Below are 141,929 nucleotides of genomic sequence, written 5' to 3' on the forward strand. Positions count from 1 at the left end.
ATATGGAGGATTCTTACGTCAGTGAGTTAAGAAGATCAAATTTTGGTCTTAGGAAAAGTAGTGGCGACCTAGACTTAAGTCTGTTTCTGCCAAATAAACCAGAAATGATGGGGCCCAGAACTAAGATGGTGGCAATAAAGGTAGAGAGAATGGGACACATTCAGGAGATGGGAAGAAGGTGACATGGTAAGACTGACAAGATGGGGCCAGAGTAGGTGGGGGAAGTGAGCAGGATGCTCAGTTTTCTGGCTTGAGCACCAGGGGCGGTGCCACAGGGGGGGAGGGGGGTCCCCAGCATGAAGTTGGGGCAATAAGTACTAGTAAGAGTAGTTTTGGCCGAAACCGGTTTGGCTCAGTGGATAGAGCGTCGGCCTGCGGACTGAAGGGTCTCGGGTTCGATTCCGGTCAGGGGCATGTGCCTGGGTTGTGGGCGCATCCCCGGTGGGGGGTGTGCAGGAGGCGGTTGATCGATGTTTCTAACTCTCTATCTCTCTCCCTTCCTCTCTGTAAAAAATCAATAAAATATATTTAAAAAAAAAAAAGTAGTTTTGAACATGTAGAAGTTGAGGTCGTCGGGCCATCACAGGAGAGGTGGCCAGTTGTTATTTCTGTATGAAGCTCTGCAGAAATAAGTTGGGCTGGGAATCAGATCCCGGTGAAACCAAAGTGAATGATGTCATTAGAGGGGTTTCTAGTAAAAGGATAAGAGGATGGCGCAGAGATGGGTAGCAAGGTGTTTAGTTGCCGTTGGCAGCCTTAAGAGATGATGGAGCCGTGGGTCCTATGAGCCTGGGTCCCTGCGGGTTTCATGGGGCAGAGTTGTTACACCAGCCCCGGACTGCCTGCCTTGAGCTGTTTACAAGAAAGAGATAATTTTCTATCTTGCTAAAGCCACTGTTACTTTGTGCTTTTCTGTTATTTGAAGCAGAATAGTCTTAACGGATGCACGGACCAAGGCTAAAACAATCATCAGCCTTTCGTAATTATCTTTCAGATTCATTCTCATACACATCCTCAGACACTAAACTTAGATAGCATAAGCCCCTTTAGGCACAGCCTTTCTCAGACACATATTGGTCCCCTTCAACAGATACTAGCTTTTTCAGCCCCCCCTCCCCCCCACCACCACACACACACACTGACCTCCAATATACCTACCCACCCTTTTCTGTGAAAAACACACTAGTCCCAAACTGATACACTGACCTCATATCCTCATTTTCCTACTCATTTCCCTAACACAAAAACTTGGTCCTTTAGGTACCCATTGCCACCAGCTAGACACACCTGCTTCATTTATCACTTTTTTTTAATCCTCACCCAAGGATATTTTTTCCATTGATTTTTTTTTTTTAAAGAGAGGGGAGGGGAGGAAGGAGAGGGAGAGGGAGGGAGGGAGGGAGGGAGAGAGAGAGAGAGAGAGAGAGAGAGAAAACAAGGATGTGGGAGAAAACCATCTATGGGTTGCCTCCCGCATGTGCCGGGGATGGAGCCTGCAACCAGGACCCTAACCATTGAGAAAAATCAGCCAGACTCATTTATCACTTCTTGACTCACACTGTATGACCCCTGAAGGTGCACACACCGACCCCTCACTCACACCCTTGACCTTAGATTTAACTGTTCATATCCTCAAATGCACATATTCATATTCACTCCTTTAGATACGCACGTGGACCCTTGACAAACCTCATTGCCATCCTCAAGCAGATATGCTTATTCCCTTATTCGTATACTTCTAGAGAAGGGATGCTGACCAGTAATATGCTGGTGTTTAACAGCCTCTCCAAGTGGGAAGGGGGGCTCTGATGTACATAGTATTTGCCGATTGCCATGGCACAAATCCTCTAACCAGGGCCAATTTCAAGCTGTCAGTAGTTTGACAGCCTGCTCTCAAAATTCCTGACCATTTAACAGTGGCTCTCAGAAGCACTTGGCTACAGTACACCGTGAACACTGATTGTGACAGACGCCCTCACCTGCTTTAAGTGACTCCCTGGCCTGGTGGCAAGGTGGCTAGTAGCGTAGGCTTTTAATTCCCGGCCTCATGGAGGCAGTGTAGTGCATGGTTAGCAGCTATTACGGTATTCAAGGGTTGTGATGAGGCTTTAAATGAGATCATCATGACTTTTTCAAATGATGTTTATAAATTTGAACAACAACAAAATAATAATAATTAAAAAAACTACAGCCCTGACTGAGTAGCTCAGTTGGTTAGTGTCAGCCTAGGTTGTGAGTTCGATCCCCGGTCAGGGTATTTACAAGACTCAACCAATGAATGCATAAATACGCAGAGCAACAAAATGATTTTTCTCTCTCTCCCTCCCTCTCTTTCTCTCTCTCTAAAATAGGTAAATAAATAAATAATTTTTTAAAAAGAATAAAAAATTTTAAAAAGTTGAAAAAATGTTTATAGGAGACTGCGCACAATGCCTGCCCCATAGCAAGAACATTGCATAAAATATTTTAAAATAACCCTTTCTGATGTACTGATTCCAAGAGACACCCAAGAATTCAGAAATATAGATCCAAACTTCTCCCCAAGACAATCAATACTATCACCGAGAACCACTAAAATACATCCTCTGAACAAAGGCATGCTCTAAATTGGGTGGTACACATTCTTGGGACCTCAGGAGTTTATAGAGGAGCGGAAACCAAATATGGGCGAGATAGCAAACTAAACTAGCAGTGCTCAGGCAAATTCAGCTCTCAAAAGAGTTTTGTTTGGCACCAGAAAGATTTTAGGCGAACGTGTCTCTTCCATTTTCACAGTCCCCATCCTTGCTGTTGTCTTAACCAGTGATGGCGAACCTTTTGAGCTCGGCGTGTCAGCATTTTGAAAAACCCTAACTTAACTCTGGTGCCGCGTCACATATAGAAATTTTTTGATCTTTGCAACCATAGTAAAACAAAGACTTATATTTTTATATGTATTTTATATATTTAAATGCCATTTAACAAAGAAAAATCAACCAAAAAAATGAGTTCGCGTGTCACCTCTGACACGCGTGTCATAGGTTCGCCATCACTGTCTTACACCCTCCTCTCTTTGCTCATTTGTTACTGCCCCAGACCTTTAGCCATCCGGCTCGCCACTCCCTGATTTAAATTAATACCCTTTAAACGAAGGCTTAGGTGTGTGCGTAACAATAACAAAAGTTAACTTTTATGGACCACTTACTTTGTGCCAGGCATGATCTTAACACTTACTTTAACCCTATTTGGGTGGATACCTTTCCATCTTTTTTACAGACAGGAAACTGAGTTTCAGAGAGAAACTAACTTGCTAACTCACAGAGCTGGTAAGTGCTTTGAATCTCGGTGTGTTTGCCTCTGGTCTACTGAACTATGACTAGATCGAGGAGGACATTCCAGGAAAAGGTGACCCAAGCGAGGGAGAGAAGGTATATCATATCTGTGGACGGAGGGCATTGGAGACGGCGGCAGGCTGAGGTGGGGAAGGCTCTGAACACGGGAGATAAAGGTACTGACTTTTGGGTAAATTGAGTTTGCCCATTTTGCCACCACCCCCCCCCCCCCCCCCCCCCGCCCACCACCCTAGTATAAACCTGGAATCCTGCAAGAGCCTCTTTACCGGTCTTCCTCTTCCCCTTTCATTCCTGTTCATCTCAATATAACTCTTACTTTCATCAGTGTGATCGTTTGGGGATGCAAATAGATCCTCTGTGACCTGACCCTGTTTAAAATCCTTCTCGGACCTATCCCTGCACTGAGGATAAAATCCAAAAGCTTTAACGTGGTCCTTCAGGCCCTGCCTCCACCCACCTGCCGAGACCTGCTTGTCCTCTCCCTCCCATTGCCCACGTTGCTGTACTAATTGGCTAATATGAAGGCCCCACCCATCCTTGGTCTTATTCAGCTTAAATGTCATTTTCTCCAAGAGGCCCTCCTGACTCCACCTAGATAAGGTTCCTCTGTCCTCTCCTAGCAACCTCACCTCACAGAACAGCATGCTACGTGATTGTTGTGTTAGTGTGTTTAAAGATTAAGGTCTGTCTTCCTCACTAGACTGTAAACCCCTCACGGGGACAAGGACCGTATCTGTTTCCCTCATTGCTGTAGACCAGGGGTCCTCAAACTTTTTAAACAGGGGGCCAGTTCACTGTCCCTCAGACCGTTGGAGGGCCAGACTATAGTCTAAAAAAAAACTATGAACAAATTCCTATGCACACTGCACATATCTTATTTTGAAGTAAAAAACCAAAACGGGAACAAATACAATATTTGTATTTGCATGTGGCCCACGGGCCGTAGTTTGAGGACCCCTGCTGTAGACCCTTGTTGAGCACAACCCTGCTAATGTTAAGTTTCCCATAAGTGTTTGTAGAATAAATAGATGAATTAACAGGTGGGTCAGAGCCATAGCTTCTTTTTCTTGGGCGGTGCGCGGCACACAGACAAGCATACACTGTCGGTGCTCAGTAGACATTTGAATATATTTTGACAATGGGCACAGAGATTTATTTCAGCTTAAACTTTATTGGTTTGGCTCGTCTCGGGTACCCAGGAGCTGAGTCAGGGAGGGGCAGAGTCCAGTCCTGAGCTGGGTTTAGTCAGAGTCACTGAAACCTGTGGAGAGTAGAGAGGGTAGGGAGGAGGGTGGTTATCAGCTTGGAGTCAGCAGAGTAAATTTATCCTGGCACCCAGCCATAGTTCACCTGTTCCTCCCTCCCAAGTACCTTTTTGATTATAAATAATCAAAATGGTTCAGAAAGCACGGAGCCTGTTGCCCACCGCCCCACGGACATGTTCTCACCCCCTCTTCTCTATAGCTGCGGTCACATTCCTCTCCCCCTTATCCTCCTAAGGGAGTCCTCCCGCATTTGTCCCCTCAGTCCTTCCCTCGCCCCCCAGCATGGAAGTCCAAACCAGCGGTCACCAGCCGGTGGACAGTGGTCCACGAGGTCCGAAAGGTTGGCGACCACTGGTCTAAATGTCCTTTGGTTTCTGTGCCTGCGTGTCTGCACTTGGAATGAGTGTCCTGTCTCACCCTTTAGGTCAGTGATGGCGAACCTATGACACGCGTATCAGAGGTGACACGCGAACTCATTTTTTTGGTTGATTTTTCTTTGTTAAATGGCATTTAAATATATAAAATAAATACCAAAAATATAACTCTTTGTTTTACTATGGTTGCAAAGATCAAAAAATTTCTATATGTGACACGGCACCAGAGTTAAGTTAGGGTTTTTCAAAATGCTGACACGCCGAGCTCAAAAGGTTCGCCATCACTGCTCTAGGTGGATGGGTCTCTCCATGGTGTTCAGCTGTCCCTTTCTTCTAGGACATAATAGGTTGAGGGACTTCCTAATAGTGATATGGATGCAAGGACCACTGAGACCAGCAGCAGCTACGGAGAAGGGCACCATGCCCCCCACTATAGGGGCTCCATCACTGGGAAGGTGCCACGGCGCAAGGGTACAGAGGGAGAGCGGAGAGTAGGATGGGCAGGTCAGCTGGGGTGGGCAGGGGAGGGGAGAGCAGCATCACTTGGAGGAGGTTGAGAAAGGAGGGCAAGCAGTAACAGTAGCTGCCACCATCACTGAACTCTTACTACCTACAGAGGTTGCTCTCAACTTTTCCCTTACGTTCTCTTACTTAAAACCCACAGCAGCCCCATGAAGTGGTTTAAATAGTCCCGATTTTCATGAAAACAACGAAGTTCAGAGAGTCTGAGAATTGGCCAGCATATGTTGGGATGAAGATTTGAACCTGTGTCGGACCCCAATACTCAAGCTTACAACAGTACGCAAGACTCCCAAAGCCTCCCACCTCTGCCACCTGAGCCTGCAGAGCTCCGTGTGATCCACCATCCAGGCCAGCAGCTCTTGAATCAGTAAGTCCTTCAGCAGATCTTCATCACTGGGCTTCATGGGTAGGGAGCTGCAAAGGAGACAGCCTCAGGCAGGCTGCCTTAGCCTGGCCCCACCCAGAGAGAGTAAACACGGGTCGGGGGACTCCAAGGGAGGGGGTGGGGGAGGGAGTCAACACAGCTGCCTCTGGGTTACCTCAGCTTTTAAAACTCCAACCCAATCTGCCTGCCAATCTTCAATACAGGCAAAGCCCGACGGAATTCTGGTGGGAGCCATCCCACCCTCCACCTCTACAGGTATCCCAGAATGCAGTCCGAACCCCCAAGAGATTATTTGGGGGACATTGGCTCTTCATAACGATCTGTGCCACAGATTCCTCAGCTTCCTCAGCGGGGGGTAACTGACTTTAGGGGACTGGCCGTGGGACAGGATGGTCCCAGTTCTACAAACGTCCTTCCTGGTGTGTGGCAGGGAGAAGTGGGGAAGCCGGTTCCTGAGGTCTCTTTCGCTGCCCCTCTCCTGCACACTAAGTCATCAATCTTAGAAACCCCGGCCCCACACCCCTCCCAGGCACCCCGCCCCCATTCCACCCAGGCTTCTCCCTTAAGCTCAGGCTGACCTCCAAGAGTTCAGCGAAGACCCCTCTTTGAACTCGGAGTGGAAGGGGCTGCTTATCTGGGGCCTGGCCCTGCTCTGGAGCCTGGGAGAGGGAACAATGAGGTGGGGGTGGGTCAGGAGGCCCCACACCCTCCTTCCCCTGTGGGCTGACTCACCCCTGCTGCTCCCTGGCCTCCTTCTTCCTGTTAGATTGATGGGCCAGCTCTAGGGCCTGGGCCTCCCTCTGAGTGATGTTGTGTTTCCAGCTGGTAAGATAAGGATTAGGGAGTGGGTGGCAGAACAGAGGGTACCCCTTTCTTCCCTCAACCTCCTGACCGCTTGTCTTCAGCTGCTGGTGAACAGCTTTCCAGAACCTACCAGGCTGACCAAACAGCAAGGGCAGGGAGAGATTTGGCAAAGAGAAGGAAGTAGGACGAGGACAGTTTATTCTATTTCCAAAGTCTGAAGAGGCCACCCCCAAAAAGTCATTGGCAGCGGCTCAGCTTCCCCTGCCTTCATCCCCGGCCTCCTGGGAATCCTCGGTGAGCCCCACACATCTTCACCGACCCTTCCCCTCAGGAGAAAAGGATTGCGAAGTTGCCCTGGTCCTGCCCCCACACTGGACGGCTGCCCAAAGCAGGGCCGCCACGCGGTCCAGCTCCCTATCGTCGCCTCGGTGAGAGGCGCCACCTGGAGTTGTGCATCGCAGGGCCCTGTGGGGCCACGATGGCGCCTGGTCTGAATGCAGGACGGGAGCCGGAGGCCGGGGACGGGAGGGGCTGGCGGGATGACTCACTCATTCTTCTTCCCCTTCTGTGCCAGCAGCCAGTCCACGAAGTCTTGTTGGCGGATCTTGTCCATGGCGATACTGTAGTCACTGATGAAAGTCCCCTCGGCATACCTGCGGCCTCGAGGTGTAGAGCCTCTGACCTTCGCATGGACTCTGCGGGGCGGGGAGGGGAGAGAAACCAGGGTGCCGTGAAGGGGCAGGGTTGAGGGGGTTCACCATCCCGGCATACATGACTGTCGCTGACAGGAGGCCAACATGTAAAAATGAACCAGCCCATTTCCGGGGAGTCCGTTTCTGTGGAGACACCCTCTTGGCTCTGCGTTGAGCCCCTTGGACTTTATTTCCAGCTGAAAAGCCCACTTCCTGCATCGTTAGTGTGTGTGGCTCTGGCTTCTGGGCGAAGAGGGATCAGAGGGCCCCTGATCCCCAAGGACTGGCTCCCAGTGCCTCCCTTGACTCCTCTCGCCCTGGCCACACCTGGTTTAGGTCTTTGGTTCCCAGTCACTACTGATAGTAGTGAGCTCTTATGCATGAGGCAGGGCCTTGAATAGCCCTTTAATACATACACTCATTCAGTCCTCACAACACCCCTAGCAGGCAGACGCTAGCCATACCCGCTTTTTGTGAATGAGGACACCAGGGAGCAGAGAGATTCATTTAGCACACAGCATAGGCGGCAGATCCAGGGTCCGCCCCAGGCGGTCTGGGCCCAGGTCTGCGTTCTTAGCTTCTGCGTGATGTCTCTCCTTGTACATGTCTCTGACAGCCGTGCCTCAGATTTACATCACTGGATTTACGTGAGCATGGAGCTGTCCTTGCACCCAAGAACGCCCAACTCTTTCCTGAGGTAGGTCTCTCTTGGTCCCCAAAACACAGAGCCCCCCGCTGTGCTCGTTCCTCGCACTCTCTGCTTTTCCTCACAGAACTGATGACAGTTTGCAGCTCGCCTCGGTGGTTCTTTGTCTGTTTTCCCTTTGGCCCTGTGCGCGCCATGAGGGCAGGAGGGCTTTGTGGACCACTCTGCACATATATCTCCTGCACCTGTACACGGGGTGGGGGTGGGGGGTCGGGGGGGGGGGTAGGTCCTTTATCAAGTTAGTGAGCCAAGGCTTGCCTGAATGAATGGTTAAGGGAGATGTCATCTGTGTCAGATGCTCAGCCACTGAGAAGGCCTGCCAGAGGCCTAACCAGTAGCTCCTGAGAAATACTCTCTGCTCTGCCCTCGCTCTGCACTCAGACGGCTGGTGGCAGGTTTTCCCCTGGAGCTTCTTTCCTCTTGGCCCAGGATTCCTTCCTTTCTCTCGCCGCCCAGACCAGAGCCCTGTCCTCCCCCAGCCCCCTCCTCAGCAGCGGGCCCCTCCCTCCTCTCCCCACCTGGAATGACTCTCTTCCTTGTCTCCTAGCACCACTGCCAGGAGCAGGGACACCAGCAGCAGAGAGATCTTCATGGCCACCGTCTTCCAAGGGTTATTCCTGAGCTAAGAGAGAGCAGGAGCAGGATGAGGGGGAAGCACGGTCCGAGGGAGCAGTCAGCATGCCTCAGAGCCGTGGGGGTGCTGAAAGCTGGGGGGCACTGAGTCCTGTGGTTTGGAGTTTTTCTAAGAGGCCGGAGCAGGATGTTAGGGACGGTGGGGAGGGCATGGGCAGTACAGGTAGTAACTAGAAGGAACAAGGAGTCTGGCCGAGAGGTGAGCCTTCTTTTTGTTTTGTGTTTAAGTGGAGTCTGAGGGGCGGGGGGTGGGGGTGCTCCAGGCAGGAGAAAGCAGCGGGACCTGTGTGCCTGGTCAGCCCCCCTTCCCGGCTCAGTGGCTAGACATCATAGGCATGTGGTTTGGCAGGATTCTCCCCTCGGAGCCCTCCAGAGTTCATACCAGCCAGCTCCCGGCTCTCAAACTGGCTTGTCACCTAAATCATCACAGCCCTCTCGCCCAAGTGTAAACCACACGAGGAACCATCCCCTTCTGCCTTCTCCGACTTCACTCTTCTCCCAGGGAAGTTCTTTCTGAGGTCTGACCCCTCTACCCAGGCCTGGCCCCCGGCTTCGTCCGGGGGAGGGGGGTCCATCAGTACAGGAAGAACATAAGTCACCTTCCTCCCAGGCCCTAAAAACCAAAGCGAGGCTAGACATGTGCGTGTGCGGCTGCAAGACCTCACCTCCCTGCCTTCGTCACCTGGGGCTTAAAGGGCCATCAGCACCCCCGACTTATTTCCTATGGGGAGGAAAAGCAACGGGGTGCCAGGGTGCTGAGCCCCTCGGGGTCCCCGGTCCACCTCCCTCCAGCGCCCCTGTCCCAGCTGCTCTCTTACCAGTTGTCCTTTCCGGCTCCCAGAAGGGCAGCGGGTCTCTTCCTCTTGCTTCTGGCCCTGCGGAGCCTGCCTCAGTGACTTCTGCCCGCCGCACTGCCTTTATATCCAGGCCCCGCAGACCCTCTGATTAGCCTAAAAGCATCTTATCTCAAGAAATTAAGCCACAGCTCCTGCCACATTAAGTCCATTTTACACGCAATAAAGTTTCCCTTTCCACCTGAACTGTGCTAATTGGTGATTAACATTTGGGTCTATCCAGCGCTGTCTGGAGCCTGCCCACGGGTAGGTGCCTTAAGTGCCCCCTTTGTACTTCCCCCTCCTCCCTTTTGGGCCCAGGGTCCAGTATTCTTCTACCCCCCTATCCCTCCATTTCTTTTGCTGGTGTCCTCAGTTAGAACGGGTGCCCTCAGGGAGGGCAGACTTGGGGAGGGTGGCGCTAGCTGGGGAAGGAAGACACTCTCAAAGGCAATAGGCTACTATTGGGTGGGAGAGGGTGGGGTGAAGCCATTTGAACCCCAGCTCTGGCTAGTGGCCTACAGCGTTGGCCATGTGGCAGTGTCCCCATTGCGATATAATACATAGGAGGGTGTCCCAGCTGGCTGGGGGGAGACTGGGACATCAGGGCGGTGGACGGAGGGAATGGGAAGGATGGAGGTTCCCTGGTGGAGGTGGGGGAGCTGAGCACTTACACTCAAGCTGGCTTTCTTCTTGGGGGCAGGGGAGAGCAGCAAAGGAGGCCCACTTACCCCGTGGGAACTTACAGGGAGATGGAGCAGCTACAACTCTATTATCTATAAAGGTTTTTGAGATCTAATCCTGTCTCTTCAAATGCCCCATCTCCTATCCAAGAGAAGTCTGTGGACCTGTCTCTGCCGTCAGACTGGGGACCCTGAGGCCATGCTGAGCCGATCCTTCGGACGGGAGGGCTCTCCAGGCCTGGGGCTGTCTCCCTGACAGACAGGGGGCTCTCTGAGCGCAGGGGTGTGAACCAGGTGTGTGGGCAGGGGCTGTACCTTCTCCGTCTTCCAGAGGCATCCTGAGGCTGAGGCTGGGTCTGCCCCTCAGACCGAAGACTCACTGGGGTGCTCCCTCTGCCTCTTTCCAAGTCCTTGGCGCATGGCTCTGTCCACAGGGGCTCAGCCTAGCAAGCCCAGAACTCAGACTGCATTTTGGGTAGGTCCCCAAAGCCTTCTTTCCTGGCTCTCCCTTCTCCACTTGCCATGGGTACTGGGAGCCATCACCACTGAGCGCGCCCCTCCCCCTCCCTTCTGCCTGGTAGCCCCAGGGCCTCGTAAAGGCCACTTTCCAGGTGAACGCCCCTGCCTGGGGCAGCTTCAGCGTGAGGTTAAGTGCTTGTGTGGGATGAGAGGTAACTGGGCCAGGAGGGCCACTCACCTCTGCTTCCTAGAAACCTTGTCCGCCCACCACCCATCTCCCACCACCGAGAGGAACTGCGCTCTGGGCAAGCTCTCCCAACCCCATCTCCCAGCGACCAACCGGCAGAGATGAGACATCCATTCAGACTCGGCCTCCAGAGGTTATGTGGGGGCTGCTTGTGATCCTGCTTCCTGTTGAACAACACACTGAATGGGTTTGTGTCAAGACCCCAGAGGCAGAGGATATCCAAGAAGGGTGGGCATCGTTTCCTAGTTGGATGCCAAAACCAGAGTCAGGAAGGTTCTGTGATGGGTCCTGGCAGCCGCAAGCCCCGCCTTGTTTGCTGTGGATGTGTTTTTGGGGGGTGGGCTGCTCAGGCCAGTTGTGCTTTTTTTTTTTTTTGAATCCTCACCCAAGGATATGCTTTTTATTGATTTTAGAGAGAGGAAAGGAGAAGGGGGAGAGAGAGAAAAACATCAATGTGAGAGAGAAGCATCAATTGGTTGCCTCCCATATGGGTCCCAACTGGGGGATCGAACCCGCAACCCTTCGGTGCAGGGAATGACGCTCCAACTGACAGAGCCACACTGACCAGGGCCCAGTTGTGCTTTCAGTCCCACCTACCCCCTCTTGGAGGAGACCTTTCTGCAGCCCCCCTCCCTGTCTCCTTTGATCTCTGGCTCTCATGCCATGCAGTGCGGTGGACAGACAGGGAGAATGTGGCCCAGGCCCTTGCCGGGAGAGGGATGTGGGGAGGACCAGGGAAGGAGATCAGAGAAAATGCCAAACTCCCAGGGGAACTTCCCCCCACCCCCAGGGCATATTGGGAGGCCAGGGAATGGCAAATGCGGCCTTGACAAGTTTCTGGGGATGAAAAGGGCCTTCTGGACTTGATCAAATTCGTTCAATAAACCCCACTGGCAACTTGGCCAGTCCATTCATGCCACAGTGAGAGACGCGCCCTGGGGCCCCGGTGTGCAGAATTCAGTGCAGTGTGGGCGGGGTGGGGAGGGGAAGCTCAGGAGGTGGCAGAGCCCCAGTCTATTTCCAGGATGTGAGGGGTCAGAGAGGACCCCCTCCAACCAGCCCAACGCCCAGATAGGAAGGCTGAGGGCCCAGACAGTTAGAATGAGTTGGGGGGTGGGGGTGGGGCTGCCCAAGGAGTTCCCGGAGTGAGGAATGTGTGCAGGAAGGGGTGATGGCAGGACTGTTGCAAGAGAACCCAGGGTCCTGCTTCTCATACCCTCTGGCTTCTTGGTTGAAGCCCCAGGAATGAGAACTGGAACGGCAGGAAAGGCTGGGGGTTTACTGACTTCCAGCTCCAGGTGGTGAGTCACTGCCCCCCCCCCCGCCCCCCGCCGGCAGACCACCGCAGACATTCCAGCCCCCCCTGCAGCCGGCCGGGCTGACTCACACACTGGCCACAGCCTCCTGCGTGGACTCTGCTTTTGAAGTCCGGTTGGTCTTCAGGCTCCGTGACTGACTCAGAAGGCAGCCACCCTCCTCTGATCTCCCTTAAAACAGGTGGCAGAGTTGTTCTCCTTCAGAGGAGACCAGAGGCGACAGGAACCCTCGAAAACTTTGTCAGGTCATCTGGTCTACCTGATTCTCAGAGGGACAACGGCAGCTTCCGCCCCGGCCGGTTGCATCACAAACAGTCATGGTCCCAAACATTCCTGCCAGCCCCAGCCCCAGCCCCAGCCCCAGTCCTGCTCAGGCAGAGATACTTCCCAGCGGGATCGTCAAGAAAGAGTAGACCCCCCACAGCTTCTCTTGACCATCTGCTCCAAGGGGTCCGTTTGGAAGTCCCCTCTCAGCTCTAACTCCAACCCCTCTTGCTGTTTTCAAAGGCGATTTTGTTTGCTTTTGTCAAGAAAAGAGCTCAGCTGTTAGTAGTTGCAGCTTAATCCATGGGAGGAGAGCCCCAGTGAAGAGTTAGAACTGGGAGGGGTGGCCAAAAGGTTCTTACTTGACTTGCTGGGAGGGAAAGAATTGGTGCTGCATTTAGGATAAAAGACCAGAGGGCTGGGACTCCCAGAGCGGGCAGCATTCCTGAGCCCTCTCTGTCCTGGGGGGAGGGGGAAGGGAGGAGGGGGAGGGGAGCGCATCTTACAGAAAGGGAGAGGGTGGTGAGAGGGAGGGCTTTCCCTGCCTTTTCCTTGCATGGAACGGATGGAGCAGTTTCCAGGGTCCCCAATGAATACCCCCTTTCTGGCCACACACACACACACACACACACACACACACACACACTCTCCTGGAATGGGTGTGGGGAGGTCCTTCTGCAGCTTCAGAAAACATACCCCCCACCCCCATTAATTAGGTTCAGGAGTAGCCTGATTGGTTGGAAAGAGATGAGGAAGATTCAAGCCTAAACGCCACCCTCCCCCCACTCCTGAGTTAGTTCAACTTTGGTCAAAGCCCTTACTCCCTCTGAGCCTTGGTTTGCCTAGCTCTAGCTTAGGCATGAGAAAACGAACGCTTCCCTGCCTACCTCACAGGTAAGTGCGACGTTAGTGTCTTGTTAACTTGTAGGCATCCTGCACGTGTTGGCTGTTGGTTTTCCCTGGAATGATCTCCTCCGCCTCACTCTCAGGGGAGGGTTAAATAAGAGGGAATAATAAAGCCAGGCCGGCTCAGCCCAGCTCCTGCCATAGTAGGAGCAAGGGCTTGGGATTCAGAACCACCTCTGCTTGCTAATAGGGTGATTAGAGCAAGGACTCTTTCTGTGCTTCAGTTTGCCTTTCTGTAAAATGGGTTCCTGCCTCAAATCACTGACCTGGGGAACTTGCATTGCATTACATTATATCTTGATACATTCGTTACCTTTTGCTGCGTAACAAATGACTCCAAACGTCACTAGTTAAAAACAAGGAACATTTATTATCTCAGTTTCTGAGGCTCAGGAATCTGGGAGTGGCTTAGCCAGGCGGTTCTGGCTCAGGGTCTCTCAGGAAGTTGCAGTCCGCTATCAGCTGAGCTGCAATCTCAGAAGACTTGTCCGGGGCTGTAGATCTTCCGAGCTCACTCCCGTGACTGCTCACCATGGGGTTTCTCACAGCAAGGGCAGGCACCTAAGACGGAAGCCTCAATGCTTTTTAAAGCCTAAACCCAGAAGTGACATATGTACTGTTACTTCCGCTGTATGTCATTGGTCACGACTACACAGAAGGCGGAGGTCCTTGGGAGCCACCTTAGGGGTTGGCTACCGCATATGCAGAGGTGGGCAAACGGAGGTGTACGTGAAACACGGAGTTAACAAGGCTGGTGTGGCTACCATAACCTGCATGTCTCTTTCCATACGAACAGCTGTAAACCTACTTTGCCCACCCCTGTGCAATCTGCCCTAAAAAGTGTTGACCGTCGTTGTCATTATTATAGAAGATGCTAGATTCATTACACATTTCTTCTCATTGTCATAACCTCGGCCACTTAAAATCTATTTATCTTGGTGTCTTTCTCTCTGCAAGAGTGGGAACGGAGATGATTTTAGATACTGAAGACAGATAACGCCAGAAATTTCTCTGTTTTCCACAAATACCAGCAGAGTACAGATGTCAGTATGTCGCATTCCAAGAGGCTAACTGATGGTGAGGCAGCAAATATTGTATGGGATATAATATACTAAAAAAAGTTTTAAAATTGTTTATCCAGGGGGGCGGGAATGACACAGAAGAAAGAAAAGAAAAGAAAAACAAAATTGTTGTTATCCGAAATTAAAATTTAAACATCATGTACTCTTATTTGCCAAGTCTGGCAACCCTACAGGGAAAATTTTTTATTTGTGTATTTTCAACATTTATATATTTTTATTTGGAAATGTTTATATCAGTAGAGTGAAACTAAAATTTAAAAAACACTGGATGCCATTGGTTTGGATAGAATTAGTTTATTATAAAAGAGACATGGATACTTTCAACAATAAAGATTTATTTAAAAAATAAATTAAAAAAAAAGAGACATGGAAATTATTTACATGATGAAAAATTTCAGAACTTCAGTGGGATGGGCAGCTTCCCGTGATGCCATTTCAATAGTGATTTATTTCAGTCTGCATACTTTCCAAGAATGTCGGCATCTCTAAATAAGAAATAATCCTTGTCATCTAGAACTACTTTGGTGTCTCCATGTTCTGGAAGAACTTTATCTCCAACTTTCACGCTAACTGGTTGAATCTCTCCACCCTTTCCTTTGAAGCTGGATCCAACAGCTACCACTGTTGCTTGCAATACGTTTCCTTGAGATTTTTCTGGAAGCACAATGCCTCTTCGGTTAGTTTCCGCAGCGCTCCTTTCAACTATTATTCCTCAAATAGAGGAAAGAAACTTTCTAAACATGTGACTTTGGCTGCCACAGTTGGTACTCTTCATGGAAAGCTTTTTATTTTCAAAAAATTTTGTTTATTGATTGATTTTAGAAAGGGGAAGAGAGAAAGAGAGAGAAACATCGATTTGTTGTTCGTTCCACTCATGCATTCATTCACTGATTCTTTTTTTTTTTTTTTTTTTTTAAATATATTTTATTGATTTTTTTTTTTTTACAGAGAGAAAGGGAGAGAGATAGAGAGTTAGAAACATCGATGGGAGAGAAACATCGATCAGCTGCCTCCTGCACATCTCCCACTGGGAATGTGCCCGCAACCCAGGTACATGCCCTTGACCGGAATCGAACCCGGGACCTCTCAGTCCGCAGGCCGACGCTCTATCCACTGAGCCAAACCGGTTTCGGCCATTCACTGATTCTTATATGTTCCCTGATGGCGGATCAAACCCAAAACCTTGCTCCAACCAACTGCGCCACACTGGTCAGGGTTAAAATCCCAATGCCCCAGTGCCATTCCCAGAGTCATTAGCCTGGAGATTTTTAAAACTTTTCCTTTTGAAATAATTTAGCCCCACCCGGAAAAGCTGGGTAGAGCCTTGTCCTGGTATGCTAAAATTGTGGGTCCCATCCCTGGTCAAAGCACATACAAGAATCAACCAATGAATGCATAAGTAAATGGAACAACAAATTGATCTCTTTCTCTCTAAAAATCAATTTTAAAAAATTTAAAACTTATAGGAAAGTTGCAAAAATAATACAGAGAACTCCAATATACCCCCAGATTCAACAACTTTTCACATTTTGCCACTATGTTGTATCATTCTATTTTCTATCTTCTCAACATTTGAGAGTAGATTGCATTCATCATGTTTCTTTTTTTATTTTAAATATCTTTATTGATTTCAGAGAGGAAGGGAGAGGGAACGAGAGATAGAAACATTAATGATGAGAGAGAATCATCGATTGGCTGCCTCCTGCACATCCCCCACTGGGGATAAAGCCCGCAACCCAGGCATGTGCCCTTGGCTGGAATCGAACCTGGGACCCTTCAGTCCGCAGGCTGACGCTCTATCCACTGAGCCAAACCAGCCAGGGCTGTTTCTTCTTTTTTTTAAAAAGAATTTACCGAAATGCATGGTTTAACTTCCTTATCAAAACCTTCCTTCTATTCTTGCCGAAACCGGTTTGGCTCAGTGGATAGAGCGTCGGCCTGCGGACTGAAAGGTCCCAGGTTCGATTCCGGTCAAGGGCATGTACCTGGGTTGCGGGCATATCCCCAGTAGGAGATGTGCAGGAGGCAGCTGATTGATGTTTCTCTCTCATCGATGTTTCTAACTCTCTATCCCTCTCCCTTCCTCTCTGTAAAAAATCAATAAAATATATTTAAAAAAAAAAACAAAAACAAAAACAAAAAACCTTCCTTCTATTCTTTTGTGCTTTTGATCGACTAACACGAATTTCTAGAAAATTAACATTTGAACTTAGCTGTGATTCTAAACTGACCTTTCCCCCCATACTAACATTTGAGTTCCCCGTGTGCCGTGTTTTCTGAATGCTCCTGCTTTTAAGCACGGAACCTGCAGGTGATGTGGAAAGTGTAGGCAGGTCTGAGAGAACGAGCTTGTTTCAGAGGAACGTCACAGTGAACTCTTCTGGAAGCTTAACAAAACTAGCCCAGCTGTCGGGTGTGTTTTTTAATTAATAACATTTTGTTTAATTAATAGCAACATAGATTAAGGGTTTGGAGACTTGCATGGAAACATTTTAGCCCCCTCGAATGTTCCTGCAGTTTGAAATCTTCCTATAGAAGTAACCATCAATCTCTAGAGGGGCAGCTGAGCAGGCATCGGGACTGTCATTGACACGGATGTGACACTTCCAAACACTGGCAAGTTGAATCCCTTGTGACATAGTAGTTGTTGCTCTTCTGTTGATCTGTTAAAGAGGCTCACCAACGCTTCTTGTGATTCTGAGGACTGTCACCGTCCTCACAGGCAGATTTCCACGTAGTGCTTACCTGAGATGCCAGATCGCCTACTTACTGTATTCTAATTGTTATATTACATAATGGAATGAGATGATATCAAAATGAACATGTAATGACAATAATATTAATATTCTTGTAGCTATGGTTAGAGAAGCCGATGCCTCATTTCTGCATTTTGTCATTAGCTAATATCATCCAACGTTTCAGTGTATCCTTACAGAAATAAAAGTAGCATATAAATAAAATATATATATATTTTTTTATTGATTTCAGAGAGGAAGGGTGAAGGAGAGAGCGAAACATCAATGATGAGAGAGAACCGTTGAGTGGCTGCCTCCTGCATGCCCCCTACTGGGGATCGAACCCGCAATCTGGGCATGTGCCCTTGACCAGAATTGAACCTGGAACCCTTCAGTCTTCAGGCACATGCTCTATTGAGCCAGACCAGCTAGGGCATGTTTCTTCTTTTTTTAAAAAAATACATTTTTTTAAATTGATTTTAGAGAGGAAGGGAGAGGGAGAGCGAGAGATAGAAACTTCAGTGATGAGAGAGAATCATTAATCGGCTGCCTCCTGCACACCCTACCTTGGGGATCTAGCCCACAACCCCACAACCCAGGCATGTGCCCTGACTGGGAATCGAACTGTGATCTCTTGGTTCATAGTTCAATGCTCAACCACTAAGCCATGCCAGCTGGACAGGCACATTTCTTTTTTAAATGTTTTATTTATTGGTGAGAGAGAGAGAGAGAGAGAGAGAGAGAGAGAGAGAGAGAGAGAGAGAGAGAGAAACATCGATTTGTCTTTCCACTTATTTATGCATTCATTGGTTGATCCCTGTATGTGCCCTGACTGGGATCGACCCTGAAACCTTGGCATATCAGGACTATGCTCTAACCAGCTCAGCTACCAGGCCAAGGGTCTATATCATTTAATATTTTCATGTATATTTCCTCAGAACAAAGATGTTCATTTATACAACCACAATAAGTACAATTATAAAAGTCAAGAAATGTAACATTGAGTCCTGACTGAATAACTCAGTTGGTTAGAGCATTGTCCTGATATGCCAAGGTTGTGGGTTCCATACCGGGTCAGGGCACATACAAGGGTCAACCAGTGAATGCAATGAATGCATAAATAAGTGGAACGACAAATCTAAGTTTCTTTCTCTCTGGCTCTCAAATCAATCAATAAAATATTAAAAATGAAACATTGATATAAAGCCTATAGTACACATTACAGTTATTTTTCAATTGTCCTAATAATGTCCTTTTGGGTATTTCCCCTCCATTATTAGATACAGTCCAGGATTGCGTATTGCATTTAATTGTCATGTCTCTTTATTTTCTTTCCTCAGTTTCTCAGCCTTTCTTTGTCTTTCATGATACTGACTTTTTAAAAAATATATACTTTTATTGATTTCAGAGAGGAAGGGAGAGGGAGAGAGAGATGGAAACATCAATGATAAGAGAGAATCATTGATTGGCTGCCTCCTACACACCCCCTAATGGGGATCGAGCCCACAACCTGGGCATGTGCCCCTGACCAGAATCGAACCCGGGACTCTGGTCCCCAGGCTGACATTCTATCCCACTGAGCCAACCAGCTAGAGCAATACTGACATTTTTAAGAGTACAGACCAGTTATGTTATCGAATGTTTGGGTTTGTCTGGTGTTTCTTCCCAGTTAGATTCAGGCTATGCATCCTGGTCAGAATACTAGAAAAATGAAGGTGTGTCCTTTACAAGGCATCCCACCTGGAGGAGCAAGATGTCTGCCTGCCCATGACTAATGATAATTTTGATCCCCAGTCAAAGTTTTGTTGAACTTTCCCACTGTATAGGTACTATTTTTCTTCCTATAACTAAAAGGTCATATGCAGGGAGACACTTTTAGACAATGCAAATACATTCTTCCTCCTCAGACTTCCCCCTCTCTCAGATTTATTGAGCAACCACTTATTTATTTATTTATTTATTTATTTGAAGACCACAGAAATTTATTTTCTGATAGTTCTGGAGCCAGAAGTCCAAAATTAAGGTGTCCGCAGGGTCAGGTTCCCTCCACAGTCTCTGGGAGAATGCTTCCTGGCATCTTTGGTGGCTCTGGGCATTCCTGGGTTTTTAGCAGCATAGTTCCAATCTCTGCTCGGTCTTCAAATGGCCTTCTCCACTGCATTGGTGTCTTCTCATTCTTCATCTTTAGAATGGCAGTTCTCATTAAATTTAGGGCTCATGCAGATAATACAGGATGATCTTATTTTTTTTTTTTTGAATTAAATCTTTATTGTTCAGATTATTACATTTGTTCCTCTTTTTTCCCACCATAACTCCCCTCCTCCCAGTTCCCACCCCACCCTCCGCCCTCACTCCCCACCCACTGTCCTCATCCATAGGTGCACGATTTTTGTCCAGTCTCTTTCTGCATCTCCCACACCCCTTTCCCCCCAAGAATAATCAGTCCATTCCCTTTCTATGTCCCTGATTCTATTATAATCACCAGTTCATTCTGTTCATCAGATTATTTATTCACTTGATTCTTAGATTCACTTGTTGATAGATGCGTATTTGTTGTTCATAATTTGTATCTTTACCTTTTTCTTCTTCTTCCTCTTCTTAAAGGATACCTTTCAGCATTTCATATAATACTGGTTTGGTGGTGATGAACTCCTTTAGCTTTTCCTTATCTGTGAAGCTCTTTATCTGACCTTCAGTTCTGAATGATAGCTTTGCTGGATAAAGTAATCTTGGTTGTAGGTTCTTGGTATTCATCACTTTGAATATTTCTTGCCATTCCCTTCTGGCCTGCAAAGTTTCTGTTGAGAAATCAGCTGACAGTCGTATGGGTATTCCCTTGTAGGTAACTGAGTTTCTTTCTCTTGCTGCTTTTAAGATTCTCTCTTTGTCTTTTGCTCTTGGCATTTTAATTATGATGTGTCTTGGTGTGGTCCTCTTTGGATTCCTTTTGTTTGGGGTTCTCTGCGCTTCCTGGACCTGTAAGTCTATTTCTTTCACCAGGTGGGGGAAGTTTTCTGTCATTATTTCTTCAAATAGGTTTTCAATATCTTGCTCTCTCTCATCTTCTGGCACCCCTATAATTCTGATGTTGGTACGCTTGAAGCTGTCCCAGAGGCTCCTTACACTATCTTTGTATTTTCGGATTCTTTTTTCATTTTGCTTTTCTGGTTGGGTGTTTTTTGCTTCTTCGCATTTCAAATCTTTGCCTTGATTCTTGCGCTCCTCTGGTCTGTTGTTGGGAGTCTGTATAGTAGTCGTTATTTCAGTCCGTGTATGCTTAATTTCTAGTTGGTTCTTTATCATAACATCGAGGGTCTCATTAGATTTCTTGAGGATCTTACTACATTTATCGGCGGCTTCTAGACAGTTCTTAAGAGACCTTAAAAGTGTGGTTCTGAATTCAATATCCTCCATTGACAGTTTTGTCCTGTTTCTTTGTCTCCGCATTTTTTATGCTTTCTTGGTGCACCCCCTAGTGGTCTTTGTGCGCAGTCTTGTTGTAGTTAAGCCTTGATTGTTGTCGGCAATACCTGGGGTGATTTCGAGCAACCATTTATGATTCTTGCTTGAACCCATCTTTACTATGATGATGGAAAGCGGTCTTTTTTTTTAATATATTTTATTGATTTTTTACAGAAAGGAAGGGAGAGAAATAGAGAGTCAGAAACATCGATGAGAGAGAAACATCGATCAGCTGCCTCCTGCACATCCCCCACTGGGGAAGTGCCCACAACCCAGGTACATGCCCTTGACCGGAATCGAACCTGGGACCTTTCAGTCCGCAAGCCAACGCTCCATCCACTGAGCCAAACCGGTTTCGGCGAAAGCGGTCTTTTTCCAGTTCACCATTCCCTCCGCAGCATTGGGATTTTTTTTTTTTTTTTTGAAACAGCAATTTTGAGATACAACCGACAAGTAATTAACAGCACACATTTAACTTAAAGTGTACAATTTTTTAAAAAATAGTTTATTGATTTTTTACAGAGTGGGAGAGGGATAGAGAGTTAGAAACATCGATGAGAGAGAAACATCGATCAGCTGCCTCCTGCACACCTCCCACTGGGGATGTGCCCGCAACCAAGGTACACGCCCCTGACTGGAATCGAACCCAGGACCCTTCAGTCCGCAGGCTGGTCCTCTACCCACTGAGCCAAACCGGTTAGGGCTAAAGTGTACAATTTTGATGTTTTGACCTATGCTCTCCCATGAAACCATCACTACAACTAAGGTATGAGCATAGCTTCCGTCCTCAAAAGGTTCCTAGAGCTCCTATCTCCCACCTCTTACTCCCCTTCCAACCACTGATCTGTTCTGCTTTCTGTCGCTGTAGATTAGTTTGCATGTTTTAGAATTTCATATAAATGAAATCATACAGTATGTACTCTTTTTATTGGGGGGGAGGTGTCTGGCTTTTTTCATTCGGTATACTTATTTTGATATCCAATTTTATTTGCAGCGTGATCGACAGTGCGTTCACTTTTATTGCGGAGTAGTAGTCTTCCATCATCTGGATACATTACAGTTTGTTTATCCACTCACCTGTTGATGGATTTAGATAGTTTCCAGTTTGGGGGCATGACAAATTAAGCTGCAATGAACATTTGTGGAGACATCTTTCTATACGGACATATGCTTTTCTTTTTCTTGGCTAAATACTTAGGATTGGAGTATGTTTAACTTTTTAAGAAACTGCCAAGCTGTTTTTCCGAAGTGGTGGTAATATTTTACATCCCCACCAGCTGTATAAAAGTTCCAGTTCCTCCACAGTCTTGCCCAAACTGGGTATGGTCAGTCTATTTCAGTTTCAACCGTTCTAATAGGTACGTAGTGGTATCTCCTTGTGGTTTTCATTTGCATTTATCCGATAACTAATGATATCAAATATTGTTTCATGGGCTTCTTTGCCATCCGTATATCCTCTGTATTGAAATATCTGTTTAAATGTTTTGCCCTTTGTGGGGGAGGGGGGGAGGTGTGGTATTTGCTTTCTTGTTATTGAGTTTTGAGATTTTGGATACAAGTCCTTCATCAGATACACGATTTACAAATATTTTCCTCCCAGGCTGTGACGTGTTGTTTTATTCCCTAACAGTATCTTTTGAGGAAAACGAGTTTTTAGAATTTGGTGACGTTTTCCCTGACTGGTGTGGCTCGGTTGGTTGGAGCGTCAGCCTCTACACCAGCGGTTCTCAACCTGTGGGTCGCGACCTCTTTGGGGGTCGAACGACCCTTTCACAGGGGTCACCTAAGATCATCGGAAAACACATATATAATGACATATTGTTTTTGTGATGAATCACTATGCTTTAATTATGTTCCATTTGTAACAATGAAAATCCTGCATATCAGATATTTACATGACAATTCATAACAGTAGCAACATTACAGTGATGAAGTAGCAATGAAAATAACTTTATGGTTGGGGGTCACCACAACATGAGGAACTGTATTAAAGGGTCGCGGCATTAGGAAGGTTGAGAACCACTGCTGTACACGAAAAGGTCTTGGGTTGGATTCCCGATCAGGGCACATACCCAAGTTTCAGGTTCGGATTTGAGTTCGATCCCTAGTTGGCAACAGATGGATATTTCTCTCTCACATCGATGTTTCTCTGTCTCTCCCTCTCTCTATAAAAATGTAATAAGAACTTACCCTTGGGTGAGGACGAAACATTTTTTTATGAAGTTCAATGTATGAATTCAGTTTTTTATGAAAAAAATTTTTGGGGGTCATATCTAAGATATCTTTGCCTAATCCAAGGTCACAGATGTTTTATCCTAGAAGTCTTATAGGCTTTGGTTTTATAGTTAGTTATATGACCTAAATGGTTACATTTAGGCATATGATTGAGTTAATTTTTGTAGATAGAATGGAGTATGGAAGGAAAATTATTTTTGCATATGAATATCTAATTGTTTTAGCACCATTTGTTAAAAAGATTATCCTTTTTCCATTGAGTTGTCTTTACACCTTTGTATAAATTATGATACATATGTGTGGGTTAGATTCAGATTTTTAAATGCTCCATTGGTATAAAGGCAAGAGCATGGGTTTGGGGTCTAGGCACGTTTGGGGTGGAATCCTAGTCTTGTCACTATCTAGGATTAGTTGACCTATAAAGTAGAAACAATGATACTACCCACCTCAGGGTGTTTCCTACAATTACAACGTTTTCTCTCTGTATCTTCTGCTCTCCTTCTACGCAGCGCGCTAGAACTGGGAAAGCTGGTCTTGAGTAATGTTTTTATTTCTTTTTAGATTAAAAAAAATTTTTTTTCACCCTGGCTGGGTAGCTCAGTTGTTAGAGTGTTGTTTGGATAAGCCAAGGTTGTGGGTTCAAGCCCCCGGTCAGGGCACATACAAGAATCGATCAATGAATGCATAAATAACTGGAACAACAAATTGATGTTTCTCGTGCTCTCTCCCTTCCTTTCTCTTAAATCAATAAAAAGTATTTTTTTCAATGACAGTTTATAGTAAATATTATGTTTTATTAGTTTTAGGTGTACAGCATACTGGTTAGACAATTATATACTTTACAAAGTATTTGCCCTGATATTTCCAGTACCCAACTGTCATCATACATAGTTATTACAATATTATTTAAAAAAAATGTAATTTATCGATTTTAGAGCAGTGGTTCTCAACCTTCTGGCCCTTCAAATACAGTTCCTCATGTTGCGACCCAACCATAAAATTATTTTTGTTGCTACTTCATAACTGTAATGCTGCTACTGTTATGAATCGTCATGTAAATATCTGATATGCAGGATGGTCTTAGGCGACCCCTGTGAAAGGGTCGTTCGACCGCCAAAGGGGTTGAGAACCGCTGTTTTAGAGGGAGAGAGGAAGGGAGAATGAGAGGAAGAAACATGGATTTGTCGTTCCACTTATTTATGCATTCATTGCTTGATTCTTGTATGTGCCCTGACCAGCGATGGAACCCACAACCTTGGTGTATCCCGGATGATGCTCTAACCAACTGGGCCGCCTGACCAGGGCACAATATTATTGTCTATATTTCCTATGTTGTACATTACATCGCTGTCAATAGGGAACGCTTCTCTAATTAGTATGTCATCCTTGTGCAGTGGTCATGCTAATCTTCTCTGTATCATTCCAATTTTAGTATATGTGCTGCCCAAAAGAGCACTTGAGTAATGTTTTTCAAACTCTTAGAATCCCAGGGCTCTAAGAGGAAAGGCAGGAAGGCTAATGGGTTCCATGGTATCCATGAGCTATTTTCAACCGGTTTGCACATCTAACACAAATCAGACCTTTTGCTCCAGGCAAGGCTGCTTGGGCAAATTCCAATCCCTCTGCTTTTGGTGGGTGGGACCAGCATAACTTCTTGCCACTTGTTCAGAGCAGGAGCTCTGCTTAGCTACTCAATACAAGAACAATTTGTTATTACTTGACAACGGAATTTTTTGATAGACAACATTTTTCAAAACATTGGCCTCATGGAGAAATAATAAAGGAAATCTTCGCTGATAAAAAAAAAAAATAATAACGGAAACCACTCACAGGACAGGATCCAGAAAGCAACATGGATCTTGCCCTGTATTTTCCAATGTGTTGGAAGACGATTCCACAGCTAGCTAGACTCCCAGACTGATGAAGGGGAAATGGGCTTCACTCTTAGAGGGTACCCGAGAATGCAAAAGAAAACGAAAATGACTCAAACATGGGAGTTCAAAGGAGGAATGTGTCTGCAAGATCCAGGACAACCTGGGAAGGTGTGAATCTAAGCACTCGCTTCCTACTGTTTACCATGCTGGTCCCAAGTTTCAGCACATCCCATCCCATCCCAGTGTGTTAGGAACACATGTATAATTAATCAGTCCTTTAGCTAAAGTCAGGCCACATCCGTGATTGATCAGGGTGCGTTGCAGTTAACTCTCAACCCTGGTTGCTAATGGAAGAATTTCTGGCTGCATCAAATCTCGGGACAGCGGATGATCCAGAGCTATTCCCCATTAGCTTGTAAAGGTATCCTGCGATGATTCATTTGTTATAAAAATATAATAGACAGTCTAGAAATCTTGGCAAATATAGCAGAGTCAAGAGAGAGGGGAATAGATAAGGAGAGGGAAAATAGAGAGGAAGGGGAGAGAAACAGAAATGTACCTATATTCTCAAAACTGTTACTGTTAACAGTTTTCCCAGACTTAATTCAATTAATTTTATTATAAAATATTCATACTTAACAAAGATAATTAAGTTGTACATGTAAAGTTTCAAGAATAATACAACAACCTAGCCAGTTTGGCGCAGTGGATAGAGCGTCGGCCTGCGGACTGAAAGGTCCCGGGTTTGATTCTGGCCAAGGGCACATGCCCGCGCTGCGGGCTTGGTCCCCAGTGGGTGGCGTGCAGAAGGCAGCCAATCAATGACTCTGTCATCATTGATGTTTCTATCTCTTCCTCCCTCTCCCTTCCTCTCTTAAGTCAATAAAGAAATATATTTTTTAAAAAAGAATAATACAACAAATACTTGTGTATCCACCACTCAGATTCAGAACTAGAACATCCATCCCTAATACCTTCGAAGTGCCCTGTGCTACTTTACAGAATTAACCACATTCTGAAATTTTATTTATCATTTTCTTTCTTTTTTAAAGATTAAAAAGCCCTGGCCAGTGTGGCTTGGTTAGTTGGAGTGTCGTCCCATACACCGAAAGGTGGCTGATTCGATTCCCAGGCAAGGCACACAGCCAGGTTGCAGGTTCAATTGGGGCGTGTGAGGGAGGCAGCTGATCAATGTTTTTCACATTGATGTTTCTCTCTCTCCCTTCCTCTCTCTTTCTAAAACTCAATAAAAACATAATATTGGGTGAGGATTGAAAATTTTTAAAAAAATTATTGACTTTAGACAAACATCAGTGTGTCGTTCCACTTACTGATGCATTTGTTGGTTGATTCTTGTATGTGCCCTGACTGGAGATCGAACCCTCAAGCTTGGTATTTGGGTCAATGCTCTAACCAACTGAGCTGCCTGGCCAGGGCTATAGGTTTTGTATTATAAACAGTGCCGCTTTGAATATGCTTGTACACCTTTCTTGGTATTCATGTACAGGAGTTTCTGTAAGGTCATTTCTAGTCTTTTATGCACATGTAGTTCTTTTTAAAAGGTAGTTCCAATCATATGAACTATATGTGCACAAACACTCAAGTTTGCGATGTGTCCTTTTTGTAAATTTCCTCCAAGTTCTTTTGTCTTTTTTTTTTTTTAAAAAAAAAACTCCAAGTTTTTCTAAACCCCTTTGAATACAATTTTCATGGCTACGTCATATTTTACCAAGCGCCTGTGTTAAAAGTTACCGGAAGAGTCCCCTGTTTTTAAGCATTTATATGGTTGTGTGTTTTTTCTTGACAGTGATAATTAACATGTGTTTATTACTTTTGAGATATTGAAAGGTTTTTTTTTTTTTACTTTTTGAAATCATGGTAAAATATGCATAACACAATTTACAATGTTAACAATTTTTAAGTGTAAAATTTAGCGACAGTAAGTATATTTACACTGTTGTGACACTATCCATCTGAAGAACTTTCTTATCCCGTCAAGTTGAAACCCTAACACTAACTCCCCACCTTATCTCCTCCTGCCAACCCCTGGTAACCTCTGTTCTACTCTCTGTCCTTATGAATTTGACTATTCTAGTATCTCATATAAGTGGAATTAAATATCTGCCCTTTTGTGCTTGGCTTATTTCGCTTGCATAATGTTTTCAAAATTCATCTATGTCATAGCAAGTATCAGAATTTCATTCCTTTTTAAGGCTGAATAAAATGTCTGACAGCCCTGGCCGGGTAGCTCACTTGGTTGAAGCGTCGTAAATGACAAAATTTCGTTCTTTATTGCTGGTAATATTCCATTGTATACGTGCCACAGTTTTCTTATGCATTCATCTGTTGGTGGACACCTAGATTGCTTTAATATCTTGGCTGTTGTAAAGCATGCTGCAGTTAACATGGGGCTGCATATATCTTTTCAAATTATTTTTGTTTTCAGATGGATACCCACAAGTGAAGCTGCTGGGTCACATGGTAGTTCTATTCATAACTTTTTGAGGAACCTCTGTACTGTTTTCCATAGTGGCAGCACCAATTTGCAATCCCACAATCAATGCACAAGGGTCCCCTCTTCTCCACATCCTCACCAGCACTTGTTTGTTGGTTGCTATTCTTGATGTAGACAAGTCAGCCTTTTGAATTACCGAATTTACCTGTATTCTATCTGATGGTTGTGGAGTATTATATTTATAAAAGTGTATAAATAAAGAAAGAAAAAGAAAAAAGGAAGGAAGCAAGGAAAGAAAAAGCACTCAATAGGCTAAACACATCATTTTATCTGATCACAATGGCCATGTCTTCTCAGATAGTACCACGGCACTTATTTAATATATATTTTTGGAGAGGTGTCAGCATTGTGTTGGACTCCCCAAGTTGATTTGACCTTGAGGATTTGATACATAAAATGCTGATAACAAAATTAGTTATAAGCAACATATGATATAGAAAAATAATACACAAAAGTAAAATTGTCTAGTGAATATTCAGCCAATAAACACGGAGTGAGGGGACAGGGTGGAGGAGCTCTGGGGTCTGAATCAACCTGGGGCTCTCAAAAAATGCAAAATGAGAACATTTTGGTGAATAAAATAATTCCAGCATCTCTGAATCCTTTCACTTCGCCACAGATAAGTTTGATTGATAACAAGTTGTGATAATGGGAGAGGCAGAAGGAAAAGGAAAGGCGTGAAGAAAAAGCAAGTTTGATAGGTATATTGATTAAAAAAAGGGAAGAGATGGGTTGAGGGGCAGAGGAGCCCAAGAATAATAAAAGGGGGAAGAGAAGTGACAAAGAAAAAAGAAAAATTGAAAAAAGCGTAAAGGTAAAGGGGGGGAGGAAAGGAATGGACAGTGTCGGGAGTAGGAAGAAAAATGGAGGAACAAAAGGAGAGGGGAGGGAGAGAAAGGGGAGGGGCTGGAGGAGGGGCAGGGAGGAAGAGGAAGATAGGGAGCTCATGAACCTCCTTTCAGTGCAATTTAGAAATAACTCTAATATTTGTTTCCTACACAGTTTATAAACACATTTTAAAAATGAAAACTATAAAAACGTGTTCACTAATTTATCATATGACTGCTGACCAAATACTTTCAGGTTAGAGCATGAAAGTTGTGCTAATAATTCTTAAAAATGTAAGGGTCTTTATGGGAGAGGTGGGTGGACCAAAACTCTTTCTTAATTATCAACCCATGAAAATTAGAAATCATTTTTAGAACTGTATCTTAGTTTAGTCAAACAACCTTTTTTTTTTTTTTTTTTAAATAGCATACTATTAGGCTGGGTCCCTTTTCTTTATAAAAGTGGTTTATTTTACAAAGAGATTAAACTGTTTCTAATGACTAGTTTAGTGATGAAATCTTAGTAAAATATTATATGTATTAATTTTTTAAACTTAAAAAACCATAGCAGCATCTCCTTTTAGGCACTTTGAAATATTTGAGACAGCTCCTGAAAAAAAAAAAAATCCTAACTAGAAACAGGAGTAAAACCAATTAAACTTATAGTCAGGAGTAAAACTTTAAATATGCAAACAAAAATAATTTGCTTTCCAGCTAGGAAAATTATTTGTCTTAAAAAGCATAGATGTATGTAGTAAAAATCAAGATACCTCCATGAAGTTTATAATTACCTCTATGTTGTAATTGATTCATTTTGAATTAAATTCATTTAAATACTTTGAAGATATGTAGATTTCAAGAACAATATTATGTTATTTTCACTGTAACACTAGGTATGAATTCTCTTTTGTTGCTTTTTGCAATTTGTTTTATTTTGAAAAATAACATTTATTTCCTTCTCTTTTCTTGAATTGTACAATTCCTCCCTCATGAACTAGTGACCTATTTTGCATTTTGTGCAAAATTGGGATTAAGCAAAATTGCATTATCTTTTTATTATATTTTTATGAATCTATTTGAGCCAAACTGAGGTTATGTGCTGGGAGCAAGATCTCAGATGTTCCCAGTTGTTCATTATCTTTTAAGCAAATAATTTTGGAGTGAAAAAAAATGCAAAAGGCAATAAAACAGTAATGTGAGGAATGTTATTGACCATTTATTTTACATGTGTCAATAGAGGCTAGTGTGATGCAGTTGAATTTACTAACAAAATGAATTTGAAAATATCCATTTTTTCTAAGTTAATAAACTACTTCCTTCCTTACTTAAAAGTTCCTAAATTGCAAATCTAAGCCAAAACTAAAACACTGAATTTTGTCACCTACTCTGTGTGACGCATAGAAAAACAAATGATTGTTTTTAAAATTCTTTTTTCTCTTTGAGTTTTTTTTTTTTTTTTCTGGAATAAACTCATTTCTTTTTAAGATTTTCAACACTGAACACTTGAATGATACTTTGAAGGAGGATATTTTCCTTTTCTGCTTACAGTTTTCTTATATTTTATGAGTTATCTTAAGCACATAATTATCCTTATTTATTTGACAGGAGAAAATGCTGCATGTACTTTTAACTGGGACTATTTTACAGTTTTTCAAAGTTTATAGTCATTTACAAGAACCACACTAAAACTTCAAGTTGCAGGAAGAAACAAAATAACCCAAGGCAGTAACAATGAAAAAAAACAACAAGCAAACAACAACAAAATAAATGGAAACCAAGCAAACAAAAACCAAATTCCTCCAGAAACTTTGAAGTCAGAGCAACCATGTCAGGAAATGTGATTTTTTTCCTTTTTTATACTTTATAGAAACCATAATTTCATTTCAAAATCGATTGATTCATTAGAAAATAAATAGAAAAAAATTCTCCTTTAAGGTCTTTCCCTTCTAACAGCTTTCCACTTTTTTTGTCCTTTCTTTTGTAAAACAGGCTAACCTTTAAAAACAGAAAGTCATTGATAAATGTTAGATTTGAAATGCAATATATATTCTTTGGGATTTACCCAAAGAAGCTAACATAAGAGGAAAAGTTATACGCTCCTCAAAATCTATTCAGCACTAGTTACAAAAGTAAGAATTTTTGATGTAACTTTAAATATCTAAAAAGAACAATTAATGATTAAGTTCCATCTACTGTGCTAAATGCTACATGTTCACTGGAAATGATAATTATGAAAATTTTGAGGCAGCATGAGAAAAATGCTTACGGTACAATAGCCAGTGAAAAATTAAAATATAAAAATAAGATGACAAAATACAAAATTAGTCCAAATGAACAAATTTTAGATACATTTTAGAAACAAAATTAATTTTGCATGACAATGGTGTAATTGTTTTTTTTTTCCACTTTATATTTCCAATGTTTAAAGAGTTGTTTAATTCTCTTAATTTTTTTCCTCTCTGCATGAATATTTATGTTCACACTAGGAAAATGGATCAGAATCCCATCTTTAAAATGGAGTCAAGTTTCAGTGTTTCTGAATTCAGAGGAAAATTGAATTCTGGTAAGTGTTCCAAACATTTCTCCAGGAAAAATGAAAGAGAACAAATATAATCATGATTTAAAAATTGATAAGAATGCTCTTAAATTGTATAAATTATTATTAAAGAAAATAATTTATCCTGCAGCTAACTCTCACAAACTAAATTTAACTCTGAACTGCATATTAATCTTGTCCAAAGAAGCTGTGTAGAAAAAAAAAATAGTTGTCTTTAATATTAAAATCAAGCCAAAGAAAGGGAGGATGATAAATTATGGAGTCCCAAGTCTGCCCATTTTTATCCCTCACCTAGGAATGTGAGTTTGACAAGAAATAACCCTTCTCTCAGGTTAATTTTAGTGCTGGGCTCCCTCAGAGGGGAGAGATGAAGCACCAATCAACATCACTCAATATCCCCAACCCCAGCCTAAAATAGCCAGGTCACTGAGGCAAAACTGATTTGGGGGCTAAAAAGGGTCTGCCTCTAACCCCAGCTGTCTCCTCTCTGTTCTTGCAGCCTCTCACTATACACAGAAGATCCTGGTGAAGGGGGGTGGGGTGGGAGGATTAGAATTCAGTGAAACAGCTGATTTTAAAAAAAAAATGAATCAGTTTCAATTTAGCAATGCTTGGTAAAATTTTAATTTTAAGAACTCGTATTTTCTTTTCTACTGTCATTTTAAAAACTGATTTCAGCTAACATTGAGACATGTATTTTTTCAAATGGAAAAAAAAAAAAACCCACCACCTAAAAGTGAATGGAATTATCACTTTAAAAATTTTTGTTTTCCTTTTAAGCTAGGATGGGAAAGGGTGGACTGCATTTTACAGGCGTTTTGAGGTCTGGAGGGAGATTTTTGTGGGGTGTAACTTGCTTTGGTTTTAGGAATAAAGAAGCTGAGTAGTGGCTATGTCCCCCCAGGGAGAAAACCTGAGAGGTGCGTCTATTAATGCCTTAAGATTTAAATTAAATGAAGGAAAATAGCACTTTCTGGGAGTGGAATGCCCTGCCTAGTACCCTCTTTCTTGTTCCCCAATATAACAGGAGCCCCCTTGGAAGGGGTCCTATTGGGGGAAAGGCCTTTCTGAGACTACTGTAGCCCTTTCACAAGTACACGCACAACACACCAGGCGAAGTCCCCAGGCAGCAGACCCACAACTTCTGGCCAAGATGATTTTTTTTTCTTCTCCTGGACTCTTTATCCTTTGGAGTCTCTTTGCTCTGCAGTTTGTATTAGTTCGTTTTTCATTAAAAATGTTTATTGAATACCTACTATGTGGCAGGCACCGATTCCAGCTCGTTGTTTTTAAAATTATGTTTATGGTCAAGAGTTAAATAGTCAGAAACAGGGGGAGGGTGAGAGGGGGTGGGGGGTGGGATACACATGTCGCCCAGCTCCTTGGATAGAAGTCTTTTTCCCACTCAGCGACTAATAGCTGGTAGTGTTTTAATTTGTTGCCCCGTGGAAAGAAAAAAAAAATCGCAAAGACAAATACGCGACAAACACGTGGCTAGCCTGAACAAAACGCGAATCTGGACGGTGGGTTTTGAAGGTGGTGGAGACAGAGAAATCGAGTCGGAAGCCCTCCCCGCCCCCACGCCGAGCCCCATTTATTTTCAGCGCAAAACCCGGAGGGGGCACCGAGGTGCGGCGCGTCTGTAAGTCCCGACTTTGAAAGGGATAAAATCGTCTGGCAGAAGCGCGGTGCGCACAAGTCGGAGTCAGCTCACTGGCTCTGCAAACAAAAAATAATCAGAAAAAACCCCAAGGCATTCATCTCGGTGCAGCCAACACGTGTTGCGGAGTCGGCCTGGGCCGCAGGCGACTGAGACAATGGGGTCGGGGACCGGGAAAGGGAGACTGACCCCCTTCCTCACCTGCCCGCACCGCACGCGTGCCCCCGACAGGACCATCTGTCCCTCCCGCAAAACCCCGGCTTCCGCTCCGCTCCAGGGGCGGCTGGCAGCGCTGGGGGTTCACTCCCTGCTTCCCGGTCAGGGGGCTCCGCAGGGCCCCCGAGCCGCGCTCCGCCACCCCCCGGCGCCGCCCGAGCCCCCGCCGCCGCCGCCAACTCCCGGCCCGGGATCCCGGGGGCGCGTCCCGCTCTCCGCCGCGTCTCCGAGACTCCGAAAGGCGCGGCGACTGCCCCCTCCCCCAACGCCGAAACGGGGTGCGCCCGCCCACGTGTCGCCCCTGGCCCAGTCGGGTCCGTCCCTCGGATTCGGGGCCAGAGGATCCGGAACGAGTTGGTCAAAGGCGAGGAAAGGGACCAGGGCGGGTCCGCTTCCCCTCCCAAGGAGCGGGCGGGGGGCGGGGGGCGGGCCGCCGCCCCCTCCTCCGAGCTCCCGCCCCTGCTTCCCCGTCGCCGAGCGGAAATTACCCCCTCCCCCCGCGGGTCTGACCTGGGGACGGGGGCGGGGCTTCGAGCTCGGCCCCTCTCCCGCCTTCCCGCCCGGATCCCAGCCCTGCACCCCAAACAAAGTTCCGCGACCCCAACTCCGAGCGGGGAAAGCGGCCGTCGCTGTCCCCGGTGGAGCCGGCGGCGGGGACTCCACCTGTCGGTCCCCGCGTCGGGGCGGGAGGAGGGGGGGCGATTCGGCTCGGCACCCGGTCACTCCCTCCCCGAGACCTCCCCCTGCGGTGCGCCCGGGTCGGCTCCGGCTCCCGCTCTCCGTCCTCCTCTTCACCCCTCCCTCTTCCGTGGGGTCATCTTGGGCCGGAGCCGCGCGTTCTCCCAGGACCCCAAGACCTTCTCGTTCCACAGCCGAACCCCGGGAGTGAGCCACCCCTTCTCCCGTGGGAATCCCGAGACCTGATTTCCTAAGGATCCCCCGTTCCCAACCGCGACCCCCCGTTCCCAGCCGGCTGGCCCCGCGCTCGCAGGCCCCTCGGTCCCGGATTCCCGGAGGCGAGGGCGTCTCCTAGGACTGGGGCCAGGAAGGCCGAGGACCCCCCTCCCACCCAAAAACCCCGGGAAAGGCGCCTTTCTTTTCTAAATCACCAGCTCGCGCGACCCCCTCCTGAAGACCCCAGAGTCCTCGGCTTCTTTGTCTCCGCCGTCCCCCGCCTGTCAGTCGCTAGCAGCCACCCTAGGTAGGGTGGGCAGCCTGCCCCCACCCCCCACCCCGAATAAAAAATAAACGTACATTTTACATATAAAGAGGTGGGCGCTGCTGGGCCGACCGCCCTCCCCCAGCCAGGGCCCGGGGAGGGGGAGGGGGGGCGGGGCGCCTCCCTCGGGGCCAGATTCTTGCCCAGGAGGAGGGGGCGAGGGGAGCTTCGGGGACGCTGCCCCACCCGCCCCGTGGCCTGGGGGTGAGCGGGGTGCCCCCTCCCGCCGCCCCGATCTCCCCGGGCGGGAGGTTGGTGGGCTGGACGGGGCCGGCGGGTGGAAGGGCCCAGAGGCGTCGGGGGTCTTCCCCTGCGGGTGGGTGGGGGCTTTCACCACGTGGCTTCGCCTCTTTTTTTTTTTCCCTCCTCGCTCCATTTTTTTTTTTTTTTTCTAGTCGATTTTATTTAGAGGCGGCGCCAGGGCGGCCGCGGAGAAACGTGACACACCAGCCCGCTCGGAGGGGATTCGGACCGCAGGGAAGGAGTCGCCGCGCCGTCCGCCTCCCAGCGCGCCGCGGGCCCCGCTCCCGAGCCTCTCGGCGCCCCCCGCGACCTCTGCGCGCCCTCCGGCCGCCCTCCGCGCCCCGCGCTCCGCACACCCCGCGGGGTGGGTGCAAAGAAAGTTTGCGGCCGCCGCCGCCGGCCGCCGCCCGCCCGCCCGCCGCTCGGCCTAGGAGGCTCGCCGCCCGCCCGCCCGCCCGCCGCTCGGCCTTGCTGGGGACCGCGTCCCGCCCGGAGCCGGCACCATGAACAAGCTGTACATCGGCAACCTCAACGAGAGCGTGACCCCCGCCGACCTGGAGAAAGTGTTCGCGGAGCACAAGATCTCCTACAGCGGCCAGTTCCTGGTCAAGTCCGGCTACGCCTTCGTGGACTGCCCCGACGAGCACTGGGCGATGAAGGCCATCGAAACTTTCTCGGGTAAGAGCGCGCCCGCCTCCCCGGGAAACCGCGGCAGGACCCCCGGGCCACGGAGACCTGCGCCCCTTTCTCCTTGCCCGCCAACTCCGCTCGCCCCACGGCCTGCGCCCTTGGCCTCGGGACCCACCCTCCACCCTCGACGCCCCTCCATCGCCACCCTCGGGTGGGAATCTTCGGGGTTCCCTCACCCCTGCCAGCCCCGGGCGGGTTTGGTGAGGTGGTCCCCCAGACCCCCCGCCGACGGGGCGGGAGCCTCCCGTGGCAGGATGGGGGGGGGGCGCCACTGAGGCCACCCAGCCTGGGCGTTATTTCTCCGCCGGCCCCTCCCTACCCGCGCCGGGCGCGCTCCCCCCACCCCCGCGCTCCAGCGCCCCTTCCTCCGCCCTAGGCCTTTCCTGGCGGGGAAGGGGCCCCTGCTCCGTTCTCGATCTCCGGGGTTTCCTCGGGGACTGTAGCCTTCGAGCGGGACCCGAGAACCGGGATCCTGCCTCCCGCCCGGGGCCTTGGGGCTTGAGCCATTTTGATTTGAACGCGGGGCGTGAGCGGTGGCGCGGCGGCGGCGGGTCGCCATGCTGCTTCCCGAGACGCGAGGCTGGGCCGGGAGACGCGCGCCACCGCCGCCAGGGACCCTCCCTGCGGGCCCGCTGCGCTCCCCCGGGCCTCCCCCTACCCCCCCGCCCCCACCGGCTCGACAGGTGACCGTTCCGCCGCCTGAAGCCCTCCTCCTGGACTCGACGGGAAAATAAAGTTTCATTCTGCACCCCCCCTCCCCAAAACACACTTTGGGAGAAACGGGCGTCCTTGCTCGGCCCCTTCTTCCCACGTCTGGAAGCCTTGTGGGCAGCCCGCCCGCTCGCACAGACGCCCTCGCTCTCCCCAACCGGGCTCCCAGAGCGCCCCACGACTCCACTAGCCGCGGGGAGATAACAGAACAAAACACAAATTCAGAAAGCCATCGTGAAATTTACAGACGCCACCGTTCTCCGGGCCACCGTTCGCGCCCGGCTCGGAACCCACTGCCTGGATTCCCAGGAAGGTCTCCGATCCCAGGAACTCCTGCGTCCCCCCATGTCTTTCTCCTTCCTCCCCCGCCCCCCACCCCTGTTCAAGCTCTCATATATATTTTTCATTTTTTTAATCTTTAGGGAAAGTAGAACTGCAAGGAAAACGCCTAGAGATTGAACACTCGGTCCCCAAAAAACAAAGGTAGGAAAGCGCTCTTCTCTGGGGAGGGGGGCAGCCCAAGGGCTCTGAGAAGCTGTGTTCAGGGGGGTCCATGGTGTCTGCAGTGGAAGAAACCCATTACTGGCCTTTCCACCCCCGACTCCGGATGTTGGGGGCAGGGAGGGAAGATTGACGAAGATCTTGTAATGGGTGGTTTACAGCTTGTAAAAAAAATACGCTGGGGCTAGGGTGGGCCGGGGGATGTTTCTTGGAGAAGTTAAAGGGGGGAAAATCGATCGGGGAGAAACCTTGAGTTTGTTCAAGGTGTGTGAGGCCATTTTTTGTGGGGAAGCTAAAAACCTTGAAGAGTTTCGACTCAGGCATTTCTGCAGCTTCCTAGCAGGCCTCAACCCCCCCCCCCCCCACCTTAATTCCTAAGCGGCTTGGGGTGGGGGGCACACGTCCCCTTCATTTCCCTAGGGGAGGAGTGGAAGGAGTTCCGCGCCCCCCCCCCCCAATAATTTTCTTTAGGCTTGTGCTATATTTATATTTCTGCAACAGGCAAGGACATCAGATTTTTTCACAGACCTCCTCTCCTAGTCCCTCACATCGCACGTTCTCCCATCTCGTGGATTTTGCAAAGAATATACTTTTGGCTGAACAATCCTTTCCAAGCGCGGACCCCCACCCCCCCAGCCCCCCTTCAGCCCATTGTTACAAGGGGACCATCTGGGGTGAGAGCTTTGTGTTCAGGCTGTGAGCTGGGGCGCTTTGGAGGGTCTAGAACTCCCTGGATGAATGGAGTGTGTGTGTGTGTGTGTGTGTGTGTGTCCCAATACCATTCTGTCCTCACTTCAGCCAAGTGGGTTAGTTCTGTGTGTTACTCCCAAATCGAATTCATGGTGGATTTCAGATTTTTCATTGAACTCTGGCTGGGAGGTATAAGGGCAGTCTCCCTGCTTTCTGAAATCTGACTTGAAACATGTTGACAGTGCACTCCTGTCACGGCGGAGCCCCCAGCAAACCTCGGATTCTTTCACTGCTCCTCTCCCCTCATTGCAGCTGGAAACTGGCTGCATTTCAGAGTCGTCCCTGGCCTTTCCTGGGTGGGAAGGTAGCGGTGGGTGGGTATGCTCCTTTGGAGGAGGTTAAGAGGATCTAGAAAGTTTTAACACCAGGAACAGTCTGTTCAGTGATTTAGCTTGAGATTTTGAAATAACTTGGCACCATTGTATCTGTAGAGGATCAATATGCCTTGTAACTATGTTTACAGAGTTTGTGATTTAACCTCCGGGGCTGGAAATACTCTGTTGTTGGAACGGCCGTGCGAGTTAGGATAAAGAGGTCATCAAATGGGGAGGACAGAAAGGAAAGCCTTATCATTTTGAAACATCTCTGGGGGATGGGAATACACTGACACCAGGTAGATTTAGTGAGAAGATTGTGGACATTTGAACGGGAAGCTGAATGTTTGATGAAAAATCTCCAGAATAACTAGAATGCCAAAATATGTGGGAATTTTTTCTTCTCCTCTTCAGCATGGCTTAAGTTTTAAAGGGAGTGCAGTGAAAAGCAAGAGAAATAGCAAAATGTGATGAAACGGAACCCAAAACATTTATATTTGAATTTTCATGGTGCTCTGTACTTATGGATCTTTTTCCCTAAGCCATCTGCTTGCTTTCAAGCCATTTTTAGGCTCCTGGTTCCCTCCAAAATGCATTACTGAGGGCTCTTTCGAGTTGGGAAGGGGTGGGGTGTGTGAGATCTGCCTTCCACACCCATATTAAATTGGATCTTTTGTGTGTTGTCTTCCTGAAATAATTTGTGAGCACAAACATTGAGTCAGTTGTGTATTATTTCATTTTGTGGGTGGTGGTGAAAAGGCACTTCATTTTTCTAGAATGAATCCATTTTTGAAGTTTTAGGATTTAAAAAAGGAAAGTTTGTTTTCATGAAGTCAGTGTGCTCTATCATTTTCTGTTCTTTGGGGAAGCGTGTGGTGGTATGTGTTTTAGTCTGTCTGAAAAGTGTTTTTTCAGTTGGTTTGTTCACTGGCTTTTTCACTCATGGATGTATGTAACAGGAGCTACTTCATTAACTGACTCATATTTTAAGCAAAATGAACAACTGCATATACATGTGTATGTATACTCTAGTGTTTTTGCTGTTTAAAATAGAAGAGAATTCTTCTTGATGTACCCAGTTCCAAATGAATTATGACTTTAAACATTTCTAAGGTTTTCATAAAAACCTAGCAAACTAAATGGTCCTGGTTTTTGTTGTTTTTTTAGAGAGGGAAGTCAAACAAGATGATATTATAGCAGTTAACCTCTGAACAACCCTGATTTTGAAGTATTAATATATTTTATTCTAATTTTATCTGATAAATATAATTTGTATCTTTTTAAGAACCCCAGAGACTGAACATGATACATTTAAACTGAAAGCATTAAGTTGAAATTTTTAAATGGGGGACCAATTTCTCTGAGATACAGTAGATTTCCTGAAGATTATGGACATTGGAACTGAAAAGCTGAATGTTTGAAACACCCTCTTAGTGTTGGAATTTTGGTCAACAGTTTCGACTTTTTGTTGAGAATTTGTATATATTCACCCTCAGATATTAGGACCAAGGAATAAAACCAAAAGCATTTTAAAAACAGCTGCGGGAGAGGGTTTGTATATGTGTTATATTTAGAGACATAAGAGTAGTTAAGGTAAAGGGGTACATCATAGTGAGTCTTGTTTATTTTGGGAAATGGCTGGCTTTTTAAGGGAATTAAACTTTGTTTCATTTGCCACTGTGTATGCCTTTTTCTAGGGGAATGTGGCCTAAAGATAGCTTTTACCTACTGTCAACTGGTGTCATCAAAATAAAAGGCGTTGCTATTAAAAAAAAAAGAGAGATACTGCATTTTTCTCAGTGAATTGTGTTTTAGTTTAAGACTTGATTTCCTTAGGCAGGTTAAGGGTGGTTCTTTAAATTGTCTTAAAATGAGACACTTGCCCTTAAATTTCCAACTATTTAAAAAACACACATATAGGGATTGGTCTCAGCCTTGTAAGTGTGAGAACTCTTAGAAGAGAAAGTGTTCAAATTTAATTCTAATTTTACAGTTTAATTTTCTAAAGTCAGCAACTTCAAAAATCTCTGCAAAAGGATGTCTTATAAATGGCAGAATATTATTTTGAATCTGAAGTGATCTGTGAAGCTTCTGAAGAAATAATTGGGTCACTAAATGTTTTCAAAACAGGCAAAAAAATTTTGCCTTCAGAAATGGGTATGCCTTTAGAGAAAACTGTTCTTAGGGGCTGAAAATGAATTATAAAGGGGGTAAGAAACAGTGTCTTTTTAAAAAGCAAAAAAGGGGTAAAAAGTACTAGAGGGGGAGGATTTTCAGGCACTTTTGCTTTAGTGGTTGTGATTGTCAATGTATCTTCCCACAGATGGTATTCAGCAAGGATGTTTAAAAGTAGAAACATTTATGACACTTTCAGTAAAGAGGTTTTCTTATGAATATTAAGTTTTGGGGGGGCTTTAAATAAATTTTAAAATGGTTGATTTAAAAAACTTTTCTGCATTATTTGGAGGAAAGGTGGAAATCGATTTACCCTCCCCATTTTTATTTCCAACTAGAAAGTACACTTAACAGATTCATAAAAATTAAATTTTCTTCACTGCTAGAGAAATCCTTGTTATTTAAGTTCTCAGTATTTCAAGATGACTTTCCTAGGGACTGTGGTATTTGACTATCCTTTGAAAGAGTTCTACGTTTCCAGAACCCTTTATTTTCTCATTCAAAGGAGAAAGATGAAATTTTACTCCAGTGGTTTCCCAGATGGAGAACTTTGGAGTAGAGGGGAAGAATTGTAATTCCCATCACTAATTTATTCAAAGTATAGTGAACTCTTCCAAATGTAAAGTTTCAATGGCACAGCTTTGGGGGGAAAAAGAGCAAAACGTTCTCATAATTATGTTTTAGAGATGAAATACATGACATTAGCCATTGGAAGAATTTTGATTCTGAACCTCTAATCTTTTAAAATTACCTTAATATATGTCATTTGAATCTATTTTATGTGTTTGGGTACTTTTAAGGCTTTTTTTTTTTTTTTTTGAATTTATTTATTCTAGACTTGAATGTGTAATAGCTAGTTGACAAAGGCAGGCTAGGGAGTATACAATTTTGAAACGTTACAAAAAATTCCAGATCTGTTTAGCTGAGTGAAAAGGGGGACCAACAAGTGTTATTTGTTGAAGTTTAGGGGTTTGTGTTGAAGCCATATATGTATTGGTTACACCTCCGTTGATTTTTGTGTGTGGGGCTAGTAGTGGTGATGTTGTCATTAGAATAAATGCATGAACCAAAGGCATTTGAAAAGCATACATTTTGCCAGCTTTTAGAATTTAAATTTAGTCTTGTTCTCCCTCCATCCTCTTAAAGGGTTCTTAAAATGTGGCTAATGTCTTCCAGAAAGTGCAGCTTAGACTTGGGGATGGGAGTGTTAGGGAGAGGAAAGGGGAGGGAAAAAAGCAGCAGGGGAGACGAAGGAATCAGAGGAGCGAGTCCGGGGCTGGAAATTCCAGACGGGGGGAGAGAGAGGGGAGGGGCAGGGGCGAGGAGGCCTTCCCGCTTCCCTTTTAAAGAGGAGCGGCTGGAGAAGGGGTCGCGGACACCCGGTGTAGAAGACCCGCGCGCGGTCCATTCAGCCCAGGGCAAGGCTGCTTTTGCTTTCGGACTTTGCCTGCCTTCCCTTCCCCTTTTCAAAAAGCGGAGAAAGTCGCGGCGCCTCTTCCTGGAGAGCCCGCGCCAGCCGGGCCCTAACCCTTCTCCGCCCGCCCAGCCCAGCCCCAGCCCCAGCCCCAGCCCCAGCCTCGCCATCCCTGCCGCCTCTGGCTGGGGCCGCCGCCTTCCTCCTGTGAACAAGTCCCCGCCCGGACATCCGCAGGCCTGGGTCCCCGGGAGGGCGTCCTTTCCCAGGGCCCCCGAGACCCCAGCCTGCAAGCAGCCCCCACACCCCCAGGCTCGCCCACGGCGTGGAGTGTTCCCTGGCCGCAGGGCGCGGACCTTTCCAGGGCCCCGCTGTCTCCGGACCTTTCCATTCTAAGGCAAAAAAGCAAGAGGCCAGTGGGTCCAGACGAAGTGAAGAGAAAGAGAATGGATTAAGGGAAAACGAGGATGAGAGAGGTGGAGAGAAAATGGAGGTACCTTAGCCACGGGGCTTAGAACCCCGAAGAGTGAACTGTCAAATCTGTCATCTTAGTACATGGCCTGTCTCCATGTAACCGAGGTCATAACAAAAGAAGTAAGAGCAACCCGAGGTTCTATGGGGGGTTTTGTTCATGTTGTAAAAGACAGGCAACGGGTCCTCAGGTTGGCCACTTGCAAGGCTTGGAGGATCCTTCTCAGGGTCTCAGCCAGAGATTGGCTCCATGTTAATCGAAAATCGGCACACCATTTCCTCTCTCCCTGCTCACACCTCTTAAAATGCTTGTCAAAACAGAGTACGAAAAGATCTCTCCTCGAAAAGCATGGACTCAAGAAAGCATGCTTATTTGGTTATTGATAAAAGTTTGATTTGGGTAGAAAATGATCATACAGGAGAGTGCCGGTGATAAGGAGGTATTGCCAACAGGTTCAGTCCCCAGTATGCTGACTCCATTCTACTGGAACTTGCATGTTCCCTCTTGTTCAAAGGAGACTACTTGTCAAGCCCTAGCCGGTTTGGCTCAATGGATAGAGCAACAAACAGCCTGCGAACTGAAGGGTCCCAGGTTCGATTCTACTCAAGGGCACATGCCTGGGTTGCAGGCTCCGTCCCCAGTAGGGGGTGTGCAGGAGGCAACCGATCAATGATTCTCATCATTGATGTTTCTATCTCTCTCCTCCCTTCCTCTCTGAAATCAAGAAAAAAAAATTTTCTAAAAGAAAAAATCCTCACTCAAGGATATCCCCCCCTCCCCCCATTAATTTTTAGAAAGGGGTGCGGGTGAGGAAAAGACACATAGCTTGGTTGCCTCCCCGACATGCCTCCAACTGAGCAGGGAATGAACCTGCAACCCAGGTAGTGCCCTTGACTGGGAATCTGAACCCAAGACCCTTTGGTCCATGGCCCACACCCTGACTGACCACTGACTGAGCCAAACCGGCCAGGGCAGAGACTACTTCTTAGTGTGTGGCAGGGGTCATCCTAGTACTGAAAAAGCAGGGCCAACCAGCTGTTGGTAAGACCTGCTTCTTACCTTTGCAGCACAGTAAGTTGGCAGTGAATAGTGAGTACTGAAGGAACAGGCTTAAACAAGCGTCACCCTAAACAAAGACTGCTGAAATAAAACGTGTGTGGATTATGGATAAATCCCAGGGGGAAAGTAGGTCTGGACCTCGTTTTAGTAGAGTTGGAGAAAACCTGATTGCAAAACACGGACATGTAACTAACTGTACACACAACCAACAACATCAGAAATGCGGTCGGACTGCAGAGCCCAGGCTCCCGGGATTTGATTTCTGGTCGTGTGATAGAGGGTAGAGCGTGGCTAACCATCAGGAGACTGCTTTGGAATGAAACAGAGAGCAAAGAGCTGGATGATGGAAAGAATTCTTGACTGGGTTGTCCAGATAGTTTCAAGACCCCTCAGGACAAGTCTGATGATTAGATCAGTGGCATTTTGGTGGCTAAAGGCATAGAAGAGACCTGCCAGAATGGGTGGGAATTTTGCTCATACTTCAGGGGAGAATTGTGGAGAAAATCTCTCTTAGAGAGGAGACAGGGCAAATGGAGGATCTCTCTTCATTTTCTATTTTCCTCTCTACTATGCTTGTTCCGTGAATTCTAGAAAATCCTCTGAACGTTTCCTTAGGATTAAAAGAGGATTAAGGAAAACTTCAATTTTTTTTTTTTTTTTTTTTAAAGTCACGGAAGTCCACTGCTGGTTGATGCTGTGACCGAGTTTGTGACTCTGAAGTTTTGTTCTTTCTCAATGACCAGGACTTGGTAGAATTTCATGGAAACTCACTTTGCAAGACATTTGCACGTTAGAGGGGAGGGATCTGCAAGGAGGTACAGAGAACAATGACTCCCAACAAAAGACAGTCTCCAGACACAAGCAGTCCCCCGGCCAAACCAGTGTCAGAATGGGGCATACCATGTACCCGTACCCATCTCGGATATTCTGAATGTGTGTGGGCCTGACGAAGGCTCTGAGAATTCTCACGGTAAAGAAATCGTCCACCCTTCGTTTAACCCAGTACTTCTCAATACATTTGATGAGGAATTTGGTATTTTGGGTGTTTTTGTTTTCTTGTTAATCCGCACCCAATGATATTTTTCCATTGAATTTTAGAGAGAGGGAAAGACAGAGAGAAACATCAATGTGAGAGAAACTCATTGATTGGTTGCCTCCTATACACGCCCTGAACAGGGCCCGGGCCGGGGAGGAGCCTGCAACCGAGGTACGTGCCCTTGACCGGAATCGAACCCGGGACCCTTGGGTCCACAGGCCGACGCTCTATCCACTGAGCCACGCCGGCTAGGGCAAACTTCAATTTTTATTCATCTTGAGTTAGTTTCCGTCAGAAAAAAAAAAGTAGTCCTTTATCCAGATGTTTTGACCGCTTGAAATGTGAAATTTGGTTGGGGAATTTAGTTGATTGGGAATAGATAGAATCTTTGAGAAGAGAAATCAGAAAATTCAGAAATTTTTAAAAAATCGTTGTGTGTGAAGGTTGTTCGTGGGGTCTGCTGAGTTCTTTGGCAACAGGAGCAGGGAAGACTCATTGAGAATTCCTGAGGAATCATTCAGAATTCTGGAGGCTCGGGGAGGAAGCTGTACGAGGTCCGAGTCTCATAAACTACCCTAGGTCCCCCGCGCAGTCCTCGGAAAGGTCTCCCAGGAGAGTTAAGTGTTTAAAAACAAGAGCTTTGGAGTCAGGCAGTGATTGGGAAACTGGGAAAGTTACTTAACCTCCTTTAGTCTCAATTTCTGTACTGTAAACGGGCTCTCTTACACATTAGCCATTGTTATTTGTTTTGGATATGGACCTCTCTGCCTGCTTTTGGACTGTGTGTTGCAGCTTGGGGCAAATATCTAGGGCTGCTTCCGTATAATGTGGATTGGGCATGTATTTTGTATGGGACAAGGAGGGATAGACATAGTGAAGGGGATATGTGTGTAGGTTGTTTTGATAACTAACTGTATGCCACGTCTCTTACCCATTCTCTCAAACAAAAGGCTGGGAGAGATGGGGTGAGCATGGTGGGAGTGTTACTGATTGGTCCTTAGGGAAATGGGCTATATATTCTATTTGTTGTTGATGCCTTGATCCCAGGCCAGGTTCCTAGCTGAAATGTCACAGTTTGGGGCTACTGTCTCAGGTGCATGTATGGTAGTGACACTGGTGAGAGGCGAGCCATCCTAATTCTGCCGGCAAGGTAGGTGTTGTAAGAATTTAGGATGAAGAGGGTCTGGGGGAAGAAGAAATGAGAGTAGTTTCCCCACTTGGTGGGAGATAGGCATGTTTGCCTTAATGTTCTGCTCTTGGTAAACTAACAACATAGGCATGCAGGAGTTGGGGACCCCTGGATGCCCGGGAAGTGAGTGCATGCAGTGTTCCCTATTTCCTTGTGGGGCGCTGGGGGTAAAGCCACAGTGTCCTCACATCCTTCCCCTGGCCCCCTGGACTGGAAACAGTCCCCAAAGATGTGCTCAGAAGTCACCTTCATGTCCACTTCCTCTCTTTAGCCCTCGCTGCTCAAAGGGTGCACATACCCATGCACAGTCCTACAACCCCTGCCGACATCTCAGTCCAGGGAAGGAGGATTGGACCTTCTGTTAGTGGGGTGGGGAGGGGATGGGCTCTAATCGGATGTGGTTTTTGGCCATTTAACAGGCTTGTGACTTTAATCAGTTACTATAAAGGGTTTTACAATTAGTTCATGCAGAATGACTGGATTGGCATTTGGGATTGCTTGGGGCTCGTCAACTTGCCATTAGGTACCCCGAGGAGGAGAAAATGAGGGGAGACAGGAACTAAAGTGGGGGCTGCTGGGTGGAGTAGACTTGTTGAGGGTGTCTATTCAGAGTTACAAATATTTATTCTACTTCCTCCTCCAGGTCTGTAAGTTGCTTGGGCGGAGAGGTCCAACTGTAATAGAGAGCAGTTGCTTTGGCGGGATTTGGAGACAAGAGCCCTAAATTAGAGGGCAAAGATGATGCTTCACAGACATACATGGCTCTTGGTGGCTGCATCTGGTTAGCGTGTTCCGAGCAAGGACTAGACATAATAGGACGTTGGCTGTGGAGGCAGCAGGGTTCAGAATATTTCCTTTACTCCTGTTGAAGTGTCCACTCCAGCAACTTTTTATTTCATTTCAAAGAAGGGAACCTCTTGCCGAGGAAGTCATTTTATCTAGGGTTTTCCTCCCTATGTTTATTACTGTTCAGTTCAGTGCTGCTGCTGCTGGCTTTTTATAGAACAGAATAGAACAGAATAGAACAGGGTAGAATGATACCTGCCCAGAAGAGGCTGGGGGTAGTCAGAAAGTGGAATTAAGTGATCTTCACAAACCTCATGTGTTTTTCACTTTCCTACTCTTGCTCCTCACTGACCATCTTGAATGAGTAGTTTCCTTTGCCCTCTTCAAAACATCCCATCATCAGCAACTTTAGCCTGTGGGGGGGGGGGGGGGGGAAGGGTGTCTTTGCTAGTTAGTCATTAGCCATTGGGATTTAAAAAAAATAATATATTTACAACTAAATTCCATGTCAGAAAATATTTAGTAAGATGGTATGGACTTCTGTGATAGCTTGCATATTGCTGCGAAGATGGCTACCTTTAATTGTGTACCCTTTCATGCATGTGTGCATGCATTCATCCACTTATTTTTATATTCAGGGTCTATGTTGCATGACATGCCCTCTGCCAGATACTACAAATACAACGAGGAACAAGGGAAAGACCTTGGTCTTCGGGTGGAGATAAAAAGAAATATAATATATCGAATACTTTTTCTCCATAGGCTTTCACATTTTTCACTTTATTCTTGGTAAAAGTGTATATAAAGTTTACTGTCCTAATCATTTTAAATGTACAGTTCAGTGGTATTAAAAACATTCACATTGTTTTGCAACCATCACCTCCTTTCATCTCCAGAACTCTTCATCTTGCAAGACTGCAACTCTGTACCCATGAAAGGATGCCTCCCCATCGGCCTCTCCGCCAGCTACATCTAAACTCCTGCCAGTTTTGCTTTTTCCTACATAGCGATCACCTCTTCATCCCACATGAAATGGGAGTCTTTGCCTAACCCCTCTTCTGTATTAAATATTAATTACTTTCTGGGTTTTTAGTTAGCATGATTGCGTCTTTTTCAGGGTGGGGAAGGGACTCGGGTTGAGAGGGGAAGCTGCACGAAAGGGGTAAAAGATAAAATCCCTGCCCTCCAGCAAGCACTTTCACTTTAGATCCAGGAAAAGCGGTGGGACAGCAGAGGCCAAGAGACTGTATAGTAAAATGAGAGGCACACAACCTCAGGAACTCAAATAGAGGTAAGGGAAGCTTTGAGCTAAGCTGTGTTTTGGAGGATAGGCCGAAAAAATGGAGGCTTGGGTTAAGGAGAGAGCATTGTCGAGAGGGCTGGCATGCTAGTGGGGACAGGGGCTCAGGTCAGTGGGCAGATGTTTCTGTTTCTTTCCTTTCTTGGGCATTTTCTTGGCTCCTGAGCACTGTGCCAGGTGATGTGGGTCAAAAGATGAGCTCTTCTACAAGCGTAGGGAGCATTCATTGAGTGTCTACTCAGAGCTAGTCCCTGTTAGTTCAGTGAATCCTCATAAGGTATTAATCTTCTTTCTATAGAAGGAGGAATAACTGAAGCTCTGCGTGGTTAAAGTACTACCTTGAGTAAGTAGTAGTGCTAGGTTTAAACCCATGCCTTTCTACCTGCAAGGCTGAGCTCTCTCTCACAAGGTAGAAAGAGCTCTAATGCTCTGAGAAGTTGATTCTTATCTTGAGCTTTTTTCATCCGGGAGCATAAGGTTAGCAAATAAAAACACACCCAACATTGATCTCTCCATGCTCCGAATCTTCTTACTCCCCAGATGTTTCATACCTGCTTTGCATGGTAGTATTTCTCTCTCACTGTTGGGGTTTTCAGGCAGTCTTGAGTGATTGAAGAAATCTAGGTAATTCTTCCTTTGTCTAGGTAGCTGAGATGGGCATTGGGAATATTTTGCTCTTGGAAGGAAATCACTCATGGAGGAGGGCTTGAGCGGGGTTAGAATTCAGGTATCAGTCTCAGCCCTCTCTCCTCACATGTGCAGACTGTGGGATCTAGGATCAGTACCCTTTCCTGGATCTCGTTTCCTCATCTCAATCCTCCAGAAACCCCATAAAATAAGCTGGCTAAGTATTTTGAGTTGTATGAGCCTCCATCCTTTAGCACTTCTGTTAGGAACCTGGGCTGATACCGCCCCCCCCCCCCCTTGCTTTTGTTTGGGTTCAACCTTGGAGAAAATAGGAGGTGGTGGTGGGGAGGTCAGGGAGGGACATCCCTTTGTTACATTCCTACAGAATCAATTCAGAGTTCATACATGTTTTTATTTAATAGTTCATACATGTTTTTGAGGAGCAAGAACCCATTTACCTTTTTTCTTGACAAGCAGGAGCAGGCTTCCTGGTACAGTGACACTTGTTGACTGGTGTCACCGTGGGCTGGTCCCTTAACCCCTCTGAGCCTGTTATTTTAACTGCAGAGAGGAAATAAGAATATTCTTGATCTTCTGTGGTTGATTAGAGCAGCGGTTTTCAACCTTTTAAAAAATGTTATCTCACGGCACACAAACTACTAAAATTCTGGGGCACACCAAAAACTGAATTTTTTGCCCATCTGACAAAAAAGTAGGTATAATTTTTATTCATTCACACGGGATGGCTATTGTTTCGTTGGCTGTTGTCATTTTTATTTTCTTTTATTTGGCAGTCTAAGGGGAGAGGTCAGTGCCCCTGACTAGTCAGGTACTGCATATTTTAAACATTCTTGGGGCGCACCAGTTGAAAAGTCGCTGGGTTAGAGGCTCACATCATCCTCTTGTCGTGGCTCTAGGTTCATAGGAAAATGTGGTGTAAAGAAGCACTTTGTAAACTCTATAAAGCACTTGGCAAAGGTGAGGTACTAATCAGATTATCACTAACTGATGACACCCCAAAAGGGCGGACAAATGAAGGTGATTCTCACCCTCAGACAGATGCCCGACTCCTCGCGGGGGTGACCGAGCTGCAGAGGCCCCCAGAACGCTCGCTGGGGGAGGAGGGCCTTTCATCCGCAGGCCCCAGGCCCGGGGGAGCCGATGGCCCCTCGCTCTTGCCCCCAGCCCGGCCCGGCCCGGCCCAGCCCTCCGCACTCCCAGGCCCGTCCTGCCTTCTCAGTGGGAGGCCTCCTCCCGCAGCCCCGCCGAGGTCTCTAAGGAATGCCGCCTCCCGGGCCATTTTCTCCCTCCCTCCCTCCCTCCCGGCTCCTGCGGCCCCACTTCCAGCCCCTACCCCCAACCGGCTCCCACTTAAATGCTTGCAGGCCTGTGCAGCGGGGCCCCCTCCCCCACAGGACCACCTCAGTCACAGCCTGACCACAGGGAGGTCGGGTCTGGATTTACTAAAGGACCCCGGAGGGGGCGCCTGCCCCTTGCCGGCTGCCTGGCTCGCCGATGGGGTCGGGTTTCGGCTGGTGGCTCTGGAGAGAGAGACAAAGGGCAAAGTCCCGGTCCCCACCCCCACCCGGCAGCCCCCAGCGCCGGTCCCCTCCCCCTCCGGGCCGGTGCGGGGAGCCGAGGGCCCCCTGGGCCGGGCGGGACCGGCTCGGGCAGAGTCGGGGTGCCCAGGGGATGCTGGTGGCAGAACATTCTAGACTGGTGGGGGCCCCCGGGAGCATCCTCTGCCCCCCTCCCTGAGCGGGGCCCACCCAGCGGCTGGCGGGGGTGGGAGGGTGCGCGCTCGGCTTTCCCGGGTAGGTGAGCGGCGCTGGGGGAAGGGGCCGCCCACGTGGGGCACAGGCCGACGCCAGCCCGGCCGCTCAGCTGCTCAGGCCTTCTCAATTGCCCGTTCATGCGGGCTCCCCTCCTCCCCCCAGCTGCCGCCGCCCTCCCCCACCCTCAGCTGCTGCCGCCCTTCCCAGGCACCTCTCTTTCTCGGCTGCCCTGCCTGCGCCCACTTTCCACCCGCAAGCAAGCTGTGCCCCGCGCTTCGGTCCCCTTGGCTGTTAGGGACCTGCCCCTGCTCCGGGGCAAGGATGGCTGAGACCTACGTGGAAGGCACCGTTAGTGGCCCCGGAGGGATCCCCGGACCGGACCGGACCGAACCGGGAGAGAGAGAGAAAGGCCTCTGCAGAGAGGGCGTGATGCTGCTGCCCACGCCAGGACCGGACCGGGAGGGGGAGCCCGGTCAGGGGAGAGCTGTTCTGATGACGGGCCGCCTCGCTAGGGAGAAGCGAACACCAGCTTCCTGAAGCTTCTGACCACCAGCAGGGCTTTGGCGGCCGAGGTGGAGGTGATGAATCTCTTGAGGTTGTTCATCTCGCGTTGGAGGGACGCGGCCAGAGCGCCTTTCCTTGAATAGAATACATGATTGTTTCCACGCCAATCCTGGGATGCAGCCTCACCTATTCCCGGGGAACCTTAGATTCCAAGAATAACTAAACCCCAGTCTTTTTCTCGGTGCAGAACTGTGAGCTGCAGAGACCGAGTCCTCTTGCTTCTGAGAGCTTCACCTCCGAATGCTTGTCTTGAGCCGGGCTCTCCAAGCTGGCCGTGCCCCCCGAGGAGACACTCGACCTTTCTCCATTGTGCAGGCATGTCCCGCGCTGCTTTCCGAGTGCCAGCTCCATCCTTAGCTAGGTCTCTGGGCCTCAAGAGTTGCCAGACTTTTGGGTTCTTAAGCTTTCAGGAGGGTTGCTGACTTCTCCACGAAGCAGCGGGAGAGCTAGGCCAACATGTCCTGTGAGGCCCGGGCAGGAATTGGTCCTTCTGGCCCCCTTTCACCTTTCCCTCCGTCAGAGCCGATTCACCTTCACCCCCAGGGGAGACCCCAGAAACTTCCCACTGCCAGCTTGAGGAGGATGGTTGGTGAGCAGTGGCCGCGGCTGGTAACCCAGCGGTTAATCCCTTCCCCGCACCATCGCTTGCCTCAGCCAGGAAGGCTGCGCCGCTCACGTTTGCTCATCTCTTCTTTGGCCCCCACATGTCGGGTTTGTTCTGATGGTCTCTTCTCCACGCCTCCCGGCCCCCCACATTCCCTTTCCTCCCACTTCGCACTGGAGCGCTCACATGGCCGGCGTCCGCTTTGGTGGAAGAGCAAGATTCTAGGCAGAGAGAGAACGGTGGAGGGAGGAGGGAGTGACATTTGGCCCAGGCAGACTTGGAATTTGTCTGGAAAGCGCTGCACTGACTCAGAGCTTCTGTTTTGGCTTCCTCTGGCGCTGCCCAGATGGGCAAGAAAAAAAATACGGGCGCTCCTGTCAAACCATGTATTTCCGAGACGAGAGAATCGAGCAAAGTATTCATTCTTGAGGTTCGCTCGCTCGCTAACACCAGGCGGCACCTTCTCACTCTGCGTCACACGGTTGCTTCCCGGCCGGTGCCAAGCCTAGATGAAATTTTGCGAGATCGAATGTTTACCCTTTTACCCTGCTAACAAATCGGACAGCCATCCAGCCGTATTATAGTGCCGTTAGATCTGGTGCGAGTTAAATCCTGTGCCCAAATTAGAGCCGCATGCAGTAAAAGCCAGTTGGCACGCATTTAGCCATACAGAATATGGGCACGTTTCCTGCTGCTGCCATCGGGGCGGTACAGACTCTGCTGTGTTAACACTTCATGGCAGAGAGAAAGCAGCGAGGTTTGGTGAGATGAGCAGAAACCACTAATCAGGGGCGGGCAGGGGAGGGGGAGCTGAGTTCCAGTCCTTCCTCAGATGCCATGTTCTTCCCTTTTCTTGAGCCTCAGTTTCTCCCCCTGTAAAATCAGAGTGACTGTGTAGGACCCTCTCAGGCGTGGGGCTTACAGCTCTCCTGCCTCACTGTATGAATCTTATTTCCTTCAGCTGAACCCGGTGTGGGGTGTGTGTATCCTTGGTCATGTACAAGCCCAGTGATAATATCCTCTGTCTGGACTCCAGGTGGACCAGGAACTATTCAATATGGTACACGGTGCCTTGGCCAGGTAGCTCAGCTGGTTAGAGCGTCATCCCGATACGCCAAGGTTGCAGGTTCAATCCCTGGTCAGGACACATACAAGAATCAACCAACGGCCCTAGCCGGTTTGGCTCAGCAGCCTGTGAACTGCAAGGTCCCAGGTTTGATTCCAGTCAAGGGCACATGCCCGGGTCTTGCAGGAGGCAGCCGATCCATGATTCTCTCTCATGGATGTTTCTATCTGTCTCTCCCTCTTCCTTCCTCTCTGAAATCAATAAGAATATATTAATATATTTTAAAAAATCAACCAGTGAATGCATAAATAAGTGGAACAACAAATGGATGTTTCTCCCTCCCTCTATTAAATAAATAAATAAATAAATAAATAAATAAATAAATAAATAAAGTACAAGAGCCTTCCAAATGGGAGGGATTAGGGTTCAGCCCAAGTCTTCTGTGGACTTGCTTTTCCCCTGCTGGTCCCCAACATTAGTGCCAGAGTTGGCGCACATGGGGGACGGTGCATATGTGCCGCATACATTACAGAGAACATGTTGACGGGACCACAGGTGCATTCAGTAGTGTCCCTGCCTTCAGGTCCCTTCCTATACCCTGGCCTTCTCCTTGGTGCTGGCACTGCTCAGCCTGGTTCCACACTTTCCAGTAACTGGTCAGTGTTTTTCTTCCCAGCCCCAACCCTGCTCAGCAACCCACCTGCCCGCCCGCCTTACTGCCTGCCTGCCTGTCTGGCTGCCCTGCCTCTGGATCAGCCTGGCACGGAGCCCTGGGCATGAGGCCAGCTCCTCCCCTCCCCAGCCCCGCCTCCTTTCTCAGCTATTGCCATGCCTGGAGCGTGCCAGGTCCGCCCCCTTCAGAAGCTTTGGACAATTATTTTTTTTCTCCACCTCTCCACACTGTAGGGAGGAGGCAGGGTGGGGAGGACGGACTAGGTCAATGGTGATCTTATGGAAAAGGCACAGGTGGGCACCTTAGGACATCTTTTTTATGTGTGACTTCCATACATACTTTGGGAAAAACAACTGGGAAGGGAGCCAGCTTTGGGAGAGCACTTCTACTCCCGTGTCAGTCGCCTGGGACTCTTGTTGAGGAGTCAGATCACCCACTTCTGAAGGGATCCGATGGACAGCCCACCTCCACGCCTCAGTTACCTTTGTCCATTCCCTTCTCCCATTCCAAACCAAAGTGGGGTCCCCTGCTGGACTGTAAACTCCATGAGAACAGGAGGCACGCCTGTCATCGACACTCTAGGCTCTGCACTGTAGCATTGTGCCCAGCCCCATCCAAGAGAAATACAGCCCTAGCTGGTTTGGCTCAGTGGGTAGAGCTTCGGCCTGCACACTGAAGGGTCCCCGGTTCGATTCCGGTCAAGGGCACGTGCCTGGATTGCAGGCTCCCGGCCTTGGTTGGGGGCATGTGGGAGGCAACTAGCCAATATGTATGTCTCTTCCTCTCCCTTCCATTCGCTCTTAAAAAAAAAAAAAAAAAAAAGTCAATGGGAAAAATATCCTTGGGTGAGGATTAAAAAAGCAAAACAAAACAAAAATGCAATGGGGGACCCGCGTAAGTGTACATTTTCTAATAGCTACATTAAAAAAGAAAAGGGAAATTCATGAAAAGATTAATTCAGAGATTAATTTAAAAATTAAATGAAAAGATTTGTTCAACATGGAATCATTAAGAATGAGAGATATTTACTTGGGGGTGGGCACGAAGTCCTAGGAATTCCAGTGTGTCTGTTTTCACATTGAAAGCCCATCTCTATTCATAGCCTAAGTTTTCAGTGGAAACATTTGTTCTGTATTTAGATTTCATAAACTTTAAAGATGAAAAAGCTAAATTATATAAACAGTTAAAATTCAATGGAATTAAAATTCAGTTGCCCAGCTGCAGTAGCCACATTCCAAGTGCTCAATAGCCACATGTGACTGGTGGCTCCTGCAGTGCGGACAGCACAGGCCCGGGCCTAGTAGGTGCCAAGAAAACCTGTGGAAGGAATGACTCCAGCAGCGGCCTCCGGAAACCTTGAGAAAAGTCCTGGTATGGAGCATTTTGACTGATGATCGGAATTAAATGAGCCTGGTGTGTTTCTGCAGGTTTGAAACATCTCCGTTGCTCCCTCATTTCCAGTATCTAAGCAATAACCCCCAACCCCGGTCAAGCTTGGCTTTCTTCCCGACAGACCTGCAGGTTTGAGTGAAGACGTGGACATCATTGGGGATGAAGTTAAGTGTGTAGATCTGTGGGAGGGTGTCTCTATTATGAAGGATTCCAAAGTCTTCATTAACCCCTGACATTTTGAAATTATGGGCAAAAATGTTTGCATTTTTCTGGCGGAGAGTGATCACGTTTTCTAATGGGAACCAAGTCTCAAAAGAAAGGTTAGAGTTGTTATTTTTTAAAAAAAAATAGTTTTATTTATTTCAGAGAGGAAGGGAGAGAGAGAGAGAGAGATAGAAACATTAATGATGAGAGAGAATCACTGATCAGCTACCTCCTGCACGCTCCGTACTGGGGATCGAGCCTGCAATCTGGGCATGTGCCTTTGATGGGAATCGAACCTGGGACCCTTCATTCCCAAGCGGGTGCGCTAGCCACTGAGCAAAACCAGCTAGGGCAGAAAGGTGAGAATTATTAACATAGACCATTAGGGCACAGAAAATCCCTTTATGAATGTAGCTGAACAGGGATCAGGGGTACCCAAGATCCTGTAAAGTTGACTAGTCCTTATCCTTTTTTCCAGATGTAAGAAACAGGTCCAGAGAGTTGAAGGCTTGACTTGCCCAAGGCCCCACAGCCTGCTAGGCAGAGAGAGTCACGCCCTGGGGGAGGGGTGGAGGTGAAGGATCTAATCTGGAGATCTCGGTTTTTATCCCAGCTCCCTGTGGAGATAAAAGTCCAGGTTTGACTCACAATAGGAGCCTCTGGGGATTGGAGCCTCAAGCTAAACAAGATTTCCAAAACCCTACTGCCTCTTTCCTCCCTTCTGCTGGCTGGCCCCTCCCTGGTTTAAAGGAACTCCTCCCTCTAGGGAGGGGTGAGGCCATCTTCAGGATTGAAGATGGCTCCTTCCTGTCTGGGATTGGGGGTGGAAAGAGGTAGGAGCAGGTTTGCAAAAAGAACAGTCCCTGAGGCAGTCTTCAGCCCTCCCCACTTCCCAGGGACGGGAGTCACTGTTCCATTGTGCATTGTGAGAAGGTCCCATATGTCTGCTCCTCCATACCCTTCCTGCCCCCAGCAGGCGTCTAACCAGGGCCTGGATTCTTGCTAATAAAACACCAATAGGAAAGTCTCAAACGCATCCATTTGGAACCTTTATCCCTGCCCAGCGTGACTCCGTGGTTAGAGCATTGATCTGAGCTCCGAAGGGCAAGGGTTCTGTCCCTAGTCCAGGTGAGTTCGGGAGGCAGCCAATAGATGTTTTTCTCATCGATTTTCTCTCTCTCTCTCACCTCTCCCCCTCTCTTCCACTCTCTCTAAAAATGGAAAAAATTTCCTTGGGTAAGGATTAACAAAAAAAATTTGGAACCTTTAATAGCTTCAAAATCAAATGAGCTAGAATAATTAAAAGAACAACAACCCTTGTACTACAAAAAAAGCATAAAAATGTGGAGAGGATAATGTAATAAATTTCAGTACCCATCCCCTGGTTTTAAAAATTATCAATTTATATCTAAACGGTTTTCTTTTGTTCTGTTCCCCTGATTACTTTGGAGCAAATCCTAGTTATGCCATTTCATCTGCAATTATTTCCATACATATTTCTAAAAATGTAAGAACTTTAAAAATCATTAATTTTTTTAAACCATTTTTTAAAAAAAGTTGATTTTTAGAGAGAGGAAGGGAGAGAAAGAGAAGCATGGATGTGAGAGAAAAACATCTATTGGCACACCGTCGTCCGTCCCCCCCCCCCGCCCCCCATTTGGAGGGAACCAAAAACCTGGTTTGTGGCTTGACCAGGAATCAGCCTGCCACCTTCTGGTATACGGGATGACACCCAACCAAGCAAGCCACACCAGCCAGGGCATCACTGATTTTAGAGAGAAGGAGATGGGAGTGAGAGAAAGAAAGATTTGTTGTTCCACTTATTAATGCACTCATTGGTTGAGGATCAAACTCGAAACCTTGGCATATCAGGATGACACTTGAACCAACTGAGCTACCTGGCCAGGGCCATCACTGAGATTTTTAAAAAATTAACAATATTATCAAATATCTAGTCAGTGTTCAATATGCCGTAGGGTCACTTTTTATCTAACTGGAAATGTTCTGGGAAATGGAGGTGGGTTTGGGGCAGCACTCATTTGGAGGCCCACGGTTCACTATGTTGTGTGAACTCTGAATATTTTAAATTTCTCCTCAAGCCTGACACGGCTATATTTTGGCGAAGGCCTGTGTCCTTAATGCCATCAAAAAGGCAGCAGAGCCCTAGCCGGCTTGGCTCAGTGGATAGAGCCTTGGCCTGCGGACTGAAGGGTCCCGGGTTCGCTTCTGGTCAAAGGCACATGCCTGGGTTGCGGGCTCGATCCCCAGTTAGGGGGTGTACAGGAGGCAGCAATCAATGATTCTCTCTTATTATTGATGTTTCTATCTCCCTTCCTCTCTGAAATCAATAAAGAAAATATTTTATAAAAAGGCAGCAGAGTGGACAGTGCAATGAGCCTGGAAAGAGATAAGCTTTGGGTTCGAATCCTGGCTGTGGCTCTAGGCAGCTGTGCGACTTGGCAAAGACACTCACCCCCCCCAATCTCAGGACCCCCTGTAAAACGGAGCTGGGAATGAGGGGTTTATAGGAGGCGCTGAATCTGAGTCTGGTGTGAAATATTAGGCTCTTCCAAGTTGACCCATTTTCCCATTCAGTCTGTCAGTGACACTTTTCTAAAAAGGTGAAAAGGACAGGGCTTCCTGCCCAGGGAGAACTGCCAGCTGTACTTCTGGGTGCCCAGCCCCACACTTCCTGCATCTCTTACTGGATGCTCTCTCCTCTGATCTCTCCTGGAATCTGCCCGGGGCTTGAGAAGAACGGTCCCTTGGCTCCTGTGGTCCTCGTGCCCCCTGCCTGTCTCTTGCTTTAGAGAGGTGGGTCCCTAGGGTTGCTCTGTATCTGGGGAGCAGCGCCGGGGCCCCGTAACTGCCCCACAGGTCAGGGCAGGCAGAGGTCGGCCGAAGATACATACATATGGGGTGCTGGCACCAGGGAAATAATTCCTCCGTGCATCTCATTTGCTCTGCCTGGGGCTAGTGGCTTCTTTCTTTCACTCAACAGGTTTATCAGCTCGGGGCTGGGTGGGTGGTGGTTTCCCAACGCTAGGAGTTCTCTTGCCTTTCCTGAGCAGCAGATGTTGGGGTTCAGGCTGGGCTCTGTATTGTGCCTGTTTATTACCGGCAGAGCAAAGGCGCTGCTCAAGCTCCAGTGGATCCACTAGGGTGCTGGAGCGGGTCCCTTTAGCTGTCACGGGGAAGTGGGACTCTAGGCTGTGTTATTTCCCACTATTTCCCCGCCAGTGCAGAAGACTGAACTGCTTTTTCTCACTCTGAGCTGCACATAGTCAGCCCTGCCTTCCTGCCTCTTCCCGTGCCTACCTGGGCACCTGCAGGCCCCCGGGGCCCGGGACAGGGATTGAGCACCATGGCGTGGTAGGCACCTGCTTTCAGTCCTCAAAGCCCTATCTGTCCATCTTCCGCAGGAGGAAGCTAAGGTACCCAGCAGTCAGGGCTCTCTTAGCTTCCACCTGGATCCCCCCACCCTCAGCTCTGCCCTTGCCCGGCTGCGGCTGTAAATGTTTGTAAGTGGAATGAGTTACCCAGGGGCCCGAGGAAAGAGAGTCCATTTGTCTGCGTTGCCCCAAGTGCTTTGGGCCGGAAAGAAACACCGAACTTTAGAGAGACGAGGCCAAGGGCTTAAAGACAGAGGTTCCTCGTGTCCTCTGTTGTTTTTGTCAGGGTTGGGGACTTACGGAAAGGCCTTTTGGAGGCCTGAAGGGGCCTGGAGTGGGCTCCCAGGCCTGGGTGTGTGCCCTGAGGGGTGAAGGAGGGCGGGCTACAAGATGTCTTTTCCTTCATTGGCTGGATGGCCCTGTCCCCCTCCCCCCCTTCTCCTGGAACATTCCACACATTCCAGACTGCCATTGCTTTCAGGATATGGATTAACATCCCAAGCAGATATTTGATTTCACCACCCCAACCCCTCTCCAACCCTTCCCCACCCTGAAAAGAAAGCCCCTAAAACTAGGAGTTTGAAGTAGGAGGAGGGTATTTTTGACCTTTGACCTGAGGTAATACTAAGGCCATTTGAAAGCTATTCAGACTGAACTACCGCACTGGGGTTGCTTTAGGCAGACAGCCGCCACCCCCCTGCCTTCTTCCAGAGAGGTCCCTTGGGGGGGTCCTGGGCTTGGGGACATGCCTGGGAGCCGGGTCGCCGATCTCAGTCTTCCAAAGGTGCCATAATTCCTTCCTCGATTCTCCAACAGTTTGACTTCCACGGTAAGGGGTCCTGGATTTTCTCTGTCCATTTGGCCACCAAATGAGTCTCCCCCTCTTGGCCAGCAAGTTATCACAAGAGGGTGGATCTGTGGACCTGGAACCGGACTTGTGTCTGATCTTTATTCTTTTGTCCTGCTGTCGCCTGACCTCCTTAGATCAGATTCATGAACCAACCAAAGTAGACAGCCATGGACATAGATTCTCTTCACACTCACCCTCATTTCCTCCTCAGTCATTTCATCCCCAGGAGAGGTGTCCTTAACATACGTCATCCGTGGCGTTCCACGCTCAGCGCAGAGCTAGAAGGGTCTTGGAGACCCTTTCCGGTCCATTTTACAGCTGAAGACACTCGCGGTCCCCCAGGGGGGAAGTAAGTGAGCTGGCCCAGGACAGAGCCAAGTTGGAAACATCTGTAGTTAGAGCTTAGCGTCCCTTCCCTCCCTTGGTGCCATGGGTTTCAACACTGCTTTCTCCTGGCTTGTCAGAAACTGACATGATCCCATTGCTTAGGGATACTGAGGCCTGAAGCTTAGGTGGCTCAGTCAGACGAACACCCAGTCTGAGGCAGTTTAAGGGCTAGAACTGGACTTTCTTGCTTCCTAGTCCAGTTTTTCCTCATACCACTAGAATTTTATTGGACTGTGTCCCCGAACTAAGATTTTGTGATCAAGGATGGATAGGCAAAGACTGTAATGACAATTGACCACTGCAGACAAGTCAATTAAAATGTTTAAGCCTGAGGATTAGGGCATTGATTTGGGTGGTAACCAATTTCCCTGGGAGTCAGCCTTGAACCTGAAAGCCTTCTTGGGGGGCGGGGGGGGGTGAATTACCTTTTTAAAGGGGAAAGATGGGAAGGAGAAAGTGTAGTTAACTGGGGAGAGGGAGGGGAGGTGGTGGTCAGAATGCTGGGTTATGTGTGTGTTGATCACTCCCACTTTAGTATTCGAAAATGCATCTAGTATTATACTTTTCGTACTTACTCTAAGCCCTTTGCTAAGCTCTTTATAATATTGTCTAACATTACCTTGTATACCACCCCTTGAATAGGTATTATCCCTGTTTTACAAAGGAGGAAACAAAGCCCCAAAGGAATTAAATCTTTTTTTTTTTAATCTTTTAAAGATCAGTGCTAGGAAGTGGAGGCCAGGTTTAAATTTATACCTGCACAAAGCACTTCTGCACTCTGACCCTGATATTGTTTGTTTGCATGTATGTCTCCCCTAATAAACAGCACCTTGAGGCCAGGCACTTTGCCTATTTTGTGTAAATAGGTAACAGACTAATGAGTAATGTCTTATGTGGCTTTATATTTCTGAAACATGGGAGGGGGGGCGTTATAGATGGTTACTGAATAAAAGTTTCTCTAGTGAGAAACCTGAGTAGAGAGACGAAGCAGATGTGATTTTTAGGGAATGACGATACCCTAGTAATGCTTAGGGGCATCTGATTTTGATCTTCCTATCTGGTAACAGTGATAACAATTGTTCTCGCCACACCAAATCTCTGTTCCCAAAGTTTATCATTCTTAGACTCTAAGACGCTGGTGTAGAGAAGAAGGTGGGGAGATAGCCTGGCACAGGGATTAAAAACGGCCAAGTCACAGTCCCCTGAAGCTTTCCAAACGGTCACTAATCCTGTTCCCTCTAATTTCAGGAGTCGGAAAATTCAGATCCGAAATATCCCACCCCAGCTGCGATGGGAAGTAAGTGACTGGGGAGCTCTCTGGCATGGGTAGTGGAGACTGGAATGAAGCCTGGGTCAGCCTGAGTTTGGCTGAGATGACGGGGGAGGTCCTGTCCGCTGGTGGTGTGGTTGGTGCTAGGCCAGGTGTGGTTGATGCTGGGTGGAGGTTGGCTGGGTCTCATCCTTAACCTAAGACGACCCATGTTAGTCCTTGGAACGTTCGTCCCTATAGAGAAGGAGGTGGGAAGGGTGTTCCCTGAGCCCCAAACTTCGTGATGGCAGAAGTTGATTTCGGGCCCCAGGTGGCCCAGGTCTACTTCTAAAAAGGCCCCAAATCCCTCTTTGAGCTTAAGTACATGTCTGCAAAGAAACCCCGACAGGTCACCACCAGCGTAGGTGCCCCAGAAAGGGCAAACTGAACAGGTAATGATGCTCAATCCCCACCCAAGGCTCAGCCTGCGCCCCAGTGCTTTGGGATGCGGGGTGTCTAGTGGCTGGCCTAGGGCTAGTTCCTGGGATGCTCAGAGTAGCTTTCCTTCCTTCTCGTGCTCCTAGGTCCTGGACAGCCTGCTTGCTCAGTATGGAACAGTAGAGAACTGTGAACAAGGTAAGAGTGGGCAGAGGTGGTGGGTGGTGGGTGGTGGGGGACTTTGGGGGATCTGCTCTCCTCGTTTTCCATGGGCAGATCTATTTGGCATGCCCAAAGAGGACAGAGTGTGGTAGAGATACACTGGACTGAGGATCTGGACATGTGGCTCTTACCTTGCGACAGGTCCCTCCTCTGTTCAATGAGACTTGAACAAAATCACTCATTCTTGATATAGGGTCCCAGGCTGCTAGGGGTCAACCAAGGTAGAACTAAGATTTTAGAAATAGCCCTAGCCGGTGTGGCTTAGTGGATTGAACATCGTCCCATACAGGAAGAGGTCACTGGTTCGATTCTTGGTCAGGGTGGGCTCGATCCCCATGTATGGGGCTTGCAGGACGCAGCCAGTCGATGTTTCTCTTTCATTGATGTTTCTATCCCTCCTTCTCTCTTCCTCTTTCTCTAAAAATCAATAAAAACCTATTTTAAAAAAAGACTTCAGAAATAGTTTAAGAATGGAAATTGAGTGTTTATCATGGATAAGTCTGCAACTCTTTTACTTTAAAAGCATTTCGATTCCCCCTTTTTGGCTGGAATAATCAACTGGTTGTCTCTTTTTTTGTTAGAATCCCTGATTGTTAGCGACATGTTTTTTGGTCAATGAAAAAAAAAGCAGAGGATTTATTACTTAGAATCCTCCTCACCACCCAGGTGGGAGAACACTTGAGGTTTGGTGGCCAAGTGCCTTTCCTCAGCTTGTGGGACAGAAGCTTGAGTGTTTTGGGTTTTCTTGTTGTTGTTTTTAAATATTTTTATTTGTATTGATTTCAGAGAGGAAAGGAGAGGGAGAGAGAGATAGAAACATCAATGATGAGAGAGAATCATTGATTGGCTGCCTCCTGCACACCCAGCCCACAACCTGGGCACATGCCCTTGACTGGAATTGAACCTGGGACCCTTCAGTCCGCAGGCCAACGCTCTATTCACTGAGCCAAACCAGCTAGAGCGAGGCTTGAGTTTTGTCCATGTCCTCCACCCTGGGGTTGAGCAGGCCCAGGGGACCCCAAATCACAGGACAATGATGCACATGACAGAAGGTTAATTTTATTAATTTAAAAGGAGAACTATGTGCCCAGACTGCCTGAGATTCTAATGTCCGATCCATTCTCCTCCCTGTGGGAAAGAATGTGTATGGTAATCAAATGAAAGTCAAAGGCTGCTTATGAAGAGTTTGGGGGAATTAACGGCTGGTCTCCTGAGTTGGTGATGCCCTGAATATGTGCATTTCCACGGCCAGTGATGTTTGGAGCAGTCGGGAAGTCCTTTCCTCTGGAAAAGAAGCAGACATACTCATTCCCCACTCCCAAGGCCACGCAGCCACTCCTGTCAACCCATTAGCTCGCTTCCAATACACATGCATTTGACTGATGGAGCCTTGAGGATACTTCAGCCTCTAAAATGGATTTGGGTGTTCCCCAAAACCTTCAGCCATATCCTTAAAGCCATTTCTTGGGATGTTTACTTCTGTAAATTGCTAACCTCAGTGTGTGTTGATTTTTAACTAGTTTAACTTTCCAAGGGTAAATGTATCTCGCAGGCTCTTGTGTGGGCGTCTGACCTGCTGCTGATGTGTGGACTCCATCCTTTTGTATGCCCAGCTCTCTTGGGGGCTGGGAAGGGAAATCAAAGGAAGATGTAGAAAGGGAAACGCAAGAATGTAAATTTAAGTTTCCTAGGAGTTCTGGTAAAAGGGGCCGGAAGGGGAACCGTTTTGCCTTGCCATTCCAGTATTTCACAGGCTCCCAAGGTTCTGCTCCACGCCTGTCCGTCACAGTGTGTACGGATAAGCTTTCCACACCCAGGATTCCTGAGTGGCTTCTCCAGATTTCACTGCCCTAACCCTGGCCTCTGTTTTGCTCCCCCCGCCAGTGAACACGGAAAGTGAGACGGCCGTGGTGAATGTCACCTATTCCAACCGGGAGCAGACCAGGCAGTGAGTGGGCTGGAGCGTGGGGCTGGGAGGGCCTTTGTGGGGTGTTGCTGGGTAGTTGGTTCAGGAATCTCAAAGGTTCAGTAACTCATTAGGATTGATGGCAAATAGATGGAAAGGGAGGGGCCCAAAGAACTCCCAGGGAAGATGGGAAAACCCTAGGGGAAAAGGTTGGCTTCCCAGAGAGATCTCAGTTGCTGGAGAACAGCAGGGCTTTGCTGTGTTGGTGGCGCCATCTAGCGATAGTGAGGAGGAACTGCTATGTTTAAAGAAAAAGCATTTGTTAATGATAGGATGTGGCGGGGCGGACATCTTATTGCTGTGATTGCCATGGGCCCCGTGTATGCTTGCTGGGGTCCTTCCAGCCCTCTTACACCCACACGGTCCAGCTCCTTCTCCCTTTGGCTGAGTAATGAACACTGCTCACTCACTGGTAACTGTACACATTACCCATCTACCCATTTGTGTCTATATGGACCCTGTCAATACATGGGCCTTTGGCCACCTTTTGCTGTTGATGGCTCTCTTGCGGCTTCCTCATGCTGCCTCTATCCTTTCTGTTTCCTCCAACTTAGGCTACACTGTAAAATCCCACCACTTTCTCGGATCTCATGCTAGACGTCTCCTGGGCTCACAGTTCCCTGGAGGCTCCTACTGCCCCTTGTGGCCAGCCTATGGTTTTTAGCTTGGCTCTAAAGATCATGGCAGCACTTGCTCACTCCCATACCTGCTGTTGCCTTGTTTGCATTTCTAACCGGCAACAGGTTTGGGAATGGGGGGGGAGGGGGCTTGACCCCTCCCTCCAGTGTAATTCAGCCGGTTAGCAGACATTCCAGATACACAAACTCCTGCTTCCATGTGGTAATAAGCCATTCTGTCTCCAACTCTTAACTTTTTTTTTACAGTTTCCTTAAACATAGAAGGTGCCAGACTCAATAGGAATAAAACCAAGTCCTGTGAATTATCACCTTTATTTATTGTATTTATTCATTTATCATGCGATTCTTACATGACTTGTATAGGTAGTTTTGGCTGAAATTGACGAGCTGACCCCAACATTAATTGGAAATAACTAATTTACGTTTCCCTTTGATGTCTTGGGCCATGTAGACTGGAAGGGCCCCTAAGGTGGAGGTGGGAGTGGTGGGCAGGTGGTCCTATCCCTTTCTTAAGTGCTTTACCCATGGAGGGCATTTGGTGTGATTAGCATGGGTTGGAGTAACCAGTAGATTCTCTGTCCCCAGAGCCATCATGAAGCTGAATGGCCACCAGCTGGAGAACCATGCCTTGAAGGTCTCCTATATTCCCGACGAGCAGATAGCACAGGGTCCTGAGAACGGGCGCCGAGGGGGCTTTGGCTCTCGGGGTCAGCCTCGGCAGGGCTCGCCTGTGGCAGCCGGGGCCCCTGCCAAGCAGCAGCAAGTGGACATCCCCCTGCGGCTCCTGGTGCCCACCCAGTATGTGGGCGCCATCATTGGCAAGGAGGGCGCCACCATCCGAAATATCACAAAACAGACCCAGTCCAAGTGAGTCTGGGGTGCTGGGGGATGGAGATGGGTGCCAGGAAATGGTGGTTCCTACCTGGGGAGTGGGTGCCTCCTGGAAGCACACTCAGTGGCGTCAGTAGGAAATATCGGCTGGAACACGTTCATTCTTTTCCATTCAGGAGCCACTGCTTCCAATCCCAGCCTCCTAGGTAGGCGGGGCCAGGTGGGGAGGCAGAATGGGCATGTGGTGCATCCTGTGGTGGCCGTTGCTGGACCTCGTCCTGTTGTTAGTAAAAAAGGGATCTAAAATTCCTCATAGAAAGTCTCAGCAAGCCAACCTGGTCTTGGTGAGCCGGTCATTCTCTGTGGTTTTAGCACCACTGTTGGTGTCAGCAGGACTGGTCAGCCTGCCCAAGTCTGGGCCCTCGGTCATAGGGCCTAAGTCCGTCCCGTCTCCTGTTCCACCGCCACCACTCTTCTCTAACTTTACAGCTGATCAGTGTCCCTGGGAGAGAACAGGTCACCTGGTGTCCTTATTCATAATACATCCTTCATTATTTTCTTCTTATTTGGGACAATGTGCCTCCCCTTTACAGTTGTCTCAGGGGGAAATCCAGAATTCACAAATTAGAGTGTGGGCTGCTGATCCCCAACCTGGCAGTCCCATGGTAGACGCTATCATTCCAACCGCCACCTCCTGATTAAGACAGGATCCAGGGCAACAGGCCGGCCATGTGTCCCTGGCCCTCCCCATTCTGCCTTTGATGGGCTTTGTTCCAAGTAGAGCTGCTCCTGTGCCTGAGGTTGGGGGAGCCCGAAAAAGACCCGTCCCCCAGGGCGGACTGACCAGCCACCCCGTCCTTGTGGTCCTCAGGATCGACGTGCACAGGAAGGAGAATGCAGGTGCCGCCGAGAAGGCCATCAGTGTCCACTCGACCCCCGAGGGCTGCTCCTCCGCCTGTAAGATGATCTTGGAGATCATGCATAAGGAGGCCAAGGACACCAAAACGTAAGGCTTCCGCTTTCCTACGAATGTGGAGACCGCCACCTTCCTGAACCCAACACACACCTTTGTTAGCGAGAGCACAGAGATACAGGAGATGTTATACACTGAAATCTTCTTTCCCACAAGTAACACCTTGTGTGTATGCTCTCTGGAAGCGTTGTGCACTCAGAAGCATATATGCGCACAAGCACAGGTGTTTTTATTTTTATTTTTTTAAAAATATATATTTTATTGATTTTTTACAGAGAGGAAGGGAGAGGAATAGAGAGGTAGAAACATCGATCAGCTGCTTCCTGCACACCCCTCACTGGGAATGTGCCCACAACCAAGGTACTGCCCTTGACCTGAATCGAACCTGGGACCGTTCAGTCCGCAGGCCAATGCTCTATCCACTGAGCCAAACCGGTCAGGGCACAGGTGTGTTTTAGCATAAAGAGGGTCGTAATGTACATTATATTGCATATTGATAAAACCGGTTTTTTTTTGTTTTTTTTTAATATATTTTATTGACTTTTTACAGAGAGGAAGGGAGAGAGATAGAGAGTTAGAAACATCGATGAGAGAGAAACATCAATCAGCTGCCTCCTGCACATCTCCCACTGAAGATGTGCCCGCAACCCAGGTACATGCCCTTGACCGGAATCGAACCTGGGACCTTTCAGTCCGCAGGCCGACGCTCTATCCACTGAGCCAAACCGGTTTCGGCGATAAAACCGTTTTATACTTCGCTTTTTTTCATTTTCATGCACCAATACATACTGACCCAATTCATTTTTTTATAGCTGCAGATATTTCTCTCTCTTTTTTAAAAAAAATATATTTTTGTTGACTTCAGAGAGGAAGGGAGAGGGGGAAAAAATATAGAAACATCAATGATGAGAGAGAATCATTGATCGGCTGCCTCCTGCACATCCCCTACTGAGGATTGAGCCCGCAACCCGGGCATGTGCCCTTGACCGGAATCAAACCCGGGACCCTTCAGTCCACAGACTGGTGCTTTATCCACTGAGCCAAACCAGCTAGGGCTAGCTGCAGATATTTCTACAATGTGGCATTTTCATTTTTTATTTTCAATTGATTTTTAAAGTGTACAGTTGAATGACTTTTAATATGCAGATACCTGTGAAGCCGTCACTCCATTAAGATAATGAACATGTGCATCATCAGCATCGTTTTTGTGCCCCTTGGCAGTCCACCCCTACTCCCCCATTTCTTCATCCTGAGCAGCCACTAATCTGGGTTTAGTTCTCTTCTAACATGGTTTTGTCCTGTGGTTTGTCCTACAAACCTCATCGGGGTGGCATGATGGCTGAGTCTCCACATGACCCTCCCTTCTTCCCTTGTCTCCTGAAGGGCTGACGAGGTTCCCCTGAAGATCCTGGCCCATAATAACTTCGTAGGGCGTCTCATTGGCAAGGAGGGGCGCAACCTGAAGAAGGTGGAGCAGGACACGGAGACGAAAATCACCATCTCCTCGTAAGGCTCCCTTGTATTTCCTTCTGTGTGAATGGGATGCCTGGGGGCCCGGGGCCGGCCCTATTTCATGACTGAACCTTAATACTTCTTGTCCCTTAAGTTGGATGCAGTTTCTGCCCATTAAAGAAGACTCAGAGGTGGTGAAGAGTGTTTATTTTGACAAGGACTGGGGCTCTCCCATCACACCGCTGTGTGGGCTGTGGCGGGCAGGGGACTGTTAGGGTGCCGCCTCCCCAGTCCTGGCCCCCCCCCCCCCCCGCAGACCTCAAGTGCTCTGCATCTTCAGGAGAGGCTGCAGCTTGGAGCCAGGGCTTGTGTTTCAAACCTGGGTCCTGTTCTGACAGAGCATAGGCGGCGGCCTGCCTCTCCAGGTGGATTATTCCCGTGAGCACCATGTGTCCTGGCATCAGCGACTTGCTGGTGGGCAGAGTGCTGCTCTGTTCTGCAAAGGCACAGGAAGTGGATGGCACAGAACCCCCCAGGGAAAGGAGCATCCTTCTTGCTTCCCCCGTCATTGGATTCCTCACAAATAGAGGGGTTTCGGTTGGGTGTTCTCATCTCCCGGCACATCCCCCTGCCCCGGTTCCAAAGCGAAGGCCAGAGACAGAGCTGCTTGGCAAAGGTTAAGCAGCTTGCAGAAATGGAGCTGGGGCCCGGGCCTGTCCCTTGAGTGGAGGGGGACGCTGCTCTGCTCTCCCCGCAGGCTGCAGGACCTCACCCTCTATAACCCCGAGAGGACCATCACCGTGAAGGGGGCCATCGAGAACTGCTGCCGGGCCGAGCAGGAGATCATGAAGAAAGTTCGGGAGGCCTATGAGAATGACGTGGCTGCCATGAGTGTGAGTGCCAGGCACCTGCTGCCCCTCTCCGAGCCTGAGCCACACAGAGTGGGTCTTCCTCATGGGACGGGCAGGCCAAGTGCTGTGTGGTGTGGCCTTGAGGCCTTTAAGTTTGACTAATAGGGCTTTTATAATTATATTTAAAACTTGTTCATGTATACTTTAGCGGGTCCATCGCTTTCATCTGATTTTCAAAGGGGGTGGGGCAAGGGTGTAGGAAGGTGAGTCCTAGGAGTCACATGGAGACCTGTCCCTGCTGCGTCTCCCGTCGGTATGTGGCGGTACAGGGCTGTGCGTCTGTCCCCGTCTCAGGGCGGAATGAGCCAGAGAGGACGGGCTCCTGACGGAATAAAATTGGTTGGAGTCACTAGCTCTCAGTCCGTAACTCCACGAGTACACATGTGAGAACCAAAAGGGCAGGCGGTGTCTGTGTAAAAGCATGTCATTCGTCTGTTTTTGGCCGACTCTGTCTTGGGGTACTACTCCCCCTCTTAGTTCAGCCAGGGCCACACACACAAGCGACCACTGGGCCCGGTCAGCCTGAGCTGACTTCCCCCTCCTCACCTTTCACCCCAGCTGCAGTCTCATCTCATCCCCGGCCTGAACTTGGCTGCCGTGGGTCTTTTCCCAGCCTCGTCCAGTGCAGTCCCGCCACCTCCCAGCAGTGTCACGGGAGCTGCGCCCTATAGCTCCTTTATGGTAAGTGCAAAGCCTTCTCACAGAACCCCTGGGCCCGGCGACGGCCTCCCTTAAGCAGCCCCACTCCTTGTGGGAGCCCGATCCTTGGGGGTTTGTAGGGAGGTAGGAGGGTCTGAGGTTGCTTCTCCTCCATTGTTCCCAGCCCCTGGCAACAGGTCAGAACCTTGACTCCGTGGAGGGCAATCTCAGATGCTGCCAGGGATGTCAGCAGCCTGACAGCACTCTTCTTCCCTCCTCCTCTTCCTCCAGCTTCTTCCCTTGATTCCTGCTGGGCTTAGGGAGAGGCAGAGAGGGTGTTGCCCAGGTTGGCTGGGTGCCTGCACCCCTTTTTCCTTGAGGGTGCACAGCAGGGGTGTGGAGGGGCTTCTAGGCTGTGGCTCTGGGCCTGTGGTGATGACACACCCTGTCTTGGCAGCAGGCTCCGGAGCAGGAGATGGTGCAGGTCTTCATCCCTGCCCAGGCGGTGGGCGCCATCATCGGCAAGAAGGGGCAGCACATCAAACAGCTCTCCCGTTTCGCCAGCGCCTCCATCAAGGTGATCTGCTCTACCTCCCTCCCGTCCCCGACGGAACTGCTCTGCTCCATCACCCTCTTGCCTTTGCTCCCAGGCGCCCCGCCTGGCTGGTGCTGGGGCCTTTTCCCTGTGGCTTTTGGCCTTGCTGAGTTCTTCACAGAAATCCAGTTTTCAGGCCAGGGAGGAGGTGGCATTGGGCCTAGAGAAGGAGGCTGGGTTCTGCCACAGACCGACGAGGGTTCAAACTCCCATTCCTAGCTGTGTGACCGGAGCCTCTGTTTCCTCATCAGTATAGCGGTCGTCATAGCACCAGGAGACGATGCAGCTGGAGCCTGGTTCAGTCAGTGCCTGGGGGCAGTGGGTGCTCAGTAAATGTTAGCTCTCTTTTTACCTCCCCTGGCGGGGTCCTGTGGAGAGGGAGACGGGCACAGGGAAACAAGGGCGCTGTTAAATTGCACATTTGTTTCGGTGATCTCAAAGTTTTGGTGAAGTGTGCTCTGAGGAAGTGTGGTCACTGCCCTCCCTCTTGGTCATCTCATCATTACCCCCCTCTCCCCTGAAAAGACTCCACTGAAACCTCCCCAGGAGATTGGGTGATGGGAAGAGTGTGGGGGCCCTGCTTAGATACCGGCACTGAAGCAAGCCCATCCGTGCCTTCAAAACAGTTTTGGTACAAGGGGCAATGACTTTGAGGTGTGGAGTCTTTTTTTCTTCCCATGTTCTCAGAAGTGGATAGTGGGAGTAGGGGGACTGGCACAGTGGAGATGGAGGGCTCCTCTTTTTCTATTTTTAATTGAAAAAATATTTTAAACTTGTTTTTTATTTATTTATTTTTTTATATGTATTTTATTGAGTTTTTACAGAGAGGAAGGGAGAGAGATAGAGAGTTAGAAACATCGATGAGAGAGAAACATCGATCAGCTGCCTCCTGCACATCTCCTACTGAGGATGTGCCCGCAACCCAGGTACATGCCCTTGACCGGAATCGAACCTGGGACCCTTCAGTCCGCAGGCCGACGCTCTATCCACTGAGCCAAACCGGTTTCGGCTAAACTTGTTTTTTAGAGAGAGAAACATTGATTTGCTGTTCCACTCATTTATGCATTCACTAGAGACCCGGTGCACGAATTCATTGGCCTGGCCTGCGGGATCGGGCCCAAGCCGGCTCTCTGACATCCCCTGAGGAGTCCCGGATTGTGAGAGGGCCAGGCTGAGGGAACCCACTGGTGCACAATCAGGGCCGGGCAGGGTTGTGGGAGGTTGGCCAACTGGGGAGAGACCGAGGGAGGGCTCCAGGGCATGTCTCGCTCAGTACCTGACCCCAGCAGCAAGCTAACCTACTGGTTGGAGCGTCTGCCCCCTGGTGGTCAGTGCACATCATAGCGAGCAGTTGACTGGCCTTAGCATCATTAGCATATTATGCTATGATTGGTTGACTGCACACTTAGCACATTAGGCTTTTATTATATAGGGCTAGAGGCCTGGTGCACGAAATTCATACACTGGAGTGGTGGGGGGAGGTGGGTCCCTCAGCCCAACCTGTCCCCTCTCACAGTCCGGGAGCCCTCAGGGGATGTCCTACTGATGGCTTAGAAGCGGGCTTAAGCCACAGTCTGGCCACAGAGGCTCGGAGCAGGCGCCCCTCTGTGTTGTTCTCTCAGGCTTGGGGCTGCGCCCAGCCCCTCCTCCTGAGCTGGTTGTGACCTTTAGGGAGTCCTGAGCTCATTTGCATATTACTGCTTTTTATAGATAGATAGATAGATAGATAGATAGATAGATAGATAGATAGATAGATTGGTTGCTTCTTGTATGTGCCCTGACCAGGGATTGAGCCCACAAACCTTGGCATATGGGGATGTGCTCTAACCAACTGAGCACCCAGCCAGGGTGAGGGCGCCTCTTTGACCAGCTGTTTGCTTTGCAGATTGCTCCTCCAGAAACTCCTGACTCCAAAGTTCGTATGGTTATCATCACTGGACCCCCAGAGGCCCAATTCAAGGTTCTGGTCTTTATTGTTTTCCTAAGCTGGACACACTGGGATTGACCTGGGGAGGGGTGTGCAAATCAGACTGGCATCGAGCTTCCCTCGCTACTTCTCGAAGGTCACGCGGGAAAGAAGGAGTCTGAGGCTTCTTCCTTGTGCTCTGCCTTAGTTACTGCGGAAGGGAAGGCCTTTAACGCCAGAGTCCCTTCTCTCCCTTATGTCTCTACTACATCCCTGGGTTCTCGAGCTTCTGGTCAGAAGCCAAAGCTGGTTGTTAACTTAGCCTGACAGGGACGGAGAATGGGGACAGCTCTCCAGGCTGTGGAGTGTCTGATAGCCTGTCCCCTGAGCGACTTGATCAGCTGCCACTTGGACCTGAATTGCTAGCCACTGCATTGTCCAAATAAATGCCCTCATCCCAGACCCCAACGGGTCTGGTTTTATCAAACTGAACACATTCCTCTAGGAAGAATGCATTCAGTTACTCTACCCAGGTTCTCCAATACAGATAAGCGGAAGGGACCCTGATGGGTCAGTGCTGTTGATCTTTCGTATCACCTGGCCTAGGTGGTTGATCTTCCTGTAGGTGGGGTGGGCTTGTGGGCCAGAAGAGGGTCGGGTGGAGCTTGGGGGCTGTACTTTGTGTTTTGTCATATATATATGGCCCGATGATTAACAATGACCTCATCTTCTCAGGCTCAGGGAAGAATTTATGGAAAACTCAAGGAGGAGAATTTCTTTGGACCCAAGGAGGAAGTAAAGCTGGAAACCCATATCCGGGTGCCAGCGTCGGCGGCCGGCCGGGTTATTGGCAAAGGTGGCAAAACGGTGAGCTCTGAGGGCCACTTTGAAAATTCTAGGTCTTAGTCCCCAAACCCAGCAACTCTGCCGTGGCCTCCTGCTCCCCTGCCCTGCCCAATCTCAGGACTCCACTTTGCCCATTTTCTTGATTCTGCTCCCCAAGCTTAGCTTCTGACTCCGTTTCCACCTGCTAGTCGCCAGCTTCTTGCCCCTCCCTCTGTTTTTCATTGTTGAAAGTGTTACATGTGTTCCCCTTTCCCCCCATTGTCCTCAGTCCCCCCAAATCCTCCCCTCCCTTCCCTCTGAGGTTTGATGGTCTGTTGATGTCTCTATGTCTCTTGATCCATTTTTGTTCATCAGTTTATGTTGTCCATTCTATTCCACAAATGAGTGAGATCATGTGATACTTACCTTCCTCTGACTGGCTTGTTTTGGTTAGCGTAATGCTCTTCAAGTCCATCCATCAGCCGTGGTTTCTTGGTGGCAGCTTGAGCTCTTCTCTGCCCACTTACCCCCAGGTGAACGAGTTGCAGAATTTGACAGCAGCTGAAGTGGTGGTGCCAAGAGACCAGACCCCTGATGAGAACGACCAGGTCATTGTTAAGATCATCGGGCATTTCTATGCCAGCCAGGTATGTATGGCATTTCCTCATCACAGACGGGTGGGGTGGCAGGAGCCCAGGGCTCAGAGAAGCAAGACTCCAGAGGTTGGCCAGTATGACTTGACCAGTCCTGGGACCCTGCCTGCCTCTGGGCTGGCCTCTTCTCTTCCAGGTGCATGAGTGTGAGGTGTTCATGCTTTATTCCCTCTATGATGCCCTAGGGAAAGCACTGACAACTTCATGTGTTTCATATAAATATGTGACTTTATAAATTATACATTATATATTAACTAGTGGCCCGGCGCACGAAATTTGTGCACATTAAAAGGGACTTAATTAGAGGAAATATTTTAATATTGCTATTGGCCCTTTCTCTATAATAGAAGTGTCAGAGATGAAAGAAAATTAGTAAAATGTATATGAAAATAATATCTAAATTTATCACCCACGGGGACGCAGTGTCAAGTCCTGCCGGCGCCGCAAGGCCCAGAGTCAAGTCCCCACCCACTTGTGTGTGCCTCACCCACCTGCGCGTCTGCCCGCACCACGTGGGACGCCCCCCCCCACACACACACACAGTCCCGGAGTCCCGCCCTGCAGGGCCGGCGCCATGTGGAACTCCCCTGCTGCACCTCCTGGTCAAGTCCCCGCCCACCCGCACGCACCTTGTTTGTACACGCAGCCCCGCTCACCCACGTGCGCCTGCTGCACACGCAGCCCTCTGGTGATCCTTTGTGACGGCGTGACGACCACAGGCTTTTGATAATTTAGGATGATCTTTCCTGTTATTTAACATTGGTCCTTCCCTAACCATTTTTTGCACTGGATAAGAAAAGAAATGGGTATTTTATCGCCCAGTCAGTCTTGCTCATGGAAAGGAGACATTCTCTGGGACACTTCTGTCAAGTGAATCGCATTCTGCAGTGGATTTTCCTTGTAAAACTGTTCTTAGGGAAGAAACTTTTAAGAAGTAAAGAGTAAAAAATACGGACCCTTTGGTATTTTGCCCATTTTCACAGTGGTTATTTCACTGATTTTTGTTTTTTGTTTTGTTTTGTTAATCCATCTCCAGGTGTTTCGTCCCCTTTCCCGGGGATACTTTCATGTGTAGTGGAGTTGTGATTTGTGACAAAGTCTCCTAGTTGATGACCCTTTGACCAAAACATACTCAGGCAACTCTGTTCTGGGTTCAGTAATGCGACAGCTTTGTTAAGTTTTACATTCGGAATGAATGTACCCCCTCGCCCACCCCTCTCCTTGCTGTATTGTCCAGTAGGTGCTCAGGGGTCCATTCAGAGGCAGACAGACTGAGGTCACTCTAAACAACCTTTCTCAGCTTTCTGAAGTCCTGTGTGTCCTGTGGTCTGGGTCTGGGTCCCTGTGTGGGGCTGTCTCCTTCCTTGCCTCTGGGGGCCTCACCCTCCCTCTCGCCTGCTCTCTGCAGATGGCTCAGAGGAAGATCCGAGACATCCTGGCCCAGGTGAAACAGCTGCACCAGAAGGGACAGAGCAACCAGGCGCAGGCGCGGAGGAAGTGACCCGCCCTCCCCGCACATCAGCTCGAGGACGACGGGCTGAAATCGAGAGCGCGTTCTCCCCAGCAGGCCTGAGAATGAGTGGGAATCAGGGACCCTTGGGCTGGGATGTAGATCAGGTTTGCCCACTTGTTTGAGAAAGACGTTCCAGTGAGGAACCCTGATCTCTCTGCCCCAAACACCCAACCAATTGGCCCAACGCTGCCCACCCCTCAGGGTGTCACCATGGAAATTCTAGCTCAGGGTGCTTTTAAACGTGGATTCTTTAAGTCAGTTCTTCAGGTCCCACCGAGAGGGTGGGCCCGATCCCAGTGGGAAGAGAAATAAAATTTCCTTCAGGTTTTTAAAACATGCAGAGGGGTGTTTTAATCAGCCTCCAGGGATGGTTTGCTTCTTGATCCTAAAATCCTTCCAGCCTTCTCCTGCTTGGTTTATTGGTTAAAATACCTCCCTTCTCATGCCCTGACCTCGCCTCTTCCTACATTCACACTAATTGTTTTAGCATGGCCACTACCAGAAAAAGTGGGGACCAGGGAGGACATCGCTTAGCTTACGTTATAGACTCAGAGGGAGAAGACACATCAGCATCTGAGGTTTAATTCCCGTCCCTCCCTCAACCAACCCACAGGAACAGCAAGGAGTAAAGACTGGAGGAGACCTGGGAAGACAGGCGATTAAAATAAGTAATCCACGTTTAAAAGGAAGGCCCTTGCGGCTGATCTGTTCCAGATCACCATCTTGGAAAATTGGCGCAATTACAAGTCCCCCACTCTGCTGGGGCTTCCCCACCAAGACCCCTCGAACCGTACGGGCCCCGTATCGTGTCCAGGTGCACATGGTGGTACTAAATGCTTAGTGGGATAGGGGCTGACCACTGTACCGTCCCTGATTCCCACCATTCTCAGGCAGATTTTATATTTTTTTAAAGTCTATTTTAATGATTGGATGTGAGCACTGGGAAGGGGCCTTACTCCCCTTGAGAACGTCTCAGTTCCGTGGAGGACTTGAGTGGCCCCCCAGGCCGCCACTGTGCCCTCACCCCAGCCCGTGTGCTCCAGCGAGGGCTGGCTCCCGGAGGCAGGAGTTGCGGGGCGCTCCCCCCCCCACCGGCACTGTTCTTTTGGTGGTGGTGGGATGTGGAACCCAACCCTGAGCTCCCAATAAAGCGAAGGTTCATCATCTGGCATATTTTATGAATACCCAGCAAATCGGAGAGTATTTGCTTTTGTTTTTATCCTAGAGGCATCGTTAACTGATGGCTTCTGCCCCCACGAATCATTGGCGTGATGACAGGTGTGCCTAAAAAGCAAAATTCAAAACACCAGCAACGTATTATGCACAAAGGGGTAAATAGACTTAATTTATTGATTGACCAGCCTCCATAGGATCCCGTTTGAAGGTCAGGCCCGTGGAAGGCGGCAGCCATCAGTTACCTGAGGTTAGGCCTCTCCTCCTGATACACTTACGTCCGTGCACACTGGCCAGGCGGCGTCCCCGGGCTCGCGCCCTCGGACGGTGCTACCCCGTGTGCTGGGCAGGGAGGGCGGCCTCTGCTTGTGAGGAGGCCCACGTGTGGCGTCCCCTCCTTCCAACACGGCAGCCACAGTAAGGCGACAGCATGACGTGTGGGCGGAGTCAGCCAGGTAACGCTGTGCGCAAGTGAACTACCTCAAGGTACGGAGTTACCTCAGCAATTACTTTCCTTTTTGTTCCCCCCACCTTTTTTTTTTTTTTTTTTAATCTTTTTTTTTCCCCCTTGCGGCTTGCTGATATTTTATATAAAAAAGAAAAGCAAAGCAAAAGAGAAGCTGATAGTCTTGAATATTTTATTTTTTTAATGAAAAGAAAAAAATGAGAAAGTTATGTTTCGTAATTTCTTAATTTCTTACAACGTGAGCCAGTGCAGCCCTTTAGGAACTCCCTGGAACAGGCCCTGTGAGAACGGCCTGGGGGGCTGGCTCCTTGGGCCCTGGGAGGAGACGGGGGGCTGACAGGGAAGGTCCAAGCCCGAGGCCCCAGGGTGAGGCTCTGACCTCTGACCTCGGTCTCCTGGGCAGTCCTGCCTGGCGAGAGTCGGAGGGAGGCTCACCGGGCTGTGGGCCCCGGGACAACAAGCCTCTCTGGTGCCCCCACTCTCCCCTTTGGTTAAAGGGCATCCCAGCCGGTCTTTCCCACCAGTGGTGCTGTTGAGATATTTTAAAATATTGCCTCCGTTTTATCGAGGAGAGAAATAAAACTAAAAGATATATACCCTTTAAAATTTATATTTCCCTGTTGGTGGAAGAGACAAAGCGGCCCCTCGAACCGTCCGAGAGGTCCGCCTGGTCTGCTATCGCGATGCTGTCATCTCTGTTGTCTCGTTTCAGTCCCATCTTGTTATTCTTCTTGGTCTGTTTCAATGGCCCAGGAGGCAAGCAGATTCTTGGGTAACTGCTCCTCTCCATCCCCCTATCTTTAGGTTGATCTGGTGGTGGACCCAAACTTAGGGAACTCTTGACTTAGGTTGCGGGGTGAAAGGGGAGGGGCAGGGGATATGGGAACGTGATTGGGGGCAGGCTCCTGCCTCATTCGTCATGTCTTACCACTTTCTCACTGCGATGTTCCCTGTGAGCCCCCGGAACTGCCTGCTCTACAGAGAGGAGGAAGCAGGGACGCATTTCGGGGAAATGTCAGGCCAGTAATAGTGAAGCTCCCCACCTGTCCTAGCCACAGCGAAGGGTCTCCCGGCGACCATCTCTGGCTCTACACATGCTTCATCCCGGAATGAGGCAGACAGCGTTCAGACATCGGCCGCTTAGTGATTGAAGGTGAATTCCCAGCAGCAAGCATGCTTTCTGACCTGGTTCAAACTGCCGTCGGAAAAGAGGCCCCCGGCCCCCGAAATGTGGTGGTTGCAGCGTGCACTTTCCTCGGGGGGCTGCTCCCTTCACCTTCAGCCCAGGTCCTTTTCCTTCGGCTGATGCAGCTCCCGGGAGAGGCCAGGGCGTGTGGAAGGGACCGTCCAACTTGACGAGGATGAGGCACAGCTTCACTCACTGCTGTTACTTGCCCAGCAGGAAAATCGTGAAAGTCACACCACTAGGGAGCAAGGGAACGTGGTTTGGTGGTTGAGGTTTAGCGGGATGAAGGGCTTGTCTCGGTGGGTCCACCTTTGACCCGTAGGCCGGGGCTTGGAGCGGGTCCTCGCCCGCCTGCCCGTCACCTCCATGTCCCCATCCTTGGTGAGATGACAAGCTAACATGAAAAGCACTCGGGAGATGCGCACGACCTGAGAAAAGCGACTTCCGTGCTCTCAGATGTGTGTGTGTGTGTGTGTGTGTGTGCTGCGTATGTATCTGTAAGAAAGGACCATCTCTAGGATCTATTTTTTAATTCTGTGGAACATGGAAAACCAAACGGTTTGGTTCACTGACTTGGAAGCTGCATCTGACAGTTACACCCCAATGGCTTTCATCCCCGTGAGGGTCTGGTTGCCTTTTGCCATTTGGGTTGTGGGCTCGGCTCCTTGGAGGGGTGTGGGTAGTAGGGAGCCATGTCTAGGGACGGAGTTTTACCACTTCCTGCCCTTTCCTCCTCTCCTCCCGGTCCTCACGCTTCTTTCCTCTCACCGTTGGCAGAAAGACCCCATGTCACAACCAGAGAACCCGGATGAGATGCCGCAGTTGGTTCTTTGGGTCCACTTTCCTCTGTGCCAAAGACAGACAGACAGACAGAGGCTGAGAGGCCGTTTCTGAATCCAAACAACAGCCACCTTTCGACATAGACCTGGGCTGTCTGAGAAGGAGAGGGCGCCTGGACACTGTGAGCTAAAGGCAGGGCCCCTCCTTTCTGAGGCTCCTGGGTGGTGTGGGGGCCACAATTGGTGCCAAGGGGTAGGGAGCTGAGGAAGGGGTCTGACGGCTCCTGGTTGCACTTTGGGGACGGAGGGGGAGTTGGGGGCTCCTCCACGGGGGACGGCTCTTTGACCCCTGCCCCCACTGCAGAGATGGCACAGTTCCCTTCAGGCCTGGCAGACTGGCAGTGAGGAGGGGCCTCAGTTAGCTCTCAAGGGTGCCTTCCCCTCCTCCCACTCCAGACATACCCTCTGCCAAACTGGGAACTAGTGGTGCTACGTAACTACCTCACAGAGCCCCTGCCTCCCGCCCCTCCTCCAGGGGTGGGGGACTCCTTCCATCTCCCCACCCCCAAAGTGTTTATGGGGAGATCCTAGTGGCTTTGACATTCAAACCATGCAACTGTTGGGCCTCTTTGTTGAAAACTGGCAGAAGGAGAGCAGCACAGCCTGACACAGGCATTGCAGGAGGAGGGGAGGAAAATCCTCAGTGCCAGGGGACAGAAAGCCATTTCCCTTCCAGACACGCGGTTTAGACGCAGAGCATTTTCTGTTGTATTCAGACTGAGAGCAACACCAGCTGAGCACTTCGGTTTCTTTCCTTTGGATGCATCGGGCTTCTCTGTGGGGTGGGGACAGGAGGCCTCATGACCGAAGGTGTGTTTGGAGGGTGCGGGCCACAGCCCCAATCCTGACTCGGCCCTCCTTGGGGGCAGAGTCTGATGGCACCGCTGGTGCCTTAGTGTGGTGAGTCCGGACTGACAAGACAGAAGGAAGACTTTTTTTTCTTAAATGAACTAGCAGGAAGCTCCTCGGAGCATGTGTTTTGAGGCGTCACAGGTGATTCTGTGCTACGAGTACAAATGGATGAACTACCTCAGTCCTTACAGTAAAGTTGGAGCCCAGGGCAGGACTCGGGCACGGGGTGGGAATCCCAGCCCGAGGGGAGAGCTGAGGCCTGTGCCACAAACGGTTTGTCCTTGAGCAGGCAGGCCTGCCAGCACCCCCCACTCGTACCAGTTGGGTTGGGAGGGCTGACCTTTCTGCCTTCTTTGTCCTGGGGTCCCCTGTTTCCCCCCTTTCCCTCCAGCTTGTCCCTCTCACCTGCTATTTCTTTGTTGGACCAGAGGATGAGGAGAGGAGGGGGGTTGGCTGGAGGTGAGATCTGGGGTGTGGCCTGGAAGCCACCACTCAGCCGGGGAGCCGGGGACTGGGGCAGCCAGAGGAAGACCTTAGACAGGGTTTCTTTGAGATGCTCCGCCCCCTGCATGTGCTTCTGCGTCTCCACGGAGACGGTGGCTGTAGAAGGGAAAGAGGTGGAGCAGGATCCTTTGTCCTGCGAGTCTGAGGGCCAGGTCCTCTGGTCGCTCAGGTGTCTGTGTAGTCTGGGGAGTTCCACTGGGCCCTCCCAGCCCCTCCCCACCCTGTAATGAATGGACCTCCTCCTAGAAGCCCCAATTTCACGTTTGTTTTATCTACCTCTTAGGAAGACAATAGAGAAAAATTAGGTAGTGGCAACTCCACTTGCTTAGATTAGGGGGGCGGGAAAAGATTTCTTTTTCCAAAGGAAAATAAAAATATTACCTTAAAAACACTTTCCAAAAAATTTTAAAAACCAAAAAAAAAGTTAAAAAAAAAAAGAGGGAGACATTTTCCAGGATCTGCTGGATTATTTTAATTCCCCAAACTTATCTTTTCCCCCATAAATAAGTTTCACTCTTTGGCAAATTTCTCCACCCGTTTAAGATGACACGCTACTCTAACAGGTACAGCTTTCACGTCGGGCCCCTGGCCTGCCCCTGCCCCCACACCCCATTCCTGCCTGATACCCCCCACCCCACCAGGTGACTTCCAGTCACTCACCAAGAACTAAGGCTTCGTGTGTGTGTTGGGGTGCTTAGATCTTGATTTACCGTTTTCCCCTGTGGGGGTTGGGGGGCCACTTGTAACGCTTCTGTAAGTTTTACGTAACCCACTGCAATAGAAAGGTAAGATGAATTTCAGCAGATCTTGAGTTAGCATCATGAATAAATATCTGCCACCACCTGGAGTCTGCCCTGTCTCCAGCATCTTGATCTTGGTCCCAGGAACCAAAATAAAAGAGCCCCTCCCCCAAGGCAGAGTGAATGGTATATGAGAGCGGCCTCTTACTCAGGACAGTGAAAAATGTATTGTTATGAGTGCGATCACGGTGGGGGCTGGAGCGGGGACTCGAGTTTGTGATTACGCGACCCTCTTCTGTAAACGTGGCCACTGTGGAAATTGTACTTTGCTGGAAATTAGCCAGCCGTCACCACCCGGATTTTGATTGTACCCTTTCTCCCACCCTTTAATCTGGTATTGACTTTGTCTGGGGGGAGGGGGGGAGGTGGAGTAGCTGGCTCAGACTTTTTGGAGTTTGTTCTTTTGCTGGATGAGCACTCCAGTGTCAGTCACGAACCACTCTATTCCACTATCTCAATTTCAAAATAAAAGGAAACTTACATGGAAAGCTGAGTGTGTCTGTCTCTCAGAGGAGGGTTTTCTGGGCGGGAGAGCTGAGCTGCGACCTCAGGGTAAGAGCCCGGATTTCCAAGGACAAGAGTCACTCGAGTACGAAGTAGGCATTTTGTTTACATTTACAGCAACAGAGGAGTGGCTTCTACAAGGTGCCTTGTTCTTAATTCTCTTTGCATGTGAGAATAAGGCCTCCATTAAAGATGTTGAGCCCTGGCCGGTGTGGTTCAGTGGATAGAGCGTCGGTCTGCGGACTGAAGGGTCCCTGGTTCATTTCCAGTCAAGGGCACATGCCCGGGTTGCGAGCTCAATCCCCAATAGGGGGTGTGCAGGAGGCAGCCGATCAATGAGTCTCATCATTGATGTTTCTCCCTCTCTGAAATCAATAAAAATACAGTTTAGAAAAAAGATGTTGAGATGACTGTGCAGAGGGTTGCAGTTGCTCCGGAAATGAGGGAGTATTGCTGGGTCAGGAAATAGTAAGGGTATATTGCTCTTCTGGCACCTGCCCTAGGAAAGGGAGCTAGGTCACCATTTGCTGTGACCCTGCCCTCCTATATTTTTCCTTTTTGAGGGCTGGACTGGTGGAGAGACAGCCTCATGTGACATGACCTGGACTCCAACCTGGCACTCCTGATTCTTGGTCCAGCCCTTTCTACTATATCACCTGTCATAAAGAGACGACGGGAGGGGACTGGCCAATGCCATGCTTAAAGGAATGTTCCAGGCCATCGAGTGAGTAGATGTGCCTGGCATGTGAAGGCGTTCTGAAGTCTGGTGCACAAGGAACATACTAAGAATTGTTCCCTCCCTCCCAGTTAGGTTTTATGGTTGCCCTGGCAACTGAGCAGATCAGTGAAATCTTCACTTCCACAGGGAACAGTGGGGAGAATTTTGCCTTTCTTTCCTCCTACCCACCCTCTCCCTCTGCATCCTTTTTTCTTTCTTTCTTCTTTTCTTTCTTCCTTTCTTCCTTCCTTTCTCTCTCTCTCTCTCCTTTTTTTTTTTTTAAATATATTTTATTGATTTTTTACAGAGAGGAGGGGAGAGGGATAGAGAGTTAGAAACATCGATGAGAGAGAAACATCGATCAGCTGCCTCCTGCACACCCCGCACTGGGGATGTGCCCGCAACCAAGGTACATGCCCTTGACCGGAATTGAACCCAGGACCCTTGAGTCCGCAGGCCGACGCTCTATCCACTGAGCCAAACCGGTTAGGGCTCTCGCTCTCTCTTCTTTTCTTTCCTTTTCTTTCTACTTAATCCAGTCTTGTTTGCAAAAGCTTAAAAGTGAGTCAGAGTGGGTTACGGTTATTAGGCTGGTATTGGTGTTGCTGTTATGTTTGCTATGCCAAACAACTGGGTAAAAGTCGGGATGTGATCTTTAAGTCCTGGTGGAAGCTTTGTATAGAAGGTGAATACTTAACGGTTCCTTGCCTTGTTTCAGAAATAAAGGTTTAAACATGGGAATGGAACCCTGTGGAAACTTTGCTAATAATGGCCAATATCTGTTGAGATACTATAAATATTGCGTTTCTTACACATCTATAAGGTATTAAAGCAGTGGTTCTCAACCTGTGGGTCGCGACCCCTTTGGCGGTTGAACGACCCTTTCACAGGGGTCGCCTAAGACCATCCTGCATATCAGATATTTACATGACGACTCATAGCAGTAGCAACATTACAGTTATGAAGTAGTGACAGAAATAATTTTATGGTTGGGGGTCACAACATGAGGAAGTGTTGTAAAGGGCCAGAAGGTTGAGAACCGCTGTAGTAAAGGTTTTACATGATGGGTTACTTACCCTCGCAACATTCTTAAAATGACGATGACTCCCATTTTATAGACAAAGACCTTGAAGATCAGAGAGGTCATGTTACTGACATCATAGACATCCGATTCTGGAGTCTGTACCTTTAACAATACCGCTCATCAACAGCGCTGCAAGAGACATCTTAATTGGTGCACGTGAGACAAGATGGAAACTCAGCCCTGGCCTGTGTGGCTCAGTTGATGGAGTGTCGTCCCGTGTACCGAAAGGCAGCTAATTCTGTTCTTGGTCAGAGCACATGCCCCGGTTGAGGGTTCAATCCCCGGTCGGGGTGCCTACAGGAGGTAACTGATTGATGTTTCTCCCTCTCTGAAATCAATTTTTAAAATACATTAAAAAAAAAAAAAAAAGATGGAAACTCATTTCAGCTGGTCAAATCCGTTAGACCTTGGCCTTGCCTTGTCACGTAGGCGTGAGCTTGACAAATTTGGTGTCCAACCTTGGGACCCATAAGTTACAGGGCCCCTAAGACTGGAGGCTGCATGGGTCAGGTTAGGGGGTAACATGCATGTCCCAGGACCTGGTAGCACAGCCCTCACCTAAGTGGCGGGTGAGAGGGGAGGCTTTTTATCCACGGACTGTACAGATCAAGGCCAGGTTAGGGGATAGGACTTCCGGGACCTGATAGCTAATGTACCTGTTGGTAAACATTTGGAGGTCATATGGCTAGAGGTAGGATTGGTGCCTTCAGGTGTTAGAGTGATTTTGAGGCTGAGTTAAGAGCCACTTAAAACCTAAAGTCAGCCGAAACCGGTTTGGCTCAGTGGATAGAGCGTCAGCCTGCGGACTGAAAGGTCCCAGGTTCGATTCTGGTCAAGGGCATGTACCTGGGTTGCGGGCACATCCCCAGTGGGGGATGTGCAGGAGGCAGCTGATCGATGTTTCTCTCTCATCGATGTTTCTAACTCTCTATCTCTCTCTCTTCCTCTTTGTAAAAAAATCAATAAAATATATTTAAAAAAAAACAACAAAAAACAAAACCTAAAGTCAGTGCAAAGCTCAGTTTACTGACGCAAGTTGCTCCCTCAGCTGCCAGCTACTGCATTATTCCTGCAGTGTCTGTGTTAAAAGTCCTTGTCTATGTTTCTGTAAAAAAAAAAAAAAAAAAAAAAAAAAAAAAAAAAAAAGCCCCTAGTAGAGTTTGGGCAAGAAACTTGATGTGAAGAGAGAGGAGGAAGCAAAAAAAAAGATCAAGTAAACTTCACAAATGAAGGGTCCAACCCATTCATTGTATCAACTATTGCAAAAGATGTAATTGGTATTGAAATGCATCACATGTTTGAATTGTGAATGTGCGTGAAGTATTAGAAAATTCCTCTGGTGTCCAAAATTTTCATTATAATGATGTCTTGTCTGGCCAAGTTAAAGATCTCATTCTTAGTGGCCTTGGCTGCCTGCCAGCAGGGTGACCACAACCCGAAAGCCTCAACAAGACTCAGGGCCTGCTTGCCAAGTAAAGTGCCTCGAAACAATGGATTTCTCTGACAGTCAAGGAAAAACCGCTGTTGGTTTTTATGTTTTTGTGTTGTGTGCTTTTTTTTAACAAAGTAAAAAATATTCTTCAGTCAAAAAAACTTCTCATTCTTGGCAAAGTTGGCCTGTTCGTCTTGCTATAAAAAATTAATTTCCTAGGGCTGCTGTAACAAACTCCCCCAAAGCTGGTGGCTTAAAACGACAGTTCTGGAGGCCACAAGGCTGGAATCCAGGCGGCAGCCGGCCAGTTCCTCTTGGCGGCTCTCAGGGACCTTCTTCCCATGCTCTTCTCGGCTTGTAGAGGCTGACGGCAAGCCATGCTCTTCTCTGTGGCTTGGTCTCTTTTTCTGCCTCCTGAAGACAGTCCTTGGATTTAGGGCTTCATTCGGAATGACCTCATCCTGAGATCCTGAGATACACATCTGCGACAGACAGTGACAGACCTTGGTTGCAGGCACATCCCCAGTGGGGGGCGTGCAGGAGGCAGCTGATCGATGTTTCTCTCTCATGCATGTGCCTAACTGTCTATCCCTCTCCCTTCCTCTCTGTAAAAAACCAATAAAAATAAATAAATAAGTAAGTAAGTAAATAATGTGGCTCTTGCCCTAACCCGTTTAAAAAAAAAAAAAAAAGAAAGAAAAGAAACAAACGGACTGTCTAAACCAGCCGTGGGCAAACTACGGCCCGCGGGCCGGATCCGGCCCGTTCGGCTGTTCTATCCGGCCCTCGGAGCCGAAAGAGCGGAGGGTTCTCTTGCTCTCCCCTCCGCTCCTTCACCAGCAGCAGTGTTAACATGGCAACGTCGGGAAACACGCCGCAGCTCCTTCTGAGTAGGCGGATTCATATCCGCCCATTCAGTAGAAGGAACAACCTCTCAATCTTCCAGAGGCTCCTGGTAATGCCCGCGGTCACGTCTCCCGACATCACCCTGGGAATGCGTGGACACGTATCGTGGTGATGTAGGGAGACACGCCCCTGGAGAGCACAGCATCAGAGCCTTTCTGAGGTAAGATTAAGAGCTCTACTCAAACACAATTTTTTCCTGTTCCCACGTTCTGTACATCACAATGACTTGTTAATAAAACAACAAAGACTTCCAGCTGTAAAAATGCGTGCTTCAGGGCATTTGTGTTAACATGCACCACTGCACATTAGCATCAACGCAAACATGATGGAAACCTGTGTACCCTGCATTAACCCTAGCTGCGCTACATTGCAGTACTGCACCACACTGCAACGGCAGCACGGCTAGTGTGAACGAACCCTAATTCAGTGGGTTGAACAAAAAGATTGTATAGAAATGTGATGAACTAAAGATTTTATTACAAAATCGCTTAATTTCAGGGTTTCAGAAGTAATTGGACAAATGAAAAACTGAAAATCAAATGTTCATATCTAATACTTGGATGAAACCCTTTCCTGGTAATGACAGCCTGAAGTCTTGTACTTATGGACATCACCAGATGCTGGGTTTTCTCCTTTGTAATGCTCTGCCAGGCTGTCACAGTAGGGGTATATATATAAATATCCTGCCATTTCCAGCTTTTAATAAGAAAAACTGTTGCAATGGGCATTTAAAAGTGGCACTTGGTTGTTTTTATAGAGTCCAGTGGATGCAATCTGACATTGATAATGGGCTCTTTCACACTATGTGCACTGCGGCTGTTTTTTGCCAGTAACGGAAGTGCTAGTGGTAACTACTGGTTACCCATGTTTTGCACTGCCCTAGCACCTCCCATACAAGTGTGTCTGGAAGACACAGCAATGTGCAGCTATGTGTGTTACCATAAACAAAGGGCCTGTGTGAAAGATACACAGGTTTCCTATGGAGGAAAGGAGTTGTTCTCTATGGTCAGGGTGTGCCTCTGTCCCATGTCTGAACTTTTTCAGATGATTTTGTTATATTTATATTTTTTAGAAGACCAAAAATGTTATAGTAGAGCAAATTTAATCACTTGTTTTTATACTTTACTATCTTATTTTAGTAAAGAATTTAATAAGAGAACGGTACTGTTGGTTTTAGCCCAATATTAAACATGAGTGGACCAAAGAAAAGGAAAGTGGACAGTGAATGCCGAGTGTTTAAGAGGGAGTGGACAACAAAATATTTTTTCACTGAAGTCCGATCAATGCCGGTATGTCTGATATGCCAGGAAACACTTGCAGTCTTCAAAGAGTACAATCTCAGCCATCACTTTGCCACAAAGCATGGCAACTATGCTAGCAAGCAGTCACCTCAAGAACGGGAGGCTACTGCACAGAGGTTGATGGCTAAATTACAGGCTCAGCAAAATGTCTTTCACAGACAAACTGCAATTCAAGATACAACTACCGAAGCAAGTTTTATGCTATCATTCAAATTAGCAAAAGCTAGCAAACCTCTCTCTGAAGGCGAGTTTTTGAAAGAATGTATGATAGAGACAGCAGGTCTCTTGTGTCCAGAGAGCAAAGGCAAGTTTGAAAAACTCAGCTTATCACGCAGGACAGTGACTCATCGAGTGGAACTGATTGATGAAGACTTGGCCAGCAAGTTAAATAGTAAGGCAGAGTTCTTTAAGTTTTATTCACTAGCATTGGATGAAAGTAATGACGTAAAGGACACTGCTCAGCTCTTAATTTTTATCCGAGGGATTAGTGACAATTTTGAAATTACGGAGGAGTTTTTAGCCATGGAGCCACTGAAAGGAAAAACACGGGGAGAGGACTTGTATGACCGGGTGTCTACTGTCATCGAGAAAATGAAGCTACCATGGAGTAAACTTGCTAATGTCACAACAGATGGATCTCCAAATTTAACTGGAAAAAATGTTGGACTGCTAAAAAGAATTCAGGATAAAGTGAAAGAGGAGAACCCTAACTAAGATCTTATTTTTCTTCACTGTATTATTCACCAGGAATCATTGTGCAAGTCTATATTACAACTTAATCATGTTGTTAATCCAGTTGTAAAGCTTGTTAATTTCATTCGAGCAAAGGGACTTCAGCACCGTCAGTTTATTAAGTTTCTGGAGGAAACTGATGCGGATCACCACGACTTACTTTACCACTCTCGTGTCCGCTGGTTGAGTTTGGGCAAAGTTTTCCAACGAGTGTGGGAGCTCAAAGAAGAGATTGGTGCATTTTTGAAATTAAAGGGGAAGTCTGACGAATTTACTGAGCTGAGTGACAAGAATTGGCTGTGTGACTTTGCATTTGCTGTAGATATATTTTCACATTTGAATGAGCTAAATGTGAAGCTACAGGGAAAAGATCAGTATGTACATGACATGTACACGAATGTCAAAGCCTTTAAATCGAAGCTGATTTTCTTTTCCAGACAAATTTCAGACAAAGTCTTCACTCATTTTGCCACACTAGCCACACAGAAGGAGACGATCCAAAACGTGAAGAAATACAGCAAATCACTGGATTACCAGCATGCAGAATTCTGTCGTTGGTTTTCTGATGTTGAAAAAATTGACCAGTCACTTCAACTGGTGGCCTGTCCTTTGTAGCAAAACCCTGAAACAGCACCAGAAGAGGTGAAACTGGAACTCATCGATCTTCAGTCTGACTTTGTCCTAATGGAGAAATTCAGCTCTCTTGAACTAAGAGACTTTTATGCTTCACTTAATGAAGCCACTTTTCCAAACATCCGGAGGATGGCACAGAAGATACTGGTGCTGTTTGGGTCAACCTGTGTTTGTGAGCAGACATTTAGTGTCATGAACATCAACAAAGCCCCTCACAGATCCAGCTTAACTGACGAACACCTCAAATCTATCCTGAGAATAGCCACAACAAAACTAACTCCAGACTTTGATGCATTAGCTAAAAAAGGAGACCAACAACACTGTTCCCACTGAAGTTGATGTTTTAAAGACCAAAAACCTTTCAACCCAGTCTACATTGCCATCTACATCTACGTCCCGGGCATAATTTGGAAGTTGCACTAAAGAAAATGTTTAATTTACTGTTTACACATTTTGTTCTTTTCTATTTGTTTTAGTTTTAAATTATTTTATTATATTTAAGTTTAATTTGAAAGGCTTTTGTACCTTTCCTTTGTTAGGCAATTTTATTTTGCCTTTGCCATCTTCAATATAAGGTATGTTATTGTTCTATGATCCCTCCATTATTTGAAGTTTCAAATTATAATAATTAGTGTTTACATACTTCTTGTTAAAATGTTTGAAATGAATAAAACTATTGAAATAATAATAATAAAAAAAGACCGTACCCTTTTATGTAATGATGTTTACTTTGAATTTATATTAGTTCACACAAACACTCCATCCATGCTTTTGTTCCAGCCCTCCGGTCCAGTTTAAGAACCCATTGTGGCCCTCGAGTCAAGAAGTTTGCCCACCCCTGGTCTAGGCTGTAGGACAACATGAGCTTGGCATTTACACCAGAAAATCCCTAAAGAGGAGATTGATGGTTGGCCCGTGAGGGAGATTCTCACAGTGAGGCCATGAGAAGGTCACAAAATTTAAAGCTCTGGGCTATGGCAGCTGAAGGTGCCCGGCCAGCTTAGGCATTTACTGTAGACAAACAGGAAGAGCAAGAGGATTTGGAGCCCCTACCAAGGTCTGTGCTGTTCAGACTGGTATAGGTTCCACGCCTTCACACCACCTCTACCCAGACATTACCTCCTTCAAGAACAAATAGGATTAGGGCAGAGGCCAAGGTCCCTTCTTCCCTAAGGAGCGCTGGAGGGTATATGCATTTGTCAAGGTCTACGGGAGACTTGATGGCAGCCAAGGTTGTCAAACTTTTGCAATCCTTTTGGACAAGTCATGGGCATGGTTGGAAAAGGCACCCGTGGGCATGGTTGGAAAAATACTGCAGCTGGATTTGAAAACAACTCTCAGATTGGATGATGGACCACTGCCACTTTATAAGTGGGTCTTTTGAGCCCATGTACACACAAGTGGTTGTCACTTAACTTTCATGTCTCTTAATCTATGTTTCATTCCCACCCCCCACCCCCCCAAGTGCTTTAACTCTAGCATTCTGGAGGATTTCTTCAGATCTATCTTCCAGTTTAGAGAATCTTTTTAGCTAAATCTAAATTAATTATTTTGTTAATCTTTACCTGAGGATATTTTTCCATTGATTTTTAGAGAGAGTGGAAGGAAGGGAGATAGACAGAGAGGGAAACATAGATGTGAGAGAGGTGCTGGGGTCCGACCCAGCAGGTCCAGGGGTCCCCAAAGGTGTGGATGGAGTCGGCGAAGAAGGAATGACATGGAGACAGCGTTCAGTTGATCAGCAGCCTAGCCAGGATCTCTAGCCAGGATGTCCAGCCAAGTTCTGGTGTGGATCTCCAGCCAAGTTCTGTTCAGGATCTCCAGCGAAGTTCTGGTTAGGATCTCCAGCCAGGTTCTGTGTCCATGTTCTCTTGCTAGGTTCTCCAGCCAGGTTCTCCAGCCAGGTTCTGTAGCCATGTTCCCTCGCTAGGTTCTCCAGCCAGGTTCAGTCACCAGGTTCTAGTCAGGTTCTCTTGCCATGTTCTATCCAGGTTCTGTAGCCAGGTTCTCTCGCTAGATTCTGTCTCTAGGTTCTGTGTCTAGGTTCTGTAGCCAGTTTCTGTCCAGGATCTTTTGCCATGTTCCATCTCTAGGTTCTGTGTCTAGGTTCTGTGTCCAGTTTCTGTCCAGGATCTTTTGCCATATTCTCTCACTAGGTTCTGTCTCTAGGTTCTATGGCCAGTTTCTGTCCAGGATCTTTTGCCATATTCTCTCACTAGGTTCTGTCTCTAGGTTCTATGGCCAGTTTCTGTCCAGGATCTTTTGCCATGTTGTCTCCAGCGAAGTTCTTCTGTCTCTAGGTTCTGTGTAGGTTCTGTGTCTAGGTTCTGTGTCTAGGTTCTGTGTCCTGTTGTCTTGTTACATCTGTATTTATACCAGTTGATTCCAATCCTATCTATCTCTATTCCAAAGGTTAGGGCGTTTCTTATCTCCATTCCAGGGAGTAAAGATTATGTAGCTTAAGCATGATTGTTCGTAGTTAAAGTGATTAACTACCCGCCTGGCACTTAGTTAAGGGGTTTTATTCCCTCCCTAACTTCAGGGAAAATCCCTACCTGGGGAAACAACCTTTCTCGGAGAGGTGACCTTGGTTAAAACACATAGTGCCAAGAAGGTGAGCAAACATATTAAGAACAGTATGCCATATATGCCAGGTCCCTTGAAACAGCAAGGATGGACCGGCTCCCGGCAAGAGAGACACATCAATTGGCTGCCTCCTGCATGGGTCCTGATCAGAGCCAGGAATGGAGCCTGCAACCGAGGTACACGCCCTTGACCGAATCGAACCAGGGACCCTTCAATCCACAGGCCAACTCTCTATCTACTGAGCCAAACTGGCTTGGGCAAGTCTAAATTATTTTTATCTGTCCAATTTGTTTTTATTTTGATGCTTTTTTTCTATTTACAAACCTATTTGAATCTTTCTCAGATACACCTGTTGTTTTTTTTCATAATGTTCTGGCTTTAAGGATTCGATGTTTTCTTTATTATCTTTGAAAAATGCACACACACTCATTTTAAAGTCTACTTCAAAATGCATATTATTCCTAGTTCACAATTTGTTGCATCTGCTAACTATTTCTCATGGTGTTGGGTGTCCTACACTTAACAATTTTTATTTATGAGTTTATCTTTGGGATAATCTCTCTCTGGGTTTCCTCTTGTGAAATACTCATCATTATCCTGAATTATGAATATGCCCGATTATGTTACCTTTTATAGTTGCCTCTTTTGAAGTCATACAAGATCTACTTGTTGTGAATCAGTTTTTACAGTAGTTTGTCAGCCGGAAGTTTATGCATTGCAAACTCAGTCTGTGACATCTATAGAGAAAGGGTGAGGCTCAACAGAGGGCTCAAATTCAAACCCTTAAAGGAGACATCTCCCACCAAGGGAATGAATGCCAACTTCTCCCCTTAGGTATTATATGTGTCCCAAAGACCTAGTGGCAAAGTCTTCTCTGGGTGTGACAGGGACTGTGGGGTGCCTTCCAATATTCATTCTCTCTTCCTTCATGGCAGGATCTCAGTTTTATTCAGGCTGCCATTCACTTCAGCTAAAAACAAACAACCCCACCACATGTTACAGCCCATCTTAAAGGTAGGGTGTTCATATCACACAATTCTGGCCAGTGAGACGTCAGTGGAAGTCACTGGCTTCTTAATGAGGGGCTGACTCTACTGGGAGATTCAGCTTTTTGTATTTGGTCCTTCTTCCCTCCTCCAGGAATGTGGGGTTGAGTGCTCGGACCTTAGCAATCATGGTGTAAGCATGAGGAGAAGCCTCACCTTGGGCATAGCAGAGTGGAGAGCTGCAGGGAGCTGGAGGAACCTGGGTCCCGGGTGTTGTAAAGCCTCCTTCCCAACTCTAGGTGACCTGCCTCTGGATTTCTTGTTATATAAGATACATAAAACTTCTCCTTTGTTCAAGCCACCCTTTTTTTAAAAAAAAAATTTCAAAGAGGAAGGGAGAGGGGGAGAGAGAGAAACATCAATGATGAGAGAGCCCTGACCAGTTTGGCTCAGTGCATAGAGCGTTGGCCTGCGGACTCAAGGGTCCCAGGTTCGATTCCGGTCAAGGGCATGTACCTTGGTTGCGGGCACCTCCCCAGTGGGGAGTGTGCAGGAGGCAGCTGATCGGTGTTTCTCTCATCGATGTTTCTAACTCTCTATCCCTCTCCCTTCCTCTCTGTAAAAAATCAATAAAATATATTTTTAAAAAAATGATGAGAGAGAATCATTGATTGGCTGCCTTCTGCATGTCCCCTACTGGGGATTGAGCCCACAACCCAGGCATGTGCCCTTGACCAGAATCGAACCCAGGACCGTTCAGTCTGCAGGTTGATGCTCTATTCACTGAGCAAAATCAGCTAGGGCGAAGCCACACTTTAAAAAAAAAATGTTTTTATTTCAGATTTCAGAGAGAGGAAGGGAGAGGGAGAGAGAGACAGAAACATCAATGATGAGAGAATTATCGATCGGTTGCCCCTACTGGGGATCGAGCCCGCAAACCAGGCATGTGCCTTGGCCCTGGTTCTTGGGTGGATACTCAACCACTGAGCCACACCTGAGGCAGGGCTTGAATTTGAGCCCTTTGTTGAGCCTCACCCTTTCTCTATAGAGGTCACAGACTGAGTTACAATGCAGGAACTTCCAGTTGGCAAACGAATGTAAAAAGTGATTCAGAACAAGTAGCTCTTGTATGACTTCAAAAGAGGCAACTATAGCCCGCCCAGCATGGCTCCGAGGTTGAACGTTGACTCATGAACCAGGAGGTCACGGTTCATTCCCGATCAGGGCACACGCCCGGGTTGCAGGCTCGATCTCCAGTGTGGGGTGTGCAGGAGGCAGCGATCAATGATTCCCTCTCATCACTGATGTTACCATCTCTCCCTCTCCCTTCCTCTCTGAAATCGATAAAAGTATATATTTTTTTTAAAAGGCAACTATTAAAGGTAACATAACAGGGCATATTCATAATCCAGGATAATGATGAATATCCCACAAGAAGAAACACCCAAGGCAAACCACACTTTTGAGAGTCTATTAATTGCAGAATCTCTCAATGCCTAACATCTTTAGCATATCTTCTTCCTACTGCTTGGTATGTGGACAGCTTGGTTGGGCTCCAGCAGCTTTCTTGTAAGTGCCTGACTGCCACAGGAGCTTCGGGTCCTGAGGACGTGTGTATAAGCTAAGACCAGGTATATATGACCTGGAGAATGGGACAGCTGACTCCTGCTTTGCTAATGTATCAGAAGCTCCCAGAGCTTTTCCTGTGCTGCAATCCACACACCGTGGCAAAGCTCCACTCCAGCTCACCCCCTCTGTGTGGTCCTTCTGCTACTCCCAGGCCTGGGACCTTACCACACTGCCAACAGGTACCCAGCCAGACTCTGTGGTATCAGGTACCCCAAGGCTTACGCAGTGCCACCTGGTTGAATAAAGCACCTTTGTGAAGTGCTCACAAAGAACTTCAAACAGGCTCTACACACAAATCACCTGGCTATCTGGGTCTCCACGGAGCCTCTGAATTGACTACAGGACCAACGCAAATGGGTGGTATTCTCAGAGGAGTCAGATTATAACAATGCCACTAGGTGTGAAGTCATTCTGTCTGTTGGCACAGCAGCGCTAGAGAAGTTGGGAGCCAGGAGTGGGGGGAGTGCACTGGGTAACGGATGAATGGTTCCAAACACAAACGAAGCCGCCTCCGCAGCTCTGGTGGAAATTGTGACTTGTTCACCTCGTACTATGTTCCCTGTATTTGTTCTCTCTTTTATTTTATTGTTTAAAGCAGCGGTTCTCAACCTGTGGGTCGCGACCCCTTTGGCAGTCGAACAACCCTTTCACAGGGGTCGCCTAAGACCATCCTGCATATCAGATATTTACATTATGTTTCATAACAGTAGCAACATTACAGTTATGAAGTAGCAACGAAAATAATTTTATGGTTGGGTCACAACATGAGGAACTGTAGTTAAAGGGCCAGAGGTTGAGAACCACTGGTTTAAAGTATTACAAATAGTAGTACATAAGTCTCCTCCCCCCCCCCTCCCCCCCCAATTGACCTTCCCCCAGCTGTATTTGCTCTTGAAAGAGAATGTCAGGTCCAGGTGGAAAAAAACTATCCCTAAAACATCTCTGCCCTTGCTTTCTGTCGGAGCCTGTGCCACTGGGCAGACTGGAACCATTTGAATCTCAGCTTTAAGAAACCAGTGCTTTTCTTAACTTGTCTGGGGGACATGAGTAGAGCTTGGAGTCAGTGGTATCTGGAGAGCTGGGGATTTATGAATGGGTGAGTATTTAACAGGTTTTCCAAACCCAGGCAATGGGACTGAAATTCACAGGCAAGATGGCATAAGGACCGTGTGGTCCCACAACACAGACCTAGACATGGTGAGGGAGCTGCAGGCACTGGTTAGGGCAAAATCCATCCAAACAACGAGGAAATTAGATGCAATCTTGGTGAGAGTGAAAACTTCAATATTATGCAGGGGTCTCTTTTCCACATCCAGCGTGGCTAGAGAGTGGTCCGGTTCTTTGAGTAGGGGCGGCTGGGGATTGAGAAAATGAAAGCAAGACAGACACAGAGATGAAAGAAAAAGCTGGGACCGGGTGGGACCGCTGTCTTCTCCTGATGGAGAGACAGAGACCCAGCACCTATACAGGGTGTTTATTTTATACCCCAAATACCAGGAAGTTTCACCAAAAGTCAAGACAAAAGGAGATTATTTGCATTCTTGTGCTTGGCTGGATTTACATAATAAAACCCACTCGGGGGCACTTGGGCAAAATGAAGGTCAAGCTGAGAACACTTCTGCCTTTTTGGCAAAATGCATATCCAGGATGTGGCTTTGCCTATGGCCCTGGATTCAGCTGACAATTTATTAAAGAAATGCCCACGTGTCTTCCCAGGTGCTCTCTACACAGTATATTCAAATTTAATGAAAGAATTAGATAATGATGTAACATGTAACTCAAAGGGATAAGTCGATGAGAATTCCCCAATTATAGGATATAGATTTGCATGTCCTAGCTGGCCAATCATTTATTTAAATCTGGGAGAGTCAAGTTTTGCCTCCAGTTAAAAAAAAAAAAAAATCCAGCTGATAAACAGCTCAACCTGAATTGGCACCCCTAGTCATTGCTGAGTAGAGGGAAATTTTTTTTTTTTTTTTTTTTAGTAATGAAGTTTATTTGAACTCCTGGAGAGTTCAGAGTTAAATATAGAGGTGGTAAAATAAATAAAACCCATTGCATGAGTACATTTTGTCACATTCAGGAATAATTTGTGTGTTAGAAAGCATTTGGGGAATTGACTCTAGACTTGTGATTTTTCAGAGTAATGTATAAGACTATATTAAGTTTATAAATAATGATGGGATGATTTAAGAGTACTTGAGATTGACTATGTTTTACCAATTTAATTGATTAGGTTTTCCTGGGAGATTAAAGTAATTAGAGAAGTTTGGTTTGCCAAATCAGACGAGTGAAGTACTTAAAAAAGAGGAAAAAATAAATGTGAACCTAGTACCATTGAGAATGCAACTAGAAATGTTTTAAGGACTTTAATGAACTAAGCTTGTTATGGAAAACAGGCTATCTGACACAAAAAGGCTGGGCTCCCCTTGCACAGTGGGAAGTCCACTGGAGCTTGTTGCTAGGGTTGTTGCCAAGAACTGGCTGCCCATCCTGGGACTACATGCCCCAGGCCGCCCCTGTGGTTAGGTGACCACCTGTAATGGGTGGAAGGGAGTAGAAGTTATGTGTCCCCTCTGGGTCAGGGAGGTGAGGTATCTGCCTTGCCTTTCCCATGAGCTTTTTTCTATTTAGTGGTAAACTTAGAGGTCACATGTTCATGACAGAGACTGTACAAGATGGAAAGAGCCAGAGTCCCTAAAGCACCCAACCAAGAACATCCATAATGGTCTTTACATGAGCAAGAAATAAACTTTTACTGTGTTCAGTCACTAGGATTTGGGGGTTGTTTCTTAACTATTATCATATGCGGTCCAACCCAGTTTTGAGTGAGACTGTGCTGCTTATTCTGTTTCTCCAGCCCTACCCTCCACCCATCTCTGCCTTATCCTGTGCTCTGGGAAGACACCTATAGTCAGTATGATTCATGTTCCCTTGTCTTCCTGCTTCCCGTTGGGTCCCATCAATGGGAGGAACTAGGAAGAAATTTAGAGTGGAGGAAGAAAGAGATCAGAATATTTATTCCTTAAGAGATCAACCGAAGGACTTGTATGCATGCATAGAAGCATAACCAGTGGACATAAGACACTGGGGGGTAGGGGAGGCCAGGGGATTGTCAAGGGCGGGGGGGAAAAAAGGACACATATGTAATACCCTTTGTAATACTTTAAGCAATAAAATAAATAAATAAAAAAGTTAAAAAAAATAAAATTTCATTATGGTTTCTAAAAAAAAAAGAATATTTATTCCTCTGGCTCACTCTCTCTGTGGCTAGGCATTGGCCAGCTTCCTCCGCCTAAGGCTACAGCTCTTGCTGAATTCAGATATTCCTCATCCCCCCTGGCAGGGTAGCTCCGTTAGTTAGAGTACTGTCCTGATATGCCAAGGTTGCCGGGTTTGATCCCAGGTCAGGGCAAAGCAACCAAGGAATGCATAAATAAGTGGAACAACAAATCTCTCTCTAAAAATAATTAAATCAATAAAAAAATTTTAAATTCAATGTACTTTCCCAAAGTCCTCACTCCTATAAATAATTACTTGCAAAATACCTACTTGGTACAGAGAAAGCATAATGCCAGGAGCCACACAAAAAAATAAAAAAATATATATATATAAAATAAAGCCTATCCCTACCACAGAGAACTTAGTACAAAATATGTGGGTTAATCTAGAAAATAACTGAAGACAGCATATGCCTCCCCTTTGCCCCTCAGCCTAAGGGTGGTAACAGCTGCTGAGGACTTGATGATCCCTTGTTGGTTTCCTTGATCCTACCTCTGTAAACAGTCCCTTATTTAACTTCATCAGTCAAACCCTTTTGAATGAACCATATGTTTTTGCCTGTGAAGTTGACATTGACTGACGCAGATGATTGTTAAGGAAATTTCAATATTAACCAAAGTTTCCTGGAATTTAGGATTAAAATTTACTGGTTTTATTATTAATAGAAAGAATCATCTTTATAATGAATAGAAATGAAAGTCTTAGTTAACTTTTGTCACAATAGTGCGTATAACAAACTGCTCCAGCCCTAGCTGGTTTGGCTCAGTGGACAGAGCATCGGCCTGTGGACTGAAGGGTCCCAGGTTCGATTCTGGTCAAGGGCACATACCCGGGTTGCAGGGCTCGGTCCCCAGTAGGAGGCATGCAGGAGGCAGCCAATCAATGATTCTCTCTCATCATTGATGTCTCTATCTCTCTCTCCCTCTCCCTCCCTCTCTGAAATCAATAAAAATATATTAACAGAAACAAAAAACAAACCACTCCAACAATGCTTATAAGAAACATTTATTCTCGGGCTTTTGAGTCCAAAGATCAACTCTGAGTTAGCAGGTCTAGGCTGGGCTCAGCTGGATGACCCTGCAATAGTCTGCTGGTTAGCTAGGTTTGGCTCCAGGTCATGAGTTTGGCTGGGCTTCTTCTGGCACCACAGCTGAAGGGGACAACAGCTACCTGGGGCATGTTCTTCTAATGGCAGGTCATTGGAATTCAAGGGAAAAAAGTCAATCCATGCAAAGATATTCAGCCTCTTCTAACATCCGCTTGGCTAAAGCAAATGTTATGGCTAAGCCCCAGGTGCAGGGCATGGCCACCCTGAGGCCATTGTGAGAGTGTGATGTATAACTCTATTACAGGGGAGTGAAATATTGGAAGCAATAATTCATTCCATCACAAATAAGATCTCTTCATTGAATATAGGGCTAACTTAAACCCTAGTAATCACAGAGACTTCAATGCACTAGAGCTTCCCTTCAAATAATTGCTAACACTTGCTGGGGTCCAACCCCAGCAGGTCCAGGGGTTCCCAAAGGTGTAGACGGAGTCGGCGAAGAAGGAACGACACGGAGACAACGTTCAGTTGATCAGCAGCCTAGCCAGGATCTCTAGCCAGGATCTCCAGCCAAGTTCTGGTCTGGATCTCCAGCTAGGTTCTGTTCAGGATCTCCAGAGAAGTTCTGGTTAGGATCTCCAGCCAGGTTCTGTGTCCATGTTCTCTTGCTAGGTTCTCCAGCCAGGTTCTGTCCAGGTTCTCCAGCCAGGTTCAGTCACCAGGTTCTAGTCAGGTTCTCTTGCCATGTTCTATCCAGGTTCTGTAGCCAGGTTCTGTCTCTAGGACAGCCAGGTTCTCTCGCTAGTTCTGTCTCTAGGTTCTGTTGCCAGTTTCTGTCCAGGATCTTTTGCCATGTTCTCTCCAGCGAAGTTCTTCTGTCTCTAGGTTCTGTGTAGGTTCTGTGTCTCTTGGTTCTGTCTTCTAAGTTCTGTGTCCTGTTGTCTTGTTACATCTGTATTTATACCAGTTGATTCAATCCTATCAATCTCTATTCCAAAGGTTAGGGTGTTTCTTATCTCCATTCCAGGGAGTAAAGATTATGTAGCTTAAGCATGATTGTTCGTAGTTAAAGTGATTAACTACCCGCCTGGCACTTAGTTAAGGGGTTTTATTCCCTCCCTAACTTCGGGGGGAAATCCTTACCTGGGGAAACAACCTTTCTTGGAGAGGTGACCTTGGTTAAAACACATAGCGCCAAGGTGAGCAAACATATTAAGAACAGTATGCCATATACGCCAGGTCCCTTGAAACAGCAAGGATGGACCGGCTCCCGGCAACACTTACTATAGAAGTATTAGTTCCTAATTGTGTTTGAAGCACTCAAGTGCACTTTACATGCATTAACTCACTTAATTCTGTTACAGGGTGTGGGACTGAGCCATGAAGGGTTACAGAAGGTTACAGAATGTGCTAAGGGGAGGAAATGAAACATGAGAAACTGAATGTGCTGGGAGGGGGGATTGACGTATGGAGGATTGTGTCAGGGTTAGGAACCATTGAAGAAAAATTGCTAGATTGTCTTAGAAAAACAATATGTTATGATATGCTCCAGCCAGGTGTGACTCTGTTTACCCCCCCTTTGTTCTTATGAACTGTCTGTGAACCTCTAAGGCAGCCGTGGGCAAACTATGGAATCCGGCCCGTTTGAAATGAATAAAACTAAAAAAAAAAAAAAGACCGTACCCTTTTATGTAATGATGTTTACTTTGAATTTATATTAGTTCACACAAACACTCCATCCATGCTTTTGTTCCGGCCCTCCGGTCCAGTTTAAGAACCCATTGTGGCCCTCGAGTCAAAAAGTTTGCCCACCCCTGTTCTAAGGTAACACGGTTTTGCTATAAAGGATCATACTGCACCCTTGGTCTCCGCCACATGCTCCGAAGCTCCCAGAGGGGGAGATAGGTACTGTGGTCAGCTGGCCAGCTTAGTAAAGGCTCTTAAATTTAAATTCTAAGTCGGTGGTCTATCTCGCTGAGCCAACCCATAACAATTCTTTTTTTAAAATACATTTTTATTGATTTTAGAGAGGAAGTGAAATGAGAGGGAGAGTGTGTGTGTAAATGTGTATGTGTTTGTCCCTCCACGTCCTGCGTGGTTCAGGGTTCAGGATCTGGAAGCGGGCCGCACACAAATGAAAGAGATGAGACAAGTAATAATTTGGAAATATTGGGGGGCCAGACGGGCAAGTCCAACTCAAGGGGAAGGACTTCCACTGGTGCTCAGGCCTCACCAACCTTTTATTGGTTTGGGATACACCCATAGCCCTTAGGCAGGCAATTCCCAGTAACAGGCAGACTTGCCCTTTAGCAAGGATTTACATAATAATAAATGGGGAAGTTGCTTCAGCTACCATTGTCTGGACTAACAGTGGGTACACAGTCCTGGCCTTTGCCAGGGCTTCAAGGATCACCAGCCTTTTGGGTTCCTTGTCCACACCTCTCTGCTAGTGAAGACAATAGGTAGCTTCCCACAGAGTGATAGAAACATCAATGATGAGAGTGTCACTGATGGGCTGCCTCCTGCACACCCACTACTGGAGATCAAGCCTGCAACCTGAGCCATGTGCCCTGATGGGGAATTGAACCCAGGACCTCTTGGTTCATAGACTGATGCTCAACCACTGAGCCACGACAGCTGGGCAACTCACTTAATTCTTTTTTTTTTAAATATCTTTTATTGATTTTTTTACAGAGAGGAAGGGAGAGGGATAGAGAGTTAGAAACATCAATGAGGAAGCATCGATCAGCTGCCTCCTGCACACCCCCTACGGGGGATGTGCCTGCAACCAAAGTATATGCCCTTGACAGGAATCGAACCCGGGACCCTTCAGTCCCCAGGCCGATGCTCTATCCAGTGAGCCAAACCGGCTAGGGCCTCACTTAATTCTTAAAACAACCTCATGGGATAGGTGCTATTATCATGTGCAGTTTTATAAGTGAGGAAACTGAGGCACAGAGATATTAAATAGCTTATCCATGGTCAATACAGCAGGTAGGGGGCAGAAGCAAAGCCAGGCTCTGGAGTTCATCTTTTTTTTTTTTCAAAAAAATATATTTTATTGATTTTTTACAGAGAGGAAGGGAGAGGGGTAGAGAGATAGAAACATCAATGAGAGAAACATCGATCAGCTGCCTCCTGCACACCTCCCACTGGACAGGGCTCAGTGACTCACTTCTTGACTGCCAAGGTCAGGCCAAAACCAGCACTGTAGCACCCGTGACTTCTGTCCTTGCTTCATTGTTCCAGACTTGGCCCTGGTCCTTCCTGACTTTCTGTCTCTTCTGTGTCTCTCCCATATTGACTAACCTGGACCTTCCCCTACACCCAGGCACGACACTGTACTGCCTGATATAAGGGACGTGGAGGGCTTTTCAGGGAACATGGGAAAGAGGCCACACACACACACACACACACACACACACACACACACACGCAATTACAAACTCTGACCAGGGCTGTGACCATAAAGTACTGGGACACCAAAAGAGGAATCTGACCTGGTCTAAAAGAGGCCACTTTTAGGAAGTGACATTTAATCAGAGAAGTAAAAACCAGATAAAAGCAACATGGGCATGTGGAAGAGTCTTTCTTAGAGGGAATAACATGTGAGAGTTTAAACAATCTTAACAGCTCACTGAGATCCTAATGCAATCTTAGGACCTTCCTCCCTCGAGAGCCTAACCCAGCACATCCCCATAGCTTGATTCTTATTCTCAAGCAAGTGTCATCACTTCTTTTTTCCTTGAGTTTATGGCAAGCCAGGTGATGAAAGAGGTCATCAGAGGCCTGCTTGTTGACTCTCGAGCTGGACCTGGGCTCCCCACCCTGTCCTATCCTGGGAATGTATCCCCCACCCCACCATCTCACAGTGGGGGCTGTTCCAAGATACACGGCCTTAAAGGAAGTTGTTAAGACCATCTGGACACTATACACGACTGACCCTAGTTAAGGTCTCTACACTGACGATAAGATTCTGGTGGGTGGATGCGAAGTTCTACTCACTTTGCAGCCACCCAAGACAATCCTCTCGTTAAGTCCCCTTGTTTATTAAACCTGCCACCTATGAAGCAGCAAGAGAAAAGCAGTTAGTTACTTATAAGACTGTCAGCTGATTTCTCATTAGAAACTCTGAAGTCCAGAAGGGACTGGCACAAAATATTCAAAGTGATTAAAAGCAAGGCCCTACAACCAAGGTTACGCTATTCGGCAAAGCTATCATTTAGAATCAAAAGAAAGATAATGAGCTTCATAGACAAGAAAAAGTTCATCATCAAATGAGTACTACAAGAAACGTTAAAGGGTGTTCTTTAAGAAGAAGAAGAAGAAAAAAAAAAGATAAAAATATGAATAATAAAATGGTGGTAAATACATATCTATCAATAATTCTTTTAAATGCAAATGGATTAAATGCTCCATTCAAAAGACATACAGTGGCTGAATGGATAACAAAAGATCGAAAGATGCACACAGAGGTGAAAGGATTTAGGAAGATGTTTCATGAAAATGGAAACAACAAAAAAAGCTGAGGTAGCAATACTTATACCAGACAAAATAGACTTTAAAACAAAGGCTATAACAAGAGACAAAAAGGACCCAGCAATTCCACTTCTGGATACTAGTATTTATCTGAAGAAACCCAAAGCATTAACTGGAAAAGATGTATTCATCCATATGTTCACTGCAGCATATTCACAACTAGTGGCCTGGTGCACAAAATTCATGCATGAGACGGGGGGGGGGGGTGTCCCTCAGCCTGGCCTGCACCCTCTCCAATCTGAGACCCCTGTGGGATCAGGCCTAAACCAGCAGTCAGACATCCCCCTTGCAATCTGGGACCGCTGGCTCCTAACCGTTCACTTGCCTGCCTGCCTGATCACCCCTAACCACTGTGCATACTGGCCTGATTGCCCTAACTGCCCCCCTCTTCTGGTCTGAGCACCCCTAACTGTCCCTCCCTGCCAGCCTGATCACCCCCAACTGCCCCCCCCAGCCTCCTCTCCCCAACTGCCCCCCCACCAGCCTGCTTGCCCCTAACTGCCTCTACCTCAGCCCCACCACCATGGCTTTGTCCTCCTGGAAGGACTCCCGGTCTAATTAGCATATTACCCTTTTATTAGTATAGATAGCCAAGTTATGTGGTACATATATACAATGGAATATGATTCAGCCATAAAAACAAGCATCTTGCCCTAGCTGGTTTGGCTCAGTGGATAGAGTGTCAGCCTGTAGACTGAAGGGTCCCTGGTTCAATTCCGGTCAAGGGCACATGCCTGAGTTGCAGGTTTGATCCCTGGTGGGGGATGTGCAGGAGGCAGCTGATCGATGATTCTCATGCATCATTGATGTTTCTGTCTCTCTTTTCATCTCTGAAATCAATAAAGATATATTTTTAAAAAATAATAAAATAAAAACTAATATCTTGCCATCTACAACAACATGGATGGACCTGGAAGGTATTGTGCTGAGTGAAATAAACCAGACAGGGAAAGACAAATGCCATATGATTTCATTTATATGTGGAATTTAAAAAACAAAAAATGAACAAGCAGAACAGAAACAGACTCAACATTTTGATGGTTTCCAGATGGGGGATGGGTGAAAAAGCTAAAGGGATTAAGACGTACAAATTGGTAGTTACAGAATAGTCATGGGAATGTAAAGTACAGCATAGGGAATATAGTTAATAATATTGTAATAACTATATAGGGTGTCAGATGGGTGCTAGATTTATTGGGGGTGATCATTTCGTGTTACATAAATGTCTAATTACTATGTTGTACACCTGAAATGAATATAATATTGTATGTCAACTGTAACTGGAAAATAAAAAATATTTAAAAATAAATTGCCAGAGAAACCAAGATGGCGGCATAGGTAAACACCGGAGTTTGCTGCCTCGAACAACCACTTCAAAAATACAACTAAAAGATGGAACGATAAGAAAAAGCTAAAGGAGTTCATCACCACCAAACCAGTATTATATGAAATGCTGAAAGGTATCCTTTAAGAAGAGGAAGAAGAAGAAAAAGGTAAAGATACAAATTATGAACAACAAATACACATCTATCAACAGGTGAATCTAAAAATCAAGGGAATAAATAATCTGATGAACAGAATGAACTGGTGATTGTAATAGAATCAGGGACATAGAAAGGGGATGGACTGACTATTCTTGGGGGGAGAAAGGGGTGTGGGGGTGAGGGAAGAGATTGGACAATAATCATGCACCTATGGATGAGGACAGTGGGTGGGGAGTGAGGGCGGAGGGTGGGGTGGGAACTGGGTGGAGGGGAGTTATGGGGGGAAAAAAGAGTAACTAATGTAATAATCTGAACAATAAAGATTTAATTAAAATAAATAAAAAAATAAATTGCCTAGTTATCTTATGAATAGTATAATTATATTGTTGGACATTGTCATCTGTGATAGAACATTAAGACAAAGTGAACTCAAAAAAAAAAAAAAAAAGGAAAAAGCCTGCCACCTACCAGTTTGGAGTTGTCTGCCTCTTTCTTTGGTCTTTCCTCGCCCTCCAAGTACAGGGCCAGTTTGCACACCAGCACCAGTGTTTTTTGTCCCTACTTCAGTCCTCCGAGCACTTGACCCCCATCTTCTTTTTTCTTCCCACATACATTTATTGAACACCAGCAAGGACTGGATTTGGGAAGGAGGAAGGTCTAGTGACTATGTGGGCGGGAAAACAGTCTCCCCACTCAATGCAATCATTCACTCAGTCAAGGAGCAATCCTGTGTGAAGCTCTGACAATAGAAAAGTAAATAGGACATGGCCACACTCCTTTGGAGCTTGGAAGTGCCTATCAGGCACGAATTCTTTGATAGAGTATCAGAAATCATTTGACTTCCCTGAGTGCCACTCCTCTTGGCTGAGAGCACTGTTTTAATAAGACCAGGGTGCAAAGCTGGCTTAATCTATCTTTCAACTTCACCTTTCAGAAGGCTCAGATATGGCACCAGGATCTGCTCAGATATGTTCCAAGTATGCAGCTGAGTTCCCTGTGGACCACTGGAAGCTTCTCTCACAAGGAACAAGTAGACAAGAGCTCAATTGTCAAGAATAAAGAATTTGGCCTTTGGCTCAAGGACACCAGTGCCAGCTGGGAGTGGCTGGGATGATCAAACACAGAGGAGATTCAAATTACATTAAGAACTGGCCGATTTGTCAAAGTGACAACCAGAAATGGGCCAGCAGCCCATTCACCCCAGGGAGAAGTGGAGGTCTTGTCATGGTGGCAAATAGTAACCAGCCATAGTGAAAAAGTTGAGGTCACCCACTGGGAGAGACCACCCTCAGGCTGACTCCAGATGTGAACAGGCCTGGCCACCCTCAGGGCTCTGGGTAATCTTTATTTTTTCTTTCTTTCTTTTTTTGTTTATCCTCACCCGAGGGTATTTTTCCATTGATTTCTAGGGAGAGTGAAAGAGAGAGAGAAATATCGATGTGAAAGACACATATCAATTGGTTGTCTCCTGCATGAGCCCGGACCAGGGCCCTGGGCTGGGGAGGAGCCTACAACCAAGGTACGTGCCCTTGACCAGAACTGAACCTGTGGGATCCTTTGGTCTGCAGGCCGATGCTCTATCCATTGAGCCAAACCAGCTAGGGCTAGTCTTTTTAAAATTGATATTCACTGTTGTTGTTTTTTCAAGTTTGACTTGAACTTTTTTATTTTTTACATTTTTAAAAAAAAATATATTTTATTGATATTTTACAGAGAGGAAGGGAGAGGGATAGAGAGTTAGAAACATTGATCAGCTGCCTCCTGCACACCCCCTACTGGGGATGTGCCCGCAACCAAGGTACATGCCCATGACTGGAATCGAGCGTGGGACCCTTGTGTCCACAGGCCGACGCTCTATCCACTGAGCCAAACCAGTCAGGGCCACTTAATTCTTTTTTTAAAAAAATATTTTTATTGATTTTAGAGAGGAAATGAAGTGAGAGGGAGAGAGTGATAGAAACATCAATGATGAGAGAGTCACTGATGGGCTGCCTCCTGCACGCCCCCTACTGGGGATCAAGCCTGCAACCTGGGCCATGTGCCCTGACAGGGAATTGAACCCAGGACCTTTGGTTCATAGACTGATGCTCAACCACTGAGCCACTCTGGCTGGGCAACTCACTTAATTCTTAAAACAACCTCATGGGATAGGTGCTATTATCATGTGCAGTTTAATTTTATTTATTTATTTTTTTGTTTTTCATGTGCAGTTTTATAAGTGAGGAAACTGAGGCACAGAGATATTAAATAACTTAATCCGTGGTCAACACAGCAGGTAGGGGGCAGAAGCAAAGCTAGGCTCTGGAGTTCATCTTTTTTTTTTCTTCAAAAAAATATATTTATTGATTTTTTACAGAGAGGAAGGGAGAGGGATAGAGAGTTAGAAACATTGATGAGAGAGAAACATTGATCAGCTGCCTCCTGCACACCTCCCACTGGACAGGGCTCAGTGACACTTCTTGACTGCCAAGGTCAGGCCAAAACCAGCACTGTAGCACCCTTGACTTCTGTCCTTGCTTCATTGTTCCAGACTTGGCCCTGGTCCTTCCTGACTTTCTGTCTCTTCTGTGTCTCTCCCATATTGACTAACCTGGACCTTCCCCTACACCCAGGCACGACACTGTACTGCCTGATATAAGGGAGGTGGAGGGCTTTTCAGGGAACATGGGAAAGAGGCCACACACACACACACACACACACACACACAGACGCAATTACAAACTCTGACCAGGACTGTGACCATAAAGTACTGGGACACCAAAAGAGGAATCTGACTGTTAAGCCCAGATTTCAGGATCCTCAGTAGACCACCAGGGAGCCAGCTGAGTCCGGTGCAAAAGCAGAAAGAGTCTTTATTCGAGCTAGCTCGGGCTCCCCGACCACACTCGCTGACACAGCGGTAGGGGGCAGAGAGAGCTAGCCCTGTGGGAAGAGGGGTTTTATAGAGGGGTTGGAGTAAGGGGAGGAGAGAGGACTGTGGGCCCTACCGATTGGCCAGGCACAAGTCTGGGTCTTGTTACACAGGATGTGATTGTGTCTATGGCGCGCACTTCCCTTGATTGTCATTGGTTAGTTTTCAGGAAGAAGCTCCTTGCTGAGCACATGGCTAATGGCTGCTGCCCAAAAATGGAGGATCCGGGGTAAGATGGAGGGCGTAGCCCTCGCCCTTTCACTGACCTGGTCTAAAAGAGGCCACTTTTAGGAAGTGATATTTAACCAGAGAAGTAAAAACCAGACAAAAGCAACATGGGCATGTGGAAGAATCTTTCTTAGAGGGAATAACATGTGAGAGCTTAAACAATCTTAACAGCTCACTGAGATCCTAATGCAATCTGCTTAGGACCTTCCTCCCTCGAGAGATTAACCCAGCACATCCCCATAGCTTGATTTTTATTCTCAAGCAAGTGACATCACTTCTTTTTCCCTTGAGTTTATGGCAAGCCAGGTGATGAAAGAGGTCATCAGAGGCCTGCTGGTTGACTCTTGAGCTGGACCTGGGCTCCTGACCCAGGCAGTCTGCAGACCACGACTGGACAAACATCACTTTTTAAAAGTTCCTACAAAAAAGATTTGATGTCCGAGAGGAGACACAAGCCGGTAGAGTGGTTACCTCTGGGAAGGGAAGCAGGAGGCCTGAGGGCACATGAGGGCAGAAACTTGCCTCTCACTGTGTTCGCTTTTATACCTTTTGAATTTTGTACCCCATGCATGTGCATGTACATGTAGATGGATAACATGTATATGCATGTATGTACAAGTTAACCATCTACATAATAAATGTACATTTATTTGAGAAAATAAATTTTAAACGTTTAGAGCATTTTTCAGGTTCAAGTTCGAACACCAAACGCCCCACATAGGACCATTCCTGGTTTCTTTGGGGAGAATCGCAGAGGGTGACCAGGGACCCCCAGGAGAAGGGGACGGAGAGTCACCCAATAAACCTCTCCCGTAGGCGTGTTACCCAAGCTGGGTGAAGGGTGGCAGGTCCTGAGCTGTGACTGTTTCCCTTAGGGGAGATGCCGGAGGATGCCAGAGATGTTAAAACCAAGCAGAGCAAGACAAATCAACACCCAGTGCACAGGGAGGGGAGGGAGCAGCAGGGCCGCATACCTGACGAAAACGGCCTGGAGGTGTGTGGCAATCCCAGGACTCGGTGTTCCCTGCCTCCAGTGTCAGTTCCTCCTGGTGAAGGCCGTATCTCATTCATCTTGTGTGTCTGGTGCCTATGCCCAGCCCTGTTTATGAGCCAGATGCAAATGCCCAAGGAAAGAACACTTCTCACAGCCCCGCGCCCGGCATCGGCGTCACTGCTGCCACCCTGTCAGGCCCCAGCTCCCAAACCGCCTTCCCTTCTATTCCAGTGGAGCTTCCCACAGTCCCATGAAACAGGCATGACTATTCTTTCTTTTCTTTTTGAAAGATGTAAGTTTTTTTAAAAAAATATATTTTTATTGATTTCAGAGAGAGAAAGGGAGAGGGAGAGAGAGAAACATCAATGATGAGAGAGAATCCTCGATCGGCTGCCTCTTGCATTGAGCCCACAACACCGGCATGTGCCCTTGACCGGAATCAAACCCGGGACCCTTCAGTCCACAGGCCGACGCTCTGAGCCAAACCGGTTCGGGCTCTAGGTAATCTTTTTTTTTCTTTTCTTTCTTTTTTTGTTTATCCTCACCCGAGGGTATTTTTCCATTGATTTCTAGGGAGAGTGAAAGAGAGAGAGAAAGACAGAGAGAAATATCGATGTGAAAGACACACATCAATTGGTTGTCTCCTGCATGAGCCCGGACCGGGGCCCTGGGCTGGGGAGGAGCCTGCAACCAAAGTACGTGCCGTTGATCAGAACTGAACTTGTGGGATCCTTTGGTCTGCAGGCCGATGCTCTATCCATTGAGCAAAACCAGCTAGGGCTAGTCTTTTTAAAATTTATACTCATTGTTGTTGTTTTTTCAAGTTTGACTTGAACTTAATTTTATTTTTTACATTTTTTTTATTGATTTCAGAGAGGAAGGGAGAGGAGGAGAGAGAAACATCAATGATGAGAGAGAATCATTGACTGGCTGCCTCCTGCACGCCCCCTACTACTGATCGAGCCCAATCACAGGGAACCCAGGCATGTGACCTTGATAAGAATCAAACCCAGGACCCTTCAATCCACAGGCCGGTGCTCTATCCACTGAGCCAAACCAGCTAGGGCTTGAACTTTATATTTTAAAAATTAAATCTTTATTGTCGGAAGTATTACATATGTCCCCTTTTTTCCCCATTGACTCCTTCTAGCCCACCCTCTCCCCCCACCCAGGCCTTCACCACACTATTGTCCTTGTCCACGGGTTCTTTGGTTAATCTCTTCCCACCCACTCACCCCCTTCCCTCTGAGATTCATCAGTCTGTTCCATGTTTCAGGGCTCCAGGTAGTCTTGAGGGACCATTTCTTCTCTACCACTCAGGGCAGTAGCACAGAGGTTTCTTGGTTCTGCATCTTGACACCCAGGGACTCCAGCATGGCTGCCCTGGGGAACTGGTGTTAGCAAATCCTCACTTAGCTAACTTTCCCTTCCTTTCCTTTCCCTTTTCCTCACCCTCAGAGCAGGCAGAGGCACTCACAATCACAGAGAATTCTCCTAGGAACTGAAATCACAGGTCACAACACTTCTGTAAGGCAGAAGATAGCCTCATCCCCACTTCAAAGCCACAAGAGTTTTCCCATTTTGATAAAGCTGGTGAGGCAGGGTGTACAGTGGAGCCAGCACTGACTGGCCTTAAGGACACAACTCTGGAGACAAGTCCTAGCTCCATTGCAGGCCACAAAAGTTTGAACAAGTCATGAAATCTTTCATAAGCTGGGTCTTCACATCTTTTAAACAGCTCACAGTGTTATTAAGAGGGTTGAATTAAGGAGGATATTGTGGAGACAACCAAGATGGTGGTGTAGGTAAATGCTGATACTCGCGCCGGTACTAGCACCAATCTACCTTGCTTCACAGCTGGCCTCGTCTCCTGCACAGCAGCTCTCCCACTTTAGTCGCAGCTGGTCCTCACAGCCAATTGGCCTGGAAATCAACTCCTCCCAGAGATGCCAATAACAATGAAGGCTCAACTACAAGACTGTTCACACAGTCCACACAGGGGCCCACCTACAGTGCCCAACTCAGGGGACTAGAGAGGCTGAGCCAATGGCCCTATGGGACACCTACTACACAAGGCCACTCTACCAATTCCAGGCGACATAGCAGCTCTACCTAATACATGGGAACAAACATAGGGAAGCAGCCAAAATGTGGAGACAAAGAAACATGTCACAAATAAAGAAACGGAAGCAAGCAAACTACTGGATACAGAGTTCAATACCATGGTTAAAAGGTTATTCTAGGATCTTCATGAGACTTTCAAGGAACTCAGTGAGAATGTCAAAGACATGAAAAAGGACCAGTCAGAAATTAAGCATATACTAACTGAAATAAAGAACAATTTTAAAAAAAAATTTACAGGGATTCAACAGTAGAGTAGAGGATTCTGAGAATCAAATCAATGATTTGGAATATGAGGAAGCAAAAAACATCCGATCAGAAGAGCAAAAAGAAAAAAAAATGAAGACAGTTTAAAGAGCCTCTGGGACAATTTCAAGCGTACCAACATCCGCATTATGGGGGTTCCAGAAGGAGAAGAGAGAGCCAGATATTGAAAACCTATTTGAAGAAATAATGACAGAAAACTTCCCCTACCTGGTGAAAGAAATAGACTTACAAGTCCAGGAAGCACAGAGTCCCAAACAAGAGGAACTCAAAGAGCCCCACACCAAGACACATCATAATTAAAGTGCCAAAGGTTAAAGACAAAGAATCTTATAGGCAGCAAGAGAAAAGCAGTTAGTTACCTATAAGGGAGTGCCCATAGGACTGTCAGCTGATTTCTCAACAGCAACTTTGCAGGCCAGAGGGGGGTGGCAAGAAATATTCAAAGTGATGAATAGCAAGGACCTACAACCAAGATTACTCACCCAGAAATGCTATTTAGAATTGAAGGTTAGATAAAGAGCTTCATAGACAAGAAGCCTGTATTACATGAAATATTTAAGGATATTCAAGGAGGAGGAAGAAGGAAAGAGGAGGAGGAGGAAGAGAAGAAATATGAAAAATAAAATGGCAATAAATACATATATGTCAAAAATTGAATCTAAAAATCAAAATAAATGAGCAAGGAATCTAATAAACAAAATAAACTGATGAATAAAATAGAACCAGAAGCATGGAAACAGAGAACAGACTGATGAATCTCAGAGGGAAGGGGGACAGGGGAGGTGGGAAGAGATTAACCAAAGAACTTATATGCATATATGCATTACCTATGTGTTGTAGAAGACTGAAGAAACCCAAGCGACGCTTAGAGAAATGGAGTTACACAGCTTTATTACACCGGCGGTCTCAGAGGAGTTGCCTCCAGAGTCTAAGTCAGTGGTTCTCAACCTTTTGGCCCTTTAAATACAGTTCCTCATGTTGTGACCCAAACATAAAATTATTTTCATTGCTGCTTCATAACTGTAATGTTGCTACTGTTATGAATCGTAATGTAAATATCTGATATGCAGGCCAAAACCGGTTTGGCTCAGTGGATAGAGCGTCGGCCTGTGGACTGAAAGGTCCCAGGTTCGATTCCGGTCAAGGGCATGTACCTGGGTTGTGGGCACATCCCCAGTAGGGGATGTGCAGGAGGCAGCTGATCGATGTTTCTCTCTCATCGATGTTTCTGACTCTCTATCTCTCTCCCTTCCTCTCTGTGAAAAATCAATAAAATATATTTAAAAAAAAAAAAAAATCTGATATGCAGGATGGTCTTAGGTGACCCCTGCGGAAGCGTCGTACAACCCCCAAAGGGGTCACGACCCACAGGTTGAGAACCGCTGGCCTAAGCAAACCAATATGGTGGAAGCCCTCCTTACCCTTTGGTTTCTTTTGTCTCCCAAATATGGATGGGGACTTCCGGACCTCTCGTGGGCTTTGCAAAAAGCCCCGTAGGTTGGGATGGGGGCGTTGAGGCCATATCTAAGGGCCTGGCCTGGCGCCAGCGCTGAAAACCCCCTCTGGGGGTTGTGTACTGTTACTTAATGATAGGTTATCAAGAATGTACATTAGGTTACTGGCACAGATTCAGATTGCTAGCCCCCCAAACATCAGGGTTACATGGAATTAGCCTTTTAGCCTTCTCGTATGGACACAGACAATAGGGTGGTGAAGGCCTGGGGTGGGGTGGGAACCGCGTGAAAGGAGTTAATGGGGGGAAGGGGGACATCTGTAACACTCTCACAATAAAGAGTACAAAAGAAAAAGGAGGGATCTGTATATGAAATCCCTTTGTAAGCACGGAGGTCATTGTACGGTGTGGACAAGGTAAGTGTGGCGCTTTGATGAGCGCCGTCCAAGAAAGCATAACACCCTTCTTGGCGCTGTTTCTAGGAAATAGTTCCCTGCAGTTGCTACTCCAGAGCTCCCCTCCCGCAGGGCTTCTCTTCTGCTGCCTGCCCAGGCCCAGAGCTGAATCTGGGACTCTCCTACACCAAGGCTGTCCATCCTTCTGGCGTTTCTTTCTACTCACCTTCCTGAATTACTTGGTTCGATTCATTTCTCTCATGCTTTACACCACCTTTGTGCACCTCTGTCTTAAATCCTTCGGGGGACAAAGCAGGCCACAATTAAGTACACGCTGTGACACATAGAAACACTATTTTGCACGCCACTGTTTTGTGTACTTAAAAAAAAAAAGTCATGCTTGTGACTCCTAAGTCATAGTGAAATACAATAAAATCATAACTGAGATGACTCACAAGAAGGAGCCCAACACGCGCCTGGCTTGTGAAAAGGGCCCCGCAAATGCTAATTTCATCAGACATTCACCAAACACTTCCAGGCGCAAAGGCATTAAGCGGCTGCTAGGGTCTGTTGCAGGGATTCAGCCTACACCAGCTTTCTTTCCTCTGGCGTCTTTTGCCGGAGCAATTCCGGGGGGGGGGGGGGGGGTAAGGGGTGAACTGGAGTGCTGAGGTGGAGCAAAGGCTAAACGTGGTGAACCCAAGCATGAGGTGGGGAGTGGAGGAAAGGGGAAAAGGCCGTGAGGCTCTGGACCTGTGAACCCGTGCGGGGGGGGGGGGGGGGTGGCGGGAGGGAGGGAGACTAGAAGTGGGCACAGGGATTTTGTTCTTTTTTAAAATTGATTTCAGAGAGGAAGGGAGAGGGGGAGAGATGTAAAAACATCAATGATGATAACCATCTTTCGGCTGCCTCCTGCACGCCCCCTACTGGGGATCGAGCCCGCAACCCGGGCATGTACCCTAGACCTGGGACCTTTCAGTCCGCAGGCAGGCGCTCTATCCACTGAGTCGAACCGGCTAGGGCCCTAGCCGGTAGGACTGTTGTTCTTTCAAGATGGAGAGAAAAGTCCGATTACCTGATTACCTGCCGAGAAGGAGGAAGGCCCCTGCTAGAGGCTGGGAGGTCTGAGAGCAGCGCGGGAGCCGGGCGGCAGCAGTCCTGGAGGGTGCGCCCCGGGTTCCAAGCGCGGTTCGCCCCCTGGGTCCCGCAGCCCCGGAAGGGAGAAGGGAAGTGAGGGTGCCCCCGCGCGCTCTTGCCCGAGAGGGGGCACTTGTCCGAGAGGGGGCTCCTGTCCAGCCTCTCGCTGCCCCGGACCATCCAGAGGTTTGGGTACACGGCTGGGTCCGCGCGCTCCTTCGCAGACAGACCCCTTCTATTAACTCGGACCTCGGACGGGGTGGAGCCTGGGGGGCTCCGCGACCGACCGAGGGGCACACATTGCTCGATTCGCCGCGCCGGCTTCCGAGTCACTCACGCGGGTGGAATCCCAGCTCCACTTCCCAGCTCATCATCCCCGCGTTGCCTCAGTTTCCCTTTCCTAAAAGTGGAGCTGATAACAGGACTCACCTCTTAGGGCTGTTGTGACGAATAAATGGCACCACGTCAATAAGGCGGCCAGTGCCGAGTCCGTACCGAGTACCCTCAACAGGGCTGCGGGCATTACTGGCACCCTCTCCACCTCTCCGGGGCGCGCGCCAGGGACTGGTCTGTCCCGGTGAGGGTTGGGACTCCCCAGTCGCCGGCACGCAGGTTTGGACTTGCTGGCGCCCAGCTAGGCTCCTCGACAGACCCAGAGGTGGGCGGGGGTTGGTGGTGACGTGGACTTGGGGACCTACCCGAGCTCTCCGGGCCTCCTCCACCTGCCCTGCTTGAGACTTTGCGGTTGGTGCCAGGTGGGGCAATCGGCGGGGAGGCTGCCGGGCTGGGCTCCAGCAGCTCGGCGGGTCCTTCCGAGGCGGCGTGATTCAGAATGACCTTGTGCGGGTGAGTGGCCCGCGAGCGCGGAGAAGCGGGAGGTGAAACTCGGCCGGGCGGGCGCGCCGTCGGAGAGCGCCAGGCGCGGGGGCTGAGAACGCCGGGGCGGGGGAGGCGCTGGTTGGTCTCTAAATTGAGTCCAGCCCGCGCCCCCTCCCCCGCAGGTGAGGGCAGCGGGAAGGGGACGGCGCCTGGGGACGCTATTGCTGTGAACATTTTTTTTCTGTTGAAAAATTCGACGTGGAGGCTGCCTCTCGAGGCCGGGAAGGTGGAAAGGGGCCTTCGGAGCGCAGGATTCGGGTTTCTGGGTGGAACCCGGAGGCTCTGACCCAGGAGGGCTGGGGCGTCTTTCCTGCGCCCGGAAACGACCGCCTCGGGGACTGGGGTCCCCGCGCGAGGGCCGCGGGCTCTGGACGGTCGGGGAGCGGAGGCTGCGTCCACTCCGCGGTTTCAGAAAGCACCTGAACGGGCAGGATTTGGAAAGCCGATTTCCAGCTCCACGCGCACAGCCCCTCGCCACGGAGTGAACGTCTGTGTGTGCCCCGGAGCGCTGTGGAGCCTCTGAGAGTAGCGTGATAATTAACGGAGAAAGGAGACCTGGAGGTTTATCAACTACTTCGAAGGATCAGAAATACAGTTTGTGCCTCTTTATCCCCAAAGTTTATTCCCCTTGTATTTGCCCACACTGGAACAATCATTTAGGACAAGGAAGTCATCTCGTGAAAATATGGCGAGATGATGTTTGTTTTTTATTTAGTTATTTATTTTTAAAAATATATTTTATTGATTTTTTTACAGAGAGGAAGGGAGAGGGATAGAGAGTTAGAAACATCGATCAGCTGCTGCCTGCACACCCCCTACTGGGGATGTGCCCGCAACCAAGGTACATGCCCTTGACTGGAATCGAACCTGGGACCTTTCAGTCCGCAGGCCAACGCTCTATCCACTGAGCCAAACCCGTCAGGGCTGTTTTTTATTTTTTGCCTGGGACGGACGGAAAAGGAAAAGGGAAAGGCTCTGCTGGCTCCCAGGAGGGAGAGAGAGTCTAATGTTTGTTTGTTTGTTTCTTTACTGATTAAGGTATTACATCTGTGTCCTAGTCTGATGTGTTTTGAGCGTTAAAACAAAGCACAATTGATCAATTGGACAGCTGGACTCATACACAAAAGGACTGGGTTTAACTGATGTTTGCTAACTTCATCCCTCTACCGTCTTAAAGCTGCAAGCTGGTGTGACCTTAGGGGAACTAGAGTTCCTCTCTCCAAAGTAATTTCTTTTATTTATTTATTTGTTAATTCTCACCCGAGGATATTTTTTTAAAATATTGTTTTTATTGATTTCAGAGAGGAGGGAAAGAGAGAGAGAAACATCAATGATGAGAGGGAACCATTGATCGGCGCCTCCTGCACACCCCACACCTGCAACCCAGGCATGTGCCCCACCCGCAATCAACTGTGACTTCCTGATTCATAGTTTGGTGTTCAACCACTGAGTTATGCCCGCCGGACAACCCAAGGATATTTTGTCCATTGATTTTTAGAGTGTAAGGGAGGGAGGACGGGGGAAGAGAGAGAGAGAGAGAGATTGATTGGTGGCGTCCCTCCAGCACACGCCCAGGGCTTGGGGTCAAACCCATGACCGAGGTGTGTGCCTGTGCCTGGGAATCCGACCCGTGACCCTTCAGTCCGTGGATGAACGCTCTAACCACTGAGCAAGACCAGCCAGGGCCAAAGAAACTTCTTTTAAACTTTCCTTTGCTTCTAAGTTTACTTTTTCATTCAGAAAATGTCTGAATTTGAAATGGGTACATTCTGTGCCCATTTATTAATTGGTGTCTTGGTTGTTTTTTCTCATAAATGAATTAAGATTAGATCTTTGCTCTCGTAATAGTTCAATTACCATTTTAATTTCAGTGTTGATTTTCAATGTGCAGACATTTTTAAAAGTTTGGATGCAGACACAAACATAAAGCCCACGGAAATCATGAGACTACCTTCCTAGGCAAAATAAAAATCGAGGCTATTGGTTAACTGGCTTCCGCGGTCTGCAGGGAGCTTGACAGCAGGGCCATCCCTACTCAGGTACAGGGGTCCCTCAGGGCAATGAGGATCACCATCTTCTTCCTCAGGACTAAACTGCCCTCCAGTCTCTGTATCTGGACTAGGAGAACTGCTTGGCAGCTAAACAGCTCTGCCTGGAAGGGTCGAGTGGTCATCAGCTGACACAGATGCCTGGCTCATTTCCTTATTTCTCACTGACTTTATAAATTGGACTGTGGCTCTTTCTTTTTTCTTTTTTAATCAAATCTTTATTGTTCAGATTATTACAGTTGTTCCTCTTTTTTCCCACCATAGCTCCCCTCCACCCGGTTCCTCTCCCACCCTCCGCCCTCACTCCCCACCCACTGTCCTCATCCATAGGTGCACGATTTTTGTCCAGTTTCTTCTTGCATCCCCCACACCCCTTTCCCCCCCAAGAATAGTCAGTCCACTCCCTTTCTATGCCCCTGATTCTATTATAATCACCAGTTTATTCTGATCATCAGATTATTTATTCACTTGATTTTTAGATTCACTTATTGATGGATGTGTATTTGTTGTTCATAATTTGTATCTTTACCTTTTTCTTCTTCTTCCTCTTCTTAAAAGATACCTTTCAGCATTTCATATAATATTGGTTTAGTGGTGATGAACCTCTTTAGCTTTTCCTTATCTGTGAAGCTCTTTATCTGACCTTCAGTTCTGAATGATAGCTTTGCTGGATAAAGTAATCTTGGTTGTAGGTTCTTAGTATTCATCACTTTGAATATTTCTTGCCACTCCCTTCTGGCCTGCAAAGTTTCTGTTGAGAAATCAGCTGACAGTCGTATGGGTATTCCCTTGTAGGTAACTGACTTTCTTTCTCTTGCTGCTTTTAAGATTCTCTCTTTGTCTTTTGCTCTTGGCATTTTAATTATAATGTATCTTGGTGTGGTCCTCTTTGGATTCCGTTTGTTTGGGGTTCTCTGCGCTTCCTGGACTTGTAAGTCTATTTCTTTCACCAGGTGGGGGAAGTTTTCTGTCATTATTTCTTCAAATAGGTTTTCAATATCTTGCTCTCTCTCTTCTTCTGGCACCCCTATAATTCGGATGTTGGTATGCTTGAAGCTGTCCCAGAGGCTCCTTACACTATCTTCGTATTTTTGGATTCTTTTTTCATTTTGCTTTTCCGGTTGGGTGTTTTTTGCTTCTTTGTATTTCAAATCTTTGACTTGATTCTTGTGATCCTCTGGTCTGCTGTTGGGAGTCTGTATAATATTCTTTATTTCAGTCAGTGTATGCTTAATTTCTAGTTGGTCCTTTATCACAACATCGAGAGTCTCACTAGATTTCTTGAGGGTCTCATTAAGTTTATCGGCGGTTTCTAGAAAATTCTTGAAAAACCTTAAAAGTGTGGTTTTGAACTCTATATCCAGTAGTTTGCTTTCCTCCATTTCTGTCATTTGTGTCCTGTTTCTTTGTCTCCGCATTTTTTATGCTTCGCTGTGTCGATAGAGTGGCTTTCTGTGCTAAGTGTCCTTTAGGGCCCAGTGGCTCAGCCTCCCCAATTACCTGAGGTAGACACTCTTCGTGCACCCCCTTGTGGTCTTTGTGCACAGTCTTGTTGTAGTTAAGCCTTGATTGTTGTAGGTATCACTGGGAGGAATTGACCTCCAGGCCAATTGGCTGTGAGAATCAGCTGGGAAAACTTCTGTGCTGAAGACACCCTTCTGGGTCAAGACTTGCTTTAGTGGGGCTTTGGTGCTCACTGAGTCTGCCCCCCGAGTGTGTCCCTTATGGATCTGAGTTGTAATTGGCTGGTCCCACTCTGACCACTTGGTACACTGGCTCTTGGATCTAAGGAGGTGCTAATCTAGCCTCTGCCTGAAGCTACCCAGCAGAAGCCAGCTGTAAAGCAATGCAAGTTGCCCTGGGGCCTTGGGGCAGCTGCGGTTTGCTAAGTAATTTTCAGATTACAGAGGGCCGGGCCTTTCATATGCAAAAGCCTTCATGCACAGCTTGGGCAGGCGGGGTCCCAGGGGATCAACAGGGCGGGCAAATCGAGCAGTATGGCTGCTCTCAGTCCTGCCCTCAGAGGCCCTGGCAATCGCTGCCAGCGCCTTTGAGAGAAAGCTGCCCTCGAGTTTCAACTGATGCCAGACAGTCCAATTTCTCCCTGTATGAGTCTGGGTCCCCAGAGACGCGCCTGGAACTGGAGCCCAGAGCTTGAGACTCCCTCCCGATTGAAAAAGACAATCGTGTCCTCAGCCGCCAGCCCTCTCCGCATGCACCTCCGCACCTTTGTATTTTACTTCCGCACCGCACCTCCTCTGAGTCTCGGTATGCTTTTCTCTTTCCTTCTAGTTGTAGAATTTCCACTCAGCCAGCTTCCTGTGGTTCTGGATGATGTCCGTTCCGTCTTTTAGTTGTATTTTTGAAGTGGTTGTGCGAGGCAGCAATCTCCAGTGTTTACCTATGCCGCCATCTTGATTTCCTGGCTCTTTCTTGAAGGTTTCTCAAATATGGTCCAAACAGGGGTCCTCAAACTACGGCCCACGGGCCACATGCAAATACAAATATTGTATTTGTTCCCGTTTTGTTTTTTTACTTCAAAATAAGATATGTGCAGTGTGCATAGGAATTTGTTCATAGTTTTTTTTTTTTTTTTTAAACTATAGTCTGGCCCTCCAGCGGTCTGAGGGACAGTGAACTGGCCCCCTGTTTAAAAAGTTTGAGGACCCCTGAACTAGAATATCAGACCCATACAATTATAAGTTTAACACCCCCACTTAGGCACAAAAACAGTGCAGTTTTACTGGGGTAGAATGTTTGTTGTTATCTGTTGATTCAGCTGTTGAACATTTTATTGGCCATCTTTACCCACATAATTCCTATTAATGACTGCTTTAAAATGCTATCCCTAGCTAGAACCAGGTTTAAGAAAAAGAACTCCAAGCTGAGGCAAATCTGATCACATGGTCAAACTTGACTAAGAGTAAGTAAAAGTCTGTTTTTTGGCCAGTGCTTCTATAACTTGATTATCTTAAATACACCTATCTTTTTTTGAATACCACTTTGGAAAATCAGATGCTACAGAAATATATAACAAAGTAGTGAAAATTCCACCTAAAATTTTTAAAAAATATATATTTTATTGATTTTTTACAGAGAGGAAGGGAGAGGGATAGAGAGTTAGCAACATCCGTGAGAGAGAAACATCCACCAGCTGCCTCCTGCACACCCCCTTCTGGGGATGTGCCTGCAACCAAGGTGCATGCCCTTGACTGGAATCGAACCTGGAACTCTTCAACCACCTAAAATTTTTGTATATATTCATTTTTTTGTTTATTCCACCCACTTATTTGCTTATTTCAGAGCCAGCATCATACTTTTAATAATTATAACTTTATAATAATTTTATTATGTAGTGGTAGCCCAGCCTGGTACACAGCCATTCCTCTTATCTGTAATATTTTCCGTGTTATTCTCATGTGTTACTTCCAATACACTTTAGAAACATTTTGAAATTTTAAAAATCCTGTTGTGGTTTTATGTATGTGATTATTATATTGAATTTATAGAGTAATATAGGGTGAAGTTACACCAGTACAACATTGAATTATTCTCGTCAAGAATAAGGAATCTATCTTCATTTATTTATATTTCCCTAAGGTAGAGGTGACTTGCTTAATGCTTAATTCTTCATTTGTTCAAAGACAGAATTAATACTTGATCACTGCAAATAAAAAAAAATTAAAAAAAAAGAGAGCCGTGACCAGTTTGGCTCAGTGGATAGAGCGTCAGCCTGCGGACTGAAAGGTCCCAGGTTCGATTCCGGTCAAGGGCATGTACCTTGGTTGAGGGCACATCTCCAGTGGGGAGTGTGCAGGAGGCAGCTGATTGATGTCTCTCTCTCATCGACGTTTCTAACTCTCTATCCCTCTGCCTTCCTCTCTGTAAAAAAAATCAATAAAATATATATTAAAAAAAAAGAGAGAATATAGGGATATGTTGATATAAAAATATGTTGAGCCCTAGCCATTTGGCTCAGTGGATAGAGCATCAGCCTGTGGACTGAAGGATCCTGGGGGTGGAGGGGAGGGACGATGTTTATTTCATAACTAGCTACTTTTAGGCCTATAGGGCAATACAATCCTTATTGGCCATTTGTAAGCTTCCCGCCACAGGAGAACAAAAGACCAGGAAAAATTCGCTGGACACCAGGAGGTAGACCATACAAGGAGTGAAAACTGTCCTGAAGGCATCTGATTGCACACCTGCATTCCATCTCATTCCAACCCCACCAGCTCAGCCCCCAAGCCCCACTAATGACAAGTTTCCCACCAGTGACTGCATGTAAGGATGAAACTCCAGCTCCTGGGTGCTGCTGTCATTGACCCAATGTCCCCTTGGCTCGGTGCTGTGCAGCTTTTCCCTTCGGATATCCCACCCCCACCCTCACCCTTAAATAAATTCAGTTTTTCTTTTCTTTTAAAAAAAAATATTTTTTTATTGATTTCAGAGAGGAAGGGAGAGGGAGAGAGATATGGAAACATCAATGATGCACACCCCTCTACTGGGATTGAGCCAGAAACCTGGTCATGTGCCCTTGATTGGAATCAAACTCTGGACCCTTCAGTCCGCAGGCAGACACTCCATCCACTAAGCCAAACCAACTAGGGCTGATTCAATTTTTCTTTATCCACTGAGATGGCTACTTAGCCTGCCCACATGCACCATCCACCAAGTTCACCTTCTAGCTACTCTAATAAAATCTTACTATGACAAGGACAGGTTGAAAAACAAAAGACAAACTGGTTTGGCTCAGTGGATAGAGCGTCGGCCTGTGGACTCAAGGGTCCCAGGTTCGACTCCAGTAAAGGGCATGTACCTTGGTTGCGGGCACATCCCCAGTGGGGGGTGTGCAGGAGGCAGCTGGGCAATCTCTCTCATGGATGTTTCTAACTCTCTATCCCTCTCCCTTCTTCTCTGTAAAAAAATCAATAAAATATATTTAAAAAAATCTTACTGTTTCTAATAGTTTCTCAATGAATACATTTTCATTTCCCAGTATCCTATATAATAAAGAGCTAATATGCAAATGGTTGTCATGCCCTCATGCCATCATGCTCAGACACTCAACACTGGGGAGAGAGGAATGGGGACCAGCCAGGCACAAATGAGCTTGCAAGAGAGGAATGGGGACCAGCCAGGCTTTGGCCCCAGGGGAGGGACAAGCCACCCTCTCCGCGATCCTGGGTGCCAGTGGCTGCGCCTGCGCCTGTGCCTACGGCCCGGGAGAGGGACAAGCCGCCTGCCCTGCAGTCCTGGGACCAGCACTTGCAGCTGCAGCCTGGGCAAAGCCGCCTGCCCACGGTCCCCTGTGGCTGCAGCCAGCCCGTGTGAAGCCAGCCCGGGTCCTGGGTGCCTGTGGCTGGCCAGAGGGAGGGAAGCCTGGGTCCTGAGTGCAGGGCAAGGCAGAGGTGGTTAGGGGTGATCAGGCCAGCAGGGGAGCAGTTAGGGGCAATCAGACAGGCAGAGGTGGTTAGGGGCGATCAGTCAGGCAGGCAGAGGGGTTAGGGGCGATTAGGCCGGCAGGCAGGCAAGCAGTTAGGAGCCAGCAGTCCCGGATTGCAAGAGGCAGTTGGACATCCCCTGAGGGGTCCCAGATTGGAGAGGGTGCAGGCCGGTGCACGAATTTTGTGCACTGGGCCTCTAGGACAATTACAAAAAATCATGCTTCCTATTCCATTATTGTCAGGAACAAGATAAGTATGCCCACTGCTATCACTTAACATTGTCAGGAAAGCACTAGTCATTGCAGCAAAATTAGCGGATGGAATAAATAAGATGTAACAAAAAGGGGGATGAGAGGCATAATTTTTTTACTGATGAAATAATTGCATACTACAAAACTAACCCTGTACTAAATGGAGAACTGTTGGACCAGGGGCGGGGACAGAAGTCTGTATAAGTCAGCTCCCCTCTGGCTCTGGGAGCACGGTTTCCCTTTCCACCAAGACTGTTTCCCAGGCTGGAGCTGAAGCTGAAATACAATGACGTCTTGCAGGAGCAGAATGGGGCGGACCAGACCAGTGCAGGGCAGCCGGGGCCCTGTGCTGTTTTCACAGCCCTGCTAGGTCACCACGGAGTGATTTGCAGTAAATAGTCTCCTTCTTCTCTACACCCCAAAATAGTTATTCCTGTGGGTGTTGATTAAATGACCATCAAGTCATTTAATAACTAATCAAGAAAAAAAGATTTTAATGAAATGTGCTTTTTTGTGCCCCAACAGCTATAACTTGCTGTGGCTCCTCAAGATGTCCACCTTCGTCTTAGGATTCGGCCTGGTTTTATTTATGTTCAGAAGTGTGTACCTTCATGAAGAGTTCAGCCTCCACCCAGTGCTCCCTCATCCCGATCCGGTGCTCCCTCGTTCCAATCCGGCTGTCCAGATGCCAAAGCTTCTACCCGAGGAACGTCTCCGGTCCCTCTTTTCCTACGATGGGATCTGGTGAGCTATCACGCGTTTCTCTCCCACCGTGGTCTGGCAGCTCCCTTGCTCCTCCTGTGCCCGTCTTACAGATGATTCCCTGCCTTCCTGACCTGTGTGGGTTGTTCAAATGATTCCCTCCTGTGGGACCAGGAGAGGGCTTGGTCTCCGGGGCACAGCCTCTGTTCTCTGCAACACTCAGTCAAGTCCCTTAAAACCTTGGAGGGCCCATTTAACTGCCAGCTCTTTGTCCCTCCAGCCTCCTCTGCTGGTGGAGCTGAGATGCCACTGGCATTTCTGTGATTCTCAAGTGTAAAGAAGTTTGGTGCAGGGGATAAGTCAAGAGAGCGGCTCTTCCTCCCATTCCCCGCTCCTTCCCCTCCCTGGGTCTTGGTCAGGGGCCTCTGCTAATATTCCAGGACAGAGGGTCTGGGAAAGGCGGTTTCCCAGAGGGACACACGTGGGATAAGGTCTCAGGTTCCCCCTCACTCATCAACCCCCCTCCTCCCACCCAGTCATGTTCACAGTCTTCTTGCTTGTTTTAGGCTGTTCCCGAAAAATCAGTGCCATTGTGAAACTAAAGGCCAGGGCTACAACTTTGAGGGTGCCTATGGCCAGAAAGACCTCCCTGCAGTGAAAGCGAGGAGACAGGCGGAATTTGCGCACTTTCAGAGGAGGTAATGTAGACCGCCAGGGCTCTCGGGTCCGAGGAGGAGCAAAAGCTCTACTTTGTCCTGAGGGTATGGGTTCAAAGAGAGAAGGAGGGAGCTGCCCCTCTTGCACGGGTGCCTGGGAGGAACTATTAGGAATAAACCTAGAAAAGAGAATGGAGGAAATAGCCCTTAAATGAAGATTTATAAACTTTGTGTGCATCAAACATCTATACTAATAAAAGCCTAGGTGGTGTCAAGCCCTCGTGCATGACGTCATCACAAGATGGCCGCCACAAAGATGGCCGCAAGATGGCCATGTGCACAGCGGAGGCGGGGCCCGGCAGCCACTCTACGCGGAGAGGCCTGGGGGTCCTGCAGCTCTGTGCAGCGCGGAGGAGGCCAGTCCCAGTGTCTCCGCCGCCTTGCTCAGAGGAGGCAGGTCCCAGCGGAGGAGGTGGGTTGCGGCAGGGGAGGGCAGTTGTGGGCAATCAGGCCGGCACAGGAGGGCAGTTGGGGGGGATCGGGCCAGCAGGGAAGGGCAGTTGGGAGAGATTGGGCCTAAACCAGCAGCCGGACATCCCCCAAGGGGTCCCAGATTGGAGAGGGTGCAGGCTGGGCTGAGGGACACCTCCCCCCACTGCACGAATTTTGTGCACTGGGCCTCTAGTAATAAAATAATAGCATTTGTGATTGAGGACTTTAACTTTGGAACAAGCTGGGAGCCAAGTTACTTAACCTCATAGCACTTCAGTATCTTATATGAAAAATTATAATAGATACCTCCCTCCAAAGCTTATTGTGGGGGGAGCAGGAGGTCCTAATATAAGGTGACAGAAGATTTAACTTTGGGTGATGAGCACATGGTGCAATACACAGATCTTGTAACACAGAAACCCACACCTGAAACCTATATGTTCATGTTGACCAATGCCCCCCCCAATCAATTTAATTAATAAATATTTTTAAGAAGCTTATTGTAAGGTGAATTGTATTAGCATACAGAGAGCTAGTAACTCAAAAAGGACCTGACATATAGAAGCACTGCAAAAATATTACCTACTATTATTGTTGTGATTTATTATATCATCATTCTTTTAAAAAAGTTTTTCATGTATTGATCTTAGAGCGAGGAATGGAGAGGGGGAGAGAGAGAGAGAAAGAGAGAGAAACATTGATTTGGTCCACTTATTGATGCATTCATTGGTTGATTCTTGTATATGCCTCAGATCGAACCTGAAACCTTGGGAGGTCAGGATGACCTTACATAGCCCTTACCTTTAAACTTTAATGAAAAGGTAGTTGTTTTTTAAAGTTGCATTTCCCTGAGTAATATGGAAGCTGAGCATGTTTCATATATTTATTTTCCATTTGCATTTCCTCTTTTGATTGCCTCGTTAGGTCCTTTTCCATTTTTAAATGTTGTCTTTTTCATATTCCCATAAATACTCACTCCCATAGTCTGATCTCTCTTCCAGGTAATCTGGGTGGTGGTATCTTTGGTTAAACTGGGTCCCTCAAGGCTACATTTCAGCCGTGTTACCTTAGTCCAGTGGTTCTCAACCTTCTGGCCCTTTAAATACAGCTCCTCATGTTGTGACCCCAACCATAAAATTATTTTCGTTGCTACTTCATAACTGTCATGTTGCTACTGTTATGAACCGTCATGTAAATATCTGATATGTAGGATGGTCTTAGGCGACCCCTGTGAAAGGGTCATTTGACCGCCAAAGGGGTCGCGACCCACAGGTTGAGAACCGCTGCCTTAGTCCCTCAAAGAGCCCATCTCACTGGATTGTGTTATGCACTTGCCTTTGACTGAAGGTCGTTACCACAACAAAACCATTTGAAAATCATCACTGTGTTTGCTCTGAAAATATGGGGACAGCAACCACTCGCTTACACCGTTTCCTGCGATACACTTTATGTTCTGGTGCAGAGCCAGGAAAAGTCTGACTTCCCTCCAGGAATTGGTCTCCTCTGCCCCTTTAAGAAGACCCGAGTTCTGACAATCCTTGTATACCCTGGCTACCAGGCGACTTTAAATGAAATCATTAAAACCACAGGTGACTTTGGTGTTCAGCTGCCGCAGCTGTGCTGGCCCCTACAGTCTGGTTATCTTGTTTCTTCTTTTTTGCTGGTCATGATTTTTGATTTTTGTGCGCTTTGTTGTAAACTGCTCAGTTCGTTTGTGGAGTTAAGAGGCTGGGCGTCATGGAGGAGGGGAGGGCGGAGGGGAGATGGTTACAATCTACTCTCCATTTCTCCCCATTGGCCGCCCAAGGCTCGGGGCACAGGCACCACTTTAAGAACTAACCTGGGAAGGGAGTCAGGGCAGCTGTTAACAGTTCCTTTTCTCTGCAGGGAAGGGCTGCCCCGCCCACCGCCCCTGCTGGCTCCGCCCAACCTCCCCTTTGGGTACCCCGTCCACGGGGTGGAGGTGATGCCCCTGCATACGGTTCCCATCCCAGGTAGGTGCGCCCCATCCTGAGTGGACTTGGGCAACTTTCCTATTCCTTCTTAAGCAAAAGAGGGAGCAATCATTCATTGAGTACCTGCTGGGTACCAGCACCAGGCAAAAAGTTTGAAATGATTTCATTTAATGTTAATATCACTGTTTCCACCACTGGCGATCACCTTAGTAGCTGTGACCTCCCCGGGGCTATGAGATGACACCGAAGAGGACAGATATCTGTGAGCCTCAAGGAATCTTAGGACATAATTGGCTTTTTGGTGTCCTACAGCAGTGGTCGGCAAACCGCGGCTCGCGAGCCACATGCGGCTCTTTGGCACCTTGAGTGTGGCTCTTCCACAAAATACCATGTGCGGGCGCGCATGTACAGTGCGATTGAAACTTCGTGGCCCATGCGCAGAAGCCGGTTTTTGGAAAGGAGATAGACCAGTGATGGCGAACCTCTGACACCTCTGACACGCGAACTCATTTTTTTGGTTGATTTTTCTTTGTTAAATGGCATTTAAATATATAAAATAAATATCAAAAATATAAATCTTTGTTTTACTGTGGTTGCAAAGATCAAAAAATTTCTATATGTGACACGGCACCAGAGTTAAGTTAGGGTTTTTCAAAATGCTGGCACGCCGAGCTCAAAAGGTTCGCCATCACTGAGATAGACGGAAACAAGTATACAAGACAAGTGTGGATGGGAGAGTTGGAAGGGGTTGACCTCAGCGAACGTAACAATGTAGCTCTAAGTTTTGAAAAAAGGTTGTGTGCTCTCTCTTTGTGAGTTTTGGAAAGGTAGGTATATTTATTGCCATCTCTCAGGTGAAGCTGAGAAATTGACTAAATTGCCTATACTCTTAAATGGTAGACTTGGGATTTGAATGTAGGGGTTTCTGTTTGTTTAAACTAACTTTCAAGCCCATGATTTCCTCTCAGCGCCATTTTGTGATTAAGAAAAAATAACATCAGAAGTGTGTTTTTTGTAGTAAGTTGGCAAAACCACACCATAGGAAGGAACCAAGGCCGAAGCAAGATTGTAAAGATGACCTCGTTGATCAGAAAGCCAAGTGAGGTTCTTTTGTTTTTGAGTAGCTTAAGCAGAATTTGTAAACCATCAGTGGCTATGAGACAGAGGAGCTGACTGCTGAGGAAATATCCTGGCTGTAGTCTAAATGCTAACTGACCCTGGCCTCTGGAGGTGCAAAGTCCAAGAAAGATTCAGGGTAAGTTAGTTTAATGAACTTACTCTAGATCCGTGGTCGGCAAACTGCGGCTCTCGAGCCACATGCGGCTCTTTGGCCCCTTGAGTGTGGCTCTTCCTAAGCCTTAGGAGTACCCTAATTAAGTTAATAACAATGTACCTACCTATATAGTTTCAGTTTAAAAAATTTGGCTCTCAAAAGACATTTCAATCGTCGTACTGTTGATATTTGGCTCTGTTGACTAAGGAGTTTGCCGGCCACTGGCCTACAGCATCTTGGGAGCAGGCAAAGCGCAGGCCATCTCCAGGAATTAACACTCCTCAGCTTGAGGGCCTGGCTGATCCAGGGTGCTTACTTGGACCCCCCTTGGGGAGTGGTCTGCACTGGTGCTCCCAGGCCCCCCTCACGCAGGGTGGAGGTGGGGAGAAGTGCAGGGGGGTCGGCATCAGACCTGAGGAAGGAAGCGTCCATGCGGGGCCTGGCTCTCTAGGTACCTGCTGCACACACAGGGCCCCTGACATCCCCATCCTAGAGGAAGAGCTGATGGTTGAGGGGGGCTCTGGCCCCGAGACAAGCAGCACTATTTTCTAGAAGTAAAGTAACTATTTGTGTTTTAAACAACTAAAAAGCTTTTACACACTCCTCTAGTCCAGCAGCACAGCACTGTGAGGCAAATGTGATTTTGCCAATTTCCCAGATGAGCTTAGTAAGTGCCCTATGGCCACAGACGAGGGTATGTTTGAAGGAGAACTTGAACTAGTCATATTATAAGATGCTAAAGCAAATACACTTGAGGTTCATTGTTAGTGTTTTTGAATGGTTATTTAAAAATAATATGACACTGGATGATTCATGTTTTATTGTGGTAAAGTATGCCTAACAGAATTTACTATTTTAACCATTTTAAGTGCACAGTTCTATTGCATTGAATACATTCACATTGTTCTGCAGCCGTCACCACCATCCATCTCTAGAGCTTTTTCATCTCCCCCCTGGAACTCTGCACCTATTTAACATTACTTCCCCTCTCCCTCCAGCCCCTGGCAACCACCATTCTACTTCCTGTCTTGATGGGTTTGACTACTCTAGGTGCTCCATATATGGATGATTTATTATTCTTATTTTTTTAATGATTTCAGAGAGGAAGGGAGAAGGAGAGAGAGATAGAAACATCAATGATGAGAGAGAGTCACTGATTGGTTGCCCCCTGCATATCCCACACTGGGGACTGAGCCCACAACCTGGGCATGTGCCCTGACCGGGAATCGAACCATGACCTCCTGGTTCATAGATCGCCGTTCAACCTCTGAGCCATGCTGGCCGGGCAGGCTGGTTCATTATTAACTCATTGCTTCCTTCCCTTCAGTAACAGATACCTGGAAGGGACTGGATTAATTCACAGCACCCATCCAAAGCTGAGGGTGGCATCAGGGGTTTTAGAACCGCTGGAAGGACCTTGGAAAGCGGAACCCTGGGGAGAGGGGAGTCTGCCAGCAAACACCCTGGGTAGGAGGGAACACTTGAAGGGACTCTGGAAGGACATGGAGGCAGCTAGGAAGATGTGAGCCTCAGAGAGCCCATGGAATCCTCCCAGATGACTTTTTGTTTTGTTTTCCTTTTCCCTGTGTCCTCCAGGTCTGCAGTTTGATGGACCCAGTGCCCCCAACTATAAGGCAAGAGCCCCCCCCCTCCCAGTCCCTTTGCGCACTTGGCATCCTGTCCTTGGCTCACTGCCCAGCCCCCTCCCCCCAGTGGTGGCTGGTCTCGGATTTTGACGGAGCCCCCATCCAGATGAAACATCAGACACGAGTCTGAGGTGAGGGGGGAGGGGAGGGTGCCTATGCAAGGCCCACTTTTTCCAGCCGAAGGAGTGGCTGGAGTTCCAGGGAGGCCTTCCGAGACCGCGCCAAGGCACTGAGCCACCGCCAGTGCTGCTGCTTCCGCTGCCAGAGGACGCTGCTGCCACAGCCATGGCTCCGGCTCCTGCGTTGTGTTGCCTCTGCCAGAGCTAGCGCCTCTGAGATGGAAGCCCTGTGCCCTGCCCGCTTTCCCCACTTAACAGAGCTCCAAATCAAGGTCTCTGCAAGTACATCCGACTGGTGGGACATAGATCACATCAAGAGCCCTAATTAAAAAGGAGCCTGGGAAATGTAGTTTTAGTTTTCTCACCTCTGTCTGTTAAACAGAGGTTGGAATGACTAGAAGCCTCCTCTGTCCCCACCCCCAGCTACCAGTAAGCCCTCTGCCACCTGCTTCTGTCACTTTCTCAGTTCTCTGTTACCTTCTCTTTTTTAAAAATATATTTTATTGATTTTTTACAGAGAGGAAGGGAGAGAGATAGAGAGTTAGAAACATCGATGAGAGAGAAACATCGATCAGCTGCCTCCTGCACATCTCCTATTGGGGATGTGTCCGCAACCCAGGTACATGGCCCTGACCAGAATCAAACCTGGGACCTTTCAGTCCTCAGGCTGACGCTCTACCCACTGAGCCAAACCGGTTTTGACCTCTGTTATTTTCTTATAGCACTTATCTGTACCTGAACTACCTCATATGCATCGTGATATGCTTATGGCCTCTCTTCCCCAATCCTATATAATAAAAGCCTAACATGCAAATTGACCAAACAGGGGACCAACCAGTGGAATGACTGGTAGCTATGATGTGCACTGACCACTGGGGGGCAGATGCAAGCTGCCCCCAGCCCATAGGCCCCAGGCCAGCCAAGGCAGGTGCAGCGGGGTGGGCCCCCAATTGCCCCGCCATTCACCCCACAGATCGGCCCTGATCGCCGGCCAGGCCTAGGGACCCTATCCATGCATGAATTTCATGCACCAGGCCTCTAGTAGACTATAAGCTTCTTGAAGGCAAGGAATCTGTCTTATTCACAACTTTCCCCCCTGTGCCTGTAATTTGGATCTCAGAATATATATTCATTGACTGACTAAAGTGCTTTCAGCAAGGCCCTAGCTGGTTTGGCTCCGTGGATAGGGTGTTGGCCTGCAGACCAAAGGGTCCTGGGTTTGATTCTGGTCAAGGGCAGATTGGCTGTAGGTGTGAGGGAACTGGCAGAACAGCAACAACTTCCACTTGGGTACTTGAGTAGTTGAGCGGATGAAGGTGCCATTCACAAGGCAGGGAGAGGCTTATAGAGAGAAATCAATAGTTCCATTTTGCCGAAACCGGTTTGGCTCAGTGGATAGAGCGTTGGCTTGTGGACTGAAAGGTCCCAGGTTTGATTCCAGTCAGGGGCATGCACCTGGGTTGCGGGCACATCCCCCAGTGGGAGATGTGCAGGAGGCAGCTGATCGATGTTCCTCTAACTCTCTATCTCTCTCCCTTCCTCTCTGTGAAAAATCAATAATATATATATATATATATATATATATATATATATATATATTAAAAAAAAAAAGTTCCATTTTGAAGATATCAGTTTGATTTGCTTGTGAAACTTCCTAGCAGGGCAACCAACCAGACACTTGGATCTTAGAAAGAGATGAACTGTAGACACAAATGTTGAAACCATCAGTTTCTCACCTCTGGTATTTAAAGCCATGGGAACGGATGAAATCTTCTAGCAAGAAGGTGTTAGAATAAGAAGGCAAAGAGTGCAGAGTCAAGCCCTGAAAAGTTCCATTCTGAGTTTTATTTATTTTTGTTAATATACTTTTATTGATTTCAGAGAGGAAGAGAGAGGGAGCATGAGATAGAAACATCAGTGATGAGAGAGAGTCACTGATCTGCTGCCTCCTGCACCCCCCCCAATGGGGATGGAGCTCACAACCCAGGCATGTGCCCTTAACCAGAATCGAACCTGGGACCCTTCGGTCTGCAGGCCAACGCTCTGTCCACTGAGCCAAACCAGCTGGGCCATTTGGAGGTTTTATAGAGGAGGAGCTGGCAAACTGAAGTCAAAAGAATGGTGTTCTGCAAGCCAACAGATAAGAGAAAAGGAACTGCCCTTGAATGCACCAGGCCCCAGGGCTAAATTCTCCTTTGCTGTGACCAGAGCAGGGACACATGCAGAGCCAGGCCCTAGCTTCTGGGGCACCCATGAGCTTCTCCTCTCACCCTAATATGCTCTGCCCCCTGCAGGCCGTGTTGGGTATGTGCCTTTCCTTGCATTTAGCTGCTTTGTACTTCACCCACCTTAGGTCACCCTGACAGCTTCTCTGGGGACACTCAACACCCTCGCTGACCTCCCAGACAGTGTGGTGTGGGGAAGAGGCCAGAAGCAGCTGACCATTTCGACCAGTGACCGGAAGCTTTTGAATTTCATCCTCCAGCACGTGACCTACACCAGCACGGTGTACCAGCACCCCAGGGTGGATGTGGGTGAGATCCTGTCCTTGGATGGCAACATGCTGAGGGAGCCGGAAAACACCACTGGGCCCTCTCCAAGTCTTCCTCCTCCAGGAAGCCTGCCTGCATGGAAGATGCTTTCCTTGCTCCTATTTCTAACCCTAGACACCTAACTTCCAAATTACTGTACCCAATACTATCCCCACGTTGCTACTAACCCCATAGAAGGGACTCCAGGCAAGGACAGGTGAAGAGCCTCCTCGTCTCTAGGAGGACGGGTCTTTCATGCTGTGCACCTGGAAACCATCCAGGTCTGTTCCCTATTCTCTATCGCTCTCAAAGCTGAAGACTTCAGCTGCGGTAGAGGAGGGGGCCAGTCTATGCATCCGTTTATTGTCCTGGGTATTAACCGGAAAGGGGATGTGGGGAAACTCCCAGTCCAAAGGACAGTGGCTTTGACTCCTCCTTCCCAATCAACCCCCTCCCCCAAGCTCCACCCCAGGAATTCCCTGGAGAACAATTCCTGCCATCCTCAGGGCAGCCCGGTTTCTTTCTGGATGAATCAGTCACCCCTTTCTGTCTCTCTTTTTAATTTATATATTTTTATTGATTTCAGAGAGGAAGGGAGAGGGAGAGAGAGAAACATCAATGATGAGAGAGAATCGCTGATCGGCTGCCTTCTGCACTTCCCCAACTGGGGATCAAGCCTGCAACCTGGGCATGTGCCCTTGACCGGAATTGAACCTGGGTCCCTTCAGTCCTCAGGCCGACACTCTATCCACTGAGCCAAACTGGGCACCCCTTTCTCTTTTGACTAGCTACACAGGATGCATTCCCAGGACATCAACAAAAAGAAATGAAACATGGGGCAGATGACCCGTGACCGCACACTAAAGAGCCAGTTCTCCCGACCTTCGGGTGTTCAAACACTGCCTTTCACAGAATGACCCTGTGAAAGAAAATAGGGCGGGTATTATTATCCTGGACTTGTAGCTGGAGGAGACTGAGCGATTTACCCAAGGCATTTCAGATAACAATGGCAAAGTCAAAGCTAATCCGGACTCTGTGACTCCACACCCTGTCCACCCCAGCAGATTCTCACAAGGGCAAGAAACGTGAGTTTGGGAGGTGCTCAGCAGGTGGCCCATGGACACACAGTAAATCAGGAGCCAGAAGGCCACCGACTCCATTAGGTCCTCAGTCTCACCCCAGCCAGGACACTGTCTACCAAACCTTCACTCCCATTGCATGGGTTCCCTGGGGCAGCATGGGGAGTGACCCAGACACGGTGCTGCCCGCCCTGACCTTATTTCTCCCTCCAGTGAGTCTGACGTCCAAGTCCTCAATAGCCAAGTTTCCAGTGACCATTCGCCATCCTGTCATACCCAAGTTATATGACCCTGGACCAGGTAAGGCCCTTGCCCTGGGGCTGCATGTTGGCATCCTGTAGAGCTATTGGTGAAATTCAAGTCCCCTGAGATGGAGATGAGAATTGACCAAAATAACAGTTTAGATATGATTCCTGACAAGCTTGTTTGGAGGAAAACAATTCTAGGACACATTGCTCTAATATTGCTTAATTATATTTAACTTTTTATATGGTTGTGCTTATTTTGAAAAAGACCTAAGGAATGATAACATTTTAATAAGTAATAGTGCCAGCTGGCGTGGCTCTGTGGTTGTACATTGACCTATGAAACAGGATGTCACAGTTCCATTCTGTTCCGGGCTGGATCCCCAGCAGGGGGTTTGCAAGGGGCAGCTGATTAATGATTCTCTCTCATCATTGATGTTTCTCTCTCTCCCTCTCCCTTCCTCTCTGAAATCAATAAAAATATATTATATTTAAAAAATAAGTAATAAAAACAGAATAGTACTGGAGCATGAATAGATAGATATATCAGTGGAATCAAATTGAAATCCCAGAAATAGACATGTTGGAATTTTACCAGGTGATAAAGGTAACTTTCAAATTAAAGAGGGAAAGATGTATAGTGTGGTTATTTTAGGCATTTTTGAACTTTTTCATAAAAGTTATCACACTGTATGGTATGAAGTTCTAGAACCTGATCTTTCGTCAGCCCATGGCTTGTCTTCTGATGTTGTTTCCAGGGTCTTTGGTTATATGAAAGTTTTATCCATTAGTGTAATAAAATTGGTTCACTGTTTTCTTTCTGGGTTTTGCTCTTTGTGCCTTGTTCAAGAAATTCTGCCGGAACCGGTTTGGCTCAGTGGATAGAGCGTCGGCCTGCGGACTGAAAGGTCCCAGGTTCGATTCCCGGTCAAGGGCATGTACCTGGGTTGCGGGCACATCCCCAGTGGGAGATGTGCAGGAGGCAGCTGATCGATGTTTCTCTCTCATCGATGCTTCTAGCTCTCTATCTCTCTCCCTTCCTCTCTGTAAAAAATCAATAAAATATATTTAAAAAAAAAAAAAGAAATTCTTCTCTACATTAAAGCAAGAAAGATATTCTCCTGAATTTTTCCAAAGATGTACCTGATTGCTTTCACATTTAGATATGTGATCTACCTAGAAGTTATTTTTATGTGTGGCTTATTTTTTTAAAATATATTTTATTGATTTTTTACAGAGAGGAAGGGAGAGAGATAGAGAGTTAGAAACATCGATGAGAGAAAAACATTGATCAGCTGCCTCCTGCACATCTCCCACTGGGGATGTGCCCGCAACCCAGGTACATGCCCTTGACCGGAATCGAACCTGGGACCTTTCAGTCCGCAGGCCGACACTCTATCCACTGAGCCAAACCGGTTTTGGCTATGTGTGGCTTATTATGGGGTTCTAATTTTTTGGTATATGAATAGCAACACCATATAAGCCCTTCCTCTTCCCTGGCTTGTATTGTCGCTCTGTCACACACCAAGGTTCGTATGTGTAGGAGTCTGAATCTGGGCTTTGTTAGCTTGCACTGGTCTGTTTATCGTTGGGCTAATTCCATAATGTTTTTTTTTTAAAAATGTTTTCATTAATTTCAGAGAGGAAGTGAAAGAGAGATAGAAACATCAGTGATGAGAGAGAATCATTGATCAGCTGCCTCCTGCACACCCCCACACTGGGAATCAAGCCCGTAACCCAGGCATGTGCCCTGAGTGGGAACTGAACTGTGACCTTCTGCTTCATAGGTCGACACTCAACCACTGAGCCCTGCTGGCCAAGCTAAGTGTCCACTTTGATAATACATCATCTGTGTATTGTATTGTATGTTCACCACCTAAAGTCATGTCCTCTTCCATCGCCATATATTTGAACCCCTATCCCTCTGGTAACCAACATACTATTGTCTGTGTCTATGAACTTTTGCTTGTCTTGTTTGTTCATTTATTGCTTTCAGTTTTATATCCCACAAATGAGTGATATCACAAAGGGTTCTTGACTTTTTTGTCTGATTTATTTTGCTTAGCATGATACTCTCAAGGTCCATCCGTGTTGTCACAAATGGCAGTATTTCGTCTTTGCTTATGGCTGACTCGTATTCCATTGTATATGACGACCACATCGTCTTTATCCACTCACCTAGTGAAGGACATCTTGGTTGTTTTCTTGTCTTAGCTACCATGAAGGGAGTCCATGTCTCTGAGACATGGACTCCCTTTAACTCAGTGCTTCAGTAAACGTGGGGATACATAAATATATTTATTTTCTAACCCGACAAACAAACCCTTGTTAAGCACCTACTGAGGCATGAGGCCCACAAACACTGAGAGGTTGTGGCATAAAAACAATGTAAGCTAAGACAGCGAGGCTTCCCAAAACACAGAGCTCTGACATCCACCCTTTCTTGACCAGAGAGGAAGCTCAGAGACCTGGTGACCATTGCCACCAAAACGTTCCTCCGTCCCCACAAGCTCATGACCATGCTCCGGAGTGTCCGTGAGTATTATCCAGACTTGACCGTGATCGTGGCTGATGACAGCAAGGAGCCTTTGAAAATTAATGACAGCCACGTGGAGTACTACAGCATGCCCTTTGGGAAGGTATGTCCCTCCCTCCCAGATGGGAGACACCTGGGTCCTGGGACAAGAGGGCCCCAGAGTCAGGTCCCACCCTGGATGGGGCTGCTTCAGTGGCCTCCCCAAGGAAGCAGGGTCCTGGAGCGGGAAAGGGTGGGACTCTCCCCCGAGTCCCCTTGCTGACGCCAAACTCACAGAGAAGTCAGGCCACGCTCACTTTGCTGTATTAATGGGCGGTTAACCTGCCTTTCCTCACACTTGGCGTGGAAGTTGATTGAGGTCCTTCTGAGTGATTCGAGGTGTCTGACATCCCAAGGATTCCTGACATGCAGATCCAACTGGAATCATCTCTATGATTCCAGCCCAGCGGGGGCAGCTATCTCTCTCTCTGTCTCTCCTCCACCCCCCATCCCACCCCCCAGCTTCCTCCAAGGACACACAGAAAGAAATAGACACTGTACATACCAGAGTGTATGCTGGGTTGTGCTCTGCCCTTTTGACGTGGTGTTGAGTGCTTTCTGCTCCCACCAAACATCTCCCGGGCAATATAAGGGGAAATGGAAGGAGAGCCACAGAGACTCGATCGGATGGAAAACTTGTCCACATTGGCACAGGGCTGAGGAAGGGCTTCCTGGCCTTTCAATCTTGGACCCAGGAAGTCACTGTCCTTCTCCAGGTGTCTCTGAGACGTGGACTCCCTTTAACCCAGTGCTTCTCCATCTCAGCCATATATTGGAGTCACCCTCACAAATTCTGACTTAATTCGTCTGGGGTGCAGTCTGGCTAGTGGGAACTGAGAAAGTGCCCCCAAGTGATTATTCTTTTTTTAAAAAATATGTTTTATTGATTTTTTACAGAGAGGAAGGGAGAGGGACAGAGAGTTAGAAACATCGATGAGAGAGAAACATCGATCAGCTGCCTCCTGCACACCTCCTGCTGGGGATGTGCCCGCAACCAAGGTACATGCCCTTGACCGGAACCGAACCTGGGACCCTTGAGTTTGCAGGCTGACACTCTACCCACTGAGCCAAACCGGTTAGGGCCCAAGTGATTATTCTAATGGTAACCACTGATCTAACCTCATTCCACCTACAGGGCTGGTTTGCTGGCAGGAACCTCGCCATATCTCAGGTCACCACCAAATATGTTCTCTGGGTGGACGATGACTTTCTCTTCACCAACAAGACCAAGATTGAGAGGCTGGTGGACGTTCTGGAGAAAACGGAGCTGGATGTGGTAAGGGATAGTTGCCAGTTTGATCCCAGTTGCAACCCGTAGAAACAGTCATGAGAAGGAAGGAGAGGAGAAGAGAAGAGAGGAAAGTATGTGAGGGAAGAGGAGAAAATAAAAGAAAAAAGAAAGAAAGAGGAGAGAAGGGGGAAGGAAGGTGAGGGAGAGGGGCTGATGCAAGAGATGAATAGCCAGCACAACTCTGGGCTTGAGGGTGTCACACCAGGACTCAGGAGATGTGCTTGAATTTTGTCTCTGCCTCCATACTTACTTTTTTTAAAAAATACATTTTTATTGATTTTATTTTTTAGAGCGAGAGGAAGAGAGAGGGATAGAGAGATAAAAACATCAATGGGAGAGGAACATCATCGATCTGCTGCCTCCTGCAAGCACCCCTACTGGGGATCGAGTCTGCAACCCGGGCATGTGCCCTGACTTGGAATCAAACCAGCGACCTCTTGGTTCCTGGGTCGCCGCTCACGTGCTGAGCTACACCTGTGAGCACTGGGCTTCTTTTTTTTCATACTTACTTTTTTTGATGAAATAAAAAAAATCCACCATTGTTTCATCTTTTTTAAAAAAATATATATATTTCTTTATTGATTTCAGAGAGGAAAGGAGAAGGAGAGAGAGATAGAAACATCAATGATGAGGGAGAATCACTGATTGGCTGCCTCTTGCACACCCCGTACTGGGGATCCAGCCTGCAACCCAGGCATGAGGCCCTTGGCTGGCATCAAACCTGGGACCCTTCAGTCCGCAGGCTGCTGCTCTATCCACTGAGCCAAGCCGACTAGAGCTGTTTCATCTTTAAATGGTGTGTGTATGCATCACTTTAACCTCCTCCCTGGAAAGGTGTGATGAAAGAGAGGAGTGCTCTGGGTCTGTCACACACCATATGAAAAAAAAAAAAAAAAAGTCAATGGCTGCCCTAACCGGTTTGGCTCAGTGTATAGAGCCTCGGACTGCAGGGTCCCAGGTTCGATTCCGGTCAAGGGCATGTACCTTGGTTGTGGGCACATCCCCAGTAGGGGGTGTGCAAGAGGCAGCTGATAGATGTTTCTCTCTCATTGATGTTTCTAACTATCCCTCTCCCTTCCTCTCTGTAAAAAATCAATAATATATATATATATATTTTTTTTTTTTTAAAAAAAGGTCAATGGTCCCAGGCTTTACAAGCACATATATCCTGAAGGACATTTTATTTTATTATTATTTTTTTCTGAAGGACATTTTAAACAGAAGAAAATAATAAAACCATCAAAAGTCAATTCACATATAAAAAAGAGAAGGAAAAGGTGTTTGTAGGTAACAATATGTATTGTATTCTTGAAATTTGGGGCAAGGACAGATCTTAAATCTTTGCACCACACACAATGGTACGTAGGTTAAGGCAACTGATATGCTAATGAGCCGGATTGTGGTGATCTTTTCACAACGTAAACATATATCAAAACATCAAGCTGCATACCTTAAACATATACAATTTTAATATGTCTCAACGAAGCTATCAGAAAAAGAAAGAAAGAAAGAAAGAAGAAAGAAAGAAAGAAAGAAAGAAAGAAAGAAAGAAAGAAAGAAAGAAAGAGGTCATGACATTGTGACCAGAGTTAACTCTTACTCCGGATGGACAATCCCCAAACCATCCAAGAAATCTCTTGGCTACTTTTCTGGAGACTGAATCACAATAGCGTAAACGAGAGAGAAGGTGCAGGTCCCACTCATGTCAAAATCCAAGCTGGCACTTGACTGCTTCCAAGGTCACCCTGGACCCGCTTCCTTCCCTTGTTGCTCCCTCATCCTTGTGGGCCTCAGCGGCAAGGCCAGAGGAAAAGGGGGCGCGAGGAGTGGAGGACCATCTATCTAAATCATTACCCTTCAGCCAGGACTTAGTCACATGGCCAGACCTTGCAAGGGAAACGGGGAAATATCTTCTTTCGCTGGATAGTGAACTGTATCTTAATCTAATCCACTTAAAAGTCCAAGGGTTCGTTTACTAAAAGGAAGAAGGAAAGCACAGGTGATGGGGGATGGTAGCAGGCTTTCCCATGCCATCCTGGACGCTGGGTCAGGAAGAGATGTTCTGGCTGGTTCTGTTCGGCTTGGGCTCAGACATATAAATGCACATGTCTCCCATGAGCACGTGGACAGCTGCTCAGAGAGTTGAGTGGGGAGCAGAGAATGGGAGGAAGACAGCTTGAGACAAACTGGGAAAAGCTGCGAGAAGCCTGGCCGGGGAGACTCCACATAGAGACCACTGTACGTACGGGCAGGCTGTCTCTTGCCTGCACCCAAATACTGCGCCTCCTGACGGAAGGGAGTGAGTTAGCTTCTTCTGGAAAGGGTGAGCTTGCTGTATGGTAAGCAGAGCAGGGAACTTGTCTGCCCTTTTGGCTTGGTGTTGAGTGCTTTCTGCTCCCACCAAAGAGATTTTTCTGGGGTGAGTAGGAATGAAGGATCAAAGGACCCTGCAATATATGCTGAAGGCTGTGGCCGCAATAGCAACAAGAGTAATGGAGGACAGCATGAAGGGTAGATAGAGAAAGGGTGTGATTCTTTTATATATATATACATATATATATATTTCTTTTTATTGATTTCAGAGAAGAAGGGAAAAGGAGAGAGAGATAGAAACATCAATGATGAGAGAGAATCATTGATCAGCTGCCTCCTGCATGCCCCCTACTGGGGACCGAGCCCACAACCCAGGCATGTGCCCTTGGCCGGAATCGAACCTGGGACCCTTCAGTCCGCAGCAGGCTGACGCTTTATCCACTGAGCCAAGTCGGCTAGGGCAAGGGTGTGATTCTTTTTTTTTTTTTTTTTCCCAACAATAACTATGTTTAATACATGGTATACATATGAATGCAGATAAAGGCTGCTGAGTGAACACTAGGTTTAAGTAATGGTATCATTATAATGTATTTTATGAATAAGAAAAAAGGCACTGTCTGAAGAGAGATTTACTTTCCTATATTCTTTAATTTGGATCCCCCATCCCACTCCCTGCCAACTGAGCTGGCTTCCCACCGTTAGTAGAAAGCGACGACCCTCTGCCAGGCAATGCAGCCCGCCGCACCACCAGCCCCTGGTTCAGAGGCAAGTGTGTTTGGCCTGTTACTCTACAGGCTTTATGCTAACCTGGTTCCAGCTTCAGGAGCACAAAAGTCAAGCCTTTGGTCACCGGAGACCTTTAAACAGCACCAACTGGCACTCAAGCTTATTTGGACCTTAAATGCCACCAACTCTCATTAGATTCCAAACATTATTTAAATTATATATCAGGAATTTAAAAAAAAAAAAAGAGGGAGGGAGAGAAGAAGCTTATCAGAATAAGAGCATCCTAGGAATGTTCTGAAAGTCTCTATTCAGCTTTTGGCTGACATATGAAATTATAGACAATAACTATAGCCCCCTTCTCCAGGTGTGAAGCTAAACCAGCTTCTGGGGCCTGGTTACAGTGCTCATAAAGGTAAACTGCTTTCAAAGTCAGACTAGTGACGCTGTGGCCCCAGTGGCCTCTCAAGTGAGGCCTTGCCATCCACTGGTAGACAAGACACGTCGTGTCCGGCATCAGCCCCTGGGCCCTCCTGCCTCCTGTCTCAGGGAGCAGCCCGTACGTCCTCTGGAGGACATCCGTAGTGTTTCCCCGGGCACAGCCTGCATGAATGATGCCAAACTTTCCAGGCACAGACAAGTCCACCACAGTTGAGCCGAGGTGACACTTGGGGCTCTTGCCATCCCCAATTGGCCCCCCATCGATTCCCAAGGACACTGAGGCCAGAGGTCCTGGAACTCCTCCGCATTCAGAGAACTGGGCTGGGAGCTGAGGTTGGCACTGGTGAGAGCAAGTGGCCCCCCACACATCTGGGCCAAGTCCTGCATGAAGGCATGGTCAGGAATCCAGATGCCCACAAGGGCAGTGAAGGGGTTCAGGTCCTTATGGAGCTCCTCCGAGCATTCCATCACCAGGGTCACGGGTCCTGGTAACAGGTCTTTGCGGAGCCCCGGGGTACGTCCACATGACAGAACCTGGAGACGTGGACCACGCGGCCCAGGCACACGGCCAGCGGCTTGGCCTCGCTGCGGCCCTTGAGGCGGTACATGGCGTCCAGTGCCGCCGCGCACGCCAGGCCGGACAGCGTATCGGTGGGGACGGCCACCACGGCGCCAGAGCACAGCCCGGCCCCCGGCGCCGGCCCCTCACTCAATCCCACGCTGGCGGCCACCGCGGCCCTCAGTCCCCTCAAGGGTGTGATTCTTGCTGAAGTTCAATCCAGTAAGGCTTTCCGGCAGAGGCAACGTGGGTGGTGAGTATGTTCTCTAATGTGGGTTTCTCCGCCCGCGGGCCAGGTAGGCGGCAGTGTGCTTGGCAACGTGTTCCAGTTTAAGCTGCTGCTGGAGCAGGGTGAGAATGGGGACTGTATTCATCGGCGGTCAGGATCTTTCCAGCCCCTGGACGGCTTCCCCAACTGCGTGGTGACCAGTGGCGTTGTCAACTTCTTCCTGGCCCACACGGAGCGGCTGCTAAGAGTTGGCTTCGACCCCCGTCTGCAGCGAGTGGCTCATTCAGGTGGGGAGGCTGACGGGCGAGGCTGGAGCTGGGCTATGAACGGACCCTAGACGTTTGTTCTTTCAAGGGCGAGCCCCACTGATCACGGGCACTTGCCCAACAACAGTGGGTTTCCTTTCCCTTTCCCCCCAAATGAAGGAGCTCATGGTCTCTCTTGCCTCCCTATTCACCCTCTCTTTGATTTCTTGCCTCTGGCATATGAGATACCTTCTCCATCCTTTCCCTCCAGCTCTGTCCCCTCCCTTTTCCCTACCCTGCTTCCTATTCTCATTTTCCAGAAGTCCTTTCCTGTTTAACTGCAACTGGTTAACTGCCCTCTCCCTTTTCTCTTATTCCCTCAGTCTGGGAGTCCACAGTTCTGTCCAGCTAGAAGGCCAATCCGTGTTTCTCTGCCTCTCTACGCGTATCTCTGTCGAGAAATGAGCTTGTTTATGGCCTTCCAAATCAGCTGGGGCAGGTGGCTTTGCTTGGGGATGAACCCCCGCAGGGGTATAAACTGTGTTTCCTCCCCCTGACTCTCCTCCCAGATGTGGAATATGGTCTTGGATCTCGGGCCCAATCTCACATTTCTTTCTCGTGTTCTTCCTATCTTGGCAGAGTTTTTTATTGATGGGCTTGGGAGCCTGTTCGTGGGTTCGTGCCCAGACGTGATTATAGGTCACCAGGCCCATTCTCGAGAGGTGGACCTGGAGCTGGCTGCCCTGGAGAAGACCTACAGCAAGTACCGGGCCAATACCAATGCCCAGATCCAGTTCAAGCTGGCTCTCCACTACTTCAAGAACCATCTCCAATGCTCCACATAAAGGTGCCCGGGCATCGGGAAAGCGCTAGGCTGACTGGTGTGGGCATCTGGAACAGTGGAACCCGTGGTCAGGCTACCAAATCATGGACTCCTAAAAAAGATAAATATCATAATAAACCATATAGTGTGTTTGGCAAATGGGATGGGTTCAATTACTGGAAAGACCAATCAAAGGCTAGAGGTCATTAGAAGTGGGCCAATCAGGAGAAACCAAGATGGCGGCATAGGTAAACACCGGAAATTGCTGCCTTATACAACCACTTCAAAAATACAACTAAAAGACAAAACGGACATCATCCAGAACCACAGGAAGGCTGGCTGAGTGGAAATTCTACAACTAGAAGGAAAGAGAAAAGCACACTGAGACTCAAGAAATATTCAAAGTGATGAATAGCAAGAGCCTACAACCAAGATTACTTTACCCAGCAGAGCTATCATTCAGAATTGAAGATCAGATAAAGAGCTTCACAGATAAGAAAACGCTAAAGGAGTTCAAACCAGTATTACATGAAATGCTGAAAGGTATCCTTTAAGAAGAGGAAGAAGAAGAAGAAAAAGGTAAAGATACAAATTATGAACAACAAATACACATTTATCAACAAGTGAATCTAAAAATCAAGTGAATAAATAATCTGATGAACAGAATAAACTGGTGAATATAACAGAATCAGGGTCATAGAAAGGGAATTGACTGAATATTCTCAGGGAGAAAGGGGTGTGGGGGGTGCGGGAAGAGACTGGACAAAAATCGTACACCTATGGATGAGGCCAGTGCGGGGGGGGGGGGGGGGGGTAAGGGCAGAGGGTGGGATGGGAACCAGGTGGAGGGGAGCTATGGGGGAAAAAAGAGGAACAACTGTAATAATCTGAATAATAAAGATTTAATTAGGCCAAAACCGGTTTGGCTCAGTGGATAGAGCATTGGCCTGCGGACTGAAGGGTCCCGGGTTCGATTCCGGTCAAGGGCATGTACCTGGGTTGCGGGCACATCCCCAGTGGGAGATGTGCAGGAGGCGGCTGATCGATGTTTCTCTCTCATCGATGTTTCTAACTCTCTATCTCTCTCCCTTCCTTTCTGTAAAAAAAAAATCAATAAAATATATTAAAAAAAAAAAGATTTAATTAGAAAAAAAGAAATGGACCAATCTCTGACCAGGGCAATGAAGACCATATTAATAATGATTATTTATTTGTATGATGCTTTACTGTTTATGAAGCATTTGCACGTACAGCAGCTCACATCATTTCCTTAGATGTCACAAGAAAGAGTGTTGGTATCTTCAGTCAAAAGAATGGCTGGCTGCTGGGTCCTTGAGTGTTACTGGGTGGCAATGTTGTAGGCTGGTCTTTTTGCTCACAGTCAGAAGCATCATCTCCAGCATCATTGCCATCCACAAATTTTTATTTGGTTCTGTCTGTGGACTCAGACAGTGTGAATAACCCAGGGTCCTTGTCTTGAGGTGGTTGCAGCCTGGTTCAGTTCAGTCCACTAGCATCATTGGGCAGCCAGGGTCAGAGGGTCAGAGGAGGGAGAAGTCACCCTGGCCTAGGCAGCTGAGGAAGGCTCTGTGGAGTTAGCTTATCTGGAGTCTGGAAGATGGATGGGATTTGGGCAGTTGGAGGGAGAGAAAAGAGCATTGGGTAGTCCACTGTCTGTCAGAACAAAGGTGTTCCTGGCATCAGACTTGCTACCATAAAGACACATTCCAGAATGCCAGGCATTGAACTTGGACCCCCACGCTAAGGTGCCATGATAAACAGTATAAGTGTGGTGGCAAGCCACTGCATTCCAGGGACTTGAGACCAGTTGCTGACTCTTCAAGACCCATGTCATCTACAGAATGGAGCATTACATGTTGCGGAAAGCCCTCTGTTATCGTCAGAGTCAGCAGATTCTACAACTGGTCTAGCCCTGCCCTAAGGGCGGAGAGTAACTCGGGGCCTCTGAAGATGTGTCTGTGAGATATTAATAAAATTTAATGAAAAATATTTTAGTGGTCAAATAATTTTCAAAAAAAATTGCAAGTCACATTAGTATAGTAAAGGCTCTGAGAAGTTCTGTAGTAAAGGAATCGGTTTAAGTTTAATTCAGCATTTCTCAGATATGGCTATAGACTGGCAGTCATTTTTTATTCTCCCAAATTGGAAGTGAACACACCTACCTCATTCCATTGTTGTCATAAAGATTCTATTGCAAAAGCTTTTCCAGCTTTAACTAATATGCACAATCACTTCGTATAATAGTACATGCATTTTATGTATAACTAGAGGCCCAGTGCATGAAATTTGTGCACTCGGGGCGGGGGTCCCTCAGCCCGGCCTGCGCCCTCTCGCAGTCTGGGAGCCCTTGGGGGATGTCTGACTGCTGGCTTAGGCCCGCTCCCCCTGGACCAGCCTACAAAAAAGCC

At 47.5% G+C, this 141,929-nt stretch overlaps 3 protein-coding genes and 1 non-coding gene across 7 annotated transcripts; 2 read left to right on the forward strand and 2 right to left on the reverse strand.

Moving 5' to 3' along the window:
• Positions 1–4,583: 4,583 nt before the first annotated feature.
• Positions 4,584–9,288, reverse strand: LOC118671401 (gastric inhibitory polypeptide). Its single transcript, XM_036339544.1, has 6 exons — positions 9,247–9,288; positions 8,599–8,702; positions 7,231–7,401; positions 6,611–6,700; positions 5,797–5,907; positions 4,584–4,593 (listed from the first exon to the last, which is right to left on the reverse strand). The coding sequence occupies exons 1-6, from the start codon at positions 9,286–9,288 to the stop codon at positions 4,584–4,586; spliced, it is 528 nt and encodes a 175-aa protein (XP_036195437.1).
• A 14,996-nt stretch (positions 9,289–24,284) lies between these two features.
• Positions 24,285–24,391, reverse strand: LOC118672618. The gene has a single exon (XR_004973159.1). It is a non-coding gene; the product is annotated as a U6 spliceosomal RNA (small nuclear RNA).
• Positions 24,392–34,549: 10,158 nt separating this feature from the next.
• On the forward strand, positions 34,550–72,776 carry IGF2BP1 (insulin like growth factor 2 mRNA binding protein 1). Of its 2 annotated transcripts, XM_036341616.1 has the most exons (15): positions 34,550–34,724; positions 35,870–35,930; positions 59,226–59,274; positions 59,811–59,862; positions 61,771–61,834; positions 63,076–63,357; positions 64,193–64,327; positions 65,678–65,800; positions 66,504–66,639; positions 67,216–67,338; positions 67,754–67,873; positions 69,777–69,851; positions 70,533–70,664; positions 71,156–71,269; positions 72,684–72,776. In XM_036341616.1, exons 1-15 carry the CDS (start codon positions 34,550–34,552, stop codon positions 72,774–72,776), a joined length of 1,734 nt encoding a protein of 577 aa, XP_036197509.1. The 2 variants fall into 2 exon arrangements, with proteins under 2 accessions (XP_036197509.1, XP_036197510.1); XM_036341617.1 differs by lacking the exons at positions 63,076–63,357; positions 64,193–64,327.
• Positions 72,777–111,668: 38,892 nt separating this feature from the next.
• On the forward strand, positions 111,669–139,842 carry B4GALNT2 (beta-1,4-N-acetyl-galactosaminyltransferase 2). Of its 3 annotated transcripts, XM_036342021.1 has the most exons (12): positions 111,708–111,824; positions 112,896–113,081; positions 120,129–120,347; positions 120,872–121,003; positions 123,341–123,447; positions 126,278–126,315; positions 128,800–128,980; positions 130,270–130,356; positions 132,753–132,940; positions 134,012–134,152; positions 138,500–138,719; positions 139,317–139,842. In XM_036342021.1, the coding sequence occupies exons 3-12, from the start codon at positions 120,154–120,156 to the stop codon at positions 139,520–139,522; spliced, it is 1,494 nt and encodes a 497-aa protein (XP_036197914.1). In that variant the 5' UTR covers positions 111,708–111,824; positions 112,896–113,081; positions 120,129–120,153; the 3' UTR covers positions 139,523–139,842. The 3 variants fall into 3 exon arrangements, 2 of the variants coding, with proteins under 2 accessions (XP_036197913.1, XP_036197914.1); XR_004973043.1 differs by lacking the exon at positions 112,896–113,081 and having other exon boundaries at positions 111,669–111,824; positions 138,504–138,719; positions 139,317–139,449; XM_036342020.1 differs by lacking the exon at positions 112,896–113,081 and having other exon boundaries at positions 111,670–111,824.
• Positions 139,843–141,929: the final 2,087 nt, after the last annotated feature.

The sequence above is a fragment of the Myotis myotis genome, unplaced genomic scaffold (assembly GCF_014108235.1).
Source record: "Myotis myotis isolate mMyoMyo1 unplaced genomic scaffold, mMyoMyo1.p scaffold_m19_p_17, whole genome shotgun sequence".
Classification (NCBI taxonomy): Eukaryota; Metazoa; Chordata; class Mammalia; order Chiroptera; family Vespertilionidae; genus Myotis; species Myotis myotis.

Excerpts from the sequence above, each read along its gene's own strand:
- LOC118671401 (XM_036339544.1), bottom strand. The coding sequence starts at position 9,288 with ATGGACCCCCCTCCCCCGGACGAAGCCGGGGGCCAGGCCTGG. Across the intron at positions 6,701-7,230 it reads CAGAAGGGGAAGAAGAATGA|CTGGAAACACAACATCACTC; the intron begins GTGAGTCATCCC and ends TTATCTTACCAG. Across the intron at positions 5,908-6,610 it reads GAGGCCAGGGAGCAGCAGGG|CTCCCTACCCATGAAGCCCA; the intron begins GTGAGTCAGCCC and ends TCTCCTTTGCAG.
- IGF2BP1 (XM_036341616.1), top strand. The coding sequence starts at position 34,550 with ATGAACAAGCTGTACATCGGCAACCTCAACGAGAGCGTGACCCCCGCC. Across the intron at positions 61,835-63,075 it reads AACCGGGAGCAGACCAGGCA|AGCCATCATGAAGCTGAATG; the intron begins GTGAGTGGGCTG and ends CTCTGTCCCCAG. Across the intron at positions 63,358-64,192 it reads ACAAAACAGACCCAGTCCAA|GATCGACGTGCACAGGAAGG; the intron begins GTGAGTCTGGGG and ends TGTGGTCCTCAG.
- B4GALNT2 (XM_036342020.1), top strand. Across the intron at positions 134,153-138,499 it reads AGAAAACGGAGCTGGATGTG|GTAGGCGGCAGTGTGCTTGG; the intron begins GTAAGGGATAGT and ends CCCGCGGGCCAG. Across the intron at positions 138,720-139,316 it reads GCAGCGAGTGGCTCATTCAG|AGTTTTTTATTGATGGGCTT; the intron begins GTGGGGAGGCTG and ends CTATCTTGGCAG.